This window comes from Furipterus horrens, unplaced genomic scaffold (assembly GCF_987537825.1).
Source record: "Furipterus horrens unplaced genomic scaffold, mFurHor1.1.pri manual_scaffold_6, whole genome shotgun sequence".
Classification (NCBI taxonomy): domain Eukaryota; kingdom Metazoa; phylum Chordata; class Mammalia; order Chiroptera; family Furipteridae; genus Furipterus; species Furipterus horrens.
The window spans coordinates 68,338,899-68,468,555 of record NW_028327176.1 but is presented as its reverse complement, the minus strand read 5'-3'; the positions used below and the strand labels follow the sequence as shown (position 1 = coordinate 68,468,555).

The 129,657-nt window shown below is 41.4% G+C and overlaps 3 protein-coding genes, 1 long non-coding RNA gene and 1 pseudogene across 7 annotated transcripts; 4 read left to right on the top strand and 1 right to left on the bottom strand.

The window, feature by feature from the left end:
• Positions 1–27,881: 27,881 nt before the first annotated feature.
• Positions 27,882–28,386, top strand: LOC150006409 (putative ribosome biogenesis protein RLP24 pseudogene; annotated as a pseudogene).
• Positions 28,387–38,761: 10,375 nt separating this feature from the next.
• FABP1 (fatty acid binding protein 1) lies at positions 38,762–44,516 on the top strand. The gene is made up of 4 exons (XM_090281700.1): positions 38,762–38,921; positions 40,600–40,772; positions 42,245–42,337; positions 44,393–44,516. Exons 1-4 carry the CDS (start codon positions 38,855–38,857, stop codon positions 44,441–44,443), a joined length of 384 nt encoding a protein of 127 aa, XP_090137826.1. The 5' UTR covers positions 38,762–38,854; the 3' UTR covers positions 44,444–44,516.
• An 8,220-nt stretch (positions 44,517–52,736) lies between these two features.
• SMYD1 (SET and MYND domain containing 1) lies at positions 52,737–96,605 on the bottom strand. 2 transcript variants are annotated; one of them, XM_090281698.1, is made up of 10 exons: positions 96,318–96,605; positions 77,285–77,461; positions 73,726–73,939; positions 70,980–71,110; positions 68,877–68,915; positions 65,460–65,649; positions 61,243–61,335; positions 59,020–59,183; positions 57,861–58,029; positions 52,737–56,613 (listed from the first exon to the last, which is right to left on the bottom strand). In XM_090281698.1, exons 1-10 carry the CDS (start codon positions 96,452–96,454, stop codon positions 56,455–56,457), a joined length of 1,473 nt encoding a protein of 490 aa, XP_090137824.1. In that variant the 5' UTR covers positions 96,455–96,605; the 3' UTR covers positions 52,737–56,454. The 2 variants fall into 2 exon arrangements, with proteins under 2 accessions (XP_090137824.1, XP_090137825.1); XM_090281699.1 differs by lacking the exon at positions 68,877–68,915.
• LOC150006407 (uncharacterized) lies at positions 65,485–68,423 on the top strand. The gene is made up of 2 exons (XR_016511938.1): positions 65,485–65,672; positions 68,118–68,423. It is a non-coding gene; the product is annotated as an uncharacterized LOC150006407 (long non-coding RNA).
• An 11,699-nt stretch (positions 96,606–108,304) lies between the features above and the next one.
• On the top strand, positions 108,305–122,293 carry KRCC1 (lysine rich coiled-coil 1). Of its 3 annotated transcripts, none has more exons than XM_090281695.1 (4): positions 108,305–108,453; positions 117,667–117,749; positions 119,866–119,960; positions 120,931–122,293. In XM_090281695.1, the coding sequence occupies exon 4, from the start codon at positions 120,953–120,955 to the stop codon at positions 121,700–121,702; it is 750 nt and encodes a 249-aa protein (XP_090137821.1). In that variant the 5' UTR covers positions 108,305–108,453; positions 117,667–117,749; positions 119,866–119,960; positions 120,931–120,952; the 3' UTR covers positions 121,703–122,293. The 3 variants fall into 3 exon arrangements, with proteins under 3 accessions (XP_090137821.1, XP_090137822.1, XP_090137823.1); XM_090281696.1 differs by having other exon boundaries at positions 119,847–119,960; XM_090281697.1 differs by lacking the exon at positions 119,866–119,960.
• The last annotated feature ends 7,364 nt before the right edge of the window (positions 122,294–129,657 follow it).

Below are 129,657 nucleotides of genomic sequence, written 5' to 3'. Positions count from 1 at the left end.
ACTGGGGCTCAGAGAGGCAGAACAACTTGTGCGAGGTCACACAGCTAGTAGGTGGCCAAGCTGGAATTTGAACCTGTGTCCAATAGACTCTGGGTTACCTGCCCTGTGCCATGGCTTCCCACAGAGAGAGGTGACTCGAAAGCTCACAGGGAAAAGGTGCAAAGGATTATAAACCCAGTGAAGGCTTCACCCAACTGCGGAAAACCTGCAAACTGAAGCGCATTACACTGGGGCCTTGTGGAAACTCTCCTGTGGCAAAAAGATGTCAAGACTTACCTCATTTCCCTGAGCTTCGCAACGAGCCAGGCTTGCTGAGTCTTCTGGCAACATGGGGATTTGGAGAGTCCCTTGGAGAGATGTGGTTTCTCCAGTCTCACCAGGGAAAAAAAGGATTTGGGAGACCTAAAAGGCAGCAGTGTTTATTTCCTAAAGAGGTAATGGCAAGCCATTTGGAGGGAGTGGTGGCAGAGAGACAAAAAGGCTACAACACAGTTGGAAGCTCGTTTCCTTCAGAGTGGTCAACAGCAACCAAAGAGGACAAAAAGGAGAAAAGAGTGCAATGGGTGCTCCTGAGAACACAAATTACCCCGGAGAGGAGAAACAAGATGGCGGAGGAGTAAGTGGAAGCTACACTAACTTCCTCCCCGAACTAGTCTGGAATAACAACGTAATTTTGGAGAAATCATCTGGAATAACCAACCGAACACCAGCTGGAGAGAAGTCTTATAACCACGGAGAGACAAAAAAGGCCGCTACATCACAACGTGACCGGTAGGGAGTGCGGAGATGCGGAAGGGCTGGCTGGGCTCACATGGGTGGCAGCTGAAGGGACTGAGAAACAGCTCAGCAGCCGGGGATTCCCCCTGAGAAGGGCAGGGTCCAAACCCCCAGCCGGGCTACCCAGCCTACAGCAACAGAGTGGAAAGTAAAATAGTATCCAGCTGAGAAAAGCGAAAAGCCACAGGGTTTCTTGCCAGCTGGAGAGAAACAGCTGGAGAAAAAGAGCTCTTAAGCGGATCACATACAAAAATATTTTGGCCCCCACTTACCCTGGGCACAAGCAGAGGGAAGACAGAGAGGACTGGAAATGCTTGGGGAGAGTTTGGTGTGGTGGGTTTGAGGGGAGAGCTGGGGAAGCGGCCGGCCGGGTCCCAGTGCTGACTCATCCCCAGTGCTGCAGGCACACCATTCCCGGCCAAGTGGCGTCAGCCTGAGGGGAAGCAAAGGCCCTGCCTACAGGAATTAAGCGGCCACACCCACGGTCCTTAAGCCTGACAACTAATCACAGATTGAATAGATTATCAACTAAAGGAGACAGACAAAGGCAGTAGATCCCTGGAAGCCTCCAACAGGCTGCCTAGGCCCAGACTGGTACAGGATCTGGTGCCACCAGGGGCAGACCCACGAAGTGCAGATCATTCTAAGAAGCACCAACAAACAATAGGAGCCACAAAAATGGGGAGACAGAGAAACAACCCCCCATTGAAAGGAAAGGTAGAGTCCCCAGAAAGAGTGCTAAATGAAATAGAGGGGAGCCAACTATCAGATATGGAATTGAAAGCATGTATTATGGAGAAGCTCAATGAGCTCAGCAGAAACTACAAAGAACTCCAGAAAAACTACAGTGAACTCCAGAAGAACTATAAGGAACTTACTGAGAATTATACCAGCATCAAAAAGGACATGGAAGCTATCAATAAGAGCCAGGAGGAAATGAAGAATACGATCTCTGAATTGAAGAACACAGTAGAAGGAATTAAAAACAGGCTAGAGGAAGCAGAAAATCAGATCAGCGAGCTGGAGGACAATGTAGACAAAAACTCACAGACAGTGCAACAAAGTGAAAAAAGGCTGAACAAGACTGAAGAGGCTCTAAGACAGCTGCAGGACAACATGAAACGTAATAATATCCATATCATAGGAATTCCAGAAGGAGAAGAAGAAGAGCAAGGAATAGAAAACCTCTTTGAAAAACTAATGACAGAAAACTTCCCTAACATGAAGAGAGAAAGAATCATGCAAGTCCAGGAAGCACAGAGGGTCCCAATGAAGATGAACCCCAACAGGCCCACTTCAAGACACATCATAATTAAAATGCCAACATTCAAAGACAAAGAGAGAATCCTAAAAGCAGCAAGAGAGAAACAACTAATAACATACAAGGGAGCTCCAATAAGGCTATCATCAGATTTCTCAGCAGAAACACTACAAGCCAGAAGGGAATGGCAAAATATATTCCAAGTAATGAAAAACAAAGGCCTACAACCAAGAATACTCTACCCAGCAAGGCTCTCATTCAAAATGGAAGGTGAAATAAGGAGTTTCCAAGACAAAAGAAGGTTAAAAGAATACATCTCCACCAAACCAGTATTGCAAGAGAAGCTAAAGGGTCTGCTTTAAGAAGATGAAGAAACAGAGAGAGACAGAGAGGAACACGAGTACAAAGGGGGAAAATGACAATGAATAAGAACTGAAAGAAAGAAGGAACTTCTACCATTTGCAACAACATGATTGGAACTAGAGAGAATTATGCTTAGCAAAATAAGCCAGGCAACAAAAGAAAATTACCTTATGCTATCACCTGTTACAGGAAACTAATGAACAACACAAACAAATGAGCAAAATTGAACCAGAGGTATGTAAACGAGAAATAAACTAACAGTAACAAAGGGGGAGATGGAAGGGAGAGAAGTGGTAAGAAGGGGAAGGGTCTAGTCAAAGAACATGTATAAATGATCCATGGACATGGACAGCTGGGTGGGGACTGAATGTGGGAGAAGGGAGGGACAGGGTGCAGAGAAGCAAGAGGGGGAAAAAGTGAGACAACTGTAATGGAAAAACAAACAAACAGAAAAATTTTTAGTGGGGGGAAAAATAAAAATATAAAGAATAGAAATGCAAGTTCAGTGAATATTAGAAGGACAAGGATTTTCCTTCACACTGTATATATTTTCTCCCTATCTGATACCTCCAGAATTTGACATTCTAAAGAAGTAAGTAATGACCTAAGTTTCTTTGCATAAAACTAATAAGACCAGTTGTTAATAACGATTTTTTTGACTAAGACTTTGACTGGAATGTCATGCCTAAAGGAGACATGCTTGGGCTTTGGTTGTTACCAAAAAGCCCTGAGCAACTGGGACTGACTTTCAAAGGTAATAAAAGTCTACGAGATAAAAGGCCTGGTACCTTGGATGGATGAGCGGTCCATAGCAATCTTTCCAGGGAAGGAACGAAGGTTGTTTTCCTGAAAGATGGCTAGAAGGGACCTTAAGGCACAATGGAAAACCAGGAGGACCTGGAAAAGACAGGTGTTTACAGGCAAGGCTGAATGCCAGGTATGTGGCCCAGCTTCTGTGCCCTGAAGGGCAGACTGAAGGTCACCCTAAATGTTCCTTGCGTAAGTTCCAGCAAAGCAGAACTAAAGATCATAAGTGGTCATTTGCTGCTCTTGTTGTGTTTATGCAAATGAACAGGATAAATTAAAAATGAACTTAATGCAGTCCCTTTAATGACAAGGAGGGTAATCTTAGGGAGAAAAATCACGATTCAAGGAAGATCACAATGCCCAGTGGTAGACTATAAAGTAGTGCAGCTAACCGTCTTTAAAGTTTCTTTTCATTTAAAATTTGTTTTCATTTGAAAGTTAAACTATGTCTGTGGCATTATCAAAGATGTTTAATTTACAGGCAAGAAGAATGTCAAATGCCTTGCAACTGGATGTCTTTCCGATAAGACAGTCCTACAGATTTAGAGACTTGTATGTGGGTTATGTTACATAAATTAACATGTGTTTTCTGTTTTCTAAGGGCATAAGCCTACGATCTCATTACCTGAGTGATTGTCTGTACGTATAGGCCTCACTTAATCCTGTCTGCATTGCTGCCTCCTGAGACTCAATGGTTTGGCTGAACTAAGTGGCTGGGTTGGTGAAGAACGGGCTGGTCTGTGGGCTTCACTTTAAAACTGGTTTCTCTTTTCTATCCTAATGGCTTGGACAGAAAGAGCCCAGAGGCCTGAGAGGGGGGAAACCTAAAATATTTCCCTCAGTCCAAACTAAGTATAATGGGCAAAAGGGTTTTGGACAGGTGAGATGTACCTGGCATACCTTCCTCCAAAGAAACCCTTCTTTTCCCGAATGTAGGACATTGAAAAATTAATACCTGTCTTTTGTCATCTAGTGGTTGCAGATTGAATGATGTTCTTTAACCCTGTTGCCTCCAGAATACAACACGGATGCCAGCCGGTTAAACCAAGCATGCCGTTGTCCAGAGACAGCCAACCTACCTGGAGTCTGCACGATCCTTCCCCTTGTGGGAAGGCCACCCTCCCCTCCACACCCCCACTCTTATTAGGGATTTCTTGACCCAAGGGTAGGTAGGACGACGACCATGTCCAGCTTGAAGCAGCTAGAGGAGCTCGAGACCTCCGTCCATTGTCCTTTATAAGATTGTAAAGGGTCTTAAGTCTGAGAGGAAGGGATTGTTATTTTTTATTGTTAAAATATTTAACTAATTAATTAATTATTTAAAAAAAGAAGAAGAATATATGAAAGGGTGAGCCATGGGCATGGACTTGGGGAGGGGATTGTCAGGGAAGGGGGGTGCTGGGTGGAGGGGAGCAAAGGGGAAAAAATTGGAACTATTGTAACAATATAATCAATAAAATATACTTAAAAAAATTAAAAAATAAAAAAAAAATAACTACAAAAAACAAAAACAAAAACAAATTACCCCGGAGATATTACACTGCGTTGTGCACCACCGTAAACAGTTTGAAAAATTGTTTATGATATCTTTTAAAGGCATAATGACAGATGAAACCCAATAACATGTCTTGTGTATGTGCGTGTAATTGCATTTCTTTTGGTCTAGCGTTCTGTGTTAGTCACTTCTTTGAGCTGATGTACTCAACAGTGGCCAGGCTGAGCCCACATAAGGCAGAGTGAAGTACATGCCCCTCCCCCCTGGGTAACCCATACTTGGCTGAACTATTGATGTCTGCTGTGCTGCAGAAGGGGCTCCGGAAATCTGGGTGCTGATTCGAGGCAGGCTGATGGGGGCAAAAACAAAACAAACAAACAAACAAAGAAAAAGACTTGAAATCTGGGAGGAGAGAAACCAGGAGGACTGTGAAGATGGGAAGGACGTGGGGGAACTGTGTGTTCCCACTGAAAGAGTGGCCCATGGGAACAGGACAGGATTTAGACCATCCTCAGCCTGTGGGAGACCCCTGTTTGAGATTCATGGTGTATGGCAGCCAGTTGGAGGCTATGCGACTCTTGAGACCAAGTGATCTCCACTATGGCCTAGCTCCACTTTTCTCAGCCTCTGACCATAGGGTAAGACTTTTAAAGCTCTGATTCCTTAGAGAAAGCTTGCAGAAATAGCACTTCTAAGTGATAGAACCGAGCAGAGGTGTTAATCATTGGAACTAAGAATGTAACATAATCACACATGATTAGTAGCTCAATTGTTTTAAATGAAATGATTCGTTAACTTGGTTAAGTAACATCAAAGTAGGCAATCTTCCGATTTGTTCAATGTTTCTTTTCCCCATTTTAACTGGTTTACTATTGGATTTAGGATTCACGCACATAACCAATTGAACTCTTAAGAGATGAATTCCGTTTTGAACCCATTACTCATTTCTGTAGACTGATTAAATACACCAGTGCGGGAATCAGATATGGCAGCTTTATATCCTGCAACCTTCACTTCCTAGAGGTGTAACTTTGGGAAAGCTCTGAACCCCTCTATTTAAGTTTCAGTCTCCTCACCTATGGACTGAGAATAATAATAATTTGACCTATTTTATTGGCTTGTGGAGATTAATTGAAATAATGCAGATAAAAAAACTGAGCAAAAACTGGCAGAAGGCAAGTTCCTAATAAATGTTGGTTATCATCATCATCATCCCCATCACCAGAAGGAATGGGTTGAGATTAAAAGGTGAACTATAAATCTTTCTTCCAGTCTTAGGGATGCTTGAGAAAAGCTGGACTCTCTGTGTTATCAATGCATTCATTAGAAATAAGGGATGGTCTTGCTGGGGATGGCTATCAGCTGACCACTGTCCCCACGATGTCCCTGAGCACACTGTTCTTGGTTGCTGGGGTTTATTTATTACATAGCCTATAGCTTATGGAGTGCAGTTTCGGAAGGATGGGAGCATAGCATGCACCCCTCCAAGTACTCTGTCACGAGTGAGGTATTCCAGCCAAGGGACCCAAAACCCTGGAGCTTCCCTCTGGATGGTCCAAAATGGGGACTCGGCAGCTTCTGCTCCCTGGGATCTCTGCAGGACAGCCAGCATATCCTCAATGATGAAAATCCACTAGTGACAAAATCTAGGAGAGTGCAGCTCCCTCTTTCGCCACTGAAACTTACCAGAAGGTCATATGTTCTTTGTGGCAGAAAGGAAATATCCAGCCAAAAACATAGTCAAAGTTCTGAAGGTGACTTCACAGACAACTTTGGGAGACCAGCAGATGCACAAGATTTAAATCCTAGCCTGAGCAGCAAACTTGAGGCCTGGTTTTCTCTGGATAACACCAATGGATTAGAAAACCCTCATCAAATCTGGACCCAGAAAGAGAACTAAGGAAGTGGACACCAAAACGACCAATGGAAATCTCCAGAAACCAGCAATGGCCAGCACCGACCTGAATAGACACTTCTCCAAAGAGGACATACGGATGGCCAAAGACGTATGGAAAGATGGTCATTGTCACTAATCAGAAAAACGCAAGTTAAAACCACAACGAGATATCGCCTCACACCTGTCAGAATGGCTACCATGACTAAATCAGCAAACGAGTGCTGACGAGGATGCAGAGAAAAGGGAATCCTCGGGCACTGCTGGTGGGGATGCAGACTGGTGCAGCCGCTACAGAAAACAGTGTGCAGTCTTTCAAAAAATTATACATGAAACTGCCTTATAACCCTGTGCTTTCACTTCTGAGACTATATCCAAAGAAACCCAAAATGCAAATTATTTACAATAACCAAGATTCGGAAGCAGCCCACATGCCCATCAATAGATGAGTGGATAAAAAACAAGTAGTACGTTTATACAATGGAATACTACTTGGCGAAAGAAAGAAAGAAAGAAATAAGAAAGAAAGAAAGAAAGAAAGAAAGAAAGAAAGAAAGAGAGAGAGAGAGAGAGAGAGAGAGAGAGAGAGAGAAAGAAAGGAAGGAAGGAAGGAAGGAAGGAAGGAAGGAAGGAAGGAAGGAAGGAAGGAAGGAAGGAAAGAAAGAAAGAAAAGAAAGGAAGGAAGGAAGGAAGGAAGGAAGGAAGGAAGGAAGGAAGGAAGGAAGGAAGGAAGGAAGGAAGAAAGAAAGAAAGGAAGAAAGAAAGAAAGAAAAAGAAAAAAAGAATTCTTCCAGCCATTGAGCACAGCCCTCTCCAGGGGTTAGCCAAACTGCCCTGGCTAGAAAACTGGGCTCACCCGCCCACAGCAGACAACCCCCACCACTGCCACCATTGTCTCTCTATTATTGCGCCCCTGCCTCGTCATCTGTAACAAAAATACCCTCCCACTGGCCTGGTTTTTCATTAAGAATAGTATATAACAGTGCAGGCAGTGAGATCTAAGATGTGGCAAACCATCCTGAGGTCTCCCATCACCAGCCCTTATTACTCCAGTTCATGCAAGCACCCCCAAAACCCAGCTTCTACTGCAGTCTGGTTTGCCTCAGTATGATGTGGGACCAGGAGGCCTGTGTTCCAGCTCTGAGTCTGCAACTCCCTGGCCGAGTGACGCTGGGCAAGTCACTCACTCTCCTGGGCTCTGGTTTCAGCATGTGTACATTTAGGGAACTGGATTTCTAAGGTCTTTGTGTTGTAACTGAAACTGGTCCTTCAGTGATATGTAAAAAGAGTTATATATGATCAAACATGCTTATCATACCTATAGTATGGTTACCATTTGCCTATCCGGATTAATACTCTGCTTCAGCAAATAAGTCGCAGTATGTTCACATCCTTGTCCATGATCCTAATGTGTGCTTGGCAGCCCAGAAAAATACCCCACATTCCACAATGTCACAGTGCCCAGCAAGGGCAGTTCTAGTGGCTTAGTCCATTCGGACAGATGCCAGAGAGCATCTCAGGCAGTACGTCTTAGACACTGAACTTGAGTGACAGAGAGAAAATATTAGTCCCTAAATTTGGCAGGCCATCTAGACAGATATAGAAATGAGAACTGATGGGGTTCTCAGCCACATTGCTGAGCTTCTGGGTCCAGCCTCACTCAAAACCAGGTTCTTGGCAGGTGGAAATGGGACAACTATAATAGAACAATTAAAACAAAAAACAAGACAAAACAAAAAAAACCAGGTTCCTCAAAATGTTTCCATGACACAGGGCAATACATTCCTGACTCATTAAAAAAAAGGGAGAGAAGGGGAGAAGAGGGGGAGAGAAATGGAGGGTCAGTTCCTCTGGCATGGAGCATAGGAATCTGATTTCTAGGAAGAGTGACCAAGGACAGCCCTTTGCCAGAAGAGGGCACCATGTGACAAAGCTATTCTTAATCAAAAATGCAAACACAAGCCCTGGTTGGTGTGGCTCAGTGGATTGAGTGTCAGCCTGTGAACCAAAAGGTCATTGGTTTGACTCCTGGTCAAGGCTCATACCTGGGTTGCAGGCCAGGTCCCCAGAGTTGAGGGGGTGAGCAAGAGGCAACTGATTGATGTTTCTTTCCCTCTCTTTCTCCCTCCCTTTCCCTCTCTCTAAAAATAAATAAAATCTTTTTTATAAATGGAGTTTACAAATTAAAAAGAAAAGGAGGACAAGTCACAAGCCTCCTTTTGGCCAGCCTGGCACTCATTTCCCATCTGCATAAGAAACAGAGGGTTAGCAATATGCAATGGAAACCCATGGAAAAGCACAGTGCAGAGGCCAACAAATCCCTCCAACCTGCCCTGGCTGGTGGCTCAGTTTGTTGGAGCATCAACTCATGCACCAAAAAATTACAGGTTTAATCCCCGGTCAGGACAGGTGCGGATGTCAACTGATACATATTTCTCTTTCACATCAGTGCTTCTCATTCTCTCTCTCTCTCCCTCCCTCCCTCTCTTTCTCTGAAATCAATAAATATATCATCAGGTGAAGATTAAAAAAGAACCCTCCAGTCCTGGCTGGTGTGGCTCAGTGGACTCAGCACCTGCGAACAGAAAGGTCCTCAGTTCGATTCCCAGTGAGGACACATGCCTGTGCTGCAGGCCAGTCCCCAGTTGGGAACGTGTGGGAGGCAACCAGTTCAAGAGGCAACTGATTGATGTATCTATCACACATTGATGTTTTTCTCCCTCTCTTTCTCCCTCCCTTCCCCTCTCTCTAAAAATAAATAAATAAAATCTATTAATAATTGTTAAAAAAAAAAACAAAAAACTCCAACCGGAAATTCCTGGTTCCTAGCCTCTGCCTAGCTTTCCCCAATGATCAATGCTCACACAGTCTCCAAGAAAAATACCCTGCCCCTCATGAAGGAGAATCCAAAGAGGCAGGCTCCAAAAATGCTCATCCATCCCAACATGGAGCCCTGTGCAATATGAAGGGCACAGAAAAAAAAGCACTTCATTCGACAAAAGAAGGCTAACAACTGTGACAGCTCCTATAATTTTCAAAAAATAACACAGCTGAATTAAGCAGTAATGATTTAGGGAATTGATGATTGCCTGGAGGAGCTAGTGGTCTGAGGCAAAGCCAGGGGCCATAGCCCCAGCCAGGAGCCACCATTCCCCAGGAAAGGCCTAGAGAGCTGTGCATGGAGATGGGCAGGTAGGGCTTCAGAGCAACTGGAGGAGAAGAGATTTTATTGTCACCACTCCAGCTACATGGTGACTGTCACAGAACCAGTCACAGCTCTAGTCACCATCACTGGAGAGGAACAGCTCAGAGAGGGGTTGAAGGAGGTGGAGATTTAGTGACAATCTTTTCATCATTATCGTGCACTTGATAATAACATTGCTGGGAAACACAGGAACAACTGTCCCCTTCTGCACTGATTCCTTGTAAATTGTTCTTTATTTCAATTAGTGTATCCTTCATTTCTGACTGGATCTTTTTTATGCTGTTGTGGTTCTCACTAAGTTCCTTGAGCATCCTATAGCCAGTGTTTTGAATTTGCATCTAGTAGATCACTTATCTCCATTTTGTTTAGTTATTTTTCTGGAGTTTTGATCTGTTCTTTCATATTGGCCATGTTTCTTTGTCTCCTCATTTTGGCACCTCCCTCTCTTCGTTTCTCTATATTAGGTAGAGCTGCTATGCCTCCCAGGCTTGGTAGAGTGGCCTAATGTAGTAGGTGTCCTGTAGGGTCCAGTGGCACAGCCTCCCCTATTACCCAAGTTGGTACTCAAAGTGCGCCCACCATGTGGGTTGTGTACATCCTCCTGTTGTAGTTGAGCCTTGATTGCTGTTGGCACATCCAAGGTCAGCAACTGCCTGTGTTGTGTCGAGGGTCACACAGCATACGCTACAAAGTGATCTGCAGTTGGCTGCTACTTGTACTGAGCTTGCAGGTGCTCAGGCAAGGCCAAGCTGTGAACCAAGGACCGCTGCTACTAGTGCTAGGCCTGGGGCAACTTAAAGAGAGGTACAGGGCTTGCTGAAGCCAGATGCTCCTTGAGAGAATTTAGGAAAATCTGAAGCATGGGCCAAGACAAGCCATTTATATGGAAAAGCCACTGGAAACAGCTTGGGTGGGCCCAAAATTTGGGTTGCGCAGGGCCTCAGGGAATCACCATGTGGTTGATGGAGTCTCAGATATGGCACCCTGTTGCCACCTCTGTGACTCTGTGGGTGAAGGGTTGAGAAAAGGAATGATGTCCCCTGCCAGCACTTCTGTCTGCAAGAGTGCTATCTCCCAGCTCTTGTCCTAATGCTGGACAATTCAGTTCCTCTCTGTATGTCTCTGATGCCTTTCAATCTGCTACCCCTGTATTGGAGCCCAGAGGGCATGAGTCTGACTATGTCTGTGCATGGGCCCTTTAAGAGGAAGTGCCTGGGGCTCCAGAAGTTTTGTCTTCCACAGCCTCTATCCCCTTGGTTTTTATAGCCAGATATTATAGAGACCTATTTTCCTGGCACTGTAACCCTGGACTTGGAGGCCTTGTGTGGGGCTGGGGCCCCGCACTCCTGAGATATCCCTCCTGATACTTATCTGCCATACATGGGCGTGGGACCAGCCTATGTCACATCTGCACCCCTCCTACCAGTCTCAGTGTGGTTTCTTCTTTAATTCCATAGTTGTAGAACTTCCATTCAGCTCGATTTCTGACAATTCTGAATGATGGTTGTTCTATAGTTAAGTTGTAATTTTGATGTGGTTGTGCGAGGAGGTGAGCCGTGTTTACCTATGCCACCATCTTGACTGAAAGTCATCTGTTATTAGTCCCATATGATGTAAATGAACTGGTAATGAGCTCCACACTTTTTTCTTCTTTTCCTTTGTCTCCTGATTTTTTAGTTCTTTTCCTCCAACTCTATAAAAATCAAATATCATTTTTAGGTGTTTGAGAAGCAGCTTGCTTTGCTGGTCTCTATGCAGTAGTAGTTAAAAAACAAAATTTGGGGTAGTTTCTGAAAATATGATATTGTTGAGAACTAGAGAGTATGAAAGGGTCAGCTGTAAGACCCTCTGTAGGCCTGGCAGAGGGGTAAGTTTGGGTACCCGTATAGTCAGGCTAATAGGCAGCATGGTTCTCTGTCAGACTGATGGAGAGCCAACATGGGACTTTGTGTTGGCCTTGCAGAGAGGTAACTTTAAGGCCCTGTGCAGTGGGGCAGAGAAATTATTTTAAGAGCCTGTGAGAGACTGATATAAAGACAGTATTGGGCTCTGTGTAAGTCTGGTAGAGAGAACACACAGGGCCCTGTCCCAGCCTTGTTGAGAGGTAATAATATGGTTCTATACAGTCCAGCAGAGAGGCAGCATGGGGCCTTGTGCGGTCAGGCAGAGAGGTAGCGTGGGGCTCTGTGTAGGTTGGTGGAGAGGCAGCATGGGATCCTGTGCAGCCAGGCAGACAGACAGCATTAGGTCTGGTGTAGTCAGGTAGAGAGACAGCATGGGACTCTCTGTAGGGTGGCAGAGAGGCAGCAGTGGGTCCTGTGTGGGCCTGGCAGTGAGGCAGCATTGGCTTTGCGCCATCCAGAAAGAGAGGCTGTTTTAGGGCCCCGTGCAGTATGACAGAGAGGCAATTATAGGGTCTTGTGCAACCTGGCAGAGAAGCAGCATGGGGGGTTCTGTTGGTCTGTAGTGACGATAGTTGTACCACCCTGTGCAATAAGGAAGACAAGCAGTTTTACCATCCTGTGTGGGTCTGGCATAGAGGCAGCACTGGGTGTACTGAAGGCCTGTCCTAAAGCCAGTTTTAGGGTTTTGTGTAGAAGAGCAGAGAGGCAGCATGGGGCCCTGTGTAGTCAGGCTGAGAGGCAATTGGAGTCCTGTGTAGTCCTGGCGGAGGCAGCATGGGAAACTATTGGCCTGTCAGAAAGGCAGAATGTGGTCCTCTTTAGTCCTGGTGGAGAGGTAGCATTTGGTTCTATGCAGACCTGACAGAGAGACAACATGGGGTCCTATGAAAACCTGGTGAAGAGGCTATTGTAGGGCTCTGTGCGGTGCAGTAGAAAGGCAGTTCGTGGGCCCTGTGTCATCTGGCAGAGAGGCAGAGTAGGTCTGTGTGCAGGCCTGGTGGATAGCATGGGGTCCTCTCGAGGCCTGGCCAACAGGCAGCATGGGGTCCTATCTAGGCCTGAGAGAAAGGCTGTCTTAGGGACCTGTGCGGTCTGACAAAGAAGCAGCATGTGCCTTTGTGCCGGCCCCGCCAGAGAGGCTGCATGGGGTCCTGTGCCAGCCAGGCTAAACTGCAGTTTCAAAGTTTTAGTGCAGTCAGGCCCAGAGGCAGCAAGAGCTGGTCTTGCCAAGTGTAAACAGGATACAAATTTCCCCCACCTTGACCAAGACATTAGTAGCTAAGCTTCTTGGGAGTGATGAGGAACAATGAATATCCTGGGCTATAAGAAAACAAGACATCTCAAAAGAGTTACATTAAATCAAAAACTGAATACTGTGAAAGATAAACATATCGGCCTGGGGAAGTGGCCCCAACTCTATCCTTCTCCTTCAGATCCTAATAAGAATGGCCTTTCTGTACAAGTAACAATTTTTATAATGGCCATGGTGCTTACTCCTCCTTCAGTCTGTGGTCTCAGATGTGCTGGGAAGGGGTAGGGCTATCCATGCAGTTGTGAAGTCCAGAGGTCTTTAGACATTTCGTCAAGTGCGAGAAGACCTTTCATCCAGGTGGGAGCCAGAGTGCAGCTCTGCCCATTATCTAGGGCCATCAGAGGCCTCTGGATTGAGTGCTGAGTTCAGACCATTCGAGGCCTAATCAAAGGAGCTCCTGCTGCTTCCCTAATATCAGTGAGATTATTGTATCAGTTGGTCAACGGTCATAGGACAAAGTTCTTTGATAGGAAGAGCAAACTCAGGACCATGAAAGCTGTGATCCACTCACTGGCACATGTGTGCTGGCACAGGACTGCCAACCACAGTCCATCATTCTTCCCAGTCTAATAGGAGAGGCCCTAAGGAGAGGGAGGGGGAGACCATGGGGACACATCAAGGACACACCTGCCCAAGGTAGTTATTTCTCTCATCAGTCTGCTGCGCTCCTCTCCTCATTCTCAGTCTGCAAATCCCACTATTGCATCATGATTGGGTTAGATAACAGCAGAGTAAGGTTATCAACTGCTCTGTCTAAGCTTATGCCTTTCTTATTTGTTTGTCTTTGTTGTTTGCAGTATGACATGATAGTCTATGGTACTTATTATTATTATTATATCTTAATATCTTTGCAACTTAAATTCTTTTGAAAGTGTTACTGGCTCTGGCTGGTGTAGCTCATTGGATTGAGTGCCAGCCTACAAACCAAAGGGTCACCAGTTCGGTTCCCAGTAAGAGTACATGCCTGGGTTGCAAGCCAGGTCCCCAGATGAGGGCACATGAGAAGTAACCACACATTGATGTTTCTCTCCTTTTCTTTCTCCCCTTCTTCCCCTCTCTCTAAAAATAAATACATTAAATCTTTTTTTTAAAAGTGTTACTGGTTTATGAAATCTAAAAATTGGGGACACTGGGCTATATAGCAGAATTTCTGAAATGCCCTCCTTCACCACCCCCTACCCAAGTCCTCTTATTCCATTAGACTTCTTTCATCACTTCATCTGCTTGACACTGAAAACCATAAAACAATGAGACTAGACAACATACCCCCAGAATTTTAAGCCCCTAAGCTACATAATTATGATTCACAGATTCATCTCTACTCAACTCAGAATGTTGGTGCTCTCCAGAAGGAAAGTTAAAGTGTATACCAATGCCATTGTGACCTAACCAAGTTCACTTTCCCAATGTTACTTCTCAGCATTCCATCCTTCCCTCAAACACTCATTGCTCACAGTCACATAGACTATTTGCTTTCATAGCTCTCTGCTTTTTCTTCTGCCTTGAGTTAGACTGTTGAACTCCTACTCATTCTTCAAGATTAGACTTAAGTATCACTGCCTCTGTAAAGTCTTTCCTGACTTCTCCCCACACCTTTTCTTTCAGGCAAGTCAAATGCTCTTTACCTCTATGTCCATAGAACGCTGGACATATCTCATAGTCAGCATGTAACACCAACTGCATTTGGAACAGCTGACTTGCTTTTCTGCTTTCCCTACTATGCTATGACCTGTACCACCTGCATCTTTCTAGGCAGCACCTAACATAAAACACTTGACATATATTTGTGCTATGGAGATTACTGAATTCAAATAAAACAGATTGAAGCAAGTAAAGTTTAATGGTTAAAACCAACATCAACCATTATACTTAGTTGAAAACTTAAGAAAGCTTAATAAAGTTAGAAATAAGGCAAAGTAACTTACTATGACCATTATTATTATCAGAGTTTGGGAGGTACTGGCCAAGATTATAAGGCAAGAAAATGAAGTTATAGGTATAAGGATTGGAAGGGAAGAGATTAAATTGTTATTATTAGAAGATTATATGATCATCAACAATTTAAAGAGAGAAAGAGAAGGCTGTTTCTGCCCACGATTAATTTTCTTGCCTGAAACAACCTAAAACTAACAAGATATATGAAACAGCAGTTTTCAAGACACTGGATAACATGCAATGAAGGAAACTGATCTACAAGAGACTAGAAATGATTGATATGAGTCTTAGAATTGCCCCAATTTATGGCCTTGAGGGAGTTTCTAGGTATGGCACAGGTAGGGGAAACCCAGGCAGACCATGGTGAATTTTCTGGGCTGCGTTGAGGAAACAGAGCTAAAACTCCAGGAAGACTAAGTCAGCTAGAGTTTGCAGAACGGGTACTGGTAAGGAGAAAGTGGCACAGGCAGAGAACTCCAGCAGAGTGTACCTTCCAGCATTCACCAGAGATTGATCAGCAAGGAAACTACCCAAAACCAGGGTAAGAACCAAGCAAATAGATTAAAGATAACAGTGTCTGATGCTCACAAAGGGCCGGAAATAGTGCCCGTTCCTATCACATTATTTATGTGTCATTGAATACATTACACTGAAAGGTCTTGTCTCAGTATCAGAAAATAATTATCCCTAGTCAGAATACTGCTCCAGTCCTGCCTGTCAAATCTTAAAAGACACAAAACATCAAATTATTTTGAAGTAGTAAAACTGTATCTCAGTCCTGGCTGGTGCAGCTCAGTTGGTCAAAGTGTCGTTCCATTTGTTGGGGGTTCAATCCCCGGTCAAGACACATACCTAGGGTGTGGGTTTGATCCCTGGTTGGGGTGCATATGGGAGGCAGCCAATCAATGTTTCTCTTACATTGATCTCTCTTTACCCCTCCCTCTCTCTCTAAAACCAATAAGCATATTTTTAAAAACTATCTCTGAACAAAAGTCAAGAATAGTGGGAATAAAAAAATATCCACAATTCAGTGGGGTAAAATTTACAATGGCACCCAATAAAAAAATTACCAAGCTTTCAAAGACACAAGAGAAAAAGAAAAAACATAGTAAGGAGAAAACTCAATCAATTATACTTTCAGACTGACATAGATTTTAGAATTAGAAGATAAAGATATTAAAATGGTTATTGCACTTTTATTTCATATGTTCATTATGTTAAGTACAAATATAAAAGATTTTTTAAATCCACATTGAACTTCTAGAGATAAATGTCTGGGATGGAGAATACACTGAATAAGATTAAAATCAGATTAGATGTTTTAAAAGGAAAATTAGGGAACTTAAGAACACAGCAATTAAAACTATACATAATGTAGAATAAAGAGGAATTTAAAAAAATAAATAGAGTGTCTGTGAACATGAGACAATCTCAAGCAGCTTACTACAGGTGTGATTGGAATCACCAAAGGAAAGAAGAAAGAAGGAGATACATAAAAAAATACTTAGAGAAATAATAACCAAAATTTTCCAAATTTGATTAAATCTGTAAACATGCATGTCCAAGAAGTTCTACAAACTCCATGCAGAAGAAAGATGAATAAAACTATTCCACAATTTATCTTATGTAAAATATGTAAAAGTAAAATGTATGACAACAGTAGCACAAAAGTCAGGAGGGGAGAAATGAAAGTATAAATGTTCTTATATGAAGTGGTATGGTATCACTTAAAGGTAGCATGTGATAAGTTTAAAATATATACTCTCACCCTCAAAGCAATCACAAAAATAATAAATATTTTATAACTAATAAATAAAATAGATAAAATAGAAGGAGATAAATAGAAGCATAAAATATGTAATTAATCCAAAGAAAGACAGAAAAAGGAAATAAAGAACAAATGAGGTAAATAGTAAACAAATAGCAAGATGTCAAACCTAATCATATGAAAGAACACTTCAAATGTTAATGATCTATTGGTTTGTCAATGGTTGCTACAATAGATACAATACCAAAAGCAAAAGCAATAAAAGAAATATTGATTATTTAGATTTAATCAAATTAAAAACTTTCATGATTCAAGTGACACTATCAAGAAAGTGAAAAGACAACTCACAAAATGAGGAAAAATATTTGCAAATCATGTATATGATAAGGAACTTCAGTCCAGAATGTATAAAAACCATTTACCACTCAACAATGAAAGACAACCCTACTTAAAGATAGGCATGCATTTGAATAGACTTTTCTTCAAAGAAATAGTCAAATGGCCAATGAACACATAAAAGTATGCTTAACATCATTAGATATCAGGAAAATACAAATAAAAATCACAAACATACCATGTTATACCCATTAGGATAGCTATAGTTTTTTTAAAAAGATGAATAATAACAAGTGTTATGAGGATGTGGAAAACCTGTAACTTTCATACACAGCTGGCAGGGATGTAAAATGGTACAAATGGTTTGGAAAACACTATGACAGTTCTTCAAAAGTTTAAACATAAAGTTACCAAATGACCCAGCAATTCCACTCTTAGGTATATAGTCAAGAGAAATAAAAACATTATGTGTATCTAAAATCTTGTGCACAAATTATCATAGTAGCATTATTTATAATAGCCACGAAGTGCAAATAACCCAAATGTTCATCAAATAATGACTGGATAAATAATATGGTATATTTATACAAAGGGCTATTATTTGGCAATAAAAAGAAACAAAGTACTGATACATGCTACAGCGTGATGAACCTCATAATCATTATGCTAAGTAAAAAAAGCCATCTATAAAAGACCACATGTATGATATAACACTTAGGTAAAATGTCCAGACTAGGCAAATCTACAGAGACAAAAAATAGATTAGTAGTTGCCTAGTGTTGGGAGTGTAGTATGGAGGAATAGGGAATGACTGCTGATGGGCACAGGGGTGTTTTTTTGGGGGGGGGGGACAAAAATTTTCTCATATTAGATTGTTGTGAAGTTGCATAATGCTGTGACTATACTAAAAAAATTATTATAAATTTCTAATGGGTGAATTGCATGATATGTTAATTATATCTCGATAAAGCTGGGTTTTTTTTGCATTTTTTCTCTTTTTTTAATTTAATCTATTGTATTTTTAAATATACTTTATTGAATATGCTAAAAATTGTCCCAACTTTCCCCCTTTGCCTCCCTCCACCTGGTACCCTCCAGCAATAACTGCCCCCCTTAGATCATGTCCATGGGTTGAACATGTAGATTCTTTGGCTTCACCCTTTCCTGTACTATTCTTAACACCCACCTGTGTATTTTGTACCTATCAATTATGCTTCTTAATCCATGCAAATTTTTCCTTATTCTCCTCTTCCCCCTCCCAGCTAATAACTCTACAAATGATCTCCTTATTGATGATTCTGTTCTTGTTCTGCCTGTTTGCTTAGTTTGTATTTTAGATTCAGTTGTTTATAGTTGTGAATTTGTTGCCTTTTAATGTTCATAATTTTTATCTTCTTTTTCTTCATCATTTTTTTCTTTTTCTTAAATAAGTCCCTCTGACATTTCATGAAATAATGGCTTGGTGATGATGAACTCCTTTAGCTTTCCCTTCTCTGGAAAGCACTTTATCTGCCCTTCCATTCTAAATGATAGCTTTGATGGATTGAGTAATCTAGGTTGTAGGTCCTCACTTTTCATCACTATGAATACTTCTTGCCTGCAAAGTTTTTTTCTTTTAGAAATCAGCTGATAGTCTTATGGAAACCCCTTTGTAGGTAACTCTGCTCTTTTCTTGCTGTTTTTAAGACTCTCTCTTTTTCATGTTTTATTTTATTGTTATTTAATTACAGTTGTCCTAATTTTTTCCCCATTGCTCTCCCCTGCCCCACCCTACCCTTACCACCCCTCCACCTGCCCCCATTCTCACTAAGATTCTCTCTTTATCTTTAACCTTTGGCATTTTAATTATGATGTATCTTGATGTGGTCTTCTTTTGGTCCAACTTGTTTGGGACTCTTTGGTCTTCCTGACTTGTATGTCTATTTCCTTCACCAAATTAGGGAAGTTTTGTTTCATTATTTTTTCAAGTACGTTTTTAATTTCTTGCTCTTCCTCTTTTCCTTCTGGCATCCCTATGATTCAGGTGTTGATATGTTTGGATGAGGCAGATGTGCCTCATACACCCTAGGCTTGGTTGGAAGTTGCTCTGTCCAGCAGAGGTTTCATGAACACAGTGGAACAAACTTTTACCCAGGACATTTCATTATGTATGGGGGAAGGAAGGTGACTGCCTCTCTAGTGGAGAACAGCAATTAGACCTTTTTCCCTCATGCCTTTTATTGAGGAGGATACACATGAGAGATACAAGGTCAAGATTCATGAATCCTCAATAGTTTGGAGGCATTAGGATTACAGTTGACAGTAGTAGATTGCATGTACTAGTACAGAGGGTACAGTGACCAGTCTGTGTCAGGGTCTATCAAACATCTTTATGCCACACTGGCATTAGGTGCAAGGTTTCATACATTCCTTGCTAGAGATTGTTTATGTTACATTAAAACATAAGCAGAGCAAGTTCTAAAGTATAATAAGCATTCTTTAAATCTAATTCTCATGGAAACCCTCTGAGTGGCCTTCGGTTATATCTCCTGAGCAGCCTTATGTTGAGACTTAAAGACAAGCACAGCCAGAATGCCAGTGGCAGTCATGCTCAGGCCGGGGCTACAATTCCCTAAACCACGAGGAGCGGTTCCCTACATTTGGAGATGTCCCAGAGCCTTCTTATACTATCCTCATTTTTTTGAATTCTTGTTTCTTCTTGCTGTTCTGGCTGAATGCTTACTTTTTCCTTGTGTTCCAAATTATTTATTTGAATCCTGGTTTCCTTCTTTTCACTGTTGGTTTTCTGTATATTTTTCTTTATTTCACTCAATGTAACCTTCAGTTCTTCCTTTATGTTGTTGCCATACTCAATGAATTCTTTGAGCACCCTGATAACCAGTGTTTTGAACTCTTCATATGCTAGGTTGGCTATCTCTGTTTCATTTAGTTCTTTTTCTGGGGTTTTGTTCTGTTTTTTCATTTGGGCCACATTTATTTGCTTCCTCAATTTGGCAACCTCCCCGTGTTTGTGTCTATGTATTATGTAGAGCTGCTTTTACTCCCTGTCTTAGTAGTGTGACCAATTTAGAAAAGTGCCTGTAAACTGTGTGGGGCTGAGCCTTAAGTAATCGCCAGGATGGGGCAACCCACTTCACTGCCTTGTGGCTCTCTGTGGGGGGAAGGCACAGACAGGGGACAGTACCTCTGCCTGGCTTCTGGAGACTTGTCTGGCACTTACTCCATTTCCAGTCACTTCACCCATCCCCTGTATGTGACTGGCATCTTCCAGCTGTTGCCCTGGTACTGAATCCCAGAGTGTGTGGGTTTGCATACATTCTAAGACTGTGTAGGCCCTTTAAACAGAGTCTCCTCTGGCTGGTTTTTACAGCCAGAAGTTGTGGGGTTTATCTTCCTGGTGCTGAAACCCTGGGCTGTGCAGTCTGGCCTGGGGCCAGGATCATTTGCTCCCAAGGTGTACCTCCCAATTTTTATTCACCACACATGAATGTGGGACTACCCATTCCAGCACTACCACTGGATCTTTGCACCAAACCATGTCTCCTTGCCTCTCTGCCTGTCTCTGCCCCTCCTATCCATCTGGATGAATGTGGCTTTTTTAAATCCTTGGTTGCTGGACTTCCATACAATTCAATTTTTCTGACAGTTTTGGGTGTTATTTGTTTTGAGGTTTAGTTGTAATTCTCTTTGTGATTGTGCAAGGAGGTAAAGCATGTCTACCTGTGCTTCCATCTTGACAGGAAGTCTATTGTATTTTTTGTTGCATTTTTTCCATTAATATTTTGTCCCCTTATACCTCCTATCTCCCAGCTATTTTTTAAAACGTTAATGGTCTAAAAATTAAAAGGTAAATATTTTAAGATTGGATTAAAAAGTAAGACCCAATTACTTGGTGCTTACAGTGCGGCATTTTAAGTATAAAGCCAAAACTCACTTAAAAGTAAAAAGATGGAAAATTATATATCAGGTTAACACTAAGAAAAAGAAGAAGAAGAAGAAGAAGAAGAAGAAGAAGAAGAAGAAGAAGAAGAAGAAGAAGAAGAAGAAGAAGAAGAAGGGGGAGGGAGAGGGGAGGGGGGAGACAGAGAGGGGGAGGGGGAGGGGGAGACGGAGAGGGAGAGGGGGAGGAAAGGACTAAAGTGACTTTATTAGACAAAGTAGATTTCAGAACAAAGATTATTGCCAGGAATAAAAATGGTTATTTTACAATGATAAAGGAGTCAAGTCATCAAGAGGACATTACAGACATAATGTTTATGCGCCCAATAACAGAGCTTCAGAATATATGAAGTAGCTCTCTTCTCTTGAATATACCTGTGCCTTTCCTTCTTCTGTTTCTTCCTCAAGACACGTACCTTTGAGTCCTTTCTCTTAAGCTCCAAGGGCCCTTTCTTTTGCCACTGTAACTTGCTTCATGAGTCCATGCAGCCCAGTTGGCTGACTTCTTCCAGAGTTCACTTCTTCAACTTCTGTGACTCACTAAATAAACTTTTCTTTATATTTCAGTTCCTTGGCTCTGAATTCTTTTCTTAGCTGAACTCAAGGACTGAGGTCTAACATTTGGTGCCATTCACTGTTATCAAAATCTCTGATTATCCTCTCTTGGCCTGAGTTCCTATGAAGGTGTTCCCATTGCCAGGGAAAGGTTTTGCCCCCACCTCCCCTCTACCACACTGCCTAGTAAGAGATAGGGTAAGACAGGGGTCAGGAGTTAAGGAACCACTGGGGCTGTGGCCCTCAGTCAGGTGACAAGAAGCAGCCTGCTCTGGCTTTTATGCCCAAAGATGATTCATTTCTGGCCTCTCAGAAAGAAAAGCAAGTGGGATCGAATATATCAAAGGATCCAAAGAGGGAGAGGGATGACTCCTCTAACTTAGTGATTACTGTTTAATTTCCTTTTGGCTTCCCAGCAAAGGCTTTCACATCTGGACATTCCATCCTCTTGTATGACAGAGGGAAAAGTAAGGCTCACCAAGGAGGAGGACTGGTGAAGAAGGAGCTAAGCCCAGACTGGAATCTTACTTATCTGCTGCTACACCCTGATGGTGAAGATATAAAACACTCTTTCCAGGGCATATAGATGGGTATCTTCCTCAGGATCCCCAGAGAACATACCCCAAGTAGCCAACAGGTACCTAGTCTTGGTGAACTCCATGCTATATTTAAGAGGAGAGAAAAGCTTTTCAGCCTTAGAGTAGCAGGTTTTTTCAAGACCTACCATTGAGCCCTTACAGGATTTCCTTAGAGAAACCAAAGGTGAATGTTTGGAGAAGAGGTCAGCATTCCTATGTAGGGGCAATTAGACTCTGGAGGTAGACATTATGTACTTGAGACTGATTTCTAGGTGGTATGCACAGGTAGAATTGCATAGTTTATTAAAATATTGAAATATTAAAATATTGAAAAACAACTGTACTGATTACTATTACTGTTCATTCCCACCCCCCCACCCCAATCCCTTCCTTGGGATCACCCCCACTCAGAACTCCCCACACAATCAAGCAACCAAAAGGTAAATGTCTAGCACAGCAGAGGGCCTCTAGGACTCTGCTTTAGCACTAGAACCTCCAAAGTTTAAGGCTGGTCAGAGTCCCTGCCAAGTGTTAAACATGTCAAATATCATCTCTGATTATCTCCATTTACTCTGGGTAAAACCAAGGTTCAGAGAGGTGAAACAACTTGGCCAACGTCACACAGCTAGTGTCATGGGCTGAATCATGTGACCACCCTCCTCCATAAAAAGAAGGGAAAAAAGAAAAAAGAAAAAATACATGATGTAAAAAATAACAGAACTTCAAGGCGAACTAGACAAATTCCAAATTATAGTAAAGGATTTCAATATTCCTCTCTCAACAATTGATAGAACAAGTAGACAGAAATTCAGTAAAGATACAGCAGATTTGAAAAAACACACTCAAACAATATGCCATGATTGGGACACTGTACCCAACAAAAGCTGAAAATAAATTATTGTCAAATATACAAAGACCATTTCCCAGATAAAGCATATTTTGAACCTTAAAACAAGTCTCATAAGTTTAAAAGCATTCAAGTCATGTAAAGTATAGTTCCTGTCCACAATAGAATTAAATTAGAAAAAAAATAAAATAAAATGATGTAGAAAATTCCCCAGATAAATAATCCATGGGTCAAAGAAGAAATCAAGAGGGAAATTAGAAATTATCTTGAACTAAATGAAAATAAAAACGTCAAAATTTGTGAGCTGTCTTTAAAGCAGTTCTTAGGGAGAAATTTATAATGCTAAACAGTGAAAATAAAATAAAAAAAAAGAAGTCTCAAACCAATGGCCTCCTCACTCACCTTAAGAAACTAGAAAAGAAAAATCAAATTAAGCCCTGATTGGTGTGGCTCAGTTTGTTGGGTGTTGTCTTGCAGAATGAAAGGTCACCAGTTTGATTTCTGATCAGGACACATGCCTGGGTTGCTGGCCTGGTCCCCAGTTGGGGGCACGTAAGAGGCAACTGATTGATGTCTTCCTCCCTCTCTTTCTCCCTCTCTCTCTAAAAATAAATAAATAAAATCTTTTTAAAAGGCATATTAAGCTCAAAGTAACTAGAAGTTAGGACATAATAAAGATCAGAGTAAAAATTAATAGAACCCAAAAACAATTTAAAAAATCCATAAAATCAAAAGTTTATTACTTGAAAAGATGAATTAAGTTGATAAACCTCTAGTCAGACTGATAAAGACAAGACACAAATTACCAATATCAGGAGTGAGACAGGGGACATGACTATAGATATTATAGATATTAAAAATATGATAAAGGCCCCTGGCTGGTGTGGCTCAGTGGACTGAGCACCAACCTGTGAACCTAAGGGTTGCCAGTTCGATTACCAGTCAGGGCACATGCTGGGTTGCGAGCCAGGTCCCGTTTCAGGGCACGTGAGAGGCAAAAAATCTCTCGCAGAACAATGTTCCTCTCCTTCTCTGTCTACCTTCCTTCCCCTCTCTCTAAAAATAAATAAAATCTTTTAAAAATATATAATAAATGAATAGCATAAACAAGTGTATGCCAATAAATTTTACAATTTACATGAAAAGAGGAAACCTCCTCAAAAACACAAACTACCAAACTCACTTAAAAAGAAAAGATTCAAAGCAGCAGGATATAAAATTAATATCCAGAAATCAGTTGAATTTTTTTTACATTCCAATAATGAACTAACTGAAAGGGAAATTAAGAAAACAATCCCATTCACAATTGCTTCAAAAAGAAAAATATACCTAGAAATAAACTTAACCAGAGATGTAAAATAAATGTACATGGAAAATTATAAGACACTGAAGAAAAAAAATTGAAGAAGGTACAAATAATTGGAAGCACACACCAAGTTCATGTATAGGAAGAATTAACATCATTAAAATGTCCATACTATCAAAAGCGATCTACAGATTCAATGCAATTCCTATCAAAATTCCAATGACATACTTCACAGAACTAGAACAAATATTTCAAAATTTTATATGGAACCATTAAAGACCCCACATAGAAACAGCGATCCTGAGAAAGAAGAACAAAGTTGGAGGAATCATGCCTACAAGGCCATTGTAATCAAAACAGCCTGGTATTGGCATAAAACCAGACACATAGATCAATGGAACAGAATAGAGAGCCCAGAAATAAACCCACACCTTTATAGTCAATTAATATTTGACAAAGGAAGCAAGCATATACAATGGGCTAAACATAGTTTGTTCAATAAATGGTGTTGGGAAAATTGGACAGATACATGCAGATAAAATGAAACTAGACAACCTTCTTATACCACACACAAGAATAAATTCAAAATGGATCGAAGACTTAAATGTTAAACCCAAAACCATAAAAATCCTAGAAGAAAACATAGGCAGCAAAATCTTGGATATTGCTCAAAAGATTTTTTTTATCAGACATATATCCCCAGACAAGGGAAACAAAAGAAAAAATAAACAAATGGGACTACCTCAAACTAAAAGGTTTTTGCACAGCAAAGGAAAACATCAACAAAATAAAGACAACTCAGAGAATGGGAGAACATATTTGCCAATACATCTGATAGGGGGGTTTTAATATCCAAAATTTATAAAGTACTTATAAAACTCAACACCAAAAAACAAACAAAAAAACAAATAAACAACCCAATTAAAAAATTGGCAAAGGCTCTTCCAGCAAAGATGGAGGTGTAGACAGACACACTGCATCTCCCTCCACCACTAAGAAGGAATACAACTACCTCAAAACTAGAAATAACCAGAAGTTCCAGAAAATCAAACTGCATGGAAGTCGAGCAAACAAGGATATAAAGAAGGAATACTCATCCAGACAGGTAGGAGGGGCAGAGCCAGGACGGAGAGGATTCGGTGTGGTGGCAGCAGCAGCAGAAGGCCAGCAGAAAGTGCAGTCACACGTTTTAGAAAGTCAGGAGGGACACCTGGGAAGCATTCCCAGCTCCTCAACCGAACAGTCTCAGCACCAGGGAATATTAAGTCTTCTGACTGTGCAGACCAGTGGGGATTGAGGTGGAGGCAGAAACTGCCGGTCTCGGCAGAGTCCAGATGTTTAAAGGGCCCCCATGGTCCTAGAACATCCACAGACCCACCCACTCTGGGAACAATGGCCAGGGCAGCAGCTAGAGAGGTGCCAGTCCGGTGCAGAAGTGGGAGAGGTGCCTGGAAAAGGAGCGAGTGCTGGGCAGGTGGCATTGTTCCCTCTCGGACCCCTCCTGCACATACAATGCCACAAGGTGGTGAAACAGGTCGCCCTGTACTGATGAATCCCTAGGGCTCCACCCCTTACAATGTAACAGGTGTGACAGCTCTACCTGGGCACAGAGGCAAACAAACAGAGGAGTCTATCAGAATGAGGAGACAGAGAAGTATGACCCAAAACAGAGAATGGATCAAGGTTCCAGTGGGAGAACTAAGCGACGAGGAGATAGCCAACCTAACAGATGAGGAGCGAGGCAATCTAACAGACACAGAATTCAAAACACTGGTGATAAAGATGCTCACAGGCTTGACAGATATGCTTGTGTATGGCAGACACATAGGAGAAGAAGTGAAGGCTATGCTAAGTGAAATGAAGGAAAATCCACACAAAACCAATGGTGAAAGGAAGAAAACTGGGGTTCAGATCAATGATTTGGAACATAAGGAAGAAAATAACAGTCAACCAGTGCAGAAGGAGGAAGCAAGAATTGAAAAAAATGAGGAAAACTTCCCAAATTTTGTGAAGGAGATGGACATACAGGTCCAGGAAGCGTGGAAGGTCCCAGGTGAGCTGAACCCAGAGGGGACCACACCAGGATGCATCATGATTGAGATGCCAAAGGTGAAAGATAAAGGCAGAGTCCTGGGGGCAGCAAGAGAGAGGCGGAGGGTTGCTTACAGGGGGGTGCCTATAGGACTATCAGCCGATTTCTCAGAGGACACTTTGCAGGCAGGAAGGGACTGGCAAGAAGTATTCAAGGTGATGAAAAGTAACCTACAACCAAGATTACTCTATCCAGCAAAGCTATCATTTAGAATGAAAGGGCAGATGAAGTGCTTCCCAGGCAAGGTGAAGCTAAAGAAGTTCATTATCATCAAACCATTATTGTATGAAATGTCAAAGGGACTTAAGAAAAAGAAGATCAAAACTATGAACACTAAAATGACAACAAACTCACAACTATCAAAAACTGAATCTAAAAAATAAAAACAAAATCCAACTAAGTAAACCAGAATAGGAACAGAATCATAGGTATGGGGATCATTTGGAGGGTTATCAGCTGGGGGAGAGGAGGGAGTGAAATGGGGATATGGTGCAGGGACTAAGAAGCATAATCTGTTGGTACAAAATAGACATGGGGAAGTTAAGAATAATATAGGAAAGGGTGAAGCCAAAGAACTTACATGCACAACCCATGGACATGAACTAAGGGGTGTGGGATTACTGAAGGGAAGGCGGGTACTAAGCAGAGGTTAGCAAAGGGGAAAAAAATTGGAACTACTGTAACAACATAATCAATAAAATATACTTTTAAAAAATTGGCAAAGGACCTGAATATACACTTCTCCAAAGAGGCCATATAGATGGCCAATAGACATATGAAAAGATGCCCAACATCACTAATCATAAGAGAAATGCAAATTAAAACCACAATGAGATACCCTTCACACCTGTCAGAATGGCTGTCATCAATGGATCAGCAAACAAGTGCTGGTGAGGATGAGGAGAAAGGGAAATCCTGTTGCACTGTTGGTAGGAATGCAAATTGGTGCAGCCACTGTGGAAAGCAGTACGGAGGTACTTCAAAAAATTAGAAATGGACCTGCCTTTTGACCCAGTGATCCCACTTCTGGGAATATATTCAAAGGAACCCAAAACACTAATTCCAAAGAACATAACCGCCTCTATGTTCATTGCAGCATTATTTACAATCACCAAGATATGGAAGCAGCCCAAGTGTCCATCAGTAGATGAGTGGATAAAACAAGTACGGGAGATTTACACAATGGGATACTACTTGGCTGTAAAAAAAGAAGAAAATTTTACCCTTTGCAATAGTTTGGATGGACCTGGAGAACATTATGCTAAGCGAAATAAGCCAGTCAGAGGAAGACAAATACCATATGATTTCATTCATATGTGGAATTTAATGAACAAAATCTACTAACAAGCAAAACAGAGACAGACTCATAGATGGAAAGCAGATGACAGCCTGGGGCCAGGAGGAGGTTAAGGGGTGGAGGGACTGAGCAAAAAAGAAAAAGGACTCATGGACAACAATGTGGTGATTGCTGGAGGAGGTGGGTTTAAGGGGACAAAAAGATAATGTAATGTGTATCCAGAAGTGTTATTTCTGTTCAGGGCCCATATACCCTGGCCATGGCATGATGTTCATCTGTAATGATCGCAAGGTGTTTAGATTCTGTAAATCCAAGTGTCATAAAAACTTCTTAGAAAGTGCCATCCTCACAAGGTCAGGTGGACTAAAGCCTTCCGTAAAGTAGCTGGGCAAGAGCTTACAGTGGAGAATTCATTTGAATTTGAAAAACATAGGAATGAACCTGTCAGATACTAGCAAGAGCTGTGGAATAAAATGATTGATGCAATGAAGGGAGTTGAAGAGATAAACAGAAACGGCAAGCTAAATTTATAATGAACAAGTTGAAGAAAAATGAAGAACTACAGAAAGCTCAGGACATCAAAGAAGTTAAGCAGAACATTCATCTCATCTGAGCTCCTTTTGCATGCAAAGGGAAACAGCTTGAAGACAAAATGGTACAGAAACTACAAGAGGATGCAGATATGGAAGTTGATTCTGAAAATCTTCCTGTCTAACCATTTCTATGAGCACATTGGAAAATCTCCTTTGGAAACTTTGATGTTTTAAGTTATTCATTTATTTTTTACATAAGGTGACTCAAATGAAAAGGTGATTAAAATTACAACTCTTCTACATTGTTACCTGCAAAAACATCAGATAATGTGGATGCTAGATTGCATCTCACTGTTAAACTTTTGCTCATAGATTTATTCATGTAAATAAATAAAGCTTTGCCTGCATCACGGAATCCTGACCTTCTCCAGGCTATTTTCCAAGGGCAGTGGGCTTTACAGTTTCTACAAAATTCTTATAAGGGTATTGCTAAACAGACTACAGGCCCTTTCTCATAGATTTCTAATTACTCTTTAATTTTCATTCTGTGCAAGGCATTTTTTCCTTTATATAATCAAGGATGCTGCCAGGATGCAAATGCCAGAAAAAGTGTCACTTGCAGGCAAAATTTATTTTGTTCTTATCTGTTCATTCAGCCAGCTACTCAACAAGCATGTCTTGCCTGAGTGCCTTCTACTCTCAGCAACTTTGCTAAGCTCCCAAGATACACGTGAAAACACAGTCCCTGCCTTCAAGAAATTTATAAGTAATAAACAAAAGAAAACAGAAATAGAAATGTCTTTATAAACCTGAAACCTCTATTTCTGGTTTTATCATTGTACCTCTGACTAAATATTACATTATTATTTTAAAGTATATTTCATTGATTATATTGTCACAATAGTTCCAATTTTTCCCCTTTCCTCCCCTCCACCCCACTCCCCCAGCAATCCACCCCAAATCCATGCCCATGGGTTGTACATACAAGCTCTCCCGCTTCACCCTTTCATATATTCTTCTTTTTCTTCTTTTTTTATAAATAAATGATTAATTATTTTAACAATAAAAAAATAACAATTTCTCCCTCTCAGACTTAAGACCCTTTATAATCTTATAAAGGACAATGGGCGAAGGTCTCGAGCTCCTCTAGCTGCTTCAAGCTGGACATGGTTGTCGTCCTACCTACCCCTGGGTCCAGAAATCCCTAATAAGAGTGGGGGTGTGGAGGGGAGGGTGGCCTTCCCACAAGGGGAAGGATCGTGCAGACTCCAGGTCAGTTGGCTGTCCCCAGACAATGGTGTGCTTGGTTTAACAAGCTGGCATCCTTGATGTATTCTGGGGGTCATTATTATTTTTTTTAAGTTGGAATTCTCTCAATTATAGATCAAAAAGTAAGCAATAAAATTTTTCCTTTGTTTTTTGAGAACTTCATCAAATTTCTACAATACTTAAAAATTTAATAATTCAACTAGAATTTGAAGCACAAGGAAAAAGATGATAATTCAGGGAGCCCCAAGATTTTCCCTTTAACCTCAGATCAACAGAGCTTTGGGCATTCCCATACCTTTTGACAGTGCATCAGAATAACTCAGGGTTACATTTGGAGCCCACCACTCTTTAAGATCTTGGCAGGCTCAGAAATTCTACAGAGCATTGGGTAGGTACCATTTATTGAGAGGCAGTCCCAAATGTTTGGAGAGTTTCTACATTTGTGGGAAATATTCTGACAAAGGATTTATAGTGGAGTCACTCCTAAGTCCAATATTAATAAATATTAATAAAGGGAAGATCAGAATGTTTTTGACATTAATGAATTCACCTACCTTGGTTTCTATACAAGTTTCCTTTGAATTTGGTGAGTATAGATTTCCATGGAAATCTGATAGTTTGACTCATCTTTCACTGATGTCATTGGTAGGAATGGATCCAGAGTCATCAATGTCACTGGTAGACATGACTCCATGGGCTTGAATTATGGCCCCTCTATTTCTCCTCTGGGAGAGCTTGAGTAACTTTCTTTACTACTCTGAGCCTCAGAGTTCTCATCTCTAAAATATGTTTTAATGGGTTGTGTAAATGGGATAATTCATGTAACTGTGTCTAGTAACAGTGATCATTTAGTATAAGCGATGTGTAGCTATGAGTAGCAACCAAAGACACGCTAGAGGAATGCAGCAGGTCAATTGTGAGTCCTACAGAGTCAGCTGATTGTGGTCCAGATCTGGAAGAAGATTTGGCAGTAGCTGTTCTCATCCACATAGTCAGGAGCCAAGACCCACCCTTCTCTAGCAGAGAAAGAGGTCGGACTGAGTATTTCTCACATGACAATGCCTGCCTCGTTAAAAAAAATAATAATTAACTAATTATACAAGAAATATGTTGTAAAAAAAACTAATAAAAACAGGTAAAATGTACTGAGCGCCTTTCCACTTCCTGCTGCTTCTCTTCCCACTGCTCCCTTCAGAGGTAATTGTCTGGGATATGCCCTTCCACACTTACTCTACACACATGTGGTATATGTACCTATATAATCATGGTTATTGGGTTTTTTTAATTCAAATGAAATCAGTCCATATATTTGCCCATAACTACCTTTTATTACTTTAACAAGTACATCTTTGGAAATATTTTCAAGTCAATACAAACAACTCACTTATTCTTGTTAATGTCTACACAGTAATTCAAGTCCCAGATGGCCCATAATCTATGTAATCAATCCTCTACTGGTGGATATTTGGGTTATCCTCACCCTCCTTTGGGAGAGCTAAGTTAAACAATACTACCAAGATAATATCAGTGTGGAGACCAGTCCTTCATGAACCCAAATAAATTCAAACTTCTGGGTTGAGGATATTCCAGACCCTTGAAATGAAAAGGTGTTACATTTTAAAGCAGAACCAGATTCACTTTAGTTTAATAAGTATTTACTAAAACTAGATTACATATATGAAACCAGAGAATTCCATTGGGGATGGGGCAGCTAGCACAGGGGTTGAGTGACAAGGCAGCTTCAATGAATCTACTAAGCAACTTTCAACTGGCTTTGGCTGTTTTGGTTCAGCTGCCAACATAGGTGCTGGATTTTGCCCTAAGAATTTCAAAAACACCATGGACATGTGACAATGCACAAACAATCTACTAGGAGATGAAGAGGGGTGAGGGAAGAGAGGAGGAGGCATGGCATGCAAGTGCACAAGTAGCCAGCATTATATTAGTACAGGCATTGCTCCTTTCATCAAACATTTATTGAGCCAGGGACTGTGGAAGTCTTGTAGGGTGCTGGTACCCTGCCACCAATACCACCATCTGTTATTCAGAGGGAAAAGAAGACAAAGCCAGGTGAAGTTGCAGGACAGAGTGGTACAAACAGTAAGAGGAGCATAGAAACTAGATCAGAAGAGTTCAGCGTGGGCAGAATAATACAATACTTTGAGCTAGGAGAAGGGAGAGGGGAACAGGGTGAGGATGACTATATTCTCCCTGCATCATCGTTCACCTGTGTGGATGGCATTAACATCCCTATGATAACCCAAGCTGGAGCTTCCAGGAGCATCTTCAATTTCTCCCATTCCCTCATGCCCACCTATAATGAATCCCCAAATGCTCTCAGTTACAATTACAGAATAGCACTCCCTGTCCTCCCAAATTCGAGTCCTCATCCTCTCTTGTCAGATTATTTGGAGGAGTTTTCTGACCCATGTCTTCACATCCAGATCATACACCTGTTGTTTCAAGAGTAATCATCAAAAATCATTAATATGATTTTTTCACTCATCCACTTAAGACCTTTTGCTGACTTTCCTTCACTTAGCATAGCAATCTCAAAACTTTATTACTAGCCTGTCAGCTTCCCTGTTTTATTTTTGTCATATCTTCACATGTCCTTTTGCCAGTCTTTTTGCTTGTCTCTCGGCCTCTTACCTTCACTTGACCACTGTACTCTATACTTTAGACTGAGGCTTGGAGTCTACAAACTTCTGCCAGCTGCGTTTCTGTTAGGACCCAGGCTGCGCCAATCACCAGCCAGCAGGAAATTGAAAGTCAGAATTAAGAGACAATCTTCTTTCTGCAGCAGTTACTGATGTTCTAGTGGTTGCTGTTGTGGCAGCAGGAGTGCAGTGGTTCTACATTCTAGCAGCCTGAAAAGTGCTCCTTTTTGGTAGTTCATGCCCTGGTCAAGGTGACACTGCCTTACTGGATCCAGAACTGAAGGCACCAGCAACCTCCAACCAGCAACCGCTGGGTTCAAGCCCCAGAACATTAGCAGCTTTAAATTTCCTTCTTCCTTTTTCTCTTCCAGCTCTTCAGTACCTTGGTAACCAATCCCTTGTATTCAATTCTCTCATTTAAAATACCTATGGTAATATCTGCTTTCCATACTTGTCTCCTATACTATTTTTTCCCTTTACTCCATAACAACAACAACAAAAAGAAAAACAACTTGATCTTATCTTAAGCGGTAATATCCATGAGGTAATGAGTTGGTGTACTTTTTTTTCTAATAAATATTAGGCTAAACGTATAACTGTTAATGTTATCTAAAATCATCTTTTGTACTGATATATACTCCATTCTGGGGAACTCTAGTCTGGAGAATCAGTCCAGCCTCCCATTCATTCACCGTTTGCTTGTGACTTCCCTCTCCAGCTCCCATTTCCAGTTCCTTTACTTGGACTCTTCCATTCTCCTCTCTATCCTTCCTCCTTCCCTGAAACACATACCTTTCTTCAGCAATAGCATGTTTTTTCATCCCTTTTCATGCTTTGTTCTCTATTCGTGAAAATATATTGACTCCCCTCTTGACCATAAAATTTTTTCTTACCTAAATTTTGAAGTTGTATTCAAGCTTCATTTTATTCAAAAGGCAGCTTTAACTTCCTTCATGCTCCTTACTAGATAGTAAATTCCTTTGTAGAGTCAAAATGTAACCCCCACAAGAATTTCACATAGAGGATCAATATATGCTTGCTAAATAAATAACTGAGAAGTGGATGACTCATCTGATGTCTGTGACTTCAGTGGAATCTGAAGCTGGGGAAGGCAACCTGGAGGAGAAAACAGAATGATGTGCTTGATCACCATGGATCACAAGGTATGTGCTTACAGAGTGGTCTAAATGGGATGGTCCACTAAATCCAGTATAAGAAGAACTATAGATCCCAGCCTTAAGATTTAGAATTTGGTAAAAATGCTTTGCACTGCACTTTACTGAACACAATGGCCCAGCAGCCACCTCAGGATGTTTTATTTCTTTTAGATCTCTCTTCATGCACATGGACTTTCAGGTTATTTGATCTAAAGTAATAAGAAATTTCTGAGCCAGCAGCAACCCAACAACCATTAATGATCCAAGAGGTCAACAGCACCTGGACTATTGTCCCATCAACATTTTTGAGACACACATTCTATGGAAAGTACAATGCTAAGCTCTGGTTTAGAAGAATTTCCAGGAAAGTAATAAAAACACACTTTTAATAATTATAATATGGAAATAATAAAAGTTGAAAACGTAAACTTTGGAGTCCAACAAACTGAGTTCATTGCTCCTATGTGGCAGCTTTCTATTAAAGTAGCTGGAAGCAGTTACTAACCTCATCATACCTTAGTATTCTCAGCTAAAAAAATGGGGATTATAATGTTCACCTTACAGTATTGTTTGGAGAATTCTGTGAGACCATACAGACAAGACACCTACTTAGTATTCAATTAATGGAAGCTGTTACTTTATTACTATTAATATAATAGCCTAAATGGAACAGAGTAGAAATCATTATTGGGAATACTAAGCTAGAAGGGCTAAGGAGACAGAGACAGCAGGTGGGCTATATGAAAAGCGACTGTGGAGGGGAGCCTTGGGGAGTGTCAGTGCAGTTGCTGTGTTGGCTCTGAAAGGCTGATGACTCACAGCTCGAAAGCAAAGAGAATGCAGGACTGCAGGGTGTGGATGGCAAGTTATCCAAGGATTTCTTGGAAGAGATTTCTCTTTGAAGTGTCAGGCTGATCTGAAGCCAACTGGACCAGCTTTCAGCCTTCAGAGGGCAAAGGGACAGAAGAACCCAGGGACAGAGGATAAACAAACACTATTAGCTTTTATAGCCAAAATATGGCCTTATGAACTAGCCTTACAGATAACTTTTCAGTTTTTCTTGATTACATCAGCCCTCAAATTATCTCCATTGCCTGCCACATAATCCACAGGTTTCTCTCTACTGTTCACAGTAAAGGAGATCTCACTGGGGTACCTAAACTAAGTCATAGGAAGGTCTCACTTTACCCAATAAGAATATTTTTAAGTTATTGTGTAAAAGGAAATTTTGCTGAGTACATTTTTCAGTGTAGTCTATGCAGTGTGGTTCCTTTAACAGTATAAACCACCACCCGCAATTTTTGTTTGGCATATTTGTGCTTTTGACTCTCATGGGTTCTTCAAGCATGCATATTTCTAAAATGCCATAAACATTACATGGCTTTGAGTCAGATTCCATTCTAGTTACTGGACAGTTGTTCCAGGGATACTCTTCAAGGAATTTGCAATGAGAAGAGACAGAGCAGGCATATGAAAGAAAAGGCTTTAAGAATGTCTTTTAAAAGTTTTTTTTTTTTTGAATGATGTATATCCTGAAATCAAACCAAAAAGATTTAAAGTAGCACATAATAAAAACACAACACTTCCAGGACCCATGACATGGCCAACTGAGCTGATACAAACACTTTACTCAGTAGAGCTAGAAGTTACAGGCTGAACCCTCAGAATTTTTCAGAAATATAGCTGAGGTCACAAGAAAGGATTAAAATCCCCAGATGCTAGGAGCACAGAGGAGCTGAAGGTCAGAGCAGTGAGGTGAGTCTGGGGCATGGTTTCCAGACTAGAAATAGGCCCGATGGCTAGGAACATGGGTCTTTATATTCCTCAGAAAAAGAGGCCTCAAGAGATGAGGCTGCAGGCCTGCAAAAGACACCAAGTGAGATCTGAGATGCTAGGTAGAACAGCTGCACCATAGCAAACCAGGGACCGGAGACACTACCCAAAGAAATAGCTTGTCCCCAAGTCAGGATGTAACATAAAAACTTGTCCTGGGCCAGTGACTCCTGATACCTCTGGACAAATGGCAGAAGCAAATACAAAATGCTCCGAGTCCCTCTAATATGAGTTTCACATTCCTGAAGGACTTGACAGTCTACACAGTGCTTTCAGAAGGCAGAGAATGTCGTAACCATTTAATGAATAAGGAAGTGGAGGCTCAGTAAGTCTGAATCATTGTCCAGGATCACACATCAGATAAAGAAAGAACTGGACCCAAACCCAAGTACTTCCCATCTAAAGCCCTGACTCTAGAATATGGGCTCACAGGGCACCTCCTGGGACACCAGGAAACTGGCAAGCTGGCACTGTAGACAACCTGAGATCAGATACAAGTGCAAAGGTGCCTCACTTTAAATGAATGCCAGTCCTATCCTAGACACCAAGAGGCATTTCACCTCTTCTCCCACACCTTCATGCTGCTCATCTAAGTAGAAAACATGAGGAGAGGGGACACCTAGTGGGGACTGAAGGGGCATTGGAATCCCTAGTTGACAAAAATCAGAAACTGTTCCCATAAAGTGGGAGTCTTTTTTTTTTCCTTGAAAGCCACTTGAACTTTGTCATTCCAATTAAGCTTATCTCTTCTTGTGTTTGCTTAGCTCGTGGGTGGGAAATGTCATTACCCTCTCCTAATTTTATGAAAAACTGTTTATAAGTGATAAATTTTGAAATGGCCACTAACCTCCTTGGCCTCAAAACTCAAACACAAGGACTTCTGACCAAGATGGAGGCGTAGGTAGACACGTTTTGCCTCCTTGCAAAACCATAAGAAGGATCACAACTAATCTCAAAACAAAAAACAACCACAACTGACAGAAAACTGAACTGTATAGAAGCCTGACAGCCAAGAATTTAAAAAATAAATATTCATCCAGACAGATAAGAGGGGTGGAGACAGGCAGCCAGGGATGGAGAGGATGCAGTGTGGTGGTGATGAGGCAGAGGCACAGCAGAAGGCAGCAATGGTGGCTGGCGGAAGAGGTGGTCCCACATTCACATGTAGTATGTAAAAGCCAGGAGGGACACCTGGGGAGTGATCCCAGCCTGAGGCCAGACCACACAGCCCAGGTTTCCAGCACCAGGAAAAATAAAGCCTCATAGCTTCTAACTGTGAAAACCAGAACAGTAACAGAATCATACATATGGGGATCATTTGGAGGGTTATCAGCTGGGAGGGAGAAGGGGGAGAAATGGGGAAATGGTGCAGGGATTAAGAAGCATAGCTGCTATTTACAAAATAGACAGAGGAATGTTAAGAATAATATAGGAAAGGGTGAAGCCAAAGAACTATATGCATGACCCATGGACATGAACTAAGGGAGGTGGAATTGCTGGAGCGAAGGGGGGTACTGGGTGGAGGGGAGCAAAGGGAAAAGAAATTGGGACTACTGTAAGAATGTAATCAACAAAATGTACTTTTAAAAAAATATAAATCATTGTCCCCCTTGGAAGAAATTAGGGTCTAATATTGTCACCCTCAGTGTAATGAGACATATTAAAAGATACGTAATCAAGGTCCAGAACAAAATGAGAGGAGACCATGGATGTGCCTGTCATCCTCTGAGACACTTTTCTCACTCCCTCCTGAGTGCTAAGGCATTTGTGGAGACTGTAGATGACTGTGAGTTCTTAGCATACAGCCTGCTCAGGGTTCTCCAGGGACAGTCCCAACTCATGACCTAGTAGACACTATGTGTCCTGGGTACTGTCAGAGGAAGGCCGAGCAGAGAGGGCAGCACCACTGTGCACTAGAAGGGAAGGTTTACTGGTGCCAGAATCCTTGTGGCTGCACCTGCAACAAGTGCCCTCTGTCTACACTGTTCAGAAGGCAGTGGCAATGTGTTTGCTAATGCCACTTGTCAGGGGTGCTGGAGAAGGGCTCTGGCATTGAGCACATGAGTGAATGAGAGGACTTCTAAGGTGGTGGGTCAACATGGAATAGTATGTGTGAGGGAGTGGAGATGACGGAGCTCACCTTTACTGTGAGCTGTCACGCTTGTGCTAGTCCCATGCTCATGCTTGTCTTCCTGTGACATCACTGTCCACTGGCATTAGCCCTCATCCACTCATGTGTTTCTGCTTCATGCAGAACCAGAACCCGAGGACTGCCAGGCTTCCAAAGCAGATGCTATAGCAGCCAGAGAGTTTCAGTGTGCAGAGCAGGGACTGCCAGTTTGGCAGATGAGCATGTGAGCAAATAGTCATCATGGTGATAGTGCTGCAGGTAGAACAAACAGGATACCCCAGCAGGGGAGAGAACTGTCCAGGAAACAGAGAGCTCCATCTGAAATCTGCCATCTACTTCCACACAAGCTGGAATGGCAGAACAGGATTGCAGAGGAAGGAGAAAGAATGGATAGGGATGGGAAGAGAGTAGCTGGCTCTCAGCCTGGGGTCATGCATTGCCAACCCTATTACCATCCTCTCTCAGGGACTCTCAGCCAAGGCACAACCCCATTAGAATACACACAAACAGATGCATTCCAATTTCCTTGCTGCCCAGCCCCATCGATTCCGTGATTCGAGAGGGTGTGCCAAAGTGACTACTCCTTATCTCTTTATATCTCCTATTTTTCTTTAACAGTAAGAGCCAGGGCCTCATTATCTTTTGATGGCTTTATCTGCTGACCCATCATTAATGGGACACCTACCAAGTGCCACGTGTTGGGAATACCAAGGAAGAAGTACAGTGAAAAAGAATACATAGAGAAACCATCCCAGTAGAAATTAGAATATAAATATTTGCCAAATGCTCTAGGAGCCAAAAGTATTCATAGAGGAGGTGAGCAGGTGGAGAACGGAAAGATGGGCATAGAAAGCAGAGCGAAAGCAAGGGTGGAGGCACGGGCATCCCTGATGTGTTCAGTTGGCCCAGCAGGTACTACCTTCTTTCTTTCCACTATCTTGTTTCTGCCTAATAAAAGACATCTCAATTTCCACACAGCTGGTTTCAATAGTTTACATCTTCACTATAGTATGTACCATTTTATCACTTCAAAAAGGAGACTGGTTTGGACTGTGGAGGAGCCCATACTCATTGAAGAGGAATTCCCAAAATACAGAATAGCTCTAGGGGTTGATGACAACTTTGTAAAAGCTAAGTCTGTGTAATGATAAAGATGGGAAGAGACCATAAGGTTATGTAAATAAAGTGAGGTTTTGAGTGTAAAAGGGTTTTTGGTATTTTTGTGTTGATCTAGATCTAGATACATACTGTATATATGCACATACCAACATATTGCATAGATATGTATACATACACATATATATACATACACATTTTATGAGAGAGTAGCACCTTAAAGGCTGCAGGACCATAGGGCTTTGCACTTGATTGACACTGTAAATGTTTGCTGAATTAGAGAAAATCTCTGCTGTGTCCTTTTTTTTTTTTTATCATTGACCATTGCTCTCGAGTTAATATTTGAACCTGGCCATAAAGGAGTGATACATGCAGACCTATGGCCAACATTCAAAGAGGAAAGAGCCTCTTATAAATCAGCCCACACTGGACAGCCCCTCTATCAGAACTGCTGTTCCTTTGTGGAGGGAGCCTCATTGTGACCATGAATTTCTCCGGCAAGTACCAACTGCAGAGCCAGGAAAACTTTGAGCCCTTCATGAAGGCAATTGGTGAGTGCTGAGTTGGATGCCAAAGCTGGTAGTCACAGAAATAAGGGTCTGACCCAGTAGGTGGTGTCCATTCACAAATGTAGGCGCTACGTTGGGATGAGAGGAGAGATTCAGGCTTTACGCAGACCAGGGGTCATGTTATACTTGTTACTTTTGCAGTCACTTGCAGCTTGTGCTAATAGTACTCATTGGACAAGGCCACTCCATAGGCAAGCAGAAAGAGCATTGAACTAGGGTCTGATTTGGATTGAAGCCACCTGAGCTAGTAACTCATTGTGTGGCCCTATTCATTGATTCATTCTTCTAGCCAACATTGATTCAAGGCCAATCATATTCTGAACACTGTTCTGGACAGATACAAGGTAAACAGATAACAATGAGTCACATTTCCAAAGTCATAGTTTAGAGAGGAAAAATAGAAGAAATAAATACAATAAAGAATCTCTTAATGTGTACTGAGTGTTGACTCAGTGCCAGGCACTGTGCTAAGCCATTGATATGCAATATCCCATTGAATCCTCAATAAAAAATACTGAGTTGGGTACCATTATTTTTTCCATTTTATAGTCAAAGCAACTGAGACCTTGAAAGGTTAACTAATCCCAACCAAGGTCACTCAGGTAGAAAGTGTTTGCAGCAGGATTTGAAGCAGGCACTGGTTTCCAGAGACCCCATTTAACCCTCTGTGTCCTCCAGAGGATTGTGCAGGAGGATGTGATGCTCACAGGAGGGCGTGGAAGGGAGGTTTGATGTGGTCAAAGTGAGTCTTGGCTGACACTTGGAAGATGAGCAGGTGTCCACTAGGGGACTGGGAAAAGAGATTGTGCTTCAGGCTGAGGAAGCTGTATGAGCACAGAGGCAGTGTGACAAAGAAGGGGGCCAAGAGGGAAAAGGGTGGTAAGACAGCAAAGACAGAGAGGGGAGGACATCCCAGGCCAGCAGAGAGCTTGGATCTTCTCCTGTACGGCAAGTCATGCCACCTCACAATGTCCCACATCCCTCACCTGTATAACAGGACCCACCCCCCACTATCAACCCACATGGTTTTGTGGACCTCAATCCATATAACACCATGAACATGCTCTGAAATTTGTAAAGCTCTGTCCCAGGACAAGGGACTCCTGATAACCCTTCCCCAAGAGACTTGATGGCAGAGGTTGAGGTAGGACTAGGTGGACAGGTGTTCACCAGGACAGTCCCAGTATGTGCGTTTTGCTCTGGCGTAAGTTTTAATAACCAACCAGCACCACCCTTCCACCGTCTCACTATCAGGAGTGACCTGAGTTGGTGGAAGAGAAACTATTGGTCAACCTGGGTGTGGAGAATAAAATACTTATACTCAAAGAGCAAAGTCTCTGGGTGTTAAAGGAAGAGGGGTGAGGAAGGAGATTGATCAAGAACCAGGGTACTCACTAGGGGAGAGCTACTTCAGGCCAGAGGTGTGTCTTTTATAAACCAAATAGCAACATTTGGAGCTATCCAGGGCCAGTCAAATCAGACTCCTGACCTTTCCTTTCAAAGGTCAAAGCCCATGTTGCTCACAGAACTCCAGTACATGCCCATGGCTTCCAGGGAGACACAGCACCTCCTTTTCCTCTCCATACCACAGAATCTCTTGTGACCATCACCTATAACTCCCACATCTGCCCATCTCTAAACCTCAAATGGTTTCCAACAGGTCTGCCTGACGACCTCATCCAGAAGGGGAAGGACATCAAGGGAGTGTCGGAAGTCGTGCAGAATGGGAACCACTTCAAGCTCACCATCACCACTGGGTCCAAAGTGATCCAAAATGAGTTCACCTTGGGGGAGGAATGTGAGCTGGTGACCATGACTGGGGAGAAGGTCAAGGTAGGAGATGTCCCTCAAGCTACACTCTGCTTTCAGACTTACCTTGGACTTCCTCCCTCAGGGGTCCCACCTCACAATTCCCACCATAGATACCCTATATTGGAACTTACTTTGGGGGTGAGGAGCAGAGAGACAAAGACAGCTCTTAGGGAAGAAGCTCTTGGGTAAAGCTTCCATAAGGACTGTCTAGGTGTGCTCAGCCAAGGATCCAAGCTCTGCCAATACAGAGGACATGGGGGAAAAAGGCATAGAGCAAGAGTCTAAGTCTCAGGTTCTCGAAGGCCCAACAGCAGGCAAGTGAGGGTCAGTGAAAAACCCTTAACAGAGCCCTGAGGCCATCCTTGAGTCCAAAGTAAAGTAAACTGGGCTTTGCTAAGCCTAGAGCTGATGGTCATGAGGAGGTGCTTCCTAGAGGAGGTGCAAGCAATACCAGAATACCAGGGCCCCAAGCAGATATTCAGACCAAACCTTTGGGTGTGATCACTGAGTCCCTGGGCTTAGCTACCTCACCTGTAAAGTAGGCATAGTCTCACTTTCTAGACTTAAAGCAGGGCAACAGCCCTTCCACTGGGCTGTGGTTCAAATATGTAATGAGTGCTGGGTGTGGGCTGTGTGAGTGGTCAGCAAGAGATGGCAGGGAGATCCAGGCACTAGGATGCCAGGGACCAAGGGCCTTTCTTCCTCCTGGAGAAACTCCACATACCGCAGCACAGCCAACACCACTGAGCAGCCGCCTTCACTCCTCCCCTCCAGATAGCTCTGTGCATTGGGCTCAGCACAGTGATAGTCTTATCTCTTCTGAGCAAGTCTTGTTTATGCTTCACCAGATATAACATTACAGGTCAGGAAATCTCTGATCAAATTTAGGAGAAAAATTCTTTCAATATGCCCGTAGGAAGAGGCAGGTGGTCATGGGTTTTACCCTAGGCTTTTTCCAATTGTCCATTCTGGAGACAAATTTTTAACCTTGGCCAATGTCTTTTGCTCCCTGTTACCTTTTCCTGGGTTTCTGTTGCCTCTTCCTGGATGCATAAGTCTTGAAAAGGATACCACAAAAAGAAAGGCAAACATCCTGGAAGGAATAATGCATACCAAAGCAAAATATGTGCTCTTCCAACTGGCCAGTTTTTAAGTTTTGCTACTGCCCCCTCCATTATCTTGGAGAATTGAGATTTTACTCAATTTTACTTTACTTTATTTTTGCTTTTGAGCCACATAGGTGTCTTATACTGATTTTTAGGTCAAGTACCATAAATTAAAAGTCTGACAAAAGAAACCCTAACATAGTCTTTAGTTCTTAAATGCACCTCATTTCTGTTTAGAGCCAGAGAGCTAGGCGGTTGGCCTTATATAAAGATGAATGATGTGGTTGTTGTAAGCAGAGACCCATGCAGGGGAGTCAACCTCATTAGCAAGGGTCTTGCTGCCTACCCAGACCCTTCCTCACAGGCCATCTCTTCTTTTCCCTGCAGGCAGTGGTTCAGAAAGAAGGTGAGAATAAACTGGTGACAAGTTTCAAAGGCATCAAGACTGTGACTGAACTCAATGGAGACATAATCACCAATGTAAGTTGCCTCCCTGAGCTTGTGGCTCCCAGTGTTTGAGGGAGAAAAAATGTGAAGAGTGAAGAGCAGCCTTCCCCACCACCTTTTCTGTTATCAGTCTCTGCCACCCCTTCCTGAGGACCCATTATGTACCCGGCAGTTAACACGTTCTCACAATCTTCCTTGAGTTTTCTAATTAGGGAAACAGAGGCAACAAACAGCCAGGGAACGGCAGAGCTAGGGTTCCTCTGAATGGGGTCTGTCTCACAGGGCTGTCATTCACAGTTGTACCACTGCACAATCTTAGGGGAGCCACTCCCATTATAGGCAGTTTAGATTTGCATACTTGTTATAATTTTGCAGTGTCTCCCGGTAAGAGGTATTAGTCTAACAAAACCAGTAGAGTGCATTAGGGTTGCTTTCCAGCAGATAAAAGAACAATGTCTTGAGGAAGGGGCACCCTTTCCTAATCTACCAAAGACCACATATGCAGGCAGCAACCCCAACTGATGCTTCCCCATTTCTCCTCGTTCCCACAGGATGTCCTTGCACCACCATTTTCCCGGTCAGGATTCCCCACTCCAGCCTCCCCACTTCCTTCTCTCTCGTTGCCATACCTTTCCTTCACCAAACATAAATAAGATGACACAAGACAGGTGCTTGGCAGGAAGAGAGACAGGGTCATGCACAGCCCACCTTCCTCAGTCTCCACTGGAATGTAGCTACAGGACACACTCATAGGCTAACGGGCAGAAATCCATTCATCACCTCCTGTGGGCCTCTGATTCATGGGCAACACTTCCCATTGACACAGCACCCATGTGTGAAGAAGGCTTTGGCCAAAAGTTGGGCCCTTTCATTGTTTTTTCAATTTTATAATATTGTAATAATTATTAGCCATAAACCTTCTCTGCTGCCTCAGCACTAACCAGGAAGCCACAGAGATCTCTGTGTGCCCTACAAGCCCAGGACACTCAATAAATGCCTTTGCTCATTTGGCATTTATAAGAGGAATCATATTCATGGTGACTTTATGGCTACTTATGACTTTGGCACACTCCCGTTGTGTGTGCCGCATCATCCTTGGCGCCTGGCTGCTGGCCGTGTGTGTGCAGTGTTCTTCCATCAGCTTTGTTCTCCTGACTCTTCCCTGCTCCCAGGCTGTGTTTTAGGAAGTACAGAAGGCAGAACGATGCCCAATGAGTCTGTCATCACTCAGTTCAAGTGGAAAAATCCCTCAACTAGGGAGAGTGTGAGAGTCACCCATGAAACATGTGGTCCCAGCCCCATCCCAGCGCACTCCAGTAAAGTGAGGAGACACCAGCAGGGGAGCAGGAGATGATCTGTCCTGGACTCAGTCCTGACTAACGTCCTTTAATATTGTTCATCTCCTCTAATCTTCACATCTGTTGTAAGGGAGGCAGGGTGAGGAATTTAAGAGACAGGTTGACCTGTCCAAGGTCATCTACAATGAGTTGTAGAACCAAGATTTAAATCCAAATCTTTTAGTTCCATTCCATTGCTACTGAAGCTAAGAGATTCCTCTTTAACTCTGCTGACATACCCCATGTCATTGTCACAGTCTCCTTTAAGAGAATCAGTGGGAAGGAGGGGCAAGGAGAGAAAGGAATATGCCTCAAATACAAAAACTAATGAGCCCGAGAAATCCAATGCTTTTATATGCTTCAAAGCTTGGGGAGGAAAATTGTGCTTTACCTGCTGTGTTCCAGGCTGGGTACCTAGGTGTTTCCAAGTGCATGTGTCCTTGCTATTCAGCAAGCAGTTGGTACATAGCAGGCACTCAATGAAACTTTGAGGAATTGGATTGGACAAGACTGGCTTTGATGGTCTTGCTCTAACAGACATTAATCTAGAAAGAAATTCAGTAAGAGGCAGAACAACTCCACATGAGAAGTAAAGTGACAAAAACTTGGCATGGGATTTTAGAAGATATTGCCAACCCTTTCTCTGGTCCTATAAAAGGCAGGGTTTTATTTAGCGCTATTGTCATGGCTTAGTTATTTTTTGCAACTCAATATCAGATGGACTTTGCATGATTTCTTTTCTTACTTTCAGACCATGACATTGGGTGACATTGTCTTCAAGAGGATCAGCAAGAGAATTTAAACAAGTCTGCATTTCATATTCTTTTACTTGTAAAATTAATGTAATACAGTAAACTTTGTTTTAAAAAAATGTATTTTCTTCTTGAAAGGTTCTCATTGATGGCTGTTACTGATATCAGTAAGCACTGATAACCTATGTTTTTATAAACTTTTATAATCTGGTCTGAAGTAGACCCCAGGCTGCCCACTCGAGCAACCCATCAAGTAACATGAAATGTTCCTGGATCTATAGAACAGCCCTAGAATGACCTTTCCTAGGAGTTGGAGCAAGAGGGTACGTATACAGTGTGATAGCCCAGAGTGGCTCCCCATGGGGACAGAGAGCAAGAACGCTGGGCAGACAAAGAGGAGTAGCCCCACCCACCAGTGGGCATGAATAAAAAGAGCGGGCACTGACTTATCAAATGAATAATTCTCCCTCCTAGGGAAGGGCTGAGGGAGGAGCTTAGCAAGATGTGCCACAAGTAAATAGAGGAAGCTCAAAAGGAAATTCCCTTCATGCTATGAGCAGAGGCAGAATGTAGGAGAAGAATGATTTCTTTGAACAGTACCTTGTACCTGCACTGGTAGTTGTTACTGGTTAAGTTGCATCTCCCCAAAATTTACTTGTTAAAGTCCGCAACCTCATTACCTCAGAACGTGACCTTATTTCAAAAGAGGGTCATTGCAGATGCCGCTAGTTAAGTTAAAATGAGGTCATGCTGGAGTAGGATAGGCCCCTAATCCAACATAGTGGGTCTCCTTATTAAAAGGGGAAATTTGGACACAGAGACACCTTCACAGGGAGTACACCATGTGAAGATTGGAGTTGTGCTGCCATGACCCAAGGAACTACCAGAGGCTGGGAGAGGTGCCTGGAACAGATCGTGCCTTCAGAGGGAGTGTGGTTCTGCCAGCACCCTGCTCCCAGATTTCTGGCCTCCAAGTTGCAAGATGATACAGACTTAGATGTTTAAGCCACCAAGTCTGCAGTATTTTGTTACGGCAGCCCTAGCAAACTAATTGTGTTCATTCCCCATCTCCAAAGAGCTGCCAGTCTCTGACATTTCCATCTTTGTCATATCTCTCATCTCCCAGAACTGTGCCCAGCTCACAGAAAGCTCTCAACGAAGATGCTGTTTGGGGAAAACCCAGTTTTCCTTCTCTACTTGCACATAGAACACTTCCTTCTGACATTTCTGATCACCAGATATGTGGGTTTTTCCCCCACACTAAGGAATTTTAGGATACTGGTTGGATGTGCTACAATTTAACTCATTTCTGACTATCTACCCAGGAATAGTGTCAGATCCCACAGGTAAGGGCTCAGTCTCATGAAGCCGCCACCCTCCCACACATTTAATTATTTTTTTAATCCTCGCCCCAGGATATATTATTTTTATTTCAGAAAGACAGAGAGAGAGAGGAATCGATGTGAGAGAGAAACATTGATTGTTTGCCTCTCATACATGCCCAAACCAGGGATCGAACCCACAACCCTTTAGCGCACAGATGATACTCCATCCAAATGACCCACTGTGCCAGGGCCTTCCCACACGCTTTAGATGCTAATCACAAGTAGTAGGCCCCAGGTTTCCCACCACTTCTGTTCCCTTGTGATTTAAGTGTCATCTCCTTCAAGAAAGCTTCCCAAACTGCACAGCTGAAAATACTCTTTCCCTCTTTCTGGCATTTTATCTGCACCATTCTTTTGGAATGAGGTTCTTCCTGCCTTGCACTGTAGTGTTCTCCATAATTTGCCTTCCTTCTCCCACATGGATCAGGGTCTTGGAAAAAAGAGGAAAGCATTATTTCAGGAACTAAGGCAGATTTAAGCAAAGAGCTTTGGAGCTCCAATAAGAACTCACAGTTGGAAGATAAAAAAAAAAAAAAAAAAATCCAAGAAATCAATGGCATACTACAATATACCATTGACAAAAATAAATTCCAGATAAACTAAAGAGCTAAATAAATGAATATGGACTATTAGAAAAAGACCTTCTTGGCCCTGGCTGCTGTGGCTCAGTGGATTGAGCATCAGCCTGCGAACCAAGTGTCGCTGGTTTGATTCCCAGTCAGGGCACATGAGTAGGTCGCACATCAGGTCCCCAGTTGGGGGTGTGTGAGAGGCAACCGCACAGAGATGTTTCTCCCCCTCCCTTTCTCCTTTCCCTTCTCTCTATAAATAAATAAATAAATAAATAAATAAATAAATAGATTATGTGAATAACCAAGTTTACAAAAAATAAAAAAAAAAATAATAAAAAGAAAAAGACCTTATTAAACATGATGCAAAAACCATGAAGAAAAAGATTAATTCATTTTACTACCTCAAAAAAACTTTAATTTTATATAAAAAAAAAGATACTGTAAACACAGTTTCAAAAAAAAGCAGCAATGTGGGAGAAAATATTTGTAGCTTACATAACAGAGGTTAATAGACTGAATTTAAAAACCTCCCCCAAATTAATAAGACCAACAAGTCAATGGCAAGGTGGGTTGAGGACATTAACAAGGAATTTACAATATGAAATATGCTCAGTCTCATAGAAATCAGGAGGGAGGACTGTAGGATGAGATATCATTTGACAAATCAAGCTAGTAAAAAGTAAAAAGGTTGGTAGCAACCAGTGTTTGCAAGGTGGGGGAGATGTAAATTGGTACAGCCCTATAAAGTACCATCTAACAGTACTCATTAATTGTTTCAGCATGACTTCCCTAACATCTAGCAATGCCTCTGTTGTATATCTCCCAGAGAAATGTTGAAACACATGCACAAGGAAGCATACAAAGCTGCAACAGCCCAAAACTGGAAACAAATGCTCACTAACAAAGAAGGTTAGATAAGCTCTGGTACAGCCATACTCTGAAATAACCTGTGGTAGACTAATCGAACAGGGCAGATCTGTATGTACTGTCATAGAACTAGCTCCAAGGCAAAAATTAATTAAAAAAAAAAGTTTGTCCTGGCCCAGTGAATCAATTGGAGCATTTTTCTGTACACCAAAAGGTAGGTTCAATTCCCGGTCTGGACATATACCTAGGTTGCAGGTTCTATCCCCTGTCAGTGTGTGTGCAGGAGGTGGGAGACAGCCAATCGATATTTCTTCTCATATCAGTGTTTCTCTCTCTCTATCTCCCTCCTATCCTTTCTCTCTAAAATCAATAAACATATCCTCAGGTGATTTTTTTTTTTTAAAGCTAGTTGCAGAACAATATCAACAGTATAATATAATTCATGTAAATTTTACTAAAATGTGAAACAAATGATCTATTTATATAGATATATACATATGTACGTGAACATGGATGCTTGTGTAATAGTCATTATCGTACAGTGGGAACAGGAATTAGGTGGGAGGTCAAGAGAACTTTTTGCGTTATTTATATCGTTTGAATCTTTCTCAAGGAAGTAGTTTTGTGGAACTATTTTTTTAAGTGAGCAATGAATTTTTAAAGAGCAAATTATGTAAAGTAAAAATATTGGTCTTGAAGACATAGTTCAACTAATCTATGATTTCAGACCTCAGTTTTCTCATCTGTAAAATGGGCCATACAATACCTTTTCTCATGGCTTGGAAGGAGCCTATGAAACAATGCAAGTGCCATTCAAATGAAGCATGTTATTATTGCCACTTGGAGTCTTCTGGAAAGAGCAGCTGGATTTGACATTCAGACCATTAGCAGAAACTCTTTTATACCCAGAAAAACATCAGTGATGAAAATGCACAGAGAGGAAAAGTGGTTTGTTAGGACTACCCAACTGATACATGGTGGAACTGAGTCCTTTGACTCTCAAGACAGGCATAGTAGAAATAAGTTCTTCTCAGCAAGGCCTCTAGGGGGCTGAAAAAATTCCCAAAGTCTCCTTCTAACTGGGGACAATGCTGGGCTTAGGAGAAGATTGTTTGTATGTTTTTGCCTAAAAAGGGGAATAAATTTTAGATGCTAAGTTTAGATTTTGCACAGGTGCCCAAAGAACTTTGGGCCTGAAGCCTGCCTTAAATGAAATGAATAAACAACTGTTGGTTGCATCAGCTATTTTCCCCTTGACCCCTCTTCCCTCCTGACCCTCTGCCTTCACTCCGAATGTCGTGTGTGCATCCCACCAACAGAAAGTGCTCCTTCCCCTGAGAACTAATTGACTTGAGAAGAGTCAGTTCTGATGTCTATGTCCACACAAAAGTAGACCTCTGTGTTAGTGTTTTTTTTCTTTTTTAACTGATTGCCATTAGAGTAAAGAAAGTGATTTTTGTCTTTTTTTTTTTTTTTAAATCAGAAGGGGGCTCTAACTTAGTCCATACATAATCTTCTGAGCACATTTTCTATACATACTAGAGGCATATCGACCATCCCATTATGTTCTAGTATTTCTTACCAGAAAAACATGAAAACATAGAACTTATTTATCTTTACAACCTGGCCTCATTCAGCCAAATCAGGGCTAGGCAGCACTAAGCTCTGAGGAAACAACAATCCCTGGGAGACTTGCTGCCTCCCAGGAAGACCAACCTGTAATCCATATGGCAACAGTATTATCCATGCCATGATGCTGGTGTGTGCAAGCTCCCGACCCTGGCTGCCTAGGCAACTGTCTCAGAGGAGGTGACATTACCTGTGACTTCCAAAGCATCCAAGTATATTTTTGGCAGGGAGGTGTGGCATAAATTAGCGCTTGGCAAGAGATGGTAGAGAAGGACGGTCTCTGACTTGAATATCCTTTACTCTGGTAAGGAGTTTGAACTTGATCCTGGAGATCATTGTAGAAAAATTATTCTGGCTGTGGTGTTGATGATAATGAAAAAAGCCAAGGCTGTATACAAAGAGACCATTAGGAGATAGCAGCAATGGTCCAGGCAAGAGATGTGGAAAGCCTGACCAAATGGAGTGCCTGGGAGAACGGATCAAAGCAGAAAGGTTCAAGAGCATTTGGGAACTAGAATCAGTGGGCCCTAGTAATTAGATATGAGAAGTGTGTTAGAAAGATATATGTTAGGGATGTCGTCGTCGGCAGCCGTCCGTCTCGAGAGACGATGGCGTAGCTTCTTGAGAGTCTATCTGCACCGCCGAGAATGGCTGTGCAGTCCGACTCGGGAGTGACAATCCCTGCCGCACTTGTTACAGGTGAAGGCAGATGGCTGTTGTTGCTGCTGTTAGGGATGTATCTACAGGAAATAAGGCACACTCAAAAGTGTTCTCCTCATGAAAATTTAATGCAAGCATCATTTACAAAGGTGTAGTTGGAGTAAAGGAAGCCAACAAGGTAAGTGAGGTGCCCAGGGACTAGCAAGCACAGAAAGCCATCGCTGCCCATAGGTCTGTGTGGCAACATGCGGATCAGCATTACTAGAGCCCAGCGAGAGCTGGAGCCATGAGACAGCCACCCAACAGGAGCTGAACACTAGCTGGGCAGGGAGGGGGCAGGGAAGATAGAATGAGGTAGGAATAACACCCCACTTCTCTCTCCTTTCTGCCTCCTGTGTCCTGCTGGTACCTCCTATTGGCTGAGAAAGCAGAGGTCAGCCTTTCTGGGCAGAGAACGGGGCAGAGAAAGATAGAAAAGGGATTTAGGGGCAAATGGAGACAAGCCAGCATAATGGGAACTCCTTTAGTTGCAAGTGAAAGAAAGCCACTTAAACTGGCTTAGGCCAAAATTAACGTGGAGTCGAGGGAAAAGGCTGTTGGTTCACTGACTCATGTAACTGGAGAGACTAGGTAAATCCAGAGCTTTACAACAATGTCATCGGTACTTTCCTACCAACTCCTTTTTCTCTCTCAAAGCCGGCTATGCTTTCCCAGAACTTTCCAACAGCAGTGAGCATGACTACCAGTACCTCCAGGGTGAAAAACTAAGCACCTGCATTCCCAGAGAAGAGCAGGGACTCCTCCTTCTCCAATTCAGAAAGGCCCTAGCAGGGGTTCGATTGCCTGGCCTGAGTCACACGCAATGGTATACTGGAGCTAGATAGGACTAAGGCAGGATGGTAAAAAGCTAGGAAAATTTCTAGGTAAGTGGAATGGGGAAACTGAGACATGAGCATCAAACAGTGCCAAACAGTCCGAGCAACTTACAGCCAGCAAGAACTTACCTCCCCTAACCAAGGACCTTGAAAGCGAATGGCTTTTACCTCTCCACTCTAACCAAAGAATACACAGCTTAAATCTCCCTGGTCTGGGAAATAAAGAACAAAGACCCAATTAATGCCAGTTAAACCCAAAGACAAGTGAAGTCAGGGAAACAAATAACAAAAATACCATTAAAAGTTGGACAGACCCAAGATCAACATAAAACAGTATAATGGACCAAAAATATTTCCCAAACCCCCTATGTACTCATTTTAAAGCATCAGCATATTTTTAAAAATGCAACTGGAAAACTAATAGTATTCTGCTAACACCCTCCCCTAAGATGCTCACCCACAGAAAAAAAGATAAAAAGTCCTCAGAACGAGGATGCAGTGGGAGCTCACTCTAGAGCATGCCTATGCCCTTTCCTGGGTATGAACTTTTTATTTCCTCCTAAACTCTAAGGGTCCCAAGGAGACTTGCAGTCAGGGAGCCGTGGGCAGCAGCAACTAGAACCAGGCTTACCCCTGATCCTGTTTCCAGGACTCCCTTTTTCTCTGACTCTCCAGGGAGCCAAAGCAGCCCATCTGGGATCTCTCTTCCTATATCTTCTACCCTAAGTCTTTCCTCTGTTTCACTGTCCCCAGCCTTAATAAATGTATTCTCAAAATCACCTGAACTTGTGTTGTGAAATGTTTTCTGCATTGTTTTATGAATTTATTTATTCATATGAGAGAAAGAGAGACATTGATTTCTTGTTCCACTTATTTATACATTTATTGGTTGATTCTTGTATGTGACCTGACCAGGGATCAAACCCCTAACCTTGATGTATCAGGGTGACACTCCAACAAACTGAGCTACCCGGCCAGGGCAGTCTGTATTGTTTTAAGTCACTAAGTTTGTGGTAATTTGTTATAGCAAGAGGCAACAAATACAACTCTTAAGGACATCTGAGAAACTGGGCCTGGACCAGAATGTTCTCAGATCAAGCCCTGTGAGGTGGGGAGGCCAAGGCGACAATGAGGACTAAATTCGTGCCAGAAGTAGTGAACCCATATGTTGGCCTGTGATCATGCTGCATATTGTACTTTTCTGAGATTGATGAGGTATTCCTGGACAATGTGAGATTGGGGGGTTTGTATGTGATGCTGGGCCAGGAGGGGACAAGGGACTTCCCAGAAGTGTTTACTTTCACACACTGAGTGTTATTCACAACTGTGCACACTGTGGTCCAGAAGCTTGCACCTCTGCCTGCCCTCAGAGATGTTACTATTCTCTCTGCTGTGCCCCAACTATATTAATTCCCTTCTGTACCCCTTAGAGAAATAAACCCTGAGCAATTCCCTCAAGCAGTTGCTGTATCTTGACTTTAATACATGTGTCTGTCAATACATTGGTGGTGCAGTGGACAGGTCACTTAGTTTGAAGTGTAGTAATCAGAGGTTTTATATGAGTTTGCTATTACCATAGGGGTAGAGGTTTCAGAATGAAGATGTCACCCCAGTTTAAGTAAAGATTTCTTTAATGGTCTTTAACTATCTGTTCTGCTACTTCCATGTAGCAAACCCAGTTTTCACAGATTGACAACAATACCAGTAAATGTATTCTTCTAAGTCAAGCCATTACCATGGTGTAAATATACCCACTATGGCCAATGTCAAGGTATCAATGTGATGTTGATGAACACAGAGTTGGAAAGAGATGTCCATGGTCAGCTCTCACAAGCTGGAAAGAGCTGGTTCCAGCATATTACTGCTTACCTCTACTCTTTACCTTCACTTTCTGATTAGGAGAAGGGACACCCCAACAGTAGCATTGTTGGAATGCTCATGGAGCATTCAAAATGGACAAGCCACTGTTTTAAGGGCATTACACTAAAACATTTAATTCTCATAGCAACTCTCTGTGGTCTGTAGAAATGAGGAAACTGAGGTATGGGTGAAATAACCAGTCCAAGCTAATAGCTTGTGATATAAACTCAATTTGTCTCAGTGCCCATAATCTTAAAAACTACAATAAAGTCTTCTCTAAAACTGCACTGTCTAATACAGAAGCCACTGGCCACATTGGCTATTTTAATTAAAAATAAATAAAATTAAAAATATACTTCCTCACTCATACCAGACACTTTTCAGCTGCTCATTAGTCATGTACTGCTAGTAGCTACTGTATTGGACAACAGAAAGTTCTAACAATGTTTCTCTGAATAGATTGTCAGAAAGGAAGAAGCCACACATTCACTTGGAAACAGTGGATTTAATGGCCTTTATTGAGGGCTGTAACATAAAAACTCAAAATCCAAAGTTCATGTCTTCTCTGCTCTGAGATAAGCAAATTTATTCAGTTATTTATTCATTCATTCATTCAACACGCATTCACTGAGCACCTACTATGTTTCAGGATCTGTGCTAGGTTCTGGGGATAGAAAGATGAATAAAGGGACACAGCTCCTGTCCTCCAGGAGCTCACAATCTGACAGAGGCAACAGACAAGTAAAAAGCCAATTATAATGCCATGAGGAGGGAATTATGATGGGGATTCAAGGGTAATACGGGAGACTCAAACAGGCAGCCAGCTGAATCAAAGGCATTCAGGGAAGGCTTCACAGATGAGGTGATTTCCAAACTGAATGATGAAAGGTGAATAAAAGTTGTCAGGTTTTAGGTGTTTTAAATAGAAAACTCAAAGAGAGGCACTGAGAACATGGGTCACTCAGCGACCTGTGAGTGAGTAAGTTTGACTGGAGTCTAGGATGTAGCCAAAGCAGGAGAAGTCACGTGTTCTCAAGTGGTGTGCTGAGAAGGGACAACTGGGGAAAGGAGAAGGGAAAGAAAAAGTTTTATTTTGGATGTGTTGAGTTGGATGTGTCTGCAAAATGTTCAAGGGAGTGTAGGGGGCTGGAGCTCAAGGACAAGGTTGGGAAATATGGATTTAAGAATATCAGACTCAAGGTGGTGAACAAACCAAGGGCCTACAGAGCTCATGCAGAGAGTGTATGTAGACTGAAATGAAAATAAACTAAGAGTGACCAGAATAAACAAAACCAACTACAGGAAATACCAACATATCAGGGCCTACAGAGAAACAGGGAAAGAGAAGAAGACTGAGAAACCACATCAGAGGATCAGCACAAGGAAGTGGTGTCACAGAAATCAAGTGCTGGGAGTGTCAGCTGATGCAGAGATGCCAAAGAACATAAGGACTAGAAAGTACCCACTAGAGCTGACCTTGGTAAAATCTTTTTTAGAGGCATTCAGGAAGCCAGCCTGCAGTGGTCTCAGGACGAAATGAAAAGTGAAGAAAAGAAGATGATAACTAGGAGAGACAAATCCTTTAAAATAAAACTCAACTGTGAAGATTGTGACCATAGATTATCCCCAGCATGTTTATTGACTGCATTGAAGAAGCCAGGGGACAGAGAAATGTCAAGGACCCAGGATGGAGAAAGAGTAATAGGTGAAGCAAGGCCCCGAGGACATAGAGGAAGAAGGAGTCCAGAGCACAGGTGGTGAAGGGGAGAGGCTCCTGTTCCCCAGCTGGGAGAAGAAAGGGGGGGTGCAGACATGATATGTGTGAATGTAGGGAGAGGAAGTTGAGGGAATCCCGTGTTCTGGCCTCCATTTTCTACATGAAGCAGAAGGTGAGAAGCTGAAAGCAGAGGGTTTGAGAGCAGGAATCAAGGCCTGAAATAGTTTTTTGACAAAAGGGAAAGAGTCAATGAGCCACACATGGAGCACTTGTGGGCTGCACCTAAAGGAAAGCTGAGGTTGGGGAGGAGTCCACAGAGGCACCTGTGCTCAGAAAGGCTATGCTCTTTCTCTTGGCTGTGCTCAGCATCTCTAGATGCAGGTGATGGAAAACAATACAGTTGAATTAATCCAGTGTTGGGACTCTGTCAGGTAGGAAGGGAGAATGTGCAAAAAGGAAGGAGGGCTAGAGAAATAGCTGATCTGGAAGGAAGTGAAGACAGAAGGAGGGTGAAACACATGATATCATTGAGTGACCCGGGGTGCAGAAAAGAGACAGGAAGAGGAGAAAAGGTAGGAAGTGATACCAGAATGTTAGTCATTAAAAATGGAGAAATTATGGGTGATGACAGTGTCCAGGGTGTGATCAGAAGAGAGTATTAAGTGAAAAAATGGAATTGAGTAAATTTAAAAATCTGCGAAGCAAGAGGGTTAAATGCTTTGTGATTGGACACAGAAGACACTAAGTTTGAGGAAGATATGAAAACTGGGACCATGATGTGGAGAATGAACAGACAACAGTGACAAAGGAGGAAAGGCTTGGCAGGGGGTTTTACGTGAGAGTAGAAGTCTGATCATCTGACTGTGCCAGTTTTGTCCTGGGGAATGCTGGTGCCATCTCTGGGCCTGGAGTGTGGGGCTTGGCACAACTGTCAACTTCCGGTGAAAGCTTCCAGAGAATGGGTATCCTCAAACAAGAGGAAATGCCAATACAAGTACTCTGCAAAGAGGTGATACATTTGCAGTTTTTTAGAGAAAGTCTTCGGCACACTTGCAGAGCCATTTGGACAGGGGTAGATGAAAGGATGAGAATGGAGAAACTAACACTTCAGGCAGAGATGACAAATATTGGACCTAGAGGAATCACTTGTTAGCTAGAGTTCTGGGGTCAAAGGTGGCCCCAGGTGGTGGAGGAGACTTGGTGATAGCCCCAAATGGAGGGCTCTGCTCCAGGATCCCCTAAAACATTGGTGACAGGTTTGGGATCCAGAAAATAACAGGACAACTAGTTTGATTGATTCCTGAGACCCTCATTCTTGAGTGGAAATGAAGCAGCCTCCCAGACAAATGAAAGCAAGTTTATCACACCCCCAAAGAGATCCTACCACAGGTACACAGAGTCCAGATTAGTTATCTCATCTTGTGAGAAGAGCAGGGGTCCCAGCAAATGGAGAGCGAAATAAATTAAGCAAGGCAAGCCATAATTAGAGTATTCATTACTAAGCATAGAGATTTACTGGGGCAGGGAGGGGCAGTGATAAAGTCTAAGCTGGTAAAGATTTAATCAAATAAAACCCACAAAGGCCAATTCTGCTGGACCTGTGATCATCAGATACATGTGTTTCCAAGTTTCTCCTTCAGCTTCACCCTGAAAAGACTTCTTCAATCCTGCCAGGCCAATGGCCATAAAAATCTCAGATGTTGTCCAGGTAGCACCCACGTTGCAAGGAATCAAAAGGCTTGTCGGTGAGGTTGGGGAAAGAATATATTCCTTCTCTGTGTTTTATATAATGTTTCAGAATACTTGGAACTCAGAAAACAGAGGCCTCAAGTGATTTGGGTAAAGCCCTCACCTCTTCCTGAATATGCATCATTCTGAAGAGGTTTCAGATCTCTGAGTAGAACCTAAATGGCCCAACACAGCCACTTCTTCATAACTCTACATGTACTTAAAGAAACAGGACATCACCCATCCTAGTCTGCCTGGACATTCCAGACCATGGGTGAGACCAGCAGCCCCAGAGACACCTGCACACATGGATGAGCAGTCACCTGAGACTCCAAGCACCTGCCCACCTCAGCTCAGATGTCATCCCCTCCATGACATGCCACACTGCATTTACACACATACACACCAGACACGCCCTCTACTGCAGCACACCCCCATATCATTTACCACTGCATTCATTATTACACAGTGCTTTCAGAGTTTGTTCACACTTGCCTCCCCAGCTACTTTTGGAGCTTCTTTATCTCTCAGGCCCACTATCCAATAAATATTTGTAGGATGAGTTGGGTTATAGAATTAGTTGAATTGAACTAAACTGAGTTGGACTGAACCAAAATGACACTGGGGAACACAGTGCAATGCATCCCCATAGCAACAAGGTTGAGCATTACTCTGACATCCCCATCAAGGATCTCCCCAGAAACCCACTACCTCCAAAATGTCTCCCCAGTTCCCCAGCCATGGTGGCCCCCTCCACCAGGCAGGTCCTCATAGCTTCTTATGGAACAGCGATGGTGCTGGCTCACTGCTGGGCTCAGCCATGACCTGCATGGGCTGGTTATTCAGGGCAGCCTCACGCATCTTGTGGTACATGAACTCATTCTGGTGGAACAGGCGCAGCTCCATCTCCGTCTGCACCCGCATGGCCTATGGGACACAGATACACCATGAACAGTGATGACAAGTCCCCAGGACATGTTGGTCTCTGACCTACTTTAGCCCTTTTGGAAAGGGCAGACAATGATAACCAGTCACCAAGATTCCACTGTGCCCTGTCAGAGGATACATCCATCCACTAGGGGCCTATTGTCCTGGCACAGGCTCAGTTTGTTAGAGTGAGGACTCAGATCCCTGAGAGAGTAGCTGAGGGATTGTTCCCAGGGGAGAGTGTGTGTTCTCAGGAACCATCAAGTGGGGCTCCTGCATTTGGGTTCCACCTAAGGTTGTGGGACCTTATGCAAGTGATTGAATCTTTTCAGTCCTCGGTTTCCTCATAAGATTCCTTCATACTTTCCAATAGGCAGGAAAATTACAGTATGTAACACACACACACAAAAGCCCTTACTTTCCCATATGTTCTATTCAAGAAATACTTACCAAGGGCCAGGCATCACTGAGGGGCTGAGCATATAGCAGTAAGACTTACAAAAACTCTGCCTTTGGCAAGCTTAATACACTGGACATAAAGTTTGTCTTCTCATACATTTTATGACACTAGAGTCTGTCACCTTTTCCTACACTACACTATCTGAGGACAGCTCTTTGAACTCTGTCACTCTCAAATAAACCAGCCCTTCAAAGCACAAAGGAAACCAGCAGCAATTGAGAGCATGTCATTTGCCAGGCACAGTTCTAAGAGTTCACACATTAACTCATTGAACCCTAGTTACAACCCTATCCTTTTTCTCCATTTTACTAATGAGAAGACTGAGGCCCATACAATGTTTGCAGTTATCACTAGACAGTGGTGAAGCTGAACTCAATCTTAGTAATCTGTGCGCCCCAAGTCTACTCTGTGTAGCACATTTTCTAATGTGTGTGGCTGCACATGCACACACACATGCTCACATGCACACACAAACACACACACACACACACACACACACACACACACACCATTGTTCAGGTTTTCTCAGTCCAGGCTTGGAGCATCTCAGTGTTCAAGTCTTACCTTTGTCATCCACTAGCTAAATGACTATGGACAGATTACTCCTCTTCTCTGGGCCTCAGTTTCCTCATATGTAAAACACGTGGGGTGGGCTAAAGCCTTTCTGAGTTCCCTTCATATCTAGCCAGCAATCCAGGGACTTTCCAAAAGCAGATTCCAGGACTCAGCTGTCATCCTCAGAGAGCTTAGTGCAGGCAGGGGGTCCCAGTGCCAAGATACTACTTGCCTCTAAGTCCTTGGTAATTGGGTGGGTGGGTCCGTGTGTCACCAGGAGAATGGCATAGGCTTTGCAGATCATACCGTGCCCCACCTCAATGTTACCAGCATGCCAGTTGGTCAGCCCCGCTCGCATCACAGCCATGCCCAGTTGGGCATTGTTGGGGTGGTATAGCTTCCTATAGGGACATATGAAATAATCATAACACATAATCCCAACTGTTCTTACATCTGCAAAGTATTTGACAACATATAAAATACTCTCATTGAAGTCCATCTGCTTTCCCACCAGTGCCATGAAGCATCTGCAGCCCTTTGGGAGGGGACTGAGGCACAGAGATGTGGGTGAATTGCCAAGAACCCCACACAGCAAAGCTATAAGAGCTGAGACTCTGACCTGAGCCACTGAGCCACATCCTTATGGAGGAAAGGAATTGGGATTAAACTCTGAACTTTACTGCTGGAACTCTCAGGTATACCCTGGAAAGCAGTAGGAAGTTCAAAGGAAAAAAAGTGTGACTCAAATGCCCATCTTGGGACAGAATTGTATTTTTCCCTCCTTGGCACCTTCTTAACAAGCTTCCTTTTAACATACTATATAATTTTCCCACATTTTATTTATGAGAAACATCCTGCCCCCAAAATGAACCTTCTTGTGCCAACACACTCATTTGTCCTGAAATACAAATTCCCATGCCCATGTGGACAGAGAGAACATAGGCAGAGTGAAGGCAGGGACATTATATGTTACAATTTATAAGAATGGCTGACACCGCTCTCTCTTTTTTTTTTTTTTAATAAAAGAAAGCTCACAGGATTTTCTGTGTTGATTTTGAGAGAGAAAAACCTTTCTAAGCTGTAAGTAGCCTTAAGGAAATCAAAAGCAGAAGACACCATCAGGTAATATTGATAGATGAGCTGGAGGACTTGGGAATGATCAGGGATGACAAGTAGGTTTCATCTCAGGTACCAACTCTGATTATTTGGACATTACCACTAGAAGTACCGTTATCAAAAAGAAAAAAAGGCTCCGCCGTTATAGAGTCCCAATTACTGGTGCCTGCTGTGGGTACAGGAGGGAGAGGTAGCAACATATGTGCCATCTATGTGTCCTGCTTGGTTTAGACACATTTCCAGGAGACTATGTGAGACCCAGGATCGTCACCTACATATAGCCATCCACCATCCTGCTGGCGTAGTGTGAGGCCTCCTCAAATGCCTGAAGGTAGGAGAGGACCTCTGAAACAATGCTCAGCATCCTCAGCATGTAGATATTGGTATCAGAAAACACTGGCTCCTGCTTCTGCAAGCACTCCCGGCATAATTTCACAACCTAGAAGAGACACAGGCCCTATCCATCACCAATGCACCATATGTAGCACATGCTTAATTTACTTATGGGGGCTTCACAATGACATTGGACACTCCTTCTTTGAAAGTTGAGGAAATTGCTGATGGAAGTGGAAAAACAATAGTTTGTTACTTGAGTAAGATGTTGGGATGGAAAGGGTAACTGGAGTTACAACTGAATGGCAAAATGAGAAGTTTTCATATATAAACAGTTGGTGGCAGGGAGTTATGAAAGATACAAATCTATCTTTACATCATTTTAGATAGATATTTTTTACTCTCACAATAATGCAATGAGATACGTACCACTAATATTCCCATTTTACCAGATGAGAAACTGAAGCACAGAGAGGGTAAGTGCTTTGCTGAAGTCACACAGGTTGTACACAATGGAGCAAACCAAGCAATCAAGCTTTATCTTAACCGCCTTCCCTATGATTCTCTACCCTGGCTATGCTCTGGAATCACCTGGAGACCTCTCTAAAAACACCTGTGTCTTGGTCTTACCCTCAGATCAATTGAAACCAAATACAACATCTGGGGGAAGGGATCTTGGTCTCTATAGTTTGTATAAGCCCCAGGATACTTAGGCACAGTGAGGTTGGACAATCAGGCTGGCCCTGCTTGAAGTATACAAGATGGACTGACAGAGAGGGAGGCTCCTGGGAAGCTAGCAGAGCCATCAGGAGAACACCACATTGGTCCTTGTGAGAAATAACATGGGGTTGACCCTGATTAGCCTGGAGTGAGGCTTTTCTGTCTGATTCATGTGTAGACACAGGCTTAGGTTGCACTACTAAGTCAGATGCTCCTTAGATTTTAGCTGTTCATGGTTCTCTTCTTTTTCTCTTGGCACTGTCATGGGGAAAATGCCACAGAATTCTTTCTATTTTAAATGAGTGAAAACCAATTTTGCTCTAAGACCAAAGGCCCATGAGGCAACTGGTTGGAGGTGTGGCAAATATAGGCTGGCAATCAACCCATCCTAAAGACAATTCTTAAACCTAAACCATGAGGCAATGTTCAGCCCTACATCTGCCCCTGGTGATTTTGAATGGAGAAAAGGAGAAGTGAAGAGGAGAGGAGAAGCCAGAGGAATGAAATGAGTAGAGCCCTCTCAATCACTCCAGCTCCTATCTCGTGCCTCTGACATAGATTTTCCATATTGTCCAATAACATTTTGTTCATGTGACTGTCTCCCACCTGAAAGAACTCCTGAGAGTCAAGGATCATGTCTTGTGTCGATCTCAGTAAGAGCTCAAAAATGTGCAAAGAATGAGTGAGTAAACGATAAAAATGAAGACCCCACTTCATTTTCATGAGTTGTTTAAGGAACTTGGAAAAAATATGAATTTATGGGCCCCGTGTTCTGTTGCAGATTGGATAAATCACATCTTAGGGGATGAGACACAGGAATCAATAGTTCCAAAAAGCTGCCTAGATAAATTCAGTGCAAGTGGTCTACAGGTCGGTGCTTGGATGTGGGTCTCAACTTTGGATGCACATTGAAATCACTTGCCAACTTTAAAAATTCTGATGTCCAGGTCCCACCCCCAAGAGATCCTGGTAAAATTGTCCTGGGTTAGGAGCTGAGCAGCAGGATTTTTCAATAACTCCAGTATACAGCCAGCTGAGAACTTCTGGTGCCTGAAAGCCGGAGTTGAATGCTCAGTTAGTAGAGACTGGAAACTGTAGCCAGGACATGCATTTAATTATAGGAAAATAAGCAACCCACTGCCATCTCCATTTCTTCATTTCTGATGCCAACTTGAGATATCACAAATCCACAGGGACATTTGTCAGGCTTCCTGTGTTCTTCTCAGACCCAGTTTCAGTGGGTTGAATAGTCACTGAGAACACACCCCTAAGAAGTGCTAAAGCTTAAGGGCAAGAGAAGTCTTGCTCTCAACAAAGGGGCATCTTCCAGAAAAATGACCTGCTTGGTAGCCTCTCCATCTTCACCCCACCCCATTTCCCTCCCTGACTGGAGAAACTTTCTTCCCTCTTCTCCACCCCTATCCACCATAAAAATGAATTCTCACCTCATGGTACAAGCCCTCAGAGCGAGCCTTGTCAATTTTTTCTAGTGTATCCTTGGAGCATTGAATCATTTCCTTTACCACATCCTGAGAGGGCTGTGAAAGGGAGGGACACTGAATTACATCTCTGCATAGTTGCCATCTTTGATGTTCAATATGGTACAAAATTAATGCCTTCTTCATTCTGAATGCTTCATTTCTATAAATGCTGTGCAAAATTCCTACAGCTTTTCCAGCTCCCTCATCACACTTCTGGCTCATCTTGTGGTTGCCATGGACCAAACCCCAGAACCTTACTGCTGACCAATTACCCTTACCCTGTACTCATGCCTGGGCTTTTGGACCCTGTACAGAATCTGACATTGGTCCTTGTATTTTCTCTGGCATTTTAGATTCTCATTCTGTCATCCAAAATATTTTCCATTTTCCCTCTGTACTTCAAGTCCACCATACACATTGATACTACAAGTATGCCCTTGCTTTTTTGTCTTTGCCCAAGTCATTGATTTAAATCCTGGCTAGCACAGGGCTGAGGACAGAGGCTAAGGACCTGAGTAAAAACTTATATTCCAGTTTGCTATTGGAGTTCATGAAAGACAGCTCTTGAGGCTATGGGTATCCAAACCCTTCCAAGTGTCTTAGCATACAGGGTGTATTCCCTCATCTTCACCAAAAGCGTATTATGTCAGCTGTCTGTGAAATCTAGACTCATTAGGCTTACTGCACTTGCCTGAGAAATCTAGTGATATTGTTTTTAAAATGTGGTTTTGATATTTGAGGCAAGGAGCTACCATATAAGAAGTCCATGAGAGCACCATAATTTCAAAGAAAATGTGCCATAGTCCAAAGGAAAAGTGTATTTGCTGTGCTGGTCCATATTAAAAGTTCTTTTCTGATTTTTTTTTTTTTTTTGCTTAAGCAAATGTGATGACATTTTTTCCAAAATGAAAATAAGTTTATCATTTATTCTGACTGTAAATTAAAATATATGAAAAAAGTATGGAGAAAAAAGTAGAAATCCCCTAAATCAATCCCAAAGATGGACACAGCATTTTGAGGAACATTTTACCACACACACACACACACACACACACACACACACACACACATATATATATATATATGTATGTATATATACACACACACATATATATGATAAATATATAAATATATAATATTTTAAAATACTTAACAACTGGTATAGTAAAGGCACTGACAAATCAGAACAGATGCTAACCATTCATAGTGAGTATCCGTATATGGCCTTCTCAGTGTGTTTGGCTGAATTGCAGTCCTGTATGTATACACATATTGTGTATGTATATGCCAATAGCATCAAATATTCTGGGTTTTTTAAATTTTATTTTTCAATAACAATTTACATTCAGGGTCATAGATAGAACTAGAACAAAGGCTTCCTAATTATGGAATTTATTGGGGTGACATTGGTTAATAAAACCATACATATTTCAAATGTACAACTCAATAAAACATCATCTGCACACTGCATTATGCACTCACCACCCAAAGTCCAGTCTCTTTCCCCATTTATCCCTTCTCTGTCCACCTCCACCTCCCCTATTCCCCTTTTTCTCTGGCTATCACCATACTGTTGTCTGTGTCTATGTGTCATATATATATATATATATATATATATTTTTTGCTTAATCCCTTCACCACTATTCACCCAGCCCCTGAACCCCCTGCCCTCTGACAACTGTGAGTCTGTTTTGTGTATCTATTCTTCTGTTTCTATTTTGTTTGTTAAATTATTTTGTTGATCAGATTCCACATATAAGTGAGAGCATCTGGTATTTGTCTTTTTCTGACTTATTTCACTTAGTATGACACCCTTTAGATCAGTGGTTCTCAACCTGTGGGTTGCAACCCCTTTGGGGGTCGAACGACCCTTTCACAGGGGTCACCTAAGACCATCGGGCAACACATATATAATTACATATTGTTTTTGTAATTAATCACTATGCTTTAATTATGTTCAATTTGTAACAATGAAAATACATCCTGCATATCAGGTATTTACATTACGATTCATAACAGTGGCAAAATTACAGTTACAAAGTAGCAAAAGAAATAATTTTATGGTTGGGGGTCACCACAACATGAGGAATTGTATTAAAGGGTCACGGCATTAGGAAGGTTGAGAACCACTGCTCTAGATCCATCTATGCTGACTCAAATGATAATATTTCATTCTTTTTATGACTGAGTAATATTCTATTATATATAGGTACCAATTCTTTTCTCTCCACTTGTCTATTGATGGGCACTTGAATTGCTTCCATATCTTGGCTATTGAAGAGAACACTGATCTCTATGTCTATTTTTATGCCAGCACCATGCTGTTTTGAATACTATGGCCTTGTATTTATATTCCAGTTTGCCATTGGAGTTCATGAAAGACATCAGGTAGTGTGGTACCTTCAACTTTTTTTTCCCTTAAGATTGCTGTGGCTGTTTGGGGTCTTCTGGAGTTCCATATAAATTTTAGGATCATTTGTTCTAGTTCTATGAAATATGCCATTGGTATTTTGATAAAAATTGCATTGAATCAATAGATTGCTTAGGCATGTCTCTTCCTTTTGGGCCTCAGTTTCCTCATCTGTAAATGATAAGTTGGACTAACTTATTAATAGTTCCTTCAAGCTGTTTTATCTATGGTGACATCATAGTTGCCTTTCTTTACTTAAATTCTTCACCCCAGCCTGATAAGCCTCCCTCAGTACACCAGTCATTGTGACTCATCCCTAAACTTTCAATTGACATCAAAATAGTTCCTGACTTCTTATGCATATGCAAACCTAGATAAAAAGAAAAACTAGATATTTAGACAATAAAACCAAAATTGGTAACATTCTCCCAGTTGTAGCTTTGGACTCTTGCTTAACCTCCTTAAGTTTTTCTATTTCTCTCTCACAAGCCATAGCCTGTGGTTCTCAATAGGAACACGGCAATTTTTTCAAGGTTGGGAAATCAATATATCTCCCTTTCCCTCTACCTTCTCTTCTGACTCCTTCTCTGTGGCCTCACCCCCTCTTTCTCTGGCTCCTCCCTCTCTCTGCCTCTGTTTTCTATTGTTTTACACTTCTGGCAGGCTTGGGCGGGGGAATCTATCCCCCTAATCTCAACCTGACCCACACCAGACTTGATGCACAGTCTCTGAAGGGTGTTGCAGTCAAGCCCTCATGCCTCCTTGACTGCTCATGCTCTTAGAATATTTGCATTCCCAGCCCAGGAACCTTTCTTCCTAGGTCTCTTTGCCTGAGGCCCTGGGCTGAGGTCTTCTTCAGGCCCTTCTACAGAGCCCTCCTCATGTAGGAGGGGGTGAGAAGACTTTCAGACAGACACTTTTCCCCACTCTGACTCAGCACCCAGTACTTTTCCTCCCCTGGCCCTCCCCCCACGCCAAGACTCTCCCCCAACCCCTCACCTCAGGGTCGATAAAACTGCTGAAACCTTTTGTTCTGGGTCCCTCAACAGTGAGACAAGCCCCACATCTGTGCTGATCCACCTGACCCTCCACAGGTGTACCTTTCTATGGGGGCAAATGAAATAGGGGGAGTCCACCTGCCCCAGGTCATCCTCTTGCTTATCACACTGCCGGAAGTGATTAAGGGCAAATTGCTCTAATGAGCTCCTCCAACACCTGGCAGCTTCACTTTCTCCCAGCTCAGTAAGCCTTCCCACTGCTCAGTGGTCTCACCATCAGTTAGGCAATAGCTACTCAGTACTTAAGCAAATTAACCAATCTAAGCATCATCCCATCTTGCCCATTTCCATGGAACTAGGAATACCTTTGTGATAATCAATGAATCTCTTTGCCCATCTTAATGTGTGAAATTCTCATCATTAAACTGCAAAGGAGCAAGGAGAGGACTAAAATTTACTGTCTATTCTATGTGCCACACCCTTTACTTATATCATTTTGTTTAGTACTCATAACAGCCCCTGTAGTAGTTGCCATCATTCCTACTTTACAGATGAGAAAAGTAATGTCCTCAAACTCAAACACCTAGCAAGTGGTACTGCCTGGACACTAGTGATCAGCTATCTGCAGTGCTCTGTACATCACCCCATACAGCCTTCCCAGGGGTTACAGGCTGGCCTACTGAGCAGGGGTGAATTAATTAGCTGTAGAATCCACCTGTGCCCAGATCCTGTGTAGGTGGCCACAAACACCCCCATAGTAGGGCCATTTGTACCTTTGGGTCATCTTTCACCCCCAGGAAGAAGTCGTCCTTCAGCCCTTTCTGGCAGTGCTCACACGTGCAGTCAAAGTAGTACTGTTTCTTCAGCTGCTTCTTGCGTTCTTCGCTGACATTAAGAAAGTCAATATAGGATACAGTCAGCTCTTCTCCTTCCGAGATCTTGCCCAGGGCCCGGAGCTCAATTCTGGAGCAGGGCAAAGGAAAAGGGTAAGTCAAATCCAGGGCTATCCTAGTGGCATTTGTGCTCTTCAAGTTTCAAGAAGTTAAGTCTCAAAGACAATAATTTCACTAGCACTTGTGAAAACTCCCATTACCATTCTGGATAAAAGAAGGTGAAGGGATTAACCAAAACACATATGTATGTAACACACAGACAACAGTGTGGTGATAGCCAGAGGGAAAAGGGGAGTGAGGAAAGGTGGAGGTGGGCAAAGGTAGGGAGAATGGGGCAGGAAAGACTGCTTGGGACGATGAGCACAGGATGCAGTGTGCAGGTGACATTTTTTGAGTTCTACACTTGAAACCTGTATGGTTTTGCAAACCAATGTCATGCCAATAAATTTAATACAAAACACTTTTTTAAAAAGAAAGAAAGAAAACTGGAATTTCTTCCCCCAAAAAAGGAGATGTGACCTAATGGACAGTTTTCTGGATAATTCTGCCCTACTCATTACGACAATCAAATCTGCTCCATTCTATAAATTGCTCTGAAATCTACTCAAATAGATTCCCAGTAGAGAACTGGTCTTGGTCTTAAAACCGTACATAGCTTCCATGCCCACAATTATCCCTGTACATTTAGCTACTGATTGTTAACAAAGGAGGGGAGAAACAGTAATAAAGTGAAAACTCAAACAAGAGAAGACTCAATAGTAATTTCTGCTTAGTTTGGGAACTGCTCCCTCGGAAACACACACAATCAGTTACCCACAATCTTGGCCTAATCCATGTCTAACTATAAGCCCCTTTTTACCTCAACCAGTGGTTCAGGCCCAAATTACACAAGGAGACTGATTCAGGAGATCCTTGATAGCAAACAAAGCCTGGTTCTGTAGTCCGCTGCATCATTCACTTTGTGTTTATTAGGGACAAGGCTTTTTAGTCGAAGGTGGTTAGCAAGAGTAGATGGCATTTCAATCCCCTTCCAGCCTAGGCCTGACCCTCCAATGACCTACAGCACAACCCACTTTGCCATGTAATAGATGCAGAATGTTCTGAAGACAAAAGCCCAGTGCAGAACTGATATCCATGTAAGCCAAACAAGCAGAGATCAGCCTGTGGGCCTCTCAGCCAAGTACAAGGCCAGAAAGTGCAGAAAACAAGTGGTGAGTCCTGCAAGCTGGACCCTAAGCTGTGATCCTATATCTCCCCAGGATTCTAGAGCTCACTACCCAGTGGAAAACCATTGCCCAGATTGTGAGCAGCAGGATTCAGAGACCGGGCAGAGCTTCTGCAAGGAGGTCCGTAGTCATTTCTTTTACCTCTCAGAGAGGCTACCAGACACTGTGTGAAAGGCAGGACAAGATTTCAGCACCACAGAAAGGTCTCAGTTTAAGGCATCCCCTTCCATGTGCTTTGAAGTGACAATTGAGTAAGCTACTACTGAATGGCAATGACATGCATGTCCAGGCATTAGAGGTGACCACGTAAGCTTAAAAAGCCTTCTCCCAAAGTGAAGTCCACTGATATACCAAATAAATGTGATAACATATATAAAAAACAACTCATATGGCACCTGGAAAAATCTAAGTTCCCATTCACCTATTGTCCTTTCTTTCCTTTCTTCCCCACCCCAGTTTTTGGCAGCAGCTGTTACTGAAGTGAAGAAAGGCAAGAGGGGGAGGAGGGCCCAGAGATTCCACAGCTCTGCTTAACATCCTAATATGTTCTAGCCGCAGGGAATCAACCTCCTCATTTCACAGATGAGGGTACTGATGCCCAGACAGGAGGAGTAACTTCCCCAAAGGTCTAATAGCACTTTGGCAACAGAGTCAAGATTAGAACTCAAGTGACATTCACACCTCACCACATCATATTGGCCTCACCTGAGTGTTTTCAGTCTGCTTCCTGAGTCTGCAATACATGGGAAGTGAGATGCACCAAAGCCTTTGATTTCAGGACTCTCCTAATCTCCTAAATAGTTCTATATGAGCACTGTCTGAGCCAGTGTTGAGTGTGGCTCCTTGGCATTTGGTCATGGTAGGGTAAATAAGCATGTAACCCCACCAGCCCCTTTTACAGAGGCAGTTCACCATAGTAACATATCTCCATGCAATAGTGATTCAATGGCCAATAAGTTAGGATTTCCAGTAGTTTTACTTCCCATAATGGTTAAGCCAGTTTGTATACGGTCTCCAAGTGTCTCAATTTATTTCAATAATATTAAAGAGTTTTCAAAACTAAATTAATTTAATGCCACTTAAATGTGAAAAAATGCATATATGTATCCCCCATTTATGTAACTTGGAATTGGGGATCAGGGAATGAATAGTGACTACCACTCCATTCTGGACCCAGACCCCTTCCATCTCTAATGTTTTGCAATTGTATAGTTCAGCCAATTGAGTGACAAGTAGGCAATCAACTTAAGTATTTCTTGTGGAGACTGGGAAGGTCCCTAGAGACACTCTCATTTTCACCTTTGCTCTACAGATGTGCAACAAAATGCCCAGAAGATGATGTGAATCATTCAGAGTCACGTGCAATGCATGCCACCATGGGCTCAGATGCATGAACCACTCTCCCCTGCACTTCCAAAGCCCAAACTCTCATGCAGCATTCTGTCGTAAATACAAAGAACATTTCAATATTTTTGAGCCCAGCTTGAGATAAAAGACCCATCTGGGGCCATTTGGTTGTGATTCAGAAAAGTCAAAAATAAAATCTAACCCAAACCACTAACTCATAGCTGGCCAGAAGCAGTAAACAGAATACTGTGAATAAATAGTTATCAAAATATCACAGTTATGGGTGTGATTTTCAGGAACCAGTCTTGGTGAGGAGTTGGGGGTTATAAACAAACATGTAGTCCTTTAGTAGGTCAGTAACATCAGCAGTCCTCATTTCATGGTAAGCAGGGTTTAGAGGGACAAGGTGGATTTTTGCTAAGATGATGTGGACCAAAAAGGACTGTCACACTTTGATGTTGGAGGAACAAGAGAAGGAGTAAAAGAGGGGGAAGAAAGAAAGCAAAATACTGAAAAGGCACATCAGGTCGTGGGTGGGTGAAGAACAAATGATTAATTTAAATGCTTAAGAATACAGCACGCAAAGAATACAAGACTCTGGGGTGCAGAAGGACATTACAGGCAGGCAGCAGCCATGGAATCTCGAGAAGGGGTGGCCCCAGCAAACCAGGCAAGTGAGGGAGGTAGGTCAGAGGAGCAGGGAAATTTGCAAGAACTGACCAACCTCATCTGGGTGTGAAACATGGATTTCACTGCCTCATGACTGAAAGACAAAACAGACACCCAAATAGAAATCATTACAATTGACTTATCCTGCACAGTTAGCAAGGATGCACAGTATTTCAGGTTATGCAATCAAAGCTTTAGCCATAACTACAATCTTTAGTCCAGCCCCTACAGCTGGGCTTCCTGGACAAGATGTAGCCTGGTATAGTAGAAAGTCCACTGGATTTGGAATGAGAGGTTCTGAGTTCAAAAGTATGCAGCCATGGACAAATGACTTCCATTCCCCAGGCCTCAGTGTTCTCATCTATAACCTGGCAATAAGATTCACGAGATAACGCATTTTAAAATAGGGTGCTAAAAAGAAGTATGGAAAGCTATTATTATCTCACTAACAAGTATCTTAGAAAAATAAGTGTTGCCTCTTTTGATGTCAACCTCACAGAGAATTTGGACTGTACATGGAGACTGGTTAAGTCACATAGGTAGTAGGTAAAAATTGTTGCAGTTAAAATGGCCCCTAACATCATGACCAGTGTTCTTTCCACTATGACAGACAGCTAGACAGGGAATAAAAAGTCATCTGCTCTTGCACAACAACCAAGAAGCCCAGGTAAAATCAAAATCAGTGGGTGCATAGAAACCAGAGCAGATCCTGGAGATGGCCTGAAAAAAATAATGGCCCCAGGTGTCTGTGGCTATTACATGTAGTGACAAGAAGAGCCCTGGGTCATCATTGCTTAGTGAAGGGGTATCCAGAAATACCAGCCCCAAATATGGCTGAATTTGATCCTCTCTGCCAACCGGGCTCATGTTGGACAACAGCCCCTCTGGGGAGGATTCCATGAAGTTTAGGCCAGTGACCCCAAGTGGCTTCGGAAAAGAAACACAAATGCTGTGAAAAGATTATCATCTGGATCCGAAAGAAACTTCCCTGTCTTGAGTGACTTTCTTAGTTGCTTAAAAGCCTGGTGTCATGTGGGTTCTTGCCTCCAGAAATAGGAAGGAAAAGGGAAATCAAATCCCCTGCTATATTGAGGCTTAGCCCTGGTTCTTGACTAAGAACAAGAAACAGTCATCTTCGGTTTCCAGGAAGTTTGGGGAGCAGGGAAATCTGCTCAATGTTGATGGCTCAGAGTCCACTTGCATCTGTCATAAGAGCTTGTCTCTAAGACCAAAAGCAATATTGCTCAGGGCTCATTTCCCCAAGTCTCCACAGCCTGAGCCAAGGGCAACTGGGGTTCATCTTGTTTGCTGACTCTTCTCCATTTGTGCCCCACTCTCAAACTCCATTCTTTACCCTTCTTCCCCTCTGGGCCTTCTTGGATGTGGGGTCAGAGGATTGCTAACTGACCTCTGAGAACTTCACCACCCACTTTCCTTTGCCCACTTACTTCTGGTTGGTGTTGGACAATCGGAGGAGAGAGTTAGGTTGTTCAGTCTCCTGGCTCCCTCTTTGCCTCCCATGATTCCAGTAGTGGCTGATTTCTCTACAGGCACAGCCAAGCTGTTGGGGGACGGGGGAGAAGGGACCTCTCCCATGGCTGTGGCTCTCACCAGCCACTACAACAGTACTTCATATGCTTCCAGGTCTAGAGGTAATAATGATTTCATGCTGTTTATAGACCCTAAACACCTCACCATTCTTTCTTAGTTGCTTAAATACACCCACACTTCTATAAGTTGTCCTTTTATCAAATTCTCTTTAGGCAAACTCTGAGTGTGCCTTCTGATTTCTTCTGGGACCTTGACTAATATAAACTTCTACCAAGTACTTTCTCCATGGGTGATGTTTTGTAATGACCTCTAGATAGGTAATTCAAGACATCAAGTTTTAAAATAGCAGTTAGAGGTTTATCTGTGATATCTAGGTAACTTCAAGAAACACACAAAGAGTCAGAAATTATCCATGTGGAACTATTTGCTATGCCCCTCATTACCTTTCTCCTAGCCACAATTATTCTAAAATAAAATTTCTATTTTCTTCCCATTTGAAATCCATGCTAGTTCAGGTTCAACGTCTACCTTTGGCTTAAGTCAAGTGGAAGAAACACCACCAGCCCTCCCCACCCCCTCACACTGCCCCAGTGAAAGACATACTCACTTGCCATTGTTAAATATGACAGTGCAGTTGGGCCAACAATCATGGTTCACCAGACCCAGGTTGGGGAAGATGCCCACACCGACAGCCTGCAGGCCTCTCTGATCACTGAGTGTGAAGCCATTGCAGTTAATCTACCCAGAGGAAAAGATAAAAGAGTCAGCTAACAGACATAGACTAGGGAGAGAACACCATCCTAGCTATTGAAAGTTTTTAAAAAATAATAAAAAATAAAAAACAGGTCTGCTCCTGGAAATGCTTAGAGAGTTTGGACACAAAAGTCTTCTGTTCTCTGTGTGATTCCAAAAGACCCTCAAGATTAGTACCACGGGCAAGTCCCATGCTTGGTAAAATACAACACCACCTTGAAAGTTTTTGGTAGCATGAGTCTTCCCCAGTGTCTGCTTGGTTTCTTTCTCCACGCTCTGCTCTGCCTCACTGGGTATGCACGTGTGTGTTTGGTCGCCCCTGCTTTCTTCTTTGTCTACCCCCCTCAACTCTTATAGCTGCTCATAAGATATAATTGACATATATTTCTTATTATTTGTGTCTGCTGAGTATTTTATACTCCCAGTTCACAATTTGAAACTCTGATGAGTACAACGTTTATCTCTGAATCCAAGGCAAATCAAGCTGGTTATTATATGGCACTCCATTTATTTCCTTTCCCTTAAAAATAAGTGGTTCTTCATAGAAACAGATTCTAAATATCAACTATCAGGGTATAAAATATGCATAAGAATAAATATAACCTAAAATACATTAACAACTGCACAGAAATGTCTGCTTTATATATAAATAAAATATAAATGTATACTATATACATAGTATACAATAAAATATTATATTTTAATAAATATAATATATAGTATTATATATTATATATGTACATATACATATATAATATACATTTATATATGCATATTCATATGTATAGCACATGGTTCTTTGTTATAGATACTGAAGGACTGTCACTTTTTCCACTCAGTCTCATTGGTCATTCAGCAAGTAGGTGAAGTTAAGGCTGTCAATACCACTAACAAGCTGTGTTACCTTAGTCAAATTTATTTTTTCCCTGACCCCTGGTTTTCCCATCTGTAGGTTGGACTAGTTGATTTCTATGATCCTTTCAGCTCTGCACTTTGGTGATTATGCCATTCTATGGCTATAGTAGCCATGCCACCTTAGGGATACCCAGAACGGTCTATGACAGGGGTTCATAACCCCTGGGCCATGGACCTGTACCTGTCCGTGGCCTGTTAGGAACCAGGCCACACAGCAGGAAGTGAGTGGCAGGCAAGCAAGTGAAGCTTCCCTGCATTACCGCCTGAACTATACATCCTGTTCTCCCTAACCCCTACTATCTTCCATGGGGCCAAACAGGTTAGGGACCGCTGATCTATGACACTCATTAACCCCAAGCCTATAGAGCCTAAATACTGAGATTAGCAACTCTGGCACCAGGCAGACTGCTTCTAGCCCTTCCATGGACACCAGCTCACTATGTGGCCTCCGGAAGTCACATAACACGGCTGAGCCTAGGCTCTCTCTTTATAAAATAGGAATGTTAAAAGCATAAACTGCACCTTATATTATAAAGATTGCATCAAGTAATACACGGGAAGCTGTGATGGTTAATTTTATGTGTTAATTTGGCTGGGCTGTGGTGCCCACATATTTGTTCAAACATTCTTTTCTACGTTTCTGTGAAGATTTTTTTTGATATGTTAGTATTTAAGTTGGTAGGTTTCGAGTAACAAAATTATCCTGCACAATTTAGGTGACCTCACACAATCAGTTCACAAACTTATTAGAACACAGACTGACTTCCCCTGGACAAGAAGGAATTCTGCCAGCAGTCAGCCTTTGAACTCAAACCACAACTCTTTTTTTGGGTGTCCTGCCTGCTGGTTTATCAGCAGATTTTGAACTTAACAAGCCTCCACACTTTCAATTAAAATAAATCTCCTTCTCTCTCAATAGGTGATAGAGAGATAGAGGATAAATGATAGATAGATAGAAAGATAGATAGACAGGCAGTTCTGTTTCTCTGGAAAACTATTACAGAAGTACTGGGACATGGTAAGGACTTGAGAGATGTTGGTTGTGATCATGCTGTTGTTGTTATTACAATAACCCCTCACCCCTTCAGCCAGTTCACCAACACCACAGAAGATGCTGGGCCTGCCAGGTGAAAGACATCTACCCCCACAGCCCAAGGCCTGCTGATCCTCAGGACTCCCCTCCCCACCTCTTGGACTCTTCATGACTACAAGAGGCCTAGCTTTGTTGCTCCAAGACAGCACCCTCCGAAAGGCCCTTATTCTCCTGTATCTGGCTTCCACATCCACCACTCCAGGCTCCCCATTATCTTGCCCATGAGATCTTGGAAAAGAAAGGATCTTTTTTTCCAAAGTGACTAATAGGCAAAAAGGGATCTTTGTTTTCAATGTGAAAAGGAGGAAATACAGGAAGATTAGTAAAAAGATAAAATACCATCCAAATCTACCATTCAGAGATAATGGAGTGTTTGTGTTGGGATGCCAAATTCAAACACAGCAGGAATGACCTCATAGTAAGCAAGACCAGAAAGACAGAGGACTGGATGACAGTTGTTCATTTTAGGGCTCTGTCTCCCTGTAGCTCTTGACCCCTCCTCCCCACTCGAGCCTGGCAGCATCTGAATACTTCTTTATTGGACAATCCCAGCTGTCACCCCCCCTCTACCCCACTTTATGAGAAATCATACCACGCCAAAGATGTGCGAAATGTATTGCATGCTGAACTGCTGGCTCTGGGGCAGCCAGTACTGCAAGAAAGTATCCACGTCCACCCGCAGCTGCTTCTGCTCCTCCTCCCCAAAGCTTGCCACATGGTTCTGCAGGTCGTCCACGGAGACCAGGCAGCCTTCTGTGAGCCCAGTGCCCTCTCTCTCCACCCGCCACATGATGCGTGCAGCCAGCCTGTAGAGAGGGACAGGGTTAGGGAGACCCCATTGCATTCCTTCATTCAACAGACATTTACTGAATGCCTAATGCATGCCACAGTGCAAGGCCCAAGATACAATTTTGAACTAGACAGAATTTCTTCTTTCATGAACTTTCTTATAGTGAGGGAGACAAAAATGTATTAAAGATCATTTAAACTAGGGTTAAATGCTATGCAGAAAACAGACTAGGGTAACATGATAAAAAGTGGCAGGAGGTGGAGGAGTACCCAAGCAGATAGGGCAGGTAGCATGGGGGAGGCACACTCAAGCTGAAACTGGAATGAACAGGAGCCAGCTCTGTGTCAATGCGGAAAAAGCAGTGAGTACATGAAAGAGAAACAACAAGAAGACCGAGGAAGCTGGAGCACAAGGAGTGAGGAGTGGAAGGCAAATAAAGGTGAAGAGGTGAACAGAAGCCAGGTTGCATGGGATCTATGAGTCCACAAAAGGGGTCTGGGGACACTGTGACATATGGCAGCCTGGGTCTCTCCTGGTAGTATAACTGAGATGAGCGCTGGAGGAGTCTAAGGACCTGAGTTCAAGTCTCTTTCCACTTCTTACTATTTGACTTCCCTGAACCTATCTAATCACCAGTCGTCGGCAGCCGTCCGTCTCGAGAGACGATGGTGTAGCTTCTTAAGAGTCTATCTGCACCGCCGAGAATGGCTGTGCAGTCCGACTCGGGAGTGACACGGTATCTGTCTCCTCCCGTGTTAAATCGACATCTTGCGATGACACTGGAGTGTCCTCTCCAGTGAAGCTGAAGCTACAGAGCCTGGGCAGGGTGATATGGAGGGTCTGCTGTTGCCCATGCAGCAGACCCCCCCTCTCTTCGCAGCTGAAGGGTCCAAGGGAAAGACGGAGTCAATACAGCTTGGTTTCAGGTGCGCCGCAGGAGTTGCCGGTGTTGACTACAACGTCAAACCGCCTTAGGGACTCCGGCTCCGGATTTTCTGTCGGGGTTTACTCCCTTAGCCTTTCCCCTGAAGAGGTATGCCGCAAGGCAGCGGAGGTTTTTTGGAGTCAGAGTTTTCCTTCTCTGATGTGCCCTGACTGGAAGATCGAACCAGCGACACTTAGCTCGCAGGCCGACGCTCAATCCTGCCATGCTAAACTCCAGAGGTGTTTGGAAGACAAAGGGAGGTAATGGATGTCCACATCATATATAAACTTATTTATATTCTCAATGATTAGATAAACAGAAGGTGAAGAAGACAGCTAGGTGTGTAGACAGTATAAACAAAGGCCTGGATGCAGCCCTGAGCATGGCATAAGGAGGAAGCAGGGAGGGATTGGGCCTGTCTGGAGCTGAGAGCTCAGCAGAGCACAGGGCTGAGTGTGAGACAGAGGGGTACATTTAATCTTGAGCAGAGAGGGCCCCCTGTTAACTATTAAACAGCCTATACCCACAAGATGAAACCTGTAACCAAGGGACACTTTGGCAAATCACTGTCGTTCACTGACTGCAGGCTGGGCCAGGCACCAGGGAAGGACTGGTGGCCTGGGGAAGATCCTGCCTCTGAAAATGAACCCCCTTGACAAAGAACAGCTCCTCTCATTTGGGTCACGGGCTTATTTCTACAGAGGCGCCCTGCTGGGGACCACAGGTGCCTGAAAACCAAGATGTCCCCACATGGAGCCCAGGACAGAACTAGGGAAAATAAGACTTGGGTTGGGGTGTCTGCTACCTCCAAATGTTAGGAAGAATGTTGCAAAGCTCAGAGAGTGGAGACTAATGGGTGACAGATGTCAACCGAGTATCAGAAGAAATTACCAACTGGGACTGTGCAGCTAGAGGGAGTAACTGCCTCATCACAGGAGGTAACATTTGCTTTGGGCCTTAAAGACTAAGATATCAAAAAGATACATGCACCCCCATATTCACTGCAGCATTATTCACAATAGCCAAGACACAGAAATAGCCTAAGTGCCATCAGCAAATGAATGGAAAAAGATGTGGCTTTTTATATACTCAGTCATGAAAAAGAAGGAAATCCTGCCATTTGGGACAGCACGGTTGGAACTGAAGGGCATCATGCTAAGCGAAACAAGCCAGACAGAGAAAGGCAAATACTGTATAGTATCACTTTTGTGTGAGATTTTTTAAAAAGTTGAACTTATAGAATCAGAGAATAGAAGCGTGTGTTTGCCAGGGACTGGTAGTTGGGGAAAATGTGGAGGAGTTGATGAAAGGGTACAAACTTTCAGTTATGAAATGAATAAGCTCTGAGAATGTATTGTAAAACGTGATGACTATATTGTTAACACTGTATTGTAAAATTGAAGTTTGTTAAGAGAGCATGTAAATGTTCTCACACACAAAAGATAAACCTGAAGTGATAGATGAGTTAGTTAACTAGATGGGGGAGTCCTTTTACAATGTACACGTATATCAGATGACCACAATGAACACTTTAAATATCTTACAATTTTATGTCAACTATAATACAATAGAGCTGAAATTAAAAATAAATACATACATGCACACATACATACAACTGCATGTGAAATTACATACAGTAATTTCAACAGATGGAACTAAGGGGGATGGGGAGGCTGACTGAGACATTTCATTTTGCAGTTTCCTAAAAATGGCCAGCACATGATAATTCCAGTCTGTACTTTAACTTCATATGCTACACACGCCATGAAAATGATCCCAATTTCACCTTCCCCACCTCCTCTGCTCACCACTGCAAGCTTCATAAGCACCTACCTGCAGCCTAGCATCAGGCCCTGCCCTAGTGGAGCTCCAGCACTTGGGGCTCCCCAGATGTTAGTTAGCCCTGAGATTTCTGGTGATGGCCACCAGGGGAGGCCACTAATTGTTGCAAATGCAAGTGCCTTTCAGGTAGAGTGGGTGCAGAGGGCTGTGTGTACAACCACCACAACTAGTGGGCCTGTGATTACTTGGAAAGCTCAGTATTTGGTAAAGGAGGCAGATGCTATTGAGCACTAGCTCTTTTTTTTCAAGAGAGGCCAGAAAACCTAATTTTTTTTTAATGTGAACTTCTCTAATTTTTGAACATTGGTAGATCAATTTTAAAAGTTAAATATTAGGGAGCCATATAGAATGAGTCTATGGCCTGCTCCAGCCAGTGTCTACAGTTTGGAACTGTTAACCAGTTCTCCCTCTTAGATGGTGTCCCAGACCTAAAGGGAGTTCATAGAAGTGACCATATTCAGTCTCTTTGAGGTTCTGTCCTGATTTGCACTTAACCCGGCTTCCTTAGGCCTGGAAATGCTGTCAATGCCATGCCCCCTACCCCCCATCTGACACTTGGGGATCCCAAACAGTACCCCAGGGCCCAGCTCTGACCTGATGTTTTCATTGGGTACCTTCCCATATCTCTTGATGGCCAAACACTCGTTTTTGTGGTTCAGCCAAGCATCCTTCTGGCAGGTGCGGTCACAGTAATGGGCAAACTTGCACTGCCCACAGTGATGGAGCTTCTCCTGCCTCTTGAAGCAGGTGTGGCACACAAAGTTAATGAGGCTGGAAATAGAGAAAGAAATGTGATTGAGTTGGGGTGGGGGTTCACCATGGAAAGGGACTACATTGGCCTTTGAAAGACTGGAGATTGGGTGCTGGCTCAGTAGTCAATCCTTGTCTTTCTAAGCATCAAACTCTTACTTTTCAAAATGAGAGGCTTGGGCTTCCAAAGCTATTTTTTTAGCTATAACCATTTGTTTAGCAGATATTTTAAAGTGAACCAGATGGGAATACTATTGAGTTCTGCATACAAGCCTTTCAATTTAATTTGGCAAGTGTAGGCTTATGACCTATAGTCACTGGGATTATCAGAAGTTGCCAAAAGAAGAGTGGAACTTGCAATCACTGTGCAGCACAAGGAGCACTATAATAGGGGAAGTGCAAGGTGTTCCTGGAACACATTGAAGACACTTGAGGAACCCCAGGAAGTCTTCTAGGCCAAGGGAGTGAGTGGAAATTCCTCCTGGTCTTGCCGAAATCACAAGTTATTGGCACCATAGCATGGGAGGGGCATTCTGTGTAAGGCATCCTTATCATTGTTGAAATCTACTGTCCCTTTTCCCAAAGAATAAAAAATCATAACTATCCACAATATGATGCAACATGAAACACAAAATATTTTACACAAAATGATGTCTACACATTATGACGTGTCATAGTTCTGTGTTTTGCAACATTAAGAATTACAAGGTTAGCCATGGCCAGGTGGCTAAGTTGGTTGGAGCGTCATCCCATACACCAGAAAAACACTCCTATAATGTAATTTGGCCCTCTGGATCCTTGTCTAATGGAACAAGCTGGGTCATGTCAGCCCTTCAAGAATTTGGAGACCACTGCCATGCTTCCCCTTCTTTTCCTTTCTCTAAATTAAATACTACCAACTCCTCCAACAGCTTATACAAGTTTCTGAAAATTTCACACTGTTATAGTGTTCTCTGATGTGCCTACACCACATTTCTGTAGCCAAAGGGGAGCGAGCATAACAGTGCAATCAAACCAGATCCAGCAGCCTATGCTAAGGATCAGGCTCAAGGACCAGCCCAAAGACTAGGCCCAGTGTTTCCAACATAGCATCAAGAAATGAAGAGCCCTTGCTGGTGTGGCTCAGTGGATTGGGTGCTGGCCTGTGAATCAAAAGGTAATTGATTCAATACCCAGCCTGGTCCCCAGTTGGGGGCATGCGAGAGGCAACCACACATTGGTGTTTCTCTCCCTTTCTTTCTCCCTCCCTTCTCCTCTCTCTAAAAGTAAATGAATAAAATCTTTAAAAAAAAAAAAAAAAAGAAAAAGAGATGAAGAGAGAGGAACAGAGCCAGGCTAAGGGCACTGCATGGGCTACTACTCTAAGCTATATTCTGGGCTTCCTGGAATCCAGACAGGTTTCAGCCTCTGGATGGTCAACTCAACACACCACCGTGTCCCCATTTTCTGTGAGGTGCATTGCTAGTAATTGGTTAATGATCATAAAGTACTCAAGGGCATGAAAGATTAGTATTTATTTATAAATTAGGTCAGATTGAAGGTTATTTCCATGATAATGTCTTCCTCACTACCTTGCAATCCTTGAGCTTTCCTAACGAGAGGGAGAGTAGAGTTACACTGGCATACTTAGTGAGTTGCATAGAATCCACAGCCCATCTTAACTATGCCACACAGGGGTACCCTGCTTGAGAAGGTTGAGATTAGAATACATGGGATCCTGACCATTTAACGGAAACTCCAAACCCCTGGAGGAGGGGAGCTATGAATTTCTCACATCTGTCTCAAGTCAGGATTACATCTCTGGAAGGAATGTGAAGTTTGTTAGCAGGGACTGAGGTGCTGAAGAACCCAGGTAATTTGGATCCCAAGGGAGCTCCAAGTCTTATCTCCTGGCCACTGAAAGGTGAAACCCTGGGTCACAACACTTTAAATTACGGTGTCCAGCCCTGGCTGCTGTGGCTCAGTGGATTGAGTGCTGGGCCTGTGAACCAAAGGGTCGCCAGTTCGATGCCCAGTCAGGGTACAGGCCTGGGTTGCAGGACAGGTCCCCAGTTGGGGGTGTGTGAGAGGCAACCACGCATTGATGTTTCTCTCCCTCTCGTTCTCCTTCCCTTCCCTTCTCTCTAAAAATTGAATAAATAAATAGTGACTCTACATTAGAATAAATAAATAAATAAATAAATAAATAATGGTGTCCAGAACAGTATAGTATCCAGGTGTGGTGCTGTTCACACTTCCTGGTTGTGGACATTGTGATTTCCTTAGCTTCTTGAGCAAAACATTCACATTTATTTAAGGTCAAATTACAAATATAGTCACTAGACCCTCCAGAGTTTTCTCAAAGGTGCTGCAGTCAAGTCAGAGCTTCCCTCTGTCTATGTGTCATTGTGTTTTAAAAACAGCTTTATTGAGATATAATTGACATACATAAACTGCATGTATTTAAAATGTGCAAATATACATATACCCATAAAACCTTCTCCACAATCAAATAAAAGTATGCATCACCCCCAATATTCTCTTATGACACTGAATTTTTAACCTAGAATGGGGTCTTCACCCTCATCCCTATCTGATTGCATTTAATGTAGTATTCCAAACTGTCCAGATCATTTTGAATTTTTATTCTGTCATCATTATATCACTATGCTAAGCCTTGAGTCATCTGCAAAGCAGAGAGCATGTCTCAGGCTGGGACAGGAAAGGAGGAGCAGATGCCTACCTCTAGGGTATCAGCACCCAGGTCAGGAACACAAACAAAGGCAGGAAAGAAAGGAAGAACACCCAGGAAATGGGATGGAGAGGGGGAGTTAGAAGCATGCACAGTCATGCTGGCTGTCACTTACAACTTGTCACTTGGAACTCCATTCTTATCTGCTACAGGGGTGCCTATCAGAGAGCAATCGCACTCTGGGACTGCTGTGATGATTTACACTCATCATGATATATTTAGAATATTATAGTATAATATTTTTATATTTTTATTCATATACATATATTCATCTTCACATATATAGTCGATGTGTAAACATACATTACACTTCATAGTTCTCACACTATTGCACTGTTTTAAATTTTAAATGTTAATAAAAACTCCAAATGGTCACCTGGAATAACAGAATTTCTGCTTCTTAATGTTTTATAATCACTGCTTATTTCTAACCTACTTAAGCTGCAGGGAGATATATTGTCTCAGGAATTGGAGCCCTTCTGTGGTCAATGTAAGCTCGAACAACTCTGAACCTTAAAAACTTACCTCATAGCAAACACCTGCAGCCGAGCGTGCCTGTATTAGAGGCTGGCTATCCAACTGAGAGTCCTCCGAATCAACTTCCAGACAGAATACAATGTTTATTCAAGAATAAGTAATTTTTAAATGTGCTAATTTGAAGTTTATTCAACAGCAATAATTTAGAACTAAGACCAATATAGTTTTTTTTTCAAGAAAGAGTATTTTACCCCTGACATTGTTTAGAACTGCTGGTGGAAGGTGATTAAAAAAAAAAAAAAAAGATTGACTTTTACCAGTTGTGTGTGTGTGTTAAGTTTGTTACCAGCCTGGAGCAGGTCTGCCTCAGGCTGGCCTGTAAGTGTGTGGGTTCTTGACTTCATGCAGGAAAGATTTCACAACACAAGCTGGGGTGATTTTGAGAGTACATTTATCAAAGTGGGGCACAGTGAAACAAGGAAGAGCTTGGTTAGGATGGAAGAAGCAATAGCAGAGAGCCTAGGAAGGGCTGCTTTAGCTTCCTAGAAACATTATCGGAAAGAAATGAGCCAAGGTGAGGCTCCTGTCAGCTCACTGGAGAGTCAGAGAAAAAGAGACCATGGGAACAGGATCAGGGGGTCAGCCCAGGGCAAGCTGCTGCTGCCCATTGCTCCCCTGGTTGCAAGTCTTGTGGGGTCCCTCAGAGTTTAGAAGGTACATGCCTGTGGGGGAAAGAGAGGGGGAAGGGGGAAGTGCAGGCATGCTCCTGGGAGAGCATGCCTATTATTGTTTTTAAATTCTGTGCAGACAATGCCCCCTTATTGCCTGCACTGAGGGTGGGACTCTGGCGCTGCCCTCTCTTTGGTTGACATTGCCTGTGTCATCAGGACAAATTTTCCTAGCCTGGCACAAAGGGGGAGAATACACCTGCCCTGGCACTTGCCTCTGGGCTCCCATGACTGACTTAAACTACTTCTAACAAGGCCTGATTATAATACAGTATTCCCTCATTTATTGTGGGTATTACATTATAGACACCCCCCCCCGCAAAATAGGAACCTTACATTTATTCTACACTCTTAAACCCACGTAAATTTAACAACATGCATATACAGCACCGCAAAATCCCGCGATATAGTGAAAAATCCGCAATAAATAATTAAATATATTTTTAAAATTCCCGCGATACAGTGAGGCCACAATAAGTGAACTGCGATATAAAGAGGGACTACTGTAATCTCTCTGCCATAAATTACAATTAAGTCCATAAGAAATTCCAATGGAATGCTACTCATGTCTTCAAAGTCACTAATAACACTTTTGAGGCTGGAGACAAGCCCTGAAGTGATGCAATCTAAACATCACCCCAAACTTGGTGATAGACCTTTACAATCATGTCGTCGTCGTCGGCAGCCATCCGTCTCGAGAGACGATGGCGTAGCTTCTTGAGAGTCTATCTGCACCGCCGAGAATGGCTGTGCAGTCCGACTCGGGAGTGACAATCCCTGCCGCACTTGTTACAGGTGAAGGCAGATGGCTGTTGTTGCTGCTGTTGACGCTGCTTCCGCCTCGATCTTTTCTGGACCGCCTCCTCGTTGCGCGCAGCCTCTGCACGTGACGTACCTTGCCTGACCGCGAGCCTCCAGGCTAGGCGGTCGTCTGCTTGAACTTCCCATGTGTTGAGATTGATGGAGCATTGTGTCATGTCCTTTTTGCAGATGTCTTTGAACCGCAGTTTGGGGCGCCCTGTCATCCTCTTGCCTTCTGCTAGCTCGCCGTAGAGGAGGTCTTTGGGGATACGGCCTGCATCCATTCTTTTGACATGGCCGAGCCACCTGAGGCGTCTCTCGCTAAGAACTGCATGCAAACTGCTCATATTGGCTCGCTTCAGCACCTCGGTGTTGGGGACCTTATCCTGCCAGGCGACATGCAGGACGCGTCGCAGGCACCTCATGTGGAAGCTGTTGAGTTTCCTTTCGTGCCTTGCGTAGGTGGTCCACGTCTCGCTGCCATAGAGGAGAGTGCTGAGTACGCAGGCTTGGTAGATGCGCAGTCTGTAGCTTCAGTTTACAATCATGTATATAACTACTTACCAGGTGTTGAGTCAGTTCAATAATAACTCACCTTTATATTAGCTCATGAGATTCTTTACAATCACTTTGCTATAGTAAAATTTAATTACTTTTCAAAAAAGGAAAATGTGATCAATTTGGAATGATTCTTTTTCTCATGGTAAACTCACAGTGAGTTCCAGGAGTTAACTACCAAACTATTTTCCACAGACTCACACACCTGTCTTAGATTCCATTCCACAATTTTTCTAGCGCCTAGAGTCAAGTTTTAGATGTTGGTGAAACCCAGCAAGTGTTGTGAGTAATCCCCTAATTTAGATCCCCTTAGAATGAGTCTGACCTTTTTCTCCATTACCTCACCTGCTTTTAAGGCTTAACTGAGAAGGAAGAGGGATGGTCTGATGCAGAGCAGGGCTTCTCAAACTTCAGTGGGCATCTTACCCCCAGAGGTCTTGTTAACAACCAACTTCTAATTCAGTAGGTCCGGAGGAGAGCCTGAGATTCTGCATTTCTAACAAGCTCCAGGTGATGCTGATGCTAGCTACATCTTTGAGTAGCAAGAATATAGAGATGAGGGAAAACCTAAATCATACTCCTTCTGGTGGGGTATGCTGGGAAGTGTCAGGTAGGCAGGAACGAGAAGCTTCAAAAAAAGTGTGTCCTTCTGATCTCCATCCCCTTCCATTGGTGGCAGGATGGGTATTATGGAAAGTCAGACCTGGTATCAATCAGAGCTGGGTTCAATTCCTGATTCTAGTATCTACTGGCTGTGTGACCTCAAGCAAGTACCCTAACCTCTCTGAGCCTTGGTTTCCTTATCTGAAAATGGGAATAGCAACACCTAGATCTTAATAATGGTTATTACTTTTTAATGAAACACTTACTATTTTTAAAATTAAAGAAAGAACAAAACTACAAAGAGTTTTAAAATTCTACCACTCTTGCCCTAGCTCAGTTGGTTGTGCATTGTCCCACAAATGGAAGGGTCACAGGCTTGATTCATGATCAGGCACATGCCTGGGTTGTGGGTTTTGTCCCTGGTCAGGGTATGTACAAAAGACAACCAATTGATGTTCTTCACTCACATCAATGTTTTGCTCCCTCTCTCCCTTTTTCTCTTTCTAAACACTCTCTCCCTTTCTCTCTCTAAAAGTAATGGGAGGAAAAAATCCTTGAAGTGATTTTGAGGGTTAAATGAAATAATAAGTAAAATAGCTCAGAGCCTCGCACAGGATGAGTGCTCAGTAGACGTCAGCCTGGTCCACATGGTTACTGAGCTTCTGCTCTCCTCCAGCTGCCACTAGTTCTCAGGCAGCCATCAGAGAGGAAGACCTACCTCTAGGCTAGAAGAGAATCCCGATAGGGGAAAAAGGGTGCTTCTTCAACAGAAATACATCCCTTTCTTTACTTCCCATGTGAGAAAGAAAATCCAAAAGACATGAAGTCCTAAAACCACTTTTTGGATTCCAGAAGAAAGAGTGCTTCATCTAGACAGTTTAGCTGGCTGATCTGCATGCAGCAAGTCTCTCTCCTCCTACTCTCATTTTTCCAGTCCCCACAAGAGTCCCACCTACACAGCACTTTGCAAAGATGCTTTTATCAATTCTCTTTTGTTAACCTCCACAACAACCCTACAGCATAGTGATGATCATTATCCTCACAGGGATATTATTCTCATTGGGCTTCCTAAGCTCTGACACTGCTCCCAGCACAGAAGGCAAAGGAAGCCAAGCCCACCTAGTGTGCCTGCCACCATGAGTGTGCCTTTCCCCAGCCAGGGGGTCCCCACTCTTTGCTCTGCAGGCACTGAATTATGTCATCTGTCAGAATCAAGAGGGATGGAAGGGTAGCTGCTGCTCAGCTCCTTGTATGGAAATAACCAATTACTGGACAGATAAACACAAAGAGAAGGTGACTGCAGGTTGGACAACACCTCCAGCCAGAGAGAACTGGATCGACAGTTCTGGCTTTCTGGGCTGCTTAAAAGCTCTCAGCCAACCAGGAGAACTCTGAAAATTTAAGGGGGAGGAGGCACATCTTTTATGTTTTTCCTAAAATTTTTTAATCCTCACCCAAGGATATATTTACTGATTTTAAAGGGGGAGGGAGGGAGGGAGGGGGAGAGAGAGGCAGAGAGAGAGAAACATTGATGAGGAAAACATTGCTCTGTTGCCTCCCATATGCACTCTAACTGGAGATGGAACCCGCAACCTAGGTATGTGCACTAAATGGGAATCAGATCCGCAACATTTTGGTGTATAGGATGATACTCCAACCAACAGAACCACTTGGCCGGGGCTAGGAGGCATGTCTTAAAGAACATCCTATACTTCAAGTACCCAGAGAACTTTACAGTATTTTAAATCCCTTCTCTCCTTCCTTCCTTGTTCCTTCTACTCCTCCTTTCACAAGCATGTATTGGATATCTATTATGTGGTGCATCTAGCTAGTTGGTAGAGGGCCTTAAAGATAAACAAGATGCAAATCTTGCCTTTGAGCAATCTCCACGCTGGACTGGGACATAAACACATGTAAGCAAGGTGAGGCATGCCATCCAGGAGTGCTGATAACTTGCTGTGGGGAGCAAGGAAGATCTGACTCCCGCTGAAGTGGAGGAGGTGAGGAATCTGGGAAGGCAGTCGCCCAGGAGGGAAAGAGACAATGTTCTGCTCCTCTGAAGCTGGGAGAGTTTGTGCTCAGAGAATGTCAAGTTTTTCCATTGAGAGCTACTGGAATTAGTCAAAGGCTTCCATATTGGGGAGAGCAGACATGTACAGGAGACAAGAGTGGCTATTTGATGAGATCACAAGATGTACCATATTGGAAAATAATGTTGGAAAGATGACTAGACAATGGGGAACCTGGAATGCAACTCTCAGAAGTACATCCTTATTCTGTAGGTAAATGGAGCCATTGAAAGTTTTTGCAGAGAGGAGAAATACGACCAGAGTTGGTTTCTTTTCCCCATGGCATCTACCTAATATTATTTTTAAATGGCTCATATAAACCCTTGAAGGGCATTCCTGGCTTCTTGTTTGCACTATTATTATATTTTACCATAAGAAGTTTGGTGGTACTGCTCCCTTAAATCAGTATAGGAATTGCCATTTATTTAGTTAGCCACTTAAACACTATGGACCCAGTAAAAAGTATATCAAGGAACAAAAGTTGGCAAATGGTTTCTTTCTTTAAAAATTTTTTAAAATTATGTTTCAATTAGAGTTGACCATCAATATTATAGTTTCAGGTGCACAACATAATTGTTAGACATTTATATAATTTATAAGGTGATCGATCCCCCTGATAAAACCAGTTCCTACCTAATACCATACATAATTATTAAAAAATTATTGACTGTACTCCCTATGTTGTACTTTACATTCCCATGACTATTTTGTAACAACCAATTTGTACTTTTTTAAATTATAAAAGAATGGTTTTTTTAATATGTTTTATTGATTATGCTGTTAAAGTTGTCCCAATTTCTTTTCCCTCTGCTCCCCTCCACCCAGTGACACCCTCCCTCCAGTTGTTCCCACCTTTTAGTCCATGTCCATTGGTTGTGCATATAGTTCTTCTCAGCATCTTCCTGTCTACTCCACTCCCTCCTACTATGCTTCTTAATTCCTGTACCATCTCCCTCCCTTTCCCCCTTCCCCCTCCCTGCTGACCTCCCCTCAATATGTTCCCCATACCTATAATTCTTTTTCCACTCTCATTGTCTACTTAGTTTGCCTTTGTTTCGATTCCCTAGCTTCTGTTGTTGGTTGTTGTGATGCAGTTTTCATTTAAATGTTCATAGTTTTGATCCTCCTTCTTCTAAACCAGTCCCTTTAACATCTCATATAACAGTGGTTTGGATCTAACAAACTCCTTCAGTTTTACTTTGTCCTGGAAGCACTTTCTCTGCCCTTCTATTCTGAATGACAGTTTCACTGGATAGAGTATTCATGGCTATAGATTTTTGATTTTTATTACTTTGAATATTTCTTGCCAGTCCCTTCTTGCCTGCAGGGTCTACTTTGAGAAATCAGCTGATAGTCTAATTGGGACCCCTTTGTACATGATTCTTTTCTTCTCTCTTGCTGCTTTTAAGATTCTCTCTTTATCTTTAATTTTTCACATTTTGATTATAATGTGTCTTGCAGTGTCCTCCCTGGGCCCAGTTTTCCTGGAACTCTCTGTGCTTCCTGGGCCTGTAAGTCTATTTCCTTCTGCAAGTTAAGAAAGTTCTGCTTCATTATTTTTGCACATAATTTTTCAATTTCTAGTTCTTCTTCTTCACCTTCTGGAAAACCTATAATTCTAATGTTTGTTTGCTTATAGCTGTCCCAGAGATTTCTGAGCCTCTCCTCATATTCCTTACTTTTTGTTTCCTCTTTTTGCACTGGTTGACTGTTCCTTCCATATATTCCGATTTGTTGATTTGATCTCTGATTTTCGTTTCCTCGCCACTTGTCTCGTATGTGTTTTTGTTCATTTCAGCAGGACTAGTGTTCATTCCTTCCCCGTTGTGTTCAATATCTTTTGCTAATTCTGTAAGCTGCCTTATGACTATAGCTCTGAACTGAGTCTCAGAAAGTTTTTCTATTTGTTCATCGGTTAATTCCTTTATTTGCTATTTGTTTAGCTTCATGACTGGTATTTCGATCATTATTCCTGTCATTCTGACCGTTTTTGTTTATCTTTCCTTCTTGGATGGGGCTTTCACACCTCCTACGCTATTGGGTGCAGCGCCCTGAGCACTAGTCACATCCCGGCAACCTTTTTCACCACACTGTGGCGCTTTGTGTGGGGGCGGGGGTCCAAGATGGATTCCTGCCGTTACTCTCCACTGAGAGACCAGGAGCCTCTTCCTCCTCTCCACGCCCTTTGGGCCTCATAGTCCGAGGCAATGAGGGTCTGCCTTCCCCAGCATTAGAATCGCGAGCTGACAAGTCTCGACTGCAGCCGGGACTGCTCCCCTGGCATTTTTTGCAGTCCCACCGCTATCCCTGCTGCTGCTATCCCACTTTTTAAACATTTTTTAATTTTCAATTATAATTTATATACAATATTATATGGGTTCAGGTGTGCAACATAGTGATTAGACATTTATATAACTTACAGAGTAATCACCCTGATAAGTCTAGTGCCCGTCTGACAGCATACATATTGACTATATTCTCCATGCTGTACCTCACATTCCCATGACTGTTTTTATAACTGGAAATTTGTATTTCTAAATCTCCTACCCTTTTTCACCCATGCCCACAACCACCCTACTATCTCACAACCATCAAAATGTTCTCTGTATCCATGAGTTTGTTTCTGCTTTTTTGTTTATTTATTTTGATGATGGTGTTTTTTTGTTTTTTGTTTGTTTTAGATTCCACATACAAGTGAAATATTATGGTATTTGTCTTTCTCTGACTTATTTCACTTAGCATAATGCCCTCTAGGTCCAGCCAAATTGTCACAAATAGCAAGATTTATTCTTTTTTATTTTTGAGTAATATTCCATTGTATGTATGTACCACATCTTCTTTATTCATTTATCTACCAATGGACACCTTGGTTTTTTCCATATTTTGACTGTTGTAAATAATACTGCAAAAACATAGGGGTGCGTTTGTCTTTTACAAGTGCTTTGGATTTCTTTAGAATTTCTGGGTCATATGATAGTTCTGTTTTTAATTTGTGAGGAACCCCATACTGTTTTCCATAGTGACTGCATCAATTACAATCCCACCAACAGTACATGAGGGTACCCTTTCCTCCACATCCTTGCCAGCACTCATTGTTTGTTGATTTTTTGATGATAGCTATTCTGAGAGGTTTGAGGTAATTTTTCATTGTGGTTTTAGTTTGCATTTCTCTGATGATTAATGATGTTGAGCATCTTTCATGTATCTATTGGCCATCTGTATGTCTATTCAAGTCCTTTGCCAATTTTTAAATTAAATTGTTTGGTGGTTTTTTTTGTTTGTTTTTATGGGATTTTTTTGGGGGGGGGTAAGTTGTATAAATTTTTTATATATCTTGAATGTTAACCCTTATCAGATGTATCACTGGTGAATATCTTCTTCCATTCAGTAGATTCTCTTTTTGTTTTGTTGATGGTTTCTTTTGCTGTACAGAAGCTTTTTAGTTTGATAAAGTCTCATTTTTTCATTTTTTGCTTTTGTTTCCCTTGACCAAGGAGAAATATCAAAAAAAAAAAAAAAATTACTAAGAACAATGTCAAAGAGTTTATTGCTTGTGTTTTCTTTTAGCAGTTTTAAGGTTTTGGGCCTTACATTTAAGTCTTTAATTCATTTTGAGTTTATTCTTGTATATGGTGTAAGAAAGTGGTCTAGTTTCATTTTTTTCACCTGTATCTGACCAGTTTTTCCATTTATTGAAGACACTATCATTTCTTCATTCTATATTGTTGGCTCCTTTTTGATCATTATAGCCTTGTAGTATAGGTTGATAACAGGAAGCATGGTATTTCCAATTTTGTTTTGTTTTTTTCTTTTCTCAAGATTGCTTTGATTATTCAAGGTCTTCTGTGGTTCTGTATAAATTTAGTGTTATATGTTCTAGTTTTGAGAAGTTGCCTATTAATTTTTAAAATCTCTTTTATTAAAATTGCAGTTCTTAAAATATTCTCTGCCACAACTCACATGACTAGGTTCACACTATGCACTCAAACCTGTATGCATTTCCCACACTCTAGCTTCAACCACATCCCATTTCTCATGCTTAAGACACATCTTCAGATACAACTGAGTGAGGATGACAACATTATGGAGACAAGCTGGTATTTGATTTAATCTACATTTAAAAGAAAATTAGTCCCAAACTTCTGCATTTAAAGATTATTTGGTAAAATTCAACAATACAGCTCAAATAGGTCATGTGACATATCACCATGTCTTACCTTCACAGTTACAAGTGCCAAATTAAAGGCATAGTTCTAAATCTGTTGTGGTTATCCTCATTATTAAGTACAAATATTTAATGCTATAACCCAAATACTTTAACAGTTATTTATTCATTGTCTGGACTAACTGTGCAGGAATTTCTCTAATCTTTTATTAAATTATTTCCATTTACAGCATCATTTTTCCCTACCACTCATCCACCAACTGTTACAAGATTAAAGATTACATGAGTGTTTGTGCATATGCCAAGGCTTATTTGGCTGTTCCCACAGGCCCACATAGAGCTACATTGGCTAAAGGCCCAGCTGTCTTCACTGGCCCTGAAAAGGTTCATAACTGATTTTAAAAAAGCAAAAAACAAAAAACACCTGCTGACAGTACTTTTTTTCAAAGTACTCCACTTTTTTTCATGTTCTCATCTTTGTTTTTCTCTACAGATGTACACATTTGCACAATCTCTTGGGCACTTTCAACTACATACTTAACAGAATCATTCAGTAGCTGGTTAATTTTTATCTAAAGAACTCTTTTAAAAATTTACTGTCCTTGCTCCTCCTTTACTTTTTTTCTCATAACATCTTTTGTGATGAATTGGATTAACAGGAAATTAATATTATGGGCTGTGGTAGGCTGAATAGCCCTTCCCAAATGTCAGGGTCCTAATCCCTGGAAACTGATAAGTCACCTTATATGGCAAAAGGAACTTTTAAGATTTGATTAAGATTAAGGTCCTTGAGATGGAGAGATAATCTTGAATCCTCATATCGTCGGCAGCCGTCCGTCTCAAGAGACGATGGTGTAGCTTCTTAAGAGTCTATCTGCACCGCCGAGAATGGCTGTGCAGTCCGACTCAGGAGTGACACGGTATCTGTCTCCTCCCATGTTGAATCGACATCTTGCGATGACGCTGAAGCTACAGAGCCTGGGCAGGGTGATATGGAGGGTCTGCTGTTGCCCATGCAGCAGACCCCCCCTCTCTTCGCAGCTGAAGGGTCCAAGGGAAAGACGGAGTCAATACAGCTTGGCTTCAGGTGCGCCGCAGGAGTTGCCGGTGTTGACTACAACGTCAAACCGCCTTAGGGACTCCGGCTCCGGATTTTCTGTCGGGGTTTACTCCCTTAGCCTTTCCCCTGAAGAGGTATGCCGCAAGGCAGCGGAGGTTTTTTGGAATCCTCATATGAGCCTAATGTAATTACAAGGGTTTCTATAAGAAGGAGTCAGGAGGTCAGAGGAGGAGAAGTCAGATGATTTGGAAGACAGAACCCAAGAATGCAGGTCCAATTCTACACCCAATTCCAGCGTGTGTGGGAGTGGTTTCTTACACCACCCAAACAATTTTCTGACACCAGCTGGGTATTGTACAGTTCAACTCAGTTTTTACACTATCTGCCTGGAGATAACATCAGCTCCCACAGATTAAGGTCTTAGTTCCATAAGTATATCCCCTCAAATCCCCCCAACTTCATGCAACACATGACTATATTTATATAAATCACAATATCATGGCAGACAGCCTGTAGAAGCTAGAAAAGTAAAGGAAATTTAGCCTTGTGGACCCACTTTAGATCTCTGACCTCCAGAAGTCTAAGGTAATAAAATTTATTATTTAAGCCACTAAAATCTGTGGTAATATTTAAAGCAACAGCAGGAAACCAATACATTGGTTTGTTATTATAAGCACATTTTGTGCTATGTAATTAAATGTATATTCCTCTTTTTTACCTACAAGTTTCTGGATCTAACCATTCTCAGGCCCCAGAACCAGATTTTGATTGTTCTGAAATTGATGGATAGGTACCTTTTCTTTTATTAAGGTTAAGTATTATTAATTGGACTGACAAGAAAAAAAGAAAAATAAGTAGGCAGCTCTGAGTCCACTTGTGGGGGATGAGTAGTGAGAGATGATGCCTGAACAAGATCCCAGAAGACTCAGTCCTGCCTTATGACTCACCCCTATGTGACCTGGGGAAGGCCCTTCACCTCACTAAGGCTCAGTTTCCCCATCTGTAAGAAAAGATTGAATAAATTCAATGGGCCTCAATCTTCTTCTGGGTTGAAAGTGATGTTGAAAGTGATGAAAGTGCCCTGGCTGGTGTGACTCAGTTGGTTGGAACATCATTACCTGGGCCAAATGGTCATGGCTTTGATTCCAGTCAGAGCATATACTCAGGTTGTGGGTTTGATCCCCAGTCCGGCACATACAAGAAGGCAACCAATCGATGTTTCCCTCTCACATCAATGTTTCTCTCTCTTCCTCTCTCCCTTCCTCTCTCTGAAAACAATGAAAAAATGTCCTCAAGTGAGGATAAAGATAAAATAAAATAAAATAAATTTGATGAAAGCTATGGACTTTTTCCACAAAAATAAAAAACATGTATGCATATCCATATAAAACTTTGATTTTCCAGTTATAGGTGTTTCTTTAGCTAAGAATCTATGGACTCAGGTTAGGAACCTATAGGCTAGATATCCTCAAAATTCAAGACATATGGAACTGTTAAGAAAAATAACCAAATAGTGTTTTTGGCTCCTAGAACAGCTCACAAGCACCATTTCTTTATTTAATGCTAAAATAATATAATCAGAACAAGCTCCATTCATATTTTAGCCTAGCACTCCTCTTGTTGCACTGGAATCCTTTGTGCATATCATGCAACCTATAGCATCTCAGGCTGGGAGAAATCTTAAGAATCCTATGACCCAGTTCCTCTCTATTGCCTGACTCTCTGCATACATCATGTCTGGCAGTTGTCACGAGGAAATACACAACCTTGGAAATAGCTCTTTCCATCTCCAGAGAGCTCTGGCAGTCTTGTTCTAGTCTTTAGGCGATAGAGGCTCATTGTCAAGGTTTTAAAAGCTTGTAGGTAGCCAAGGAAAAACGTTTAGGACTGATACTTTTGGTGGTTCAAAAAAATTTTTTAAGGCAGAAACAAAAAATACAAAATGGAAATTAATAACAATTTAAAAAACAAAGTTATAAAGGTCCATTCAGAAGTAATAAGCAAAAAGTACATTTGACTTATTGTAAGGTGGTTCCCCTAAAGGTAAGGGTATCCAGGGTCTACTTAATTCTCAGATGGCTTGAGTTCTGACTAGCATTTCCACAGCCCCACCTTCCCATCCCACTTTCACCTGAAACATGACTCTGTAATTTATGCTTAAGATGTCTTTTGTCAATTGAAAAAATATTGGGAACCCTCTTTCTTACAAATTGGAGTGATTATTTGTAAAATGCTATTAGGAGCAGTTCTTTGATGTTACTGCAAAACATTCTGCAAATTTCTTCACCTGGTCAGTGAATCTATTCCAGTTTGGCCATGTATTTATTGGTTGTGGGTATTGTTTGAAGATAATGACAATTATGGTGATGGTGGTGATGCAATTTTATCCATATTGTGAAAAATTGTATCCCCTGGGTCTTAGTGTGTGACTCAACTGTGTTAACCAACTAATTGATTTTACAATTTGGGAAAGATGTTAGTTCTACTTCAGAAGGCTGGAAGAGTTCTTCCAAGACCAAAAAGAAGAAAAGATAAAGATTTAATCTCTTTGCTGAAGACCTTGCACTCTTTAGGCTAAAACCATTTATCTTCTCATTCCATTTGACGTAAGATGAACTAAATAAGCCTGGCATGCAATAACATGTGTAAAAAATAATACAAATGCAGCCACTCTAAAATGGAGTTGGAGCTGCCATCCCAAAGAAACTGCCTTGCACACCTCATGCCTCAAACTTTTGGACACACGGTGAAACAACATTTGGATTGGGCCTATAGCAGCAACATATCCCAAAGAATTGTTTGCAAAGATGACAAAAAAGCAGATATGACTACCAAACTGAAAATTAAAACGTTCTTTAGAATTATTATTATTTCAAATAAGTGCTTGTTGCCTTTCTCTTTGGGCTTTTATTTTTAGGTTGACACATGGACTAGGGGATGTCAATTTCATAGAATGACTTTTGTGGGTAACTCAGTTCTACCTCCTCAGGCAGGTTTCTCATCTACAGGGTCAGAGTCTCACCTGGAGCCTAAAATGAGAGGGAAGACAGGATGGACAAAGTTATCCTTTGACTCTTCTCTAGGCTGTGTTTGTACCTGAAGAAAGAGTATATCCTCATCTTTACAGTGATAAATTTGGGCAAATCACTTTAAAAATCATTAAATTTTTAAAAATCATTTTAAAGATCATTTACTGCAATCATTCTAATCTTTATAACTCTTGTAATAATAATAACATTTTATGAAGCAGTTTATCTGTAATGTACACTAAGGTTGTTTTAGTAGTTATTACTTCAAATGAATGATAAGTTACTTATAGTAACAAAAACATGTAAACAACATAAATGTCCTATTGTAAAAGAATGGTAGGATAGTATGCAGCCATTAAATACCATGTTTATGAAGTGTGTATAGTAATATAGAAGATAATTAAATTATTATGTGAAAAAAACTATAATATTTTGTGAAGTAAGGTTCCAGCTATGTAGTATAAGCAAATGAAATCTTTGTTTTAAAATAAGCTGAAAGGAAATAGACAATAATTCTGAGGGTAGTTATCTTCATGTGAAGATATATGTTTTCTTCCTAAATTTTACTTTTACTGGAAGGAAAACTCACTCAAATCCAAACATTCTTGAAAGGGAAACTGTTTGGCTACATTTTTCCTTTGGGAAATTGGAGGCACCAATAAAGGTGTTCTATACAAGGCAAAATGGCAGCACCAAGATCATTGTTCAGAGTTTTTGTGGTTCTAGATTTTTATATCTTAATTCTGAATCCAACTAACTCTTCAAAAAGCACTCACCTCCACCCCAACACACACACACACACACACACACACACACACACACACATTAATGAAGTAGGACAAACTTTCTCTGAAGAGCTATTACTGTCACCTAAACCCCCTTATATTCTTCAAATGGTAATCACACATACACCCCGTTTACTGCCTTTTCCTTGAAGATCTCAGTAAGCAGGAAGAAAGGAGAATTTCTTCATTATATCTGAAATCAGTGCCCGTTCTAAGGATGATCAGTACAGTGAGCCAACCACAAAGCCTAGATTATCAGAGGCCATCTTGATTCAGACCACATGAAAGTCAGATAGGTCACCCCAACTTTGGGATCAGATAATTTTGTCACGTTTAATCACAGTGTAGTTTGGGGTTGTTTTTTTTTTAATGCAAATTTAGTACAACTTTAAAAGTGTAAAGTGTCACCTGGCTAGCTCAGTCAGTAGAGCATTAGACTCTTAAAAGTGTGGCAGTCAAGTGTGACCAGGTTGTGGGGAAATGGCAATGTAAATTTAATAGAGCCACTTTGGGGAGCCTATTAAACATGAAAACAGCACACCCAGTGGCACAGAGATTCCTCTTCTAGCCGTATATCCTGAGAATCATCAAATGTGTTCAAGTAAACAATCAAGGATTTTAATTATAGAAAGATTAGTTTTTATGAGAAATTGAAAACACAAATGCCTTTCAATAGGGGAATGGATAAAGTTTCACAGATTTCTAGGGTAGAATTTTTACAGCAGTTAAAATTGGCAATCCAGAAAGCATATGAGTCAACGTGAATATATCTAAATGTGGATAAAAGACGTAGATCTTTGAAAATTTAAAAGAAGTATCTATAGACTTAGAGTGCCCATAAGAATATCAAAAACATGTTTAGTGAAAAGAGCAAGTTTTAGAATGACATTTGAAGAATGATACCATTTCTGTAAATAATAATAATAATAATAATAATAATAGCCCTGGCCAGGTGACTCAGTTGGTTGGAGTGTCATCTCATATACCAAAAGGTTTCAGTTCAATCCCTGGTCAGGGCACATACCTAGGCTGTGGGTTAGATCCCAGTCTGGGCACATACAAAAGACAACCGGTTGATATTTCTCTCTCACATCGATATTTCTCTTTCTCTCTCTCTCTCTCTCTCTCTCTCTCTCTCTCTCTCTCTCTCTCTCTCTCTCTCTCTCTCCACTCTCTTAAAATCAACAAACACATTATTCGGTGGGGATTAAAAATAAATAAATTAAATAACAGACAAACTACAACTGTACATTTTGATAAATGCAGATACATATATGTAATAGTAGAAGAACATTCTAAAAGGTAGCACATTAAAATCATGACAGGGATTACCTCTGGTGAAAGATAGAGGGAACTGGAATTAGGGTGGAAAAGGTAAAAAGGGATTCCAGCTTGTTAGTGATATTCTAATTTTTCAAAGGTAAATACATTCCAGTGTTACTTGTGTATTTACAATTCATTTTCAAAAGTCTCATCAATTAGGATCCTTCTGAAGATCAGTGGGGGGTAACTGGGACAACTGTATTGAAAAGCAAAAAAAGAAAAAGAAAGAAAGAATTTTCTACAGCACCACACCCACTCTTCCACTCCTTCCCTCCACCCTCCCCACACCCAGCATGTCCACTCAACAAGTTCACTGGTGTTGTGAGAAAGTCTCCCAAAGCCATTGTTTACTTTTACATCCCTCCTAGGGCCCAGAGCAAATCACATTGATAATGAATGAGCCTTTGCAGAAAAAGTTATGTCAGAAAACAGGCGGTGCAAATGTTATTTTCTTCAAAATGATCCCATGAATTTTATCCATTTCCTGATAATTTTAAGAACAAAGTATTTTGGAGTTTGATAATAAGGCAACTCCCCACATTTCATACCTGTCAAAAACCACTGCAGAATAAGCTCTCTCGACAAAGATGACATCTGCGGCCCAGAACTCCTTAGTGGCCTTCAGACCCCTGCCTTTGCCATCAGAAGTGAAGACCTCCACATTCTCCATTTCCCCTATTGTCATCTCCGTCTTCCAGGCAGCACAGCAGATATTCAGCGCTGAGCCAAGTCTTCTGTGGTTACTGCTATTTTAGCACCTTCAGCATCCCAAAGAGCAAGCCTATAAATGGACAAACCACTTCCTCTTCCCTACCCCCTCTGGTCACTGAGCCCTCACCTCCCCCTCTGCCACTTTTTCTGGAGGCAGGGATTGGGCAGGCATGAGGACAGTGATGTGGGAAGGGTCTTGTTTATCAGCCAACAAAGCTGCCAGAGCAGAGAATGACCATGGCCATGTGTGGCTCTGGGATTGAGTATGAAAACTTAAATAGTTCCTTTGTAAGAAAAAGCTCAGTCTTGGATGGCAGTCATTTTCAGCTTTAGTTGGATAGGGAGCACTTGTTCAGTAAGATATTTTTAGCATCCAGTTGCCTCTGTCAATCCAAAGCAGACAGCTGAAATGGTCCAGGACAAGAGGTGATGCCTGCTGCTCTGGGACCCTTCATTGGTCAGGCTTACACTTTCTCAAGTGAGGTGACCCCTTACCCTCCTGTTCTCTCCCGCATGGTGGACTGTTTTCAGAAAGCTGAAGGTGGATGGCAGACACTGAACTGCCCCTCTGGCATACACCTAACAGTACTGTTTAGGCTTCCAGGGGCACCCCTCTTCTCCAGTATTATTTGGGGTTCCCACAGTACCTCTAGCAGGGTATAGGAGTCTGGGAATTCCTTGATAATGCAGGTGTGCTGGGTGCAGGCTGTATGAGAGGAGGCAAGTCTTGAAAATAAAAACCCTTATTTCTATCTTTCTATCAAATCTCCTTTAACATGTGTTTACTGCCAGGAAAATAGCAATGTGCTCTTTGCTTCTTACCCAGCAGTGAAGACACTGGAGAAACAATTCTAAAATTTGCAGTGAGCTGAATACCAACTCCCACTCAGGTTGAAAAGAAAGACACTTGCAGATCTAAAGCTATAGCTTATCTTCTATGTAATATTTTTAGTTCCTGAGATACATCTATTTCTGGAAACACTGTGTCCTATCTGGATCTCTGTGAGTGTGGTAATTCTCAAGCACTAGCTTCTGAGTCAGATCTGCATTTGAATTCTGAACCTACTACTGTAACTTTGAGATAGAACCTGAAAACAAGGATAATAATTTCTATCTCTATGGATTGTCATGAGTGTTAAATGAAAATAATGGACATAGCATAGGACTAAGTACTCTGTAAAAACTCACTAAATGATATTTTATTTTATCTGTCACATTATCTTCCCAAAACTATCAAAATGTACTAAAAATGCTAGTGTGTCTTCAACCAAATTGCATCTTCTGAAACTTCTTTGACTCTTGGAAGCAGATCAAAAATTCTTTGACAGATGATATATCCTGATTTATAGGTCATAACACATAGCCCCTGGAGCCAGAGAATATTTCAATGACTTCTGATGTATCTAGAAGAGTAAAACAACTTTAGACATTTAAACTTGGGTGCCCCCAAAAGTAAACAATCAATGCTTCCAAGAAACAAACAAAGGTCAAAAAGGAGTTCTTCAATTCAGGTTACCTTTAAATGAATGCCTATACCCACATCTGCTGGCAACTCAGGGCCCTGCAAGAACCAGAGCCTTCCCTCAGCCTGGTAGGATTCAGTTGTTCTCTGGACACTGTACTCCAGAACAGGCTCAGCCAAAGCCAAGGTCAAGGACATACTCAACCGCCCTAAGAACACTAAGATATTAACCAATGTTACCCCAATAAATTCAATTAAAAAGTAAAAAATAAATAAAACAGAAATAAAGGAAGTGCCAAGCCCAGTGCTTTAGTTATGAGTCTCAACCTTATCAAAACAAGTATTACATTATTAAAGTGTGGTAGACAAAATAATGGCCCCCAAAGATGTGTAGGTCCAAATCCCCATATCTGTGAATATGTTACATTACATGGCAAAAGGGACTTTTTGGTTAAATTACAAATCCTGAGAGAGGAAGGCTATCTTGAATTATCTAAGTGGTTCTGGAATAAAAGGAACTGGTATAAAATGAACGCAGGGATTTTGGAATCAGGGAAGGAGATGTAGCAATAAAAGCAAGAGGGTCAGAGGCAGAGACGTTTGAGATGCTATATTGCTGACCTTGAAGATGGAGGAAGGGACCAAACTGTAAGGTAATAAATTTGTGTTATTTTAAGCCACTAAGTTTGTGGTACTTGTTACAGCAGCAGCAGGAAATTAACACATAAAGTACCATATGTGTCTCTCATTATAGTAAATGTTATATAACATCTCTTTTGCTACTCCCAAATGAAGTTCACACATAATATAATTTACTAGCTCATACCTAAAAAAACACAAATCACTAACTCAAATGAATATTTGGAACCCCTGAAGTCATATGTTGAAATCCTCAACCCCAAACATTAGTAGGTAAGGCCTTTGGAAGGTGCTTAAGTAATGAGGGAGGAACCCTCATGAAAGGGATTAGTGTCTTATAAAAGAGGCTCCAAAGAACCTAGGTTCTCTTTCACCAAAGGGGCCTTCACCAGACCTGATCTAGGACATCCAGCTTCCAGAACTGTGAGAAAGAAACTTCTGTTGCTTATAAGCTACCCAGTCTGTGGTATTTTGTTATTGCCACCCAAATGAACTAAGGCACTAACCTAACCTAATAAAGGAGATACATAATGAGAACTATCTTATAAGAAAATAATATATATTCATTGTAAATTAAATATATCAATCCACTTATATGCTTGGTACAACTACACTAGAAAACATGATAAAGTCAGGACTTCCAGCCAAGATGGAGGTGTAGGTAGACATGCTTCACCATCCTCCACAACAATAAGAAGAAATTCAACTACCTGAAAATTAAAAACAACCAGAACTACCAAAAAATTGAACTGCATGAAAGCCCAACAAACAAAGATATAAAGAAGCAATACTAATCCAGACATATAGGAGGGGCAGAGAAGGGGTGGAGAGGATGTGGTGTGGTGGCAGTGGTGGCAACAGCAGCAGTGGTGGCAGCAGCAGCAAGGCAGTGGCTGTGGCCAGCCAGCAGAAAGCACAGTCACACATTATAAAAGTCAGGAGGAACATCTAGGGAGCAATGCCAGCCCCAGACCAGGCCAAGCAGCTCGCCAGGGAAAATAAAACCTCATTCTTTCTGACTGTGAAAACCAGTAGGGGTGGCTAAAGAAAATGCTGGTCTCTTAGCAGAATCCATTTGTTTAGAGGGCCCCTACAGTCCTAGAATGTCTGCAAACCCACCCACTCTGGGACCACAATCAGGGCAACAGATAAAGGGGCACCAGTCCCATATGGGAAGTGGGAGAGGTGCCTGGAAAAGGGGCCAGTGCTGAGCAAGTTACATTGTTCCCTCTCAGACCCCTCCCACACATACAGCGCCACAGTGTGGTGAAACAGGTCACTCCTCACTGCCAAATACCTAAGGCCCCACCTCTTACAACATAACAGGTGCAACAGCTCTACCTAAGACACAGAGGCAAGCAAACACAGGAACCTGTCAAGTTGAGGAGACAGAGAAGTATGGCCCAAAAGAGGGAGCAGATCAAGGTTCCAGTGGGAGAACTAAGCAGTGAGGTGATAGCTGCCCCAACAGAAGCAGAGTTCAAAACACTGGTGATAATGGTCCTCACTTGACAGACAATATTAAGTATGACAAACACATAAGGGAAGAAATGAAGACTAAGCTAAGTCAAATGAAGGAAAATCCACATGAAACCAATGGTGAAGGGAAGAAAGCTTGGGTTCAAATCAATGATTTGAAACATAAGGAAGAAAAAAGCAGTCAACCAGTACAGAATGAAGAAATAAGAATTGAAAAAAAATGAGGAGAGGCTTAAGAACCTGTGGTTCAACTTTAAACGATCCAACATCCGATCATGAGTGCCAGAAGGAGAAGAGGAAGAGCAAGAAATTGAAAACTTATGTGAAAAAACAATGAAGGAAAACTTCCCAAATTCGGCAAAGGACATAAACATACAAGTCCAGGAAGCACAGAGAGTCTCAAACGAGCTAGACCCATAGAGGACCATACCAAGACACATCATAATTAAAATGCCAAAAGTTAAAGATAAAGAGAGAATCTTAAAAGCAGCAAGAGAAAAGAATAAAGTTATCCACAAAGGGGTCCTATAAAACTACCAGCTGATTTCTCAAAAGAAACTTTTCAGGCAAGAAGGGATTGGGAAGAAGTATTCATAGTGACAAAAAGTGAGGACCCACAATCAAGATTACTCTATCCAGCAAAGCTATTATTTAGAATGGAAGGGCAGATAAAGTGCTTCCCAGACAAGGTAAAGCTAAAGAAGTTCATCATCACTAAGCCATTACTATATGAAATGTTGAGGGGACAGAAGAAGAAGAAGAAGAAGGAGAAGAAGAAGATTATAAACATTAAAATGACAACAAACTCAGAACTATCAACAACAGAATCTTAAAAACAAAACCAAAAACAAATGAAGCAAATAACCAGAATAGAAACAGAATCATAGGTATTGAAATTAGTTGGAAGGTTATCAACTGGGAGGGGGGAGGAGGAGAATAGGGGCAATGGTCCAGGGATTAAGAAGCACAATTGGTAGGCACAAAATAGACAGGGAAATGTTAAGAATAGTATGGGAAAGGAAGAAGCCAAAGAACATACAGGCATGACCCATGGACATGAACTAAGGGTGGTGGACTGCTGGAGGGAAAAGGGGTACTTGGTGGAGGGGGGAAAAGGGAAAACAATTGGGACAACTGTAACAGCATAATCAATAAAATATAATTTAAAAAATAAAATTAAAAAAAGAAAAGAAAACACCATAAAGTCATATGTTTGCTCCTGAGTAGAATCACTGTGATAGTTGTGTGTGACATTTCTGAAATGATGAATGACTTTGAGTCAAGTTCTGAACCAAAAAATAAATAATCTTCCTTCAATTAACAAGAAAGTACATTCCTGGAAAGTTTTATGTATTTTAAAACTTTACAAACACTACTCTATATTAAATAAGAAATAAAATCCTAGACTCAGATAATTATAAACTGGGTTTTCACATACCTGAAATGAGCACCTGGATCTTTGAGGCTGTGCAGTATGGGCAAAAATGTTTTACTGTGTCAGAGTATCCCTTGCTTCCCAAACCATCTAGTATCTTTGCCCAAGATGAATGGGACAAAGTGTGCTGGCACTAGTCATCAGGATGTTGACTGGTAATGGAAGGAGACACACAGGGTCCTGTGTGTTGCATATCAACACAATTCCTACACATATTTTCTTGCTCATCTACCCTCTTTGACTCTCTGCTCCAGTTTCTTCCCCCTACTGGAATCCAAACTTTTCTTAGTGGCCCTGGTCCTCCCCACAATATTCCAGTTCCACTTCACAATGATTGTGACAAGCAAAAATTTACCTCATGTTTTTTAATGGGAACATCATTTGCAGTATTTTATTTTATTTTATTGATTTTGGAGAAAGAAGGAAGAAGGTAGAGAGAGGAAAACATCTATTTGTTGTTCCACTTGTTTATGCATTCATTGGTTGATTTTTGTATGTGCCCTAACCAGAAATCAAACCCACAACCTTGGTGTACCAGGATAAAGTGCTAACCAACTGAGCTATCTGGCCTGGGCCCCCTCCCATTTCTAAAATGCCCCCTAAGTGGTGCAACTTGCCTCCATTGAGAACTGCTGATCTTGGTCAGAAGGAAAAGCACATCTAGAGTTTTGAAAGAATTTATTGTTGAGCTACTGGAGATGTTTAATCAGAGAAGAAAAGATGCAGGAAAGACATGAGCACTTTCTTCCATGTCATACTGAAGTATGGAAAAAGTAGATTCATTTTGCATTTCCTAAGAGATGAAAGTAGGTTGCCAGAATGGACATAATCTTGTGAAGAAGACTTGAGCTTCACAGACCTTCATAATCATGTCCCTGTGGAGCTCTTTTTCTCTCCCTTAAGATGGGGATTTTTTCCATTGTTAATGATTTTAATAGCCATCCGGTCTCTTTCTTTTGTGTGTCTGGATAAAGAAACATGGTGAGAAAGAGAGAAAATAAGAGTTCAACCCAGCAGACCCCTGGTCCAGGAGAGAGGGCTGCCCTGGGGGATTCCAGACAAGGGGATGATAAGAATGACCACTATGGTTCTGAACTTTCCTCCCACCTCAACCCACACACACATGCAAAAAACATTACTATGACTACTGAGAACTCCCACACCCTGAAAAAGGTGTGAGGCAACTGTTGCATGATGTGCAAGGGTAATTCCAGGTCCCCAGTCATGCACCTCAAGGGTAAAAGAAAGTGACATGAAAAGGCCAGGAGTTGAGCTGTTTGGAGAGAGTTATTATCACAGGATTAGATATGGGCTTCAAGTATCCTTTCACAATAAGCTTCCAAATTTTTAATCATAACCTGTACTCATGTTACACAGGGGAACAATTTTTAACATAATTCCTGTTTAGTTTGATTTTTCAGCTGTTTTAGACTTAAATAGGCATGTTGATTTCAAAACTGCAGTTAGTTTTCTTCTATCACGTCAAGTTTTTTCCGTACAGCTTATCTTAATACAACCACTCTAGGCTGGATCGAGCCTGGATCAAGGGAAGCACTAGTGCTCTCCTATTGGCTGAGAACAAACCTCCCTCAAGTGGGGAGGGGTGGGGGATGACCTTGGAGATCAGTGACAGGTTTATACTTGTGTAGGTTATTCAGTTACATATGAGACAGTGTGGTGAGAGGTTGTGTGCCACTCTATATAGTGAATCATATTCCGAAGTGTAGTCCGAGTTCTTGTCTGTATACAAGGAGTTAGCAGAATTTATTTTATTTACATACATACTTATTTGCTTTCCTTTAGATTATGTCTGCCTCTGCTATTTCTCATCGTTTAAGTGCCTAAACAACCCTGACTCATTTTGTTCTATCTGTGGCAGTTTCACCATTCCCAGTCAAAGGCCAAACATCAGTGCATTTGTCAGGCAAGCCTATTTTGCATATTTTAAAGTAAAACTTGGTGATCAAGATAAGTTTTGGGCCCCTCACAAGGTGTGCAAGCAGTGTGTCGAGAGTTTATGGATGTGGACAAAGGGAACACATATAGATTGCCATTTGGTATACCTATGGTTTGGCGAGAGCCCAGATATTATTCAAGTGACTGTTACTTTTATATAGTGAAAACCTCAGGATAGAGCAAGAAAAATAAATGTAAAATAGAGTATCCTAGTCTACCATCAGCTATACACCCAGTGCCTTATTCAGCTGAAATCCCAGTGCTAGTTTTCATTAAACTACTCTCTTTTAAAAAACAAGAGTATAGTGAAGAACTAAGTGACAGCAACAATGAAGATTTTGAAATTGAAGATGACTCAGTTCATAAGGGATTTGATCAGCATGAGTTGAATGATTTGGCACGAGATTTGGGACTATCCAAAAAGGCTTCAGAACTCCTAGTATCAAGACCGCATGAGGAAAACTTGCTTGAAAAAGGAATGAAGGCATCTTACTTTCAATTGAGAGAAAGTGCATTTCTACAATATTTTCAAAGTGATGGTGCTTTGTGTGTTGCCATAACATACATGGTTTAATGGAGGAATTGGGAATACCGATCTAGAACACAAATGAATGGTGACTGTTCATTGATAGCTCAAAGCGAAGCTTGAAGTGTGTCCTCCTCCACAATGGCAATTTATTTGGTGCAGTCCCAATTGGCCTTTCGGTTTGTTTTCATGAAAAATATGAAGACATAAAGAGAGTCATTGATTTGTTGCAGTATCACAAGCACAATTGCATCATCAGTGTTGACCTTCAAACGGTCTGCTTCCTTCTTGGTCAGCAACGCAGACACACCAACACACCAAGTATCCCTGTTTTCTGTGTATGTGGAACAGCAGAGCTCGTGAGAAGCATTGGATGAGTTGAATTGGCCTCCAAGATCTGATTGCAAACCTGGTTATGCAAACATTCTACATGAGCCACTCGTTGACAGAACATTATATTCCCACCTCTGCACATAAAGCTGGGTCTCATGACGCAATTTGTGAAAGCTTTGCCAACTGAAGGAGACTGCTTCAAGTATCTCATTTTGGCATTTCCTAGCCTGTCGTTTGAAAAGATAAAATACTTTAATATGTATGTTTGTAGCAGAACTTTACTACTTATATACAACTTAACTTACAGTAACAATATATAGCCTTTGTATGAATAAAATAACTCTAAATAAACAGTATATTCAGGTAATTTTTTTCTTTATTTTCCTTTGTATGTACATTCTGTATGATTTTTGGGACAAAGGGAGGGTATCCTTTACCTTAAAAAGTTGACATGACAGAGTGAAACTGGGGTCATTTTTGGATTCAGATGCCAAAAGTTAGTAAAAAACAAGTGTCAGATCTAACTCAGCAAAAATTGTGTTTCCCAATGTTATTGTCCTGAGCCTGTGCAACAAATAATCTCAGAGGCCTTGAGAGAGTGATTGCCTTCTCTTCAGTTGGATATGCTGCAATTCAGGGAATATGTACAGATAAAGGAAGGTATAGACATAAATGAAGCCCAGAGTGATGGTTTGTGATAAGATTTGAATCACCAGGACCGTTTGTGTGCCTATTAATACTGCAGCAGCTGATCTATCATACCCTGGGAAAAAAGCTCCAATCATCCCCTCTGTTGAAAGACCCACTGTGATCTCCACACCTACAGGTACCACCATCTAGTGACAAATCAAGGGAGCTGAAAGATTTTAAATATTTTCTAGGGCCCAATTTAGTAAAAGAACTGCACTTTATCACTGGTTGTGACTTCATTTGTACCTGGAGCAGGTTCATTTAGGTTTAACAAGTTTCCTTTGGACCCATGAATTAAGTTTGATTTGTACATTTTTAAATTGTTGTGGGGGGGGGTGATCAAGAGAAGATTATTTTGTGACACATGAAAGTTATTTGAAATTCAAATTTCAATGACCATAAATAAAATTTTACTAGAAAACAGCCATACTTACTTGTTTAAATATTATCTATGGCTTCCTTCACATTACAACAGCGGAGTTGAATATTTGCAGCAAAAACCACATGGCTCACAAAGATGAAAATATTTACTATCTTACCCTTTACAGAAAATACTTGCCAAACTGTGCTTTATAATAATAACAGCTTAATGCATGGTAGTGTTAAATAGGCCAGGAGTAGCTCACCACACCAAGTACATCCACTGGCTGATTCATCCATTCATTTCAAAATCACTGCGAGTGAAAAGATCAAAAAAAGAGTACTGTACATATCTACCACTCACATTCCAGGATGACAGGGGCAGGTTCCCTCCTTAATAGTCCATTATATTTGTATAATTACATCATTGACAAAACTTTATGCTCTCTCTGGTCCCTGTGTTCTTACTAAAATATTGTGCTTGCTTCCATCTTTCTTCCTTTGGCTCCAAGAAATTCTTAGCTACCATTTGCTTTTCTCCCAAGAATTTCTAAATTCACTCATCCCACACACACATTTATCAACACATGTATTAAGCACTATGTATGCTCAGTGAGTGCCTTCATACAAATATGAATAATGTAGCCTGTCTTCAAGACATTGACCATTTAGAGAGGATTGTGGAAGAGCATAAAGATAATGAGAGATATCGGAGGCAAAGGGGAAAGTGAATCTAGGGAAGGCTTCAGAGAAGAAGGGGCCAACAAAGATAAGTAGGAAGGGGAGAACCAAAACTGGAAGAGACTATCTCAGGCCCAAGGACACAGCAGCATGAGGAGAGATGTGGAGGTAAAGAAACAGAATGACATGTGCAGACAACTACAATCTGTTAGGTATGGGGGGAGCTACAGAAACACATGTATTATACTTTTGTTTACCAGTCTGGGACCAGAATATTGCCTTTTATGTCCTAGTGTTTCATATACATCTCAAAGCTATTCTAACAGCAACAATAACTCTTTGAATGCTTAAAATTGTCCTTTCCTTGCAATACTTCATATTCTTTCACATCCTTTGAGGTGGGTATTATCAAGTCCTCCTAGTGAAAAAGCAGTATCTCCTAACTGTCATATATGCGTGCAAGGAGACTCCACAAAATCATTACAGTAGAATTGTCTGTAAAAGCAAAAATGGGAAACAAGCTCACTGTCTATTGACATGGGAGTAGATGGCTCATGGCATTCATACAGTGATATGTTATAGAGGTGTAAAGTTAGAAACTCACATCTCAGCATACATAAATATAAAAAATGGTTAGTGATCAAAGCAAATTGCAAAGGAATAAGTATGTATAATAACATTTATGTAAAGTTTTAAATTATGCAACACAATACTTCATTTTTCTTAAGGATACATACATATAATACACATGTAGTAAAAGTTTAAAGAAATGCATGGGAATGAGAAATGCTGAATTCAGGGTAATAGTTACTTCTGAGGGAAAGAGTACATTAGAAAGCAGGAAGAGGCCCTGGTCAGACCAATGGATTCATGAATAAGTAGAACAACAAATTGATGTTTTTCTCTCTCACTCCATTCATTTCTCTCTCTAAAAAATTCAATTTAAAAAAAGTAGGAAGAGGACATTTCAGGAAGAGGGAGCAGCAAGTACAATCAGTTGAACTTCTCCAATAGCTTGGTGTTTACAGGAATCAGTAAAGGTTTAACATTGCTGGATCAAAAAGTGAAAGCAGGGTGGGGAAGTGAAAGCAATAGGAAGGTTAGGAGATCAGGGAGCTGCCCTCAATCCTGGCAATGTTCACTTTGGACTTCTCAACAGACAATGGGAGCCAGTAATGACTTCTAGGTAGAACCATTTGGCAACAACATGGGTAGTATATTGGAGCGGTAAAGTCTGAGGAAGGATATCACTTAGGCAGCTATTGCCATGGTTCTAACAAAAGAGAAGCTGAAATTAGACAGCAGCAGTGTGACAGGAAAGGATACCCAAGAGTAACCTGCGCAGTGCACCAGGACATAATGCTCATCAACAAGAAAACAGGTAAAATATTGTATAGCAATGAAACAAATCAATAACAGCTATATACTATAGATCGAATGAACCTCAAAACGTTGAGTGAAGCAAGTCCCAGAACCGCATAAACAATCTTAATTTTTAAAAGCTATTTATATGTATATAGCTTACATGTATATATGTGTGTGTGTAAGGAAATGATGACTACAAACCAGAACAGAGGTTTCTTTGGGGAGTAGGTAATAAGATGATGAGATTTGTGTGTACAGTGTATGTGCAAACGTGGATATATAACACATATTTAACAGAGAGGAAGGGAGAAAAGAGGGAGACCGAGAGAGAGAGAGAGAGAGAGAGAGAGAGAGAGAGAGAGAGAGAGAGAGAGAGAGAAAGAGAGCAGAAAGAGAGGTCATTTATGGGCCAATGATGACAGTGTATCATGACCAAGGATATTGTTTAATCTACTCTGTGTACTACAGGTTCTACCAAAGGAAAGAAAGATAAAGCAGGAGATAATGTATTTTTCAGATGCTCTGGAGGTAGACGCTATAGATTCCAGATTTTTTACTTCTTTCCGTAGTTGATTTTAGATTCACTCTCAGAAAGGTGATTGACACGTGCTTTTCCTGCGCTCCAAAGTGAGTGCGCCGGCTGGGGTGGGGGTGGGGGCGGGCTAGGGAATGAGAGAGCCGAGCCAGATTAGAGCGGAGGCCGGGAAACGGCGGGTGAACGGGCGGAGCAAACAGGAAGGTGGGGCTACGGGGACTTTCTGGGAGGGGCGAACAGCGCAAGCGCATCAGGCCACTTTTCCGCCATGGCGTCGGCATCGGCCAGTCACCCTCCCTCCGCTGCTGGCGGCAACTTCCCCTCAGGAGTCCCGGTCTCCGGCTCCTCCTCCCAACACCCCCCCCCCCCCCCCTGCTCAGCGGCGGAGGCGGCAGTGGCGGCAGCGGTTGTCCTTGCCTCTCCGCCATCTCCACCTCGGCCTATCCCCCGGCCGGGGGCGTTGGCGGGGAGGGGGACAGTAGTTGTAGACGCCCGCCCCTGCCTCAAAGAAGGTGAGTTCCCGCCCCGGCGGCGGGGGCGGCCCCGCCTTCAGCCCCTCCACTTCGCGGCCCAGTAAAAGGCCCTGCTCATCGAGTCCGCCCGGCGCACCCGAGTGTGCAAAATGGCCGACCCGGTGGTGGCCAGAGCCCCTCTGCTCACGTCACCACCTGCGCCCCCGAGGGGGCTCCCAGGCCCCCAGGTGGAGTGTGGGGGCCAGAGGGATGTGCTGAGGAAGCCTAGGTGTGAGTGAGGAGGAGTGGCGGCCAGGTAGAGGCCGGTGGCTGAGGAGAGTCAGGAAGGAAGGAGCTTTGATGAGGAAACCCAAGACTGAGGGTACAGAGATGAGGAGAAAAAAGGCCCAAGACGTGGAAGGGAGCACACCTCCGCAGGGTGGACGCTGACACCTGGAAAGCTAACCTCACAGTAGGGTACTGAGGGAGAAGCGGAGTTAGGAAGTTGGGGAGAGAAGGAAGTAGCATCTGGGAGAAGGAAAGAGGGGCTGAGGTTTTTGAGGGATCACTTTGGAGGGTTTTCCTTGGTGTTTTGAGGGTGACACGCTGTTAAAAGAAGCTTCTAAGATGTACAGGCCTATCTAAAACTGAACTGAGTTTTCGTGTGTACCCACCAATGTCAAATAAAACCAAGGCGGACATGAGAGGGGTGAAAACATTTTATTCAGCAACGACTGACAGTTGGGGAGAGAGCTGAGCTCCGTTCCGTTTGCGCAGACGGGACTTGCCGTTGTAAAGGGAAAAGGCGGGAATGGGGAAGAGGTGGGGTTCAAGTAGGCTCAGGAAGTGACCCTGACCAAGGGGTCGTAGTGTGGATGCAGTGAGCTGTGTCTGCTTGGTGGTATTAGGAAATTGGGACTGCGGCCTATACTTCCTGATGATTGCATGTCAAAGGAATGGCTTTCAGGTCCTTAAGAAAGACAACCCTGAATTATAGGAGATACCGTCCATCTAAAGGAGTCAGAGGGAGGATTCATGACTGAAAACCTTTTTATTAAGCACTCCTATAAAGAGATAAGGAGCCTATCATCAGATGTTGGCTGGAACAAACAGTACGTTTCTTTTGACAGCCCTGGGATTATCCTAACAAGCTCAAAAGGTCATTGCAGGGATTTCAATTTAGTCTGCTAGAGGCCATGGTTAAAATTTGGTCAGGTTTCTTTGTGCAGGGGTTCGAAAGGAGTGACCCTGCCAAAAGCTTTTACAGTTCTCACCAACACATTTCCCCTCACACTAAAAGCTATTTGATTGTTTCAATTTAAGAGATGTTTAAATCCTTACAAGACGATATTTGCAACCAACCTACTTTTTCCCAACTGAGATAAGGCTACAAGGCAGTTTGCAAATCATTTTACATAGAGTTTGATCCCACTGCAAAAGAGCTCAGTAAAACATTTAGCCAACTTCATTTTAATAATTAACTTTTAGTATTTACTGTATTGCCTTATGTTGCTTTTTGTCTCCAGAGTGAAAGATGGTGGACGACAAAATATCTTAGAATAATTCCTTTCTTCTGGAGGAACACCAATAAATATAATAAGCTCATGAAAATAATTTTGTTTTTACCCTCTTTCATGATATGTTCTAATTTTGTGTGTTTTCCATTATCTTTTACACCTTTCACTTTGGAGGAATAGTAAAGTAGTAAACTATAACTTAAAACATTTTATAAGTACTTTATATAAATTTCATTCACTAAAAGTGGAAATTAGAAATTCATTGCAACTAGATGATGTTCCATTAAGTATCTTAATGAGGACAGTTTGGAAGACTAGATTTAGGGTCTTCAGTCACCCTGGTTTAGTATCATTTTCTGAGATAAAAAAATAAAATCTGGATTTTTTTTTTTTTTTTGTATTTATAGCAAACATCCTGCCTCATCAACAAGTAAGCCTGAGCAGTTTATAAGTGTTAAGACTGCAGTTCAATTTGGCTGTCATAATTGGATCACAGGAAGGTTTAGAAATAGTTTCTCATGGAAAAACAGCTTTTTGTGTGATGACTAAATGTGCAAAATTACTAAAGACTTAATGATGTCAGTTCACACAATGCTAGCAATAACCTTTTATACCACTTCTGGGGGGGGGGGTGTATAATGAGAATACTGGAATAGGGGTCCTGATTCCAGTATTAGGTTCTAGTGCTGGCTTCCCCAATAGCTGTGTGACACTTAAGTCCCCAACCTCTTTTGAGTTTTGTCATCTGTGGGGAGGGGTAACTGGATTAACACAACTGAGTAGTTTGCAACCAGGGGTAAATTTCCCTCCAACCCCCACCTCAGAGAACATTTGGCAGGTTTTCACCACCTGGCAAGGAAGGATGTAGTGCGAGCAAGGGCTACTTGTGTCTGTTTGGTGTAGGCCAGAGATGCTATAAGCATCCTAAAATCCACAGGATAGACACACACACACACATACAACAAAACAACCAAAGGATTCTTCTACCCAAAATGCCAGTAATTTGAGGTTGGTGCACTCTGTACTAGCCAAACTCTGAGGTTCTTGACAGCTTTAAAATTGTGAGCTGATTTACAGTTTTGTGTTGATAATCATTCCACGTCTTGGCTGTATACTAGAATGGCAATTCATAAAACATGAAAATTTGACCTAGAATGGCCATCAGATGACATTTAGAGAGTACTGAAATCTCTGTTGACGTAGGATTGAGAATATTCACTAGGATTTGAAAAAATATTTATTTCAGTAACTCTTCAGTTAACTGTTAACTTTAACAAGTGGTGAATATTTGATATACTCTTTAAAAAACAGACTCAATGTATTTTTAGTTTAGATATTTACAAAAGCCTTAAATAATTGCCAATTAAGAGTACATGTACAAGCACATAACCAAAAGATTGCCGGTTCAATTGCTGTTCAGGGCACATACCTAGGTTGCGGGTTCGATCCCCCATCTGGGTACATACAGAAGGCAATCAGTCGATGGTTCTCTCTCATATAAATGTTTCGATTCTCCCTTCCTCTCTCTCTGAAAGCAATGAAAAAACAAAATGTCCTCGGGTGAGGATTTAAGAAAAGGGAAAAAAAAAAAAAACTTTGTTAGAAGATTTCTTTCAGGATTTTAGCAATGACAAAGATCAAAGAAATCTATAATAAACAAAAGCTAAGCTAAATGTAATGGTAAGAATGAAAATAGTGTGCATGATAATCACTATGTTCTTCATTCTGTAGAATGCTACAGTCTTTGTAATGAGTAAATAGTCTTCACTATGCAAAGTAATAAAAAAAAATAGAGGTAGCATCAAAACTTTCTGCGGTAAGATTTCTGCAACACCCAGAATTTACCACCATGCCATCTTTGATTTCTCTAATGGTTCCTGTTGCCCACCGTGTTCACAGAAGTTTGGCACACACTCAGTTCAAATGGCCAACTATGTTAACTGTGTACATAGAACACCTATAAGTTATTTAAACACTTTCACACAGAGGCATTAAACACATGAAGGAATGGAACATAAAGGAAAAGGAAGGACAAATGTGAAAGATACTGATAGAATCTGAGTTTATTTCAAAGTAAAATTTATCTTTTTGAATAATATGCTCCTCTACTCCACTCCCCACTTCCCTTCTTCTGGGAAATTACAACAGCAATAATTTTTCTTCCTCCTTGTTATTCTGACTTGACAGGGATAAAAGCCTTAGAATTATCCATGCTTCCCCACTCTTCAACCTTGTGTCCCCAGCTATAAAAACTTTCTTTGATTTCCACCTGCAGAATGTCTCTTAAATTCTTCCCTTCTTTCTATTCTCACTACCACAATTCTGGTTTAGCCCAATAATCTGTGGCCTGCAGCACCCTCCATTTTGAGTCTCTTTTTCTTTCCCTATTGACTGCAGAATTAAATTCAAATGCCCAATAAGGCCTGTTATGATCTGGCACCATTCTACATTTACAACACAGTTTTTCACTACCTTCATGCATATCTTGTTTTAGCTAAAGCAGATATGCCTTTTCTAATGTCCTTCCCCCCTCCAGAACACCCTTTCCTTACTCATGGTTTCTTTAAATTTTACTTATCTCCTAAGAATCAATCCAAATCCATTTTCCACAAAGCTTTACCCAAATGCCTCAGCAAGAGGACATTGTACCTTCCTGTGTCTTACACCACTTAACATGTTTTTGTCCTGCATTACAGTTCTTTGCATATCATTTTTACAAAATTGTATATTCCTTGATATTAGGAATTGTCTTATTCCCTCATTTGTAATTCCTAATGTGTAAAGCAGCTATATATCTATGATGGAAAGAGTCAAGATAAGCCAAAGTTTAAGATCTAGCTCTATCATTTAACACATGTGGCAAGCTATTTTAATTTCTTTGAATCCTGATGTCTTAATCTTCAAAATGTGGGAAATTCCAGTTTTCTTGCAAAGGTAGAAGATGGAAAGAATAATCTTATTTTGTTTGGCATACAGTAATTAATAAATATTCATCTCTTTTTTCCTATCTTGTCCCACACCACCATGGTACCTTGAAGACAAAATTTAATTAATAGTGATAAAGTTTAGTAAAACCCAAAGGCATGGAGAACTTGAACTAAGTGTTATAGGAATATTTTTACTTTTTATTTAGTTTTTTAAAATCTTCACTCAAGGATATGTTCATTGATTTTTGAGAGAGAGAGCGTGCACACACGCCCAAGAGAAACATCAGTGTGAGAGAGAAACAATAGGTTGCCTCCCATATGCTTCCTGACCAGGGATCAAGCCCACAACCTTTTTGGTGTATGGGACAATGCTCCAACCAGCTGAACCTGTCAGCTAGTGCAAGAGAGAGACTTGAAAAACAAAAAGCTAGAATCAACATGTGTCGGAACTTAATAGGGAGACATATGGCTGAAATTTTGAGCTCGGGAATATGATACCATTTAATAAAGACTAAGGAAGAGCTTGGTGAGTGAAGCAGTTAAAGGTGACTCCAAGTTTCTTTAGTATCAGGGCTGAGTGTGAGAAATCCAAACCAAGAGTTTATTTGAACCAAACTGAAAACACATGCTGGGAAGCAAGATCTCAAATACTCTAGAAAATAGTAGTTCTGCGGGGTTTTTTATGCATTTCAATTTAAGGAGGGAACCCTGGCTGGTGTGGCTCAGTGGATTGAGTGCTGGCCTGTGAACCAAATGGTCACTGGTTCAATTCCAGTCTGGGCACATGCTTGGGTTGCGGGCCAGGTCCCCCAGTTGAGGACATGCAAGAGGCAACCAGTTGATGTTTCTGTCTCCCTCTCTTTCTCCTTTTCTTCCCCTCTCTCTGAAAAGAAATAAAATATTTTTTATAAAGATATTAAGGAGGGAACTAAGGAAGATTACAAGGAGGTGGGGGGAAGTAAAGAGAGAATTGAATTACAGCATCGTTAACAAGATTAGGTGCTCTCTTGAGGATGGTTATTGCAAAGATGTGTTGACCTATATCAGCGATTTTCACCCTTTTTCATCTCATAGCACACATAAAACTACCAATAATTACTAAAATTCTGCTACACACCAAAAAATATATTTTTTGCTGATCTATCCAAAAAATAGGTATAATTTTGATTTACAAATAATAATTATAACAGTAATTACCTACCCTTTTACTCCAAAGTCATTTAAAAAAAAAAAATCAGGTGCTTGTACTTGTATGTAAGAGTCTCTGATACTAAGAATTAATCAAACGCAATCTTATTATGCAACATGACCAGTAAGCTACAACTCTTATATGACCTATATATTTGTGGTTTAATATGGGGCATTCACACCAGATGGCTATTGTGTTGACTATTGTTTTTTATTTGGCAATCTAAATTCTTTATATTGCCTTATATCACCTGACTAAATAGGCATTGCATGTTTTAAAAATTCTTGTGGCACATCAGTTGAAAATTGCTGACCTAGAAGCATAGAAACAATGGACAGGCTTGCTTAAGGCAAAGATAAACCTTTTACTAAAAGGTTATATGCCTGGAGCATGACTACCCACCTTGACCTACCCCATTAGGAATTTACATTCAGATCACCCTGTGAGGTTACTTTCCACATAACTCCTTTTTTTCTGTCCACACAGCTTAGAAAATTGACTTTCAGAAATGGGCAATCTGGTGTTAAGGGTTGAATGGAGAGTGAAATTGTTGTTCTATTTTAGGCTATCTTTGAGCTTCTAAATGGCTAGCCTTCAGTAAACTTTCTATCTGTACTGTTTTAGTTGTTACAGTACTTACCTGGTCTTACTAAAGATTTTTAAGTCCCAGCGGTATGGCTTGGTTGGGCATCATCCCACAAACCAAAGGTTTGAGTCACTTGCCTGGGCTGCAGATTTGGTCCCCAGTGGAGTTGCATGCAGAAGACAACAGTCAATCAATGTTTCTTCCCCTCTCTTTTTCCGACCCTTCCCCTCTCTCTAAAATTAAAAGTAAAAACATTTAAATTAAAAAATATTAAAACCAATGTCACATCATCATGGTCAAGTTGTATATATTAATTCTGAATCAAGGGAAGTTCTGGAAGCCTTTTTAGTTAAACTTTTTACCTTGCTTGACTTAAGAGTCAAATTAATTTACATTATATACTTTAAAACAACTAAAAATAATTTAGACATATATAACAAATATTTTTAAATATTCATTAAGTCCTTTCTAAAATGTTTCTGATTTACAATTCTTGAACATTTAATCTATACACTGGTACTGAACATTAAGCTTAGTTTGAAGATTTCCTGTAGAACCCTTAAATTAAATTTTTATGGAGTTTTTAATTACGAAGTAATATACAGTAGTCCCTCACTATATCACGGTTCACTTATCGCGGCCTCACTGTATCACAGGATTTTTAAAAATATTTAATTATTTCTTGCAGATTTTTTTGCTATATCGTGGGATTTTGCAGTACTGTTTATGTATGTTGTTAACGTTACATAGGTTTAAGAGTGTAGAATAAATGTAAGGTTCCTACTTCGCAGGGTGTCTGGAATGTAATACCCGTGATAAGTGAGGGAATACTGTATGTTCTTTGCAAAAATTAAAACAATACAGACATGTGCATTGAGCAAAATGTTAAATGTTCTCCCCTGCTCCTTTTCTAACCCCATTTCCCAAACCCCATTAAGTTTAGTGTGTCTCTTTTCATTTTTTTCCTATGGGTATTGAGCTAACAACACAAGGTGAGACCATCAAGTCAGACTCAAAAGAATCAGTAATATTACCTAGTATCAAGGTTTACAAATTACTTAGAGCAGTGATCCCCACCCTTTTTGGCACCAGGGACCTTTTTCATGAAATACAATTTTTTCATGGATGGGAAGGTAGGGGGCCTGGTTTTAGGGTGATTCAAGCGTATTACATTCAAGCTCACCTAATGCTGTGTGGCCCAGTTCCTAACAGGCCACAGACCAGGGGTTGGGGACCCCTGACTTAAAGGATACAAGCAATCAAGAGGCTCTAATGAAACAGCGAGATGTCTAGTACATGAAAGATGGCTTCTCAGACCATATTTTCCCACATTGATCATGTATTTCTGACCCAGAATAATAGGTGAGCTTTCTAAGTGAGAGTCACCTCACACAGTGGAAGTGTTTAAATTATGAATCAGCATTTTATATCCCAGAGAGCTGTTAGTTTATGTGGCATTATTCAGGGAATTCTGCCTTAGAGATCCTGGATTTGTCTACTATAGGTAATCTTCAGTCAGGGACATCTACTAAGAGATTTCAGAGATAAGTTCTCTTCCTCCTCGCAAATATCATTAGGTCCAGGCATCACCTGCCTTCTTCCTCAGTCCTCCCCCTGGAAAGGGAGTGAATGGATTACAGTTCAGCTCCTTTAACTCCTTTGTTACAGTCAATACATATACATATATTTAAATTTTGGTTCTGTATGGTTGACTGTTTTTATGCTAAAATTGGATTTTAGATCAATAGGTAGGTAGGTTCTACATCTATGCACCATTAATATATCATGGGCATTGCTCTGTGTGGTTCCAACTCATTTATTTAAATGGCTTCATAGAAAGTATTTTGATGTTTCATGGTTGGCATTGTATTTATAAACTAGTAAACTATAAAATTTCAACTGTTAGGAACTTTAGATAGCAGTATAACCCTCAAGTGTAAATGTATTGATTTTGACAGATTATTTATGATGGTGAGAAACACTTTTAGCAAATGTTCTAGAAGTTACTATATGAATATGATGGTAGCTTTGAGTGGCTTGTCTAATCCTTGTTTAGCAAGCCTTGCTTGTGGCCATGTTTGTGCCAACTGTGGAGGATGGTTGCCTATCACAGGTTTGTGGTTCCTCCATGGGATTCTCAGATGACATTAGTGATATAACTAGAATTAGTAACTATCTTAAAATTTATTGTATTTCTTGAGATGGTCATCTTTAAAAAACAAAATTCCAAGGCTGGATTTCTTAGCCCAGCCTTTCAATACTAGTGCCCTAGATAATTTCCATCAAGTCCTGACTCTTGCTGGTGCTCCAGTAACTTCTTCAGAATAGTATTTTCTGGACTAAGTAAAAATATATTATCTTATTTAATATTATAGGCTTACTAAATGTTTTCATACTAAAATTTTAATGAGCAAAAAGCTAGTACTTGGTATTCCAAGCACTTAGAAAATTATAAAATTATGGTATATGAAATGATATCTAGTTGAAGATTAAAAATATTCCTTAAAGTTTAATATGAACTTCTGTCTTACCTTTATTTTATTCATAGATACCACATGAGTGAACAAAGGCTGAACTTTTTATAGATACTTTTTGTAGAAGGCATATGTAAATAAATAGTAAATAGTTTGAATCACAAAGGATGTCACATTATATAGTAGGTGGAAATAAAGGCCTTCTAAATCATAGGATTATTTCTATTGAAGCTCATGCTTTGATTTGAAAGCAAGTAAAACTCTATTCTTAAACTGATCAGACTAAGTATATTAAAAATTATGAGGTGTAAATTTGGGGTCACTTTGTTCTAAACTAAATATTAATTTTCCCAGGGTAAAATACATGCTCAAAAGGTGAGCTTTACTTTCAGCTTTACATGAAGCAAAATGGTAAGACATTGAAGATGGATTTTGTGAATTTTCAGATGATTGATCTGTGTTGATAATATAATTTTAAACTTTGAATTATTTAATCTTTATAACAAGATTGTGGTTGTTTTCAGGAGACTGAGTGGAGTATTGGACAGAAATTTTGTAAACTTTGTATCATGTTTTTCAGCTCCCCAGTTGTTGCTAGGAAACTGAAGCAGTTAATGGGTGAATATGATCAGATTTCTCCACCAAGTTCTCAGCCTGATGAGGGTAAGATTCCATTCACCTCTTTATTGATCTCTGCACCATCAGTGGTTTTTGGCACTGTTTTCTTTTAATTACCCTGTCTTCAGGTCCATACATGTTATACCATGTGTCAGTACTTTATTCCTTTTTATTGCTGAATAATATTCCATTATATGAATATACCATATTTTATCTATTCATCAGTTGATGGGCATTGAGTTGTTTCTGCTTTTTAGCTGTTATGAATAATGCTGCTATGAACATTTACATACAAGTTTTTGTGTGGACATAGGTTTTCAGTTCTCTTGGTTATACACCCAAGTGAAATTGCTGGGTCATAGGTAACTCTATGTTGCATTTTGAGGAACTCCAAAACTTTTTTTCAGAGTAGCTGCAATATTTTACATTCCCACGAACAATGAGTAAAGTTTCCAATTTTTTCCACATCTTTACACTTAATATCATTTGTCATTTTGATGATCTGTCATTTTGATTAGCCATCCTGGTAAGTGTGAAGTAAAATCTTTTCTTTTCCCTTTTCTTATTTTTTATTTTTTGTTGAATTTATTGTAACATTGGTTAATATAATTATATAGGTTTTAGGTGTACAATTCTATAATACATCATCTGTATATTGTATTGTGTGTAAAATTCTTTTGAGTTTTATTTTTTATTGTATTTTTTCCATTACCATTTAGCCCCTTTATACTCCCTTCCCTGCACCCTCACCGCAATCACTACACTGTTGTCCATGTCCATGAGTCCTTTTTCCTTTTTGCTCAATCCCTCCAACCCCTCCTTTCCCCTTACTATTAAAATTTTTCAAACATAAAAGTAGAGAAAGTAGTATGAACTCTCATGCACCCATCATTCAGTTTCAACAATTATCAACATCCATTTAATCTTGTTAGTGACTTTTTAAAAGCAGCTTTATTAAGGTAAAGTTGCTATACAATAAACTGTACATATTTAAACTATACAATTTGATGGGTTTTTTTTAAAGATTTTATTTTTTTGTTTTTAGAGAGGGGAAGGGAGGTAGAAAGAGAGGGAGGGAAGTATCGATTGGTTGCCTCTCACACGCCCCCAACTGGGCACCTGGCCTGCAACCCAGCCATGTTCTGTGACCAGAATCAAACCTGCGACCTTTTCAGTCTGCAGGCCAGCACTCAATCCACTGATGCACTGAGCGACACCAGCCAGATCTGGTTTTTGACAGATGTATATGCCCATAAAATTACCAGCACAATCAAGGTAGTAGACATAACCATATCCCTCAAAATGACCTGTATAATCACTTCCTCCTGCCTCATCCCAAAGCAATCACTTTTACTACAGATTTATTTGCATTTTCTAGAGTTTTGTGTACGTGATATTAAATATTATATACTATTTTGTCAGACTTCTTTCACTCAGCATAATTATTTTGAGATTCATCCATGTTGTTCAGTGTATCAATAGTTTATTCCTTTTTGGCACCGATGGTATCCCATTCTATAAATATACCACTATTTTAATTTATCCATTCACCTGTTGATCAACATTTGGGTGTTTTCCTTTGTGGGGCTTTTATAAATAAAACTGCCATGAACATCAATGTATAAGTCTTTGTATGTACATATATTTCCTTTTATTTTGGGTAAATATCTAGGAGTAGAATAACCAGCTCCTATGGTAGATCTATGTTTAAATTCCTCAAACTACCAAACTGTTTCCCAAATGATTGTACCATTTTACATTTCACCAACAATGTATGAAAATTCTAATTGTTATGCATACTCACCAACACTGGTATTGTCAGTCTTTTTCAGTCATTCTGATAAGTGCATGGTGGTATCTCATTACGGTTTTATTTGACACTGACTTGGTGACTAATGATATCTTTTCATGTGTTTATTGGCCATTTGTATATATTCTTTTCTGAACAGTCCAAATCCTTTCTCTATATTAAGCAACTATTTGTTAAATTATTCTATTCAGAACTTTTATTCTATTTAAGTTGGATAGAATAGTAGCTAAATTTTCTGACTCACCAAATTAGACTTCATGTAGACTTTCTTTTTAATTTCAAACTTCCAGATAAGATAGCTGATCATTAGTGACTCTAGAATGCTGTGTTAGGCTTATTTTTCTTTTAAAGGGAAGAAATGTTCAATTCTGCATGGGTTATGCTACCTCCTAATTTTTGGAAATAAAATGTATCACCAGAAATACCTCGGGCATTATCATCTCATAGTAAGTACATTTTCTTCTGTGTTTGTGCTTATGCAGGATTTTAGGTAGGGTGAAGGAAGAGAAGGAAGAATAGTGCTGTCCCCCCACCTCCACGCACCCCCTCAAAAAAGAAAAAGAACATGCAAACAAAAAACTAGCATATGCACTTGAAATTTTTCCTGAAACTTTTCTCTAGGCCAATTCAACTCCCTTCTCAGCTTTCACCTCCATTTCCTCCCTTACCCCTCCTACCAGCAGTTTAATAGAGAACAAACCAGAAGGCATTCTAGAATGTTCTTTTCACCAATCAGAAGTAGTGGAATGAAATCTAAGCCCTATATAGAAGAGACAGAACTCTGTTCTCTCATTTTCCCTCATGCCCTCTACCTAAGAGTTTTATCTCATAGCTGAATTTCTAATTTCCAGCACTCCCAAACCATTTTATAAACATCCTTATATTTTTAAGTCCTCCAGTGCCTTAGTCAGGTGAGTGTGTGTGTTTATTTAATTTTGTTTGGGTAAACTGAAGAGTTTAAAGATTGAATTATTTCTTCATGTTTCCATTACTTCTCTTAGAAAACAATGTATAATAATTTTTTAAAAAATGAAAAAAAAATACAATAAACTAATCATAACTTTAGAAAATACATGAACATTTAGATCAGGTCACCTACAATGGATGTGTAGCCCTTATCTACACATCTTTACATGCTTTACAGTTGTAGTCCTACAACAAAATCTTATATGTCAGCTCCTTTCTGCCCTGTTATCTCTCTTCTGAGTTGGATAAAGTGCCTTGTGAGTAGCCTGGGAGATATTTGACTATTCTAATGTTCCTTTTTGGCATAAAATGTTATTATATTTAACTTTTATGCTGAATTAGGTTTTAATTCATTTGAGCGTCTATGTTTTGTTTTGAAGCTCTTTAAGAGTAAAAGATATATTCAGAATAAAATAATCTAGTGAAAAGAATTTCTTATCTTCTCTACAGAGAATCCCTTGTTGTCAACCTAATGAAGCATTCAAAGAAGACGTATGATTCTTTTCAAGATGAACTTGAAGATTATATCAAAGTGCAGAAAGCTAGAGGCTTAGAACCAAAGACTTGTTTCAGACAGATGAGAGAGGACTATTTGGAAACCTGTAGATACAAAGAAGAGGTTGATTTCAGACCCAGGTATAGAATGTTTGATCGAAGACTCCCATCTGACACCATCCAGACCTACCCAAGATCTTGCAGTATTTCACAAACTGTGGAAAACCAGTTACCTCAGTGGCTGCCGGCTCATGACAGCAGGCTGAGAATAGACTCCCGGAGCTACTGCCACTTCACCAGGGACTATTTCTCAGAAAAACCAGTCCCCCTGAACTTTAGTCAGCAAGAGTATAATTATAGCTCATACAGTGTAGACTCTAGAGTTTACAAGCACCTCTCAGAAAATAGTACCAGTGCCCATAAAGCCAGTCATAAACGGATGCATCACAAGAGAAAAAGGCATCCAGAAGAAAGCAGAGAAAAATCAGAGGAGAAGCAACCCAAGCATGAGAGGGGAAAAGGCTGTGAGGACAAACACAAGAAAAGCAAAACAGAGGTGGAAACAGTCAGGATCGGTACAGAAAAGCTTAAGTATCACAAGGAGGAAAAAAGACGAGATAAGGCCTCTAAGAAAGAGGATCATAAGCGTAGAAAAGAGAAAAGGGAACAAGGTAAAGAAAAAACAGAGGAGGAAATGCTTTGGGACCAGTCTATCCTTGGATTTTGAAGCTCTTGATTCTCCTGAGGTTAAACTGAAAAAAATCATTGAGGAGTGTGGTTTTATGATGTTCATGTTCACAGCATTTTTCTCATGTAAACAGGTTCTTTTAATTTCTAACAAAGGCCAAGGGAACAGAAAGTATTTAGTATGCTTGATCTCCAACATGGAAATTACTTTCCCTCATTTTCTAAAAGCATTGTTACATTTTTCTTACATATAATGTAGTTTCCCTTAATGAGAATGGCTTTACTTTATTCATCAAATTGCTATGCCCATGGAAGTATTTTTCCCTTGGGAAGTCATTTATTTTAAATTGGAGGATTAATAGGCTTTGCAGAATCTATTTCTTGATTGGGTTTTAGTTTGGGGTGGGATATTTTTATGTTCATTAGTTTTCTCAATGAAGCAATTCAGATTTTTTTCCCCTCTGTTAGATATATATGTTTTGTTGAAGCTCTTTGTATTGTCTAGATTGAAAAGTGAAAACTGAAATACATTAATATAATAAGCTTAGGTTACATATAGTTTTAAAAATTTCGAAGAGTCGATACAAAATCAGTTTATAACAAGTGTTTATAATAAACTGTTATAATTTTACATTTGTTGTTCTGTGTCAATGATCTGTTCCCATTCAGTGATGATTTTCTTCTAGAAGAGTAATAACTCAGCAGTTTGTACTTAAAAGGCAACATCTTTTGGGTAGGTCACACTACCTTGCTCATTTATATTTAAACCTACTCCTGCCCTCCTCAGTCCTCTTCCATGTAACCAGTCTCCCTACTTTTGCTGGGCTGCTGCCTTACTCCTGGTCCCTCTTGGGGTCACCACTTTACCTAGCCTTCTACCTCACTGGGTCCCAAATAGCAAAGAAGAAAGGAAGGAAGGAAGTGGAGGAGGAAGAAAGAGGTGGTAGGTGACCCATTTTATTTTACACTATGACTACAAACCTTCAGTCCTTCAAGTTCTCCCTAGTACATCTCCCATTCAGAGATGTCTAATATCTCCCCTCTCCTCTAACCTTCCCTTTCCTACTGCTACCCACTAGACCTCCTTTCTCTGCTGATGACCTCACCTCACACTCCACTGAGAAAATAGTATAGAAACTTTCTTAGGGGAACTTTCTCATCATCCTACCCCCAGATCTATCAACTTCCCTCAAGTAGTCTGTTCTCTGATTTCCCTCCTGTTAACAATAAAGTTGTCTCTGCTCTTAATTAAAGGGAAATCCTTCCCCTTGTGCACTGGATCCTACACCCTTTTACCTTCTCAAGGACTTCTGCACCATGAATCTCTCCTTGACTGGATCATTCCATTAGTAGGCAAACATGCTTCTGTTTCCCCTCTTCAAAAAACAAATGACAGTGCTCACTTCCATAGCACATATGCTAAAATTGGAATGATGTAGAGAAGAAAAGAAAGTGAAAAGCAAAAATTTGCTTGATCTGCTATATCCTTTTTCAGCTATCTCCTTCCTCTTTCATATCAAACATGTTTACACCAGCTGCCTACACTTTCTCACCTCATTATCTCCTCCACCTACTCTGACCCTACCCCTCCTCTGAAGCTGCTCTTCTCAAGGTATTCAAGGACCTACATGTTGTCAAATCCAATGGATATTTTTTATTTGTACCCAATTCAGCCTCTCAATAGCTTTCATCTGGGGTTGGTCAGTCCGTCTTCCTCAAATGCTCCCCTCAGCTTCCACCGCACCACTTTCTCCTATTTTCCCTACCTCCATAGCTTCTCTCATGGTTTCCTTTACTGGTTTCTCCTTCACCCACCTATAAATGCATCCTGTGTATTGCATCAGGAGCCAGTCCTAGACCACCACTCTAATTGTGCATCATAAGGTATCTCATCCAGGGCCATAGCTTTAAATTTATCAGTATGCTAATGTTGTGGACTGAATGTTCCCCCTCCTCCAAATTCATGTGTTGAAATTTTAATTCCCCATGCAATGATATTTGGAGGTGAGGCCTTTGGGATATAATTAGTAATAAAGTTATAGCCCTCATGAATGGGGTTACTGCCCTTATAAGAGGCCAGAATGCTAGCTCAGCCACCCAATCTATGTTTATTATAGTGGCTCAAACTTAAGACAGTTGAAGACCTCTGTAAATTTCTATTTCTGGACTAGATCTTCCCCCTTGAGTTCTAGACACATATCCAACTGCATTAATTGGTATTTCCCCTTATAACCCCAAAAGCAGTGGCTTCCTTCACCACCACGTCATTCTTCCCCACAGTTTTCCCCATCTCTGCAGATAACACTAATTCAATTATTTATGCTATAAAATCACTAAAATCGCATTTGACCCTTCTACATCAGACCCTCCATTAATTACTCCTGGTTGTATCGACAAATAATCTCTCCTATTGTTCAATTCTGTTTATCTTCATTGTCCCAAGCTGTCATTTATCCCATATCATACAGAACAAGAGGTCTGAGAAGAACTGAAAAACTGGAAGAAGTCATCATGGGCTCTGAGTTGGTGAGTGCAAACCCTGCAACAGAAGCACCAAGAAATCGAATGGTGTTATGGTCACCTCAAACCTGAGGATTTCAGAAATATCCAGCAAATACATTCTTCTAGAAGGACAAAACCATGCCTGAAGAGAAAAGTGTTAGGTTGAGAAACCCAGTTGAGCAGGAAAGTAACAACTGAGGGTAAGGGAAAGAGAAGGTTCAAATGGTAGGGAGCAGGGGGAGGTCCAAGATGAAGCGGAACCCTGATAGTACTGTAACAGCAAAATACAGCATCCAAGGTAAGAATACTACCTCAGAAGGCAAGACCTGTGGGTCTGCAGGAAATAGAGCAGAATAAGTTTTCTGAACCAGGAGTAGCTCTTAGAGGCAGAGAAGTAGCCTATATTGAACCTTTCACAATAACAAAGAGGGAGCCCTTTAGCCATGAAGCTGAGAAAGGTAATCTAGGTCAGTCCCCTCTCCACAGAAATGTACTCCCAGTAGTCCAGGTTAATACAGTTCATTTAAACTTTGAAAGGAGTGGGAAGAATATGATCTAGCCACATAAAATGTTACAAGAGAAAAATAAACTCTAAAATATTTTGACTATGAGATACCAGTAATATGCAGACACAAAGCATATGAAACTAACCTAACACTTCAAAGAAAGCTGAAAGAGAATAAAACTATTAAAGCTTTGAGAGATGCGCATAAAACAGAAAAAGAACTCTGAAATAAAATGACCAGACAGCCATGCAACTGAAAAAGAAAAGACAATTATTAATTCCAGGGAAAATAACATGTAGAGCAAGCAGTAAAGAGAAAAGAATTATATATTTTTAGTCAAATATACTCATTGAGCCAGAAGACATGGTTACTAAACAATGACCCTGACAGACAGAGGAAAAATATAGTAAAAGGAAAAAAGTCATTTCAGAAATAAAAATTACATTAACAGGAATACAAGAGAATATAAACATCATAGAATAATGATACTCCAACAGAAGTAAAGAAAATAATACAAAAGATTTGTGAGAAGGTGATAAGAGATAAGTAAAGGAGATCCAAATATACTTGGAGTTTCTAAAGAACAACCAATGATGCAGAACAAACATTTAAAACTGTAATTTTTTTTGTTAATGGTGGCAATATGCAAAACAGTTGCACGTGTGTATACAAGAGGTTGTTGGCTTTGTTTGGCAATGCATGTGGAGTGTTCTGGATTACCAGACCTGGGCAGTAACTCCAAGATAATTTTGAACATTCTAACCTGACAACTTGGTTTTGAATTCCAGTTGTACACTTACAAGTCATATATAGTAGATTCATTGTCAGGGAAAATGGCAGCAGTAATTCTCCCTCCCTGTATCTACACTTTGGATAGTCCATACTGCGGGGCCTGGTCTTTTGAAACAGGATAGTAAGAAGATAGAAAAATTCCTTGGCAAGTAGAATAGGAAACTAAGGCAGAGAGTTGAACAAACTGGTCAAGCAATTTACAGCCAGGTACAGAAGGTCACCTCCCTAAAGAGAATATCTAGGTCTCAGTTGTATTTTCTGGGCTGCAGGCCCAGAAAAGCAGCAAAACCAGGTGGTGATGCCTGAACCAACAGCAATGATTGAAGTCCCCTGCCCTGTCACTGACTAATCAACAGAGACCATGACCCTAAAAGGATATACCCGAAGAAATGATGAATATCCTACGGAAACCCTCCTCTAAGATTCCCTCTCCCTCTTGCCCTGACTCTCACTCTGGGGAGCAGCCTTCACCATTCCCTTTCCCTTCTACAGGCACACATTTCCTAAACTCTAAGGCAATGGGTCACTAGCAGCTTGTCCCAGGCTAATCCCCTGAACCTGTCCCCAAAGCCCCCTTTTCTGACTTCCCAGTGAGCTAAGGCAGCCCAGCCTAGGCTTTCCTGTTGCTTCTTCTATGCTAAGCCCTTCGTTGTTTTACTGTCCTCAGCTTTAATAAATGTATGCTTACCGTCATCTGACTCTGTGGTTGTGAAATCGTTCCTACACAAAGTCAAGAACCCACACACTACTGGCTGGCCCTAGGCAGACCCACTCAGGGCCAGGCTTCTGTCTGGTAACATTATGACTTACTTTGGCCACTGGTAAAGTAGTAAATATGATGCAAGCTAGATTTGGGAAGTGCCTATGCTTGCCCTTATGTTACTTTTAGAACTCAGCCACCTTGTACAAGCCCTGCTGAATAATGAGAGATTTGTAGCATGTTCCCATCACCCAGCTGACATTGAACTCCTCCTTCCACCAATAGTCCCAGATACAAGGCCCCTTGGACATCAGCCCCCACTGAGAAAGCCCAGCAAACTCACAATATGGTGAGGAATAAATGTTTGCTGTTTTAAATCATAAGTTGTAAGGTGGTTAATGGTGCAGCAAAAACACAGTACATGATTTTAGGTGAGTTTCTTAATCTCTCTGAGTCTCAGTTTTGTCATCTGTAATACAGATATAAAACAATTACCCTTGGAAGGCTATTTTGAGGATTAAATGAGAGCATATATATGTGAAGTGCTTGGCACAGCATAAATACTCAACATAATTTTTAAAATAAATAAATAAATAAAACAAGTTCTACAGGCTGGAATGGGTTCTGCCTTCAGGTTGGAGCACATTGCTTTAGTACTTTGTAAGCAATCTAGAATTCCCAAGAAAAGCATGTGAAAGAACTGGAAGGATGGGGAAGCAACAGCCAAGATAGGAAGTTGGGTCTCCCAGGTCACAGCAATAATCACTTGGTGGGAAGCAGAGGTGGGGGTGGTGTGGGGGCGGGGTGGGAGGGCAGGCTCGCAGGCTCTAGGCTCTTTCTATTCCCCCCAACCCCTACTATATTGTTGCCCCTGTAAACAGTGGAAACAGAGACACTCATTAATTGAGCTGGCTCCTCCAGGAGCATAGGTATGGTACTCTATGGATAAGAAACAAACCAAATAAAAGGACCACCCTCATAGGCAGCATGGATATCCAAATGTATCGCAATTTGCCTGGAGACCAGAATCCCTAACAAGAGTGGATGCTGACCAGGCCCTGGTTTTGCAGACATCAAACATCCTTGTACATTTTTCCCCCATGGCCACCATAAAGGGAACTGCAATTGCTCTCGCCATTTTACATGGAGGAAAACTGTGGCTCAGAGAGATTAAAGTTCGTCCAGGGTTACACTGGAGCCTAGCCCAGTCTCCTTCCAGGGCTGAGGTTTGAAACCCACCCCTTCATGGAACTGGGAGAAAATCAAGAGGAGGTGTGGTGAGTAGAGGCTGCAGATGGGTGCTAGTTCGACTCCAGGGTGTCTAGGGACTTCTATGGATGAGGAAACAGGTCTCCCATAGATCTCCAAGGGAAGGAGGGCACCATCAGCCTCTGAGTGTATGAGAGAATATTCAGAGCGTGGTGGGCGCCGAACTGGAGCAGGGGAGAGGGTAACGAGCAGTTTCTAGGTAGAAAAAGAAGGAGTTGGACTGGATGGTCTCAAAGGTCTAAAGCCGGCAGTCAACAATAAACATGTTTAGGTATTAGATCGTAGAGGCTAAAAATGTAGGCATAGGCTTTAACCAAATGTTTCAGTTGCTTTGGTTATCACATGGTTTATAGCCAAAGACAAAGAAAATGTTAGTCACTTATACCCAAAGATTATAAAATATGTTAACCATGTCCTAGAGGCCTGCCTGTAAAGCAAATTTCAGGAAAAATGTTTAAAAGTACACTTTGCTTGAGGTTATAGGAAAATATAGCTAGTTAAGAACAAAACAAAAACAAAGCTCATAAAGTGTTTAGTTTCTGCTTTTACTTTAAAGATAAAATTACTGATGCACATTCATGAGCTATATTGCAGAACCCTAATTCCTCAACCTGGTTAGATCACCCCACCACGGTGAGAAAGGCACCAGACAAGATAACATCAGGAAATGAATTAATCAAACTAAGGAAAACCACCCAAACTTGAACAAGAACTAAGCAATCAGCTTTGCCCTAAACCCTTAACCCCTAATTCTCCATCTCCGCCTTCAATAACCCTTGCTCAAAAGCCTTCAGGAAGTTCAAATTTCCAGCCCTAGCTCACTGTGTGGCCTTGCTTGGTACCCTGCTAATAAACTGCTTTAATTTCTGTGCTGCAAAACTTGATGTTCAGTGTTTGGCTCTGCTGTGCCTCCAGGGGTCAGACCCCCTTGTTTGTAGCAGGTACCCCTCCAGAGGGGCCTCCTTGGTGCTGACCTGAAGCCCTGGTTTCCATCACACAGCTCTGTCTTCCCTCCAGACTGAGGATGCTGTGAGGTCACTTGTTGTTCATCATTAATCTATATTAGTGACACCCCCACATCACACTTTAAGGTGAATTCTCACCACTCTGCCTGAAACAGCCTCGCTCCCCACTCTTATTACCACCTAACCCCTAATTCCCTCCAGTTCTAGGCAAAATGTGTGTTTTACTCCACAGTGGGGTCCCCCCACTGCTTTCCAAACCGGCCTCCCCTAAGAAGGCTGCATCGTTGCAGAGGACTGGAAGTGGCCAGGTCCCCCAGCGAGGAGTGGGCCAGGAGTACCAATTATCTGGCACTTCAGCCCCAGTGAAATGCATGCATAAAAGGTTGCAAACAGTCACTAATAAGCCAGAATACAAAAATGTCTGCAAAAGAAGTGAAAGTTTTCAATATAATATCCACATAAGAAAGAAGGTAAGATTTAGATGAGGGTGAGGTCTCTCACCATGAATGAAAGAAGAGTGAAGGAAGGCAGGAAGGCCCTTGAGAGGACCAGGTGCTTTGGGCTAAGATGTGGTATATTTTTGTTACCTTAAGGTTTTGATGTGTTTTGCTTGAGAATGCTACACTGAGTGGAATCCTGAAGCTAAGTGATGAAGTGAGAGCCACATGCCTAGGGAATTGTAGAAGGTCCACTTACATGTGGATTTTTTTCAATAAATACCTATGCTTTTTAAAATTCTTTTTATTGATTTATTTGAGACAGAAGAACATGAGAGAGAGAGAGAGATCAATTTATTGTTCCATTCATTTATGCATTCATTGGTTGCTTCTTGTATGTGCCCTCACCAGAGGGCGCATGAGGATGACACTCTTAACAAATTGAGCTACCTACAGGACAAGCATTTTGAAGTTTTTGATCTGCAGTTGGGAGTATGCATTGATTTACACCATTTTATTTAGGGGACTTGAGCACCTGCAGATTTTGGTATCTGGGGGATCCTGGAACCAATCCCCAGAAGATATTGAGGGACAATTTAAGTTTTGAGGGAGTCAAAAGTTATATGGGGATTTTCAGCTCAGTGAGAATGTGCTCCTCTAACCCTTCTCTTCCCCCTTGTTCAAGGTGAACTGTACTACACTTGGTTTTGGGTGGAATCTATAAATCGCTTTCTGGATTAAACGGTATTCCCCATAGAACCTGTTGATCTTTCCATAAGGAAAATAAAATTCCCTTTGCAAAAGCTCATTCACACTTAAGGGTT

What these genes read in the sequence shown, in the direction of transcription:
- FABP1 (XM_090281700.1), top strand. Translation starts at nt 38,855, where the DNA reads ATGAATTTCTCCGGCAAGTACCAACTGCAGAGCCAGGAAAACTTTGAG. An exon ending in TGACTGGGGAGAAGGTCAAG is followed by an intron (nt 40,773 to 42,244) that starts GTAGGAGATGTC and finishes TTTTCCCTGCAG; the next exon opens with GCAGTGGTTCAGAAAGAAGG. An exon ending in ATGGAGACATAATCACCAAT is followed by an intron (nt 42,338 to 44,392) that starts GTAAGTTGCCTC and finishes TCTTACTTTCAG; the next exon opens with ACCATGACATTGGGTGACAT.
- KRCC1 (XM_090281697.1), top strand. Translation starts at nt 120,953, where the DNA reads ATGAAGCATTCAAAGAAGACGTATGATTCTTTTCAAGATGAACTTGAA.
- SMYD1 (XM_090281698.1), bottom strand. Translation starts at nt 96,454, where the DNA reads ATGACAATAGGGGAAATGGAGAATGTGGAGGTCTTCACTTCTGATGGC. An exon ending in GGGTGAAAGATGACCCAAAG is followed by an intron (nt 61,336 to 65,459) that starts GTACAAATGGCC and finishes TCCCTTTCACAG; the next exon opens with CCCTCTCAGGATGTGGTAAA. An exon ending in AGGATGGTGGATGGCTATAT is followed by an intron (nt 58,030 to 59,019) that starts GTAGGTGACGAT and finishes ATGTCCCTATAG; the next exon opens with GAAGCTATACCACCCCAACA.